Here is a 121896-nt window from a genome sequence, read left to right on the forward strand (position 1 = left end):
GTGACTGACTTGTCCAAGGTCACTGAGGGTGAAAGTTATGGAGGTGAGACTCAAACACAAGTTCTCTGAGTGGCACTAATAGAAGAAAATGTTCAGCCCCTGCATCCCCATCCCCAAGAACTGTGGCTCAAGCATGGGAGAAGCTTCACCTATGGGAGCTGAACTGACCCTAATAAATGTGAAGGCTGTGTTTATGGCTCAACTTTTCCAGAAGGAATCCTAAAGCTGTAACCTCTTAAACCACCCCGTGTTTATACCTTTTGTCTTCTGGGGGCAGCTAGGTGGCACAGTGGATAGAGTACCAGCCCTGAATTCAGGAGTACCTGAGTTCAAATCCGGCCTCAGACACATAACACTTACTAGCTGTGTGACCCTGGGCAAGTCACTTAACCCCAACTGCCTCACTAAAAAAAAATAAAATAAAATAAAATAAAGACTATAACTTTTGTCTTCTGGTCTTCAACCTGGGTGTGCATTCTGTGAGTACCGAGACTGCCCAATAATGTCTGGGAAAACAACACTCCTCATCCTGATCCAGAACATAAGGAATTGTCAGTCTCTGGGACTCTGTGTTAAATGAAAACCATCGGGGTGGACTGCCCTCCAAATCACCACATGAAATCAGGCATCTGCTGCTCCCTGGAAACCACCTTCTTGGCTCCCTTCACAGTGGGTGTCCTCAGCAGACACTGTCTCCCACACTGTCCACAGCCTGTATTTACCCTTTGGAACACCAGCTTTGGGAACACAGGGGTGGCTTTGTTCTTGCCTGTCTGTCCCTAGCACCCAGCACACAGTAGGTGCTTTGTCCAGGCCTGCTATGCTAAGCAGAAGGTACAAGGCCATTCATCACGCTGCCCACAAAGCACTGCTCAGGTCACTTTGGGGGAGCTGGGACTCCCCCAACATGGCAGCAGAACTGACCTCCAGCTCCTATTCCAGTCTTTCACATGCCAAAGCCAAGGGAAGAAGGTCACTCACATGGCCCAGGATCAATGCCGGCCTCAGTTTATCTGGGGGAGGTGTGTGTTGTTGACACCCCCCCCCAGGAAATACAGTCGGTAGTGTTTGAAAGAGTGGCAGACTTCCTGACCGCAACAAGTTCTCGGGGCCAGAGAGGACTGAGAACAAAGGCGCTTGGGAGGGAGGACCCCAAGGCTCCAATCCCACTCTCACCACTTCCTGCCTGTGTGACCTGATCCTCAGTTTCTCCTCCTAGAAAATGGGGATTACTCTGGCACTGCTAACTCAGCTGATTGCTATGAGAATCAAGCCAAAGGATGTATGTAAATGTACTCAGTAAGACATGAAATCACCAGCATTGCACTGTTCTCTTAGCAGGAAGTATTAAATTCACGTATGCTAAGTCTAACCACTCAGTGTTCCTGAATGTTAATCATGTAGAGTTCAGAAACACTGATTTCTTTCAAAACAGCTCCTTTGAACTGCTGCTAGGCTTCAGCATTGACCTCAAAACACACACACACACACACACACACACTCTCTCTCTCTCTCTCTCTCTCTCTCTCTCTCTCTCTCTCGCCCCCCCTCCCCCTCCCTCCTTCCCTCCCTCCCCTGTCTCTGTGTGTGTCTCTCTCAAGAACTCAGGATGTTGGCAAAAATCTCCTAACAATCATTTCTTGGTTGGCCCTGAGAGCCAAGGAAGGGACACTTCTTTACTTTAGGAAGCACCAAGGGACACCAACAAACACAAGGTCTTGCTGACAGCATCTCCCCCTCCCAAGAGATCCGTTAAAAACTCACCATGGCGAATCCAGACAACAAGGCGGAAGTCCGGCTGGAAGCTTTGAGCTTGGCCCTGCTCAGGTAGAGCTTCCTCCAAGAAAGGGCTTGAACTGAATGATGATTAGAAGTGACCAATTCCAGGTAGCTGCGACGAACCCAGTCCCGATAATCCATCCCTTTATTACCTGGTTCAGAGCAAGCAGACGGGGAAGGGTCCACGGGGACATTGAGCTCTGCACTCATGATGGAAGCAAGGCTTAGGGGGAAAAAATAAGAGAAAACCGATGTTCTGAGAGGAGCCCGTGAGAGTGGATGAAACAATGAAAACCAAGCACAGGGGTTTCCAAAATCATTCTGTATGGTACAGCAACTCTAGCTTGTAATTCTATGGTTCCCATCCCCTTGGTACATAAGTGATCTGATAAGTAAAGTTTACCACCAAAAAAAAAAAAAAAAAAAGAGAGAGAGAGCAAAGAAGCAACTCTTTCCTAATAGCAACTCAAACTTACAGAGTTCTTTTAAGAGGCAGGCACCCCATTTTAGAGGTGAAGAAACTGAGAGGAGAGGTTAAGTGACTTGTCTCAAGGTTACTTGGCTAGTAGGACGTGGCAGAGACTGGATTTGAACCCAAGACTTAGGACCCCCACTCCTGTGCCCTTTCTGTTACATCAAACTGCCCTACTGCTACTAGGTTTCATGTTAAGACGGAGGAGGCAAGCCTAAATTTAGAACAGGCAAAAGATGAAGTTCAAACCTACCCAGTGAATTAAACCTTTCTGGCTCTCTTGGCAGAATCCTGACTTCAGATCTTGAACCTGCCTGATTAGAATACCTGTAGAGCTTCCAGAGACAGGTGTGAGTACAGAGATGGAATAGAAAGATTAGCTGAAAACTCCTTGAACTCTCCCCAAGGAAGAAGAAATCATTCTAGCATCTAAAACCTAAGCTAACATTTTGCACCTGTCTACATTTGAGACTTTCAAGTAACACCAACACCACCTGATGCTTCCTAGCCAACCTTTAAAAATATCTCTCCAAATGTTCCTTAGATCTGAAGAATCAAGACTAGTCATCTTTAGTCCTTTTAAAATGTCTGGACCAACCACCTCAAGGAAGCACCTGAGTCAGAAAACAATTATTTCCCAGGGGTATTTTGTTCTTTAACAGATTGTTTAAAAATTCTCCCAAGATATGTTGCAATGAAAACTTCTTTTTATCAACCTTATTTCACATATTTGGGGAAAAAAAAAGATTATCATCACCAATAACTAAAAGCCATAAGCAGGTCTTCACAGAAACAATGAATAGTTTTTAGTTAGAGGAGTCATACATTGAGAAGAAATCTGGAATTGGAGACTGGAGACTGGGGCGGGGGTGGGTTGTTGTTATTCAGTCTTTTTTTTTTTTCCTAGTCATGTCTGATTCTCCATGACCCCATTTGGGGTTTTCTTGGCAAAGATATGGGAGTGGTTTGCCATTTTCTTCTCCAGCTCATTTTACAGGAAACTGAGGCAAACTGGGTTAAATGACTTGCCCAGGATCACAAAGCCAGTAAGAGTCTCAGGACAGAGGCAGCTAGGTGGCGTAGTGGATAAAGCACCGGCCCTGGACTAAGGAGGACCCAATCCAGCCTCTGACACTTGACACTTACTAGCTGTGTGACCCTGGGCAAGTCACTTAACCCTCCCTGCCCCCGAAAAAGAAAAAGGAAAAAAAAAAAAAGAAAGTCTCAGGACAAATTTGAACTCAGTCTTCCTGAGTCCAGTCCTTGCACTATCCACTTCGACACCTAGGTGAAGGGGCACTAATTGTGAATTTGGTTTTGAAGTTTTGAACTAAATGATCCATGAGCTGATCCATGCAACTTTTGTGAAGTATAGCCTTAATCTTGTTAATCCAAAGGCAGATTTCAGGGAAAATGGGATTCTTCTTCTTCTTTTTTTTTTTTTTTGGTGAGGCAATTGGGGTTAAGTGACTTGCCCAGGGTCACACAGCTAGTAAGTGTCAAGTGTCTAAGGCTGGATTTGAACTCAGGTCCTCCTGACTCCAGGGCCGGTGCTCTAGCCACTGCGCCACCTAGCTGCCCGAAACTGGAATTCTAAGGGTCAGGATATGTATCCTTGTTCAGTTGTTTCATGTCTGACTGTGTGACCCCATTTGGGGTTTTCTTGGCAGAGATCCTGGAGTGGTTTTGTCATTTCCTTCTCCGGCTCATTTTACAGATAAGGAAACCAAGGGCCAGAGTCACACACCTATTAAATGTCTGAGAGTAAGTTTGAACTCAGGTCTTCCTAACTCCAGGCAGGTGCCACCAGGATATGTATCCATATACCAAAAGAGACCAAGTCTATATGAAACAGCACTCATTCATCTGTGGAGTCGGCCTCAAGGTCACAGGCACCTTGTGCTTAGTTCATTTGGCACAAGATACTAACACATTGAGTCTATGTGAAAAGACTGCTTAGGGCTATTATAAACAAATCCATGAGAGTTTCTGGACCCCCGATGAGCCAAGGAGAGGCAGGGGAATCTTACAAGTGCCCGCAGCAGGAGCAAACAACAAAAGGGTTTCGAGTTTGGGTTTGGTTTTGGTTTGGTTTTTTTGCCTATAACTTGAAAAGCAAACATTTTTTCCCCTCTTAATCAACAAGTTGCAATTTTTAAAACTGCTTATCAGGAGACAATTGGTAGTTTCAGGAAGGAGGGAGCCAATCTTAACAGATCTTAATGGCTTACATAATTCTCAGCTAAAAATTTGGGCTCTTTTCAACTGGGTTTGAGGCGCTTCCCCCCTCCCAATCCAAGTTTAATCAATTACAGGTAACTGACACTCCCTGTGAAGCACTGGATACAAGCAATCTATATATTTCCTTGGGGAGGCTTCAGGGAAACTAACCCCCAGCTAACCATTGGTTAGCTCTAAATAATCTAGTAACTTCCTAATTAGGAAATGCCTGTTTCTTTTCTTCGGATTGCTCTCCCACCGAAATGTTGCGACTCTACCCCCATTTTATCATAGGGACGTTGAGGTGGGAGAAAAGTGCTAAGAGAGGAGTCCCTGTAAATCCCTTTCCTAGATCAATCTGCAGATTTGGAATAGGAAAAAGCGAAGCAGGGTGTCTGGTCAGATTAAACCGCTTCTGAGTGGGTGGTTTTGTGGGCTCTGATGGTCAAGAGACAGCAGATGGGATTAACAACAGAGCCTATACAGGCTGTCCCATCCCCCAGCCTACCCTTCACTTTTACACACCTATTTCCAGTGAAATAACAAGGACACACTATCGTTATTTCTCCCCAATTTCTGCTTCTGCCGGCTGTCCCCCTACAACCACACGACAAGGACAGGCCCCCATTCACTATGGCCAACCACGAAGTGTCTCCTGGGAGGGATCCAAGGGGGATTACATTTGGGCAACTTGGAATCACGAACCTACCCCAGCAAGTAACAACACTACCTTACTGCAGCACCGTAAATCTATTAACATTAGCAGAACCGCAGTGGCAGGTTCCCCGGAGACACTCAACAGCCCGTGGGTGGACTTCGAGATAACCAGGGGTCTCCAGGAAAACTGCTTTCATGAACACACGCACACACACCCCTTTCTGAATGAGAACAGGCATACACACACACCCCACAGGCAAATCTCAAGGATCCATGATATGATGATGATATGACCCCCCCCCATACCCCTACCTCTCTGCATGAGAACGGACATCCATGGACCACACATACGTACCCATACCCAGAGATCCTTTCCCCAGAAATGTATCCATGAGATGACTACACAAGCACACAGATGATGTTTCTCCGCGAGAACGTGCGTGCATGGACAGCTGAAGGCGTGTGCGCGCATACACACTATACACTCACACTCACTCACACACACACACACACACACACACACACACACACATCCCAGCCCACGCCTCGATGCAGACCTCCACGTGGAGTCCCTGCCGGCCCCCAACCCCCCACACCAAGGTTCCCAGAGCAGGCTCTGCGCACCGAACGCTCCGTGGCTGGTTGTCCAGGTGGGGGGTTCTGGCGGCAGCGGGTGTCCCCGGGACCCCACGATCCTCCCTATAGGGAGACTTTCCCCGCCCCGCCCAGGTCCCCCTCCTCCAGCCGGCCCTCTGGGGCTGGTCCTTATCACCCTTCAATGCTCCCATCACCCCGGAGTCCCCCCTTGTCTTGGGGAGGCTTCCCGGGGAGGAGGGGGTGATGCGCCGCGGCTCCGCGGGGGTTCCCCGGCCCCTCCCCCTTGTTCCCCTCCCGCGCAAGGCACGTGACAGCCCCCCCCCCGCCCCGCGCCCCCCATACTCACCGAGCGGCCGCCCCGCCCTCGGCTCCGGCTCGCTGCAGGCTGCGGAGGCGGCGGCCGGGGCGCGGCTCTACTCTCCCTCCTCCCGCTCCCCGCCTCCACCTCCTCCACCCTTCTCTCCCTCCTGCTCCCGCCGCCTCCGCCGCCTCCTCCGCCTCCCCCGCCCCCCAACGCAGCCGCTACCAGGGCAACGACGGCCGCGGTCACGTGGGGTGGCAGGCCGAGAGAGAAAAGGCGGTCACGTGGCGCCGGGGGCGGGGCCGCAGCGACTGAGGGCAACGCTAGAAGGTGCAGAGCGATCTCTAGGGACGCCCGCGTGCGTGGGTGTACTTGAGTGGGATAACCACGGCCAGCATTTGTGTGTCGCTTTCTATGTCAACCATTTATTGAGCCCTTACTGTGTGCCAGGCACTGACAAGCTTAGCAGAGATCTCCCTTGTTGGTCCCTGCTCGCCCACCCCCCTGCGTCCGCTCTGCCCTAGGGACTGCAGGAAGAGCACCAGAAGACCCGGGTTCGAATCCTTCTTTCGATGTTAACTACCAGTGGTACCTAGGCGCCTCGGTTTCCTCGCCTGTCAAATGAAGGGACTGGATTGGGGACCTCCCAGTTAAGCAGTCGATCCTCAGTGTCTCCACCAGGTTGCCCTCTGGGGCACCCTCCTGGGATCCACCCCTCTGGGATCCCCACCCCCTCCCTATCTAGGTATTTTAGCCCGCCCCGGGGCTGATCATGCCCACCCCTAGCTCAGGAAGAGCAATCGACCAGCAAGGCTTTTTTTAGACTGTCTCCTTCCCCCCCCCCCCCCCGCCTTCTCCCTTTCCCCACCTCCCCCCAGGACGCAGCAACTGCCTCCCACAACGGAGCTGAGCTCAAACCGCGGCCCGACCGGGACGTTCCGAGCTCACTTCGGAGGTCAATTCTTGGAAGGCGCGAGAAACCAAACCGCTCTGGGCTCCCGAGGTCCCCCGCAATGTGGCCTTGAACGCCGGCCCAGGGCCGGGCCCCCAGGGGCCACGCGTCCGCTCTTGTCCCCGGGGACGCGACCCGAAGGATTTCCGCCGAGGCCGAGGCCAGATAGACAAAGTACAATGTAGCGCTCCCGCCGGGTCTCGTGGTTGGTTTTGTAACTCGCTACTTAACTGGTTACTGTCTCAACTTCCTGCGCGGATCCTTCTTCAAGGACCCGCTGGGCAGAGATAGGGACTGCCCCCAGTATCAGGGGAGATGGGGCGGGGGGAGGGCTCGATGTCCTGGGAAAACCAACACTCTCAATAGCCTGAAATCACTTTCCTACCAAAACATGTTCTTCATCTTGCCTCATGCAGCCTCTTTCCACAGCTGGGGCCTGGTCGTTAAACGCTTCGAAAGCATTTACACGGAACTGGTAACTGACAAAAATCTAGGCTTACAACAAGGAAGCCCGCTTTCACGAGCGGATCGAGTTGGGCCGCTAAGTTTAGACTCGCGTTCGAAAATGACTTCGGACGCTTGCTGGCTATGTGACCTTGGGCAAGTCACTGAGCCGCTTTTTTTATCTGTAAAACGGGGCTAGCAGCATTTACCTCGAAGGATTGTCAGGGTTAGGGCCCAGCACATACATAGCGAGTCGCCTAAACATGCTTTTGTTACAACTAGTGAAAGCCATATTGACCATATGTCTGTTACTGAAATGAGGATTTCCTTTTCTTTTTTGGGTGAGGCAACTGGGGTTAAGTGACTTGCCCAGGGTCACACAGCTAGTAAGTGGCAAGTGTCTGAGGCCGGATTTGAACTCAGGTCCAATGCTCTATCCACTGCGCCACCTAGCTGCCCCTGAAATGAGGATTTCTCAACATTTCTCAAAGTCTACAACGCAGATCAAATAAAATCCGTGTGTCTAACATTCTATCTTCTTCCTTCCCTCCCTCCCACTCCTCTTAACCTGTAAATCTGCAATGCAGCTTCTTAGCTTTCCCAAACCAAGAGAAGTCCCTGTTATTGTGTATTTCAAAATCTCATAGTATCCAATTCCCATTTAAGCAATTAAGCAACCTACTAAGGGTCAAGCTTTGTGCTAGCTATTGGGGACATTAAGGGAATCCGGCTCTCCCGGAGATCTTATTTTGTTGGAAAGTAACTGGATAAAGGGGCAGCTAGGTGGCGCTGCAGAAGATAGTGCCAGGCCTGGAGTCAGGAAGACCTGAGTTCAAACAGGATCTCAGACACTTTTTTTCCATCATCAGGTTTTGATTTTTTTTTAAGTAATAAACATTATTTGTAGTTTGGGGTTCCATTTTTTTATCCCCCCTTTCCCTCCCTCTCCTCCCCCCAGGGTAAGCAATCAGATATGGGATACACCCATAAAACACATATTATGTAAAACATTACCCTATTAGTCATTGTGCATAAAAACACGAATAAAGAAAAAAATGAAAGTGAAAAATAGCATGCTTCAGTCTGTGTTCCATCGTTATCAGTTCTCAGACACTTTCTAGCAGCTGCGTGACCCCAGGCAAGACCCTCAATCCTGTTTGCCTCAGTTCCCTCATCTGTCAAATAAGCTGGAGAAGGAAATGGCAAACCACTCCAGTAGCTTTGCCAAGAAAACTCTAAATGGGGTCAGACACACAAGTGAAATAACAGTGGATTTTAGCAAGAAATGATTATCTGTGTTTGGATTTTCAAACATGTACCCCCCCCCCATCTCAATGTGGGCTGAAATGGGCAACAGTGATCTTTTCAGGAAGGACACATGAACAATTCACTAAGGGCAGTGATAGATGTACAAGATGAATCAAATTAAAATAAAAAATGTATTCTTCCAACAGTGTGCCGGACTGCATGCCCTACATAAGTTGTCTTCCCTACTCACAAGAGCACTGCAATGTGACACATTTGTCTGAATTAAAGGAAATTTCCATTCGAGTCCATCCCCTGGCTGTCTGACAGCTGGTAGGGGACAGATGCCATGCTTTCATTTCCACGGCCATCAGCATTCTTGGGGGAGACTGACAGGGGCCATCTAAGCAGCACAGGCTCTGGCTTTAAAAAGCTGTCTGATTCCTCACCCAGATGGCTGTATTCTCGGACAAAGGACCTGCACATTGAAGGCAAAGTCCCCCTCTCCCTATGAGGGGCTAGGGTGGGGGCACCAGAGAAAGGAAAAAAGTGCACGTTAGTGCTCTAACTTCATGTCCTTTTCATACATAATAAGGAGTATTTATATGGTAGGTAGTTAAATTAGTCACTGGACAAGAGGAAGACCTCTGAATCACTGCCCTGGTTTTATTGTGGGCTTACAGTCACTTTAGCAAACATACACAATGCTATTCAAGCGGATAGAAGCCAAAGCTGGACAATGATGATGACTCATCTTGGGGAGGGTATATTTGTAAATCACTGATGTAGAAACAAAAGGCATCAATAACAATAGTGAAAAAAACAAATCAGACTCTGCTCCTACTACTGAGAACCTGAACCATGGCCCTGTGTAAGCCTCTTTTCCCGGGCAGGTTCAAATAGTGTTTTTGTACTGAGCTCCCCTCCTCCTCTTTGATTTGTACAATGAATTCACAAATCACAAGTGCCCCGGTAGAGTCCAGCAGCCTCTGTTGGCATTTAAAGCCTTCATAACCTTTCTAGACAATTAAACTTTATTCCTGCCAAGCTGGACTGGTTGCCCTCACAGAACATGCAGTTTGTTTCTCGTCTGTCTTTGCCCTAGGTCTGGGGGCACTTGCCTCTGCTCTCTACCTGTCAGGGCCTCTAGCTCCCCCCACCCTATTAGTCTTTCCAGGTGCCCCCAGTTGTTGGTGACACTCTCTCACCCCTACCAAGTTTCCTGGAATTTACTTGGTGTGTTTCCATTTTTGCCTTTAAGTCCCTAGTACCTAAGGTGCTTAATAAATATTTGTAGACTTAGACAAAGTTCAGAGTATTTCTTGGAGACAACTATGAGGAGAAGGCTGAATGGCCAGGAATTCTATGAATTATTACACTACTTTGAGAATCTGTGATGCTGTGGGTGGGGGCAGTCCCTCCACCTATTCAGATTACAACCCTCAGTACAAGAATTGCTGTGGCTGAAAAATGAACCACTGCAGATAACCTCATGATGAGCTTCTTGGGATGAAGCTAGCCTGGCCCTAGGATGCCAGACACATGCACGTAGTCCATTAACAGACCAAACTCCACCTCTGCAGCTTCACTGGGCCCAAAGGCACAGCCTTTGGGAGCCTGGTACATAATGTGGTCTTGCAGGCCTTTAGTGGCATTCTCTCCAAGATGGGCACAAAAATATCGACCCTGCCTGCCACAGGGAGTGCTGTGAGTTTCCAGTTTCTGTGATTGGTGGTTTCCAGTTACTGGGAACCAAGTCAGCAGAGGAGGATGGGGACAGGGTGGCACTAGAACTTTTGACTTAAAGGTCTGGGGAGGGTTCAGAAACCGGACCCCGGGAAGGAGCCAACCTCTTGCCCCTGTACCTTTTCATTCCCTCCACTGAGGCCTCCAGGGAACCGAGATGACTCAGGAATCCTGAAACGTCTTTGGCAAAGAGACAGAGGCCATGGAACTGGGGACAGAGAAGAAACTGGCTGAGCTCGAGGCAGCACCCTAACGTCCTGATCCCTAGTCAAGGCCATTCCCTGTTGGACAGGCCTCTTGGGGCAATTGAGGCCTGTGTGGGGGAAGGGTCTCATCCCCTCTCAACCTAAGCCATGTGGGAAGAAGACAAGAGAGACAACGGAACTCTCCTCAAGTTAACAGTTAAATAACAATTTAACAGATGGATCCAATTTAAACGCTGCTTAGCCACATGTACACACTTTTCTAAACATCCACATTGCTCAAGGGATGGAAAAACAAACAGGGACTTCCTGTCCTAATGTAGAAAGGAACAATTATTGTGCAAGGAAGTGAGAGAACTGAAGCTCCCCGTATCACAGAAGGCAGGACAGGGAGCATGTGACATACACAGAAGTCATCCCAACTCCCTCCTATCAGGTTTCTTGGTCAACATCATTAAGCACAAGTGGGTCTCAGGGCCCCTTGACACTTCAGAATTGAGGACCCCAAAGAGCTTCAGTTTATGCAGATTCGAGCTATTCATATTGACGACGTTAGAACTTAAAATATCTTAGTATTATCAGAAAAAGAGTTTTGATCTCGTGGGCCCCCTGGAAGGGTCTCTCAAGCATCTTGGACTATATGTTGAGAACCAAGGACCTAAAGAAAATGGCCTGATGAGATGGATCCTTTCCTGAGGGACATGAAAGACATCGCTGTTGCCCCTGGGTGAGACCATTCTCAAGGCCTGGAGCAGAGGCAGCATGCAAACAGCATGCAAGACAGTATAGTGTCCCACTCCCCAACCCCACAGAATATTCTGGATTCAGAAATCTTAGTTTTTCAAAGAGAAACATCAGAACCAGAGGAGCAGACCTGCAAAAACAAAGCATCAACCAACCCAAGCAAGGGTTTTGTTTCTGATTTTCGGTGTCTCCTCGGCTGCTTTCGAATATCCCCAAACTTGCCAGCTGGCTGACTGAGGTCAGGACACTGGGGTCCCACCCTGGGGCAACAGAACCTTTCATGCCAGGGGAAAGCAGCAACTGGGGGGGGAGGGGTCTGGGGGGAGTTACTTTGCCCAGGGAGCCCTTCCCAAAGGTGCACAGAGATCTGATTTAGCAAGACTCTTAACAGGGACTGGCAGGGGATGGGCCCCAGGCCAGGCCTTTCCCTTTGTGCAGGCAGGCAGGCAGGCTGTCATCCGGACTGGACCACACCCAGACACACCCCTTGCCTCTGGCTGACTATTCTAACTACTTCTGAAGCCAGACTTCCCCAGGGATCAGTGGGATCTCACAGGGCAACTCTCTTCAAGAGGCTGCTGACTCCAATGAAAAAACCCTACCTGAACCTCCCTGGATGGCCAAGAATCCTCGTGTAACACATTTCCCTGTTTGGCAATCAAGGAAGAGCGGGCTTGGACTTGCTAACAGTGTCTCAAAGCAAAGTACTCCTTCAATGTTTGTGTAGGAGACCAAAAGGCAGGGCAACCGGGGCCACTGCCAAGGGCCAATAATGTCTTCACTACGGTGCTAAACCACAGGGCCCTGAATGTCATCCGAGGACAGCCCTGTGCCTGGCCGACAGAAGGCACCTAATAAATGCTTGTGGAGTGATGGATGCTGGGATGAAGAGTCTCCCAGAGGAGCCACAGATCAAGCTCAGGTCGGTAAAGCCTGTGACAGACCCACGAAAAACAAGAGTTCATTCATTTTAGTGCAGAACAACCCAAGGACAACAGAAGAAAAAAAAAAAAAGAACAGACCATGACAAGAGAAAAATGAGTTTCCAAACTCCGGCCAGGGGGCGCTTGGCAAACAACAGTGACAGAATGACTGGCCCTGCACCCGCCCCAGGCCTGCCCATAAATCCTTCCAAAGGTCCCATGGGCGTCAGGGCCCAGGTGAGTGTTTGTGCTTAGGGAGGGAGGAAAAGGGGAACTGGCTTCACTTTTCCCATACAGGCTGTTCCCCAACCCCAGCCCAGTAAGAGGAGGGTTCCCCTCATGCTCCGTTTCCAGGTGGCCCCACTGGCCCAGCCTCTGGGGCCTGGCCCTTCCAGCTCTCCATCCCTGCTGCTCCCTCCCTCTAGTCTTAGCCTACTTTCTGCCTTCTCTGCTCTCTGGTCTCCAGCCTGGTTCCTGGCTGAAGCTGCTGGGAGCCTGGCACAGGGGGATCTTTTTCAAAGGGGGAACATCGCACTGCTCCAGATCTTAGATGAAGCCATTCAGCCCCATCTACTACATTCCTGTCTCCACTAGAAACCATTTTCTAAAAAGCCTCTGCAGCCCAACAGCCCCAGGCCGCCCCATCCCCCAAGTCAATCCAGCTGGATTCCATACACACACACTCCCACCCCCATGCAGCATTTAGCGGTGCCCTATTTTCATATCCTCAATTAGGGATTCACAATTCACACTTGAATTATTAAAGGCTGTCATAATTGGGCTTGTTTCCAATTAAAATGCAAAATATTTGAGATTTTTAAAAAACATTGCAACACCCAAACGTCCTATCCGAGCACGTTCATCAATCCCTAAGAACTAATTGTCTGGGTGACTTGCTGGTCCCCAGTAACTTGGGGGAGCAGCAGTGGGCACGGGGGTATGGGAGAAAATCGGCATCCTTTGCTAGAAAGTCATCTTCCCCATCTCTCTATCAGCTGAAAGAGCCACTGCTCAAATGAGCATCAACCAGCTTCTATCCCAGTGCTTGGGAGAGCTGTCCGTACCAGCCTTGTCCAGGCGTGGTCTGGGCACTACTTTGGTCTTCATTTTTTTATTATGCCCAAACAAAGCCCACAGACTTTCTGCCCTTTACCAAATGAAAAGTTTTACAAGAGAAACTGGCCTCCAAGCCCCGTCATTGTTCAGATGCCTGGAAATATGCCCCTACAGCAGGAAGTCATTTAGCTTCAGTTCATGTAGCTCCCTTGGTATCAGGGAGGACCCTGCTTCAGAGATCCTTGGGATGCCCCCCGTTTGTAAGCAACCCTCAAGTTTTAGGAACAAATACTGATCCAGTCCATGCTCGGTCAGTGAATGGCCATGCTGTGACCAGTTCAGAGTGGGATCCTGTTAGATGTGTCTCTACCAAGCCCCCTGGCCTAAAGAGGACAGGACACCCAGCCATCTGCACCCGGGGCTGTTCCAGATTTCCTGGGCTCTGGATCACAAAGCCAGGGGCACACACGTCTGCCCTTCACTGCCGCTGTCGCCATCATCATCTCCCCACCACAAAGCTGGGCTGGTCCTCTTCCTCTGCCTCTTCTTCACTGTCACTAGATGGATGTTCTTGAGAATGGTCAGAGCCTGTCAAAAGAACAGAACGATACTATAAGTATATCAGCACACGTACCTTGGGGGAAAAAGAAATAGAAAGGCACAAGTTCAAGTTCAAAAGTTCATGTCTGGGCAGCTAGGTGGCATAGTGGATAAAGCACCCGCCCTGGAGTCAGGAAGACCTGAGTTCAAATCTGGCCTCAGACACTTGACACTTACTAGCTGTGTGACCCTGAGCAAATCACTTAACCCTCACTGCCCCGCAAAAAAAAAAAAAGTTCATGTCAATGATCAGGCAAAACCAGGAGGCTGCAGAGGACAGGAGCCACAATCAATGTAATCTGACCTCAATGAAGTGCCCATTATATGTCCAGTAAGAGTCAGGTAAAGAACAGCCCCAGCCTGGAGCGCTCATATAGGGCACGAAAGTGCACAGGGCCTGACAGAGCAGGTGTCTAACCAATGTTAGCTGAGTGACTGATGAAAGGAGAGGTCCTGGTCAAGTGCTAGGAGACACTGTGTGAATGGAAAGGGTTCCCTCCTATCTGAGGAAGTGGGTGGTAGATGTGTGGCAAGGCCTCACGGAGAAAATGACCTAGCTGAGCTGGGCCTTCAGGGGAGGGAACGGCTTCAAATGATGGAGATCTGGGAGTGGGGAGAGCAGGGGGGACAACGTAAATCCACTGAGGGCCCAAGATAAGAGACACCCCCCCGAATGTTGTAAAAAACTATAGCCCCCAAGAAACTGGCATAAGTCACCAAGCCCTAAGGGCTGCCTTTTCAAGCAGGGAGCCTTAATTAATGACACCCCAGAACCTGCACCCTCCAATTTGGGGACTTCCCAGCATCTGCCCTGGCCTTTTGGAAGCATCTGGAGCTCTCCATATGTCCTGATCAAGTATGAGAACACTCTACGTGTCCAGCATAAATAACCTCGTCAATGGATACAAGCCTGGGTTAAACAGAACACTTTTTACAAAAGAGAAATGAAAAAAACCAAGATTGCCCAAAGCTCCAGATACAGACGTGCAACAGATTTGCCCTAGCTTCCTTCTTTCCGGTTTGTTTCTCCTTTTTCCTACTATCTTCCCAATGAAAAGGGACACCCACTCTTATTACAGCCCTTCTGTTCTTATTTGTGACGTGCCTAGACATCCCACTGTTCTAGCACCCCTTCAGGGCAGAATTCAGACCAAGAGTCAGAATTTGAAGGGGCCGGGGGCAGCTACGTGGCGCAGTGGATAGAGCACTGGCCCTGAATTCAGGAGGACCTGAGTTCAAATTCAACCTCAGACACTTGATACTTACTAGCTGTGTGACCCTGGGCAAGTCAATTAACCCTCATTGCCTTGCAAAAAAAAAAAGAGAGAGAGAGAATAAAGGGAAGAAATCAACTCAAGCAAAAGAAAATATTCATAGTAGATAAAACATATAATTAAAAAAAAAAAAAAGAATTAGGAGGGGTCATCCCTCCCTCCACAGGCCTGTTTCCTGGCAGCCTCTGCTTCAAGCAGAGCCTGCCCATCACCACCCAAGACAGTCTGACTGGCAGCGTCGTCTCCTCATCTCAAACACACATGGTCTCTTCCACCCACAGCCTCTACTTCTACGTTTTGGCCCTTCACATCCTTCCCAGATTACAGCCCTCTTGGTCCCTCCCCCAAGCCTTCTCTTCTCTCCCCTGGAGTCTGCCTGTATGAGGTAGTATCTGCTGACCACCCTCCTCTGCAATTTAGTCTTGGACAGTGGAGCCAGTGTGGCCCAATGGGAAGAGCATCAGGACACCAGGGTTCCAGTCCCACTCCCCTTCACTTGACTGAATGGCTGGTCCTGACAGCTCCTGACAGTGAGGGTTGAGCCCAGTGGAGTGCTCAACCAAGGAATTTGTTTTGCTTGACAGTGCATCTTTGTGATAAGGGCTTAGTTTTCCTGTTTTTCCCTGGGGGAAGTGGGGGGGGGGGGGAATCGGGAAGCTGGTGGGAGACAAGGTGCTTGTTTACTGAAAAAGTTAAAACAAATAAAAGGGCAGGACTGAAGAACCAGATCACTGGGGTGTTCAAGACCTTAGGTCTTTGGGGAATGAAGAAGTTTTCAGGCCTGGCATCTTTTAAATCAGGTCATGCTGCCTTTGGAAATGGTGTTCCCACCCACACAAGGCGCCAAGCTGATTTTCAGCAAACTTAGGAAACATAATTTAAAACCAGCCCTGGGTCATTTATTACTGGCTTGATAACACTGAAGATTAAGTATAAGTGATGTATGAACTGCCAGCTATTCAAACTTCCCTTCTCAGCCACCAAACTGAACTGCAAATACTCCAACAAATATGGCAGTGGCCTCCTTGTTCCCACTCTGAGCAGGGGCAGCATGGGGGGGGGGGGGAGAAGCACGAAAAGACAAATGTGTGACACTGAACTTTCTCCCTTTTTCTTCTTCACCCCTTGCAAGAGCTCAGTGAACCCAAAGCACAGAACAAAGAGACAGCTTGTATCCTCCTCCTCCAACTTCCAAGAAAACAGTGCGATGTCAGTGGCCTCAGAGAAAGAAATAACCCTCCCAGAGTACAACCCTGCTCCCGGTGAAGCACACGCTCTCTGGGTCACCATCCCATGCCTCAGAACCTCACTGGCTGAGGACAGAAATGCACACAGGCAGGAGGCCTCAGGCAGCCAGCCCAGGGGAGCAGCTCCTCCGGCAGAATTCCAGAACGAGGGGACACCGAAGGGTGTTCATGGCATAGCGTAGACTGAAATGCCCCTTTCACAGGGCTCTGACTTCAGGGAGGTGGGAGAAGCCAGCACACAGGGGTCCGGCAGCTGAAGACCACTTAAAGAAGCTTGGGAAATGGAGGCATTTGCCTTTGAATGAGTCTCCCAACTTCAGCGATGCCTGAGTCACAAGCCACAGCTCGGACAGCAGGCACACAAAACGATTTGCCACTGAGATTCCTTTTTCTATCCTAAGATTAGCAGAGTGAAGCAAGCCCAGAGAACTGGGGGAAGGAGATACAACGGATGCTTGGCTTTAGCTCTGGCTGATGGTGAAAATCAGGAAATCCCCCCAGATCCCCAGCTCCTATTGCTGAACATCTATCCAATCCCCAGGGGCAGCGTGCAAGGAGGGTGTCACTCGGAGGCCAGATGTTGGCTCTGAGCTGTACTGGAGGCAAGAGGAAGATGAAGGAGGAGAGGCAGCAGCGCTCCACTGTTGTTGTACTTTTGTTTTCTCTGCTCAGCAGAACTACTGAACCAGGAAGGACAGAACGAAGATGGCTGACAGGGAGGGCACAGAGAGGACAGAAGCCTGGCCTTTTGTCCTGGGCAGGAGTAAACAGCAGCTCGACTCCACAGAGTACGCCGACTCTCAGCAAACTCTGAAAAACTGGAAAATCAGAGAGGCTGCACAGGGCCAGGATTGACAAACTACTGGGGTCAATTAGTTTACTTTTGATCGAAGACAAATGCTGGAACTCCCTGCTAAAAGGCTAGTTTGTGAACACAAGTGGAAGCTCCTGGGTAGGCGTCAGCATGGCCACATCCACAAGTACGAGCCACATCGGCCTCAATCCCAGCAGGAACAGACTGGGGGACACGGGAGCCACAAGAAACAGGGAGTCCTTCCAAGCCCTGAGCAGGGCCTCTGCCCTGGTAGACCTTGTGTGGGCAAGCCAACGGTGTGGTTACTTAGGAGGACCACGGCCTGACTGGGAAGCTTTTAGAGTCGACAGGTAGAATTACAAAGCGTGAAAGCTGGAAAGGCTGTGGGCAGTCCCGAGTCCGGCCCCCACACACCAAGTTCCTCTCAAACACAGACACACGGGGTCAGCCTCTGCTCAAAAGCCTCCAAAGACAGAGGAGCCGCCACTTCGGGACTGTCCTGACATCTGGGCAGCTCAATGGTCAGGCTGTCTCCCCAGTTACAACTTTCACCCAGAACTGGCATTATCCTGGATGACACCAGAGCCCTTCAAACACTCAAAGCCTCCGTGTCTTGGGGCAGCTAGGTGGCACAGTGGATAGAGCACCCGGCCCTGGATTCAGGAGGACCTGAGTTCAAATCTGACCTCAGACACTTGGCACATACTAGCTGTGTGACCCTGGGCAAGTCACTTAACCCCCATAGACCGCCAAAACAAAACAAAAAACAAATCAAAGCCTCCGTCTTGCTCCTGCTGAGGCTTCTCTTGCTGGTTCTTCTCAACCAATCCTCCATCACATGGATCCCAGCACCCTTCACTGTCCTAGCTGCCCTGCGGTTAAATGTTTATTTTACCATTCATTATTTATAATACGTAATGAGTTTTCAAGTTTATGCTGACTTCAATGGAAGGACCATGTCCCTCTGTGTCTAAAGCCAAGCCCCCAAACATGCCTGTCTGCTACCATCTAACACAAGATGAGGCCAGGGGGCAACAAAGCTCAAGTCAGTCAGACTCAACACTGCTGGCACCATCTTTGGAAGGTAAAAGCCGTCCTCCTTCCTGTTAACAGTCAGTAACGGGGGGCAGCTAGATGGCGCAGTGGTTAAAGCGCTGGCCCTGGATTCAGGAGTACCTGAGTTCAAATCCAGCCTCAGACACTTGACACTTACTGGCTGTGTGACCCTGGGCAAGTTACTTAACCCCCATTGCCCCACCAAAAACAAAAAAATAAAAAACAAACAAACAAAAAAACAGTAACAGACACATGGGAGAGTGACCCCTAACCGCCCAATCCCACTGCTAAATCATTTGGCTTAACTGTTTTTAGGGAATACAGTCTGGAGGGAAGCTTGGAAGATGCTCGTTCAGAAATGATGTCAAAACTGAATGTATCAATAAAATATTTTAAAATTTTGCCACTTACGCCCACTGCTTTCTTCCCTCTGGGTCCCCAACACAAATCAGACGTCCCTTTACACAACAGGTACCTCAGCCTCTCTGGGTTAAAGACCCCCAGAGCCTCTGATCTTTGTTCTGAACTTGGGGTCCTTCCCCTTCCTGGATGTTGTCCCAGGATACTAAAGTCAAACCATAGACAAAACAGAGGTGAGCAGGGCAGTTAACGGGACAACAGTCCTGATCCACACAGACCTTGAAAGGCTAAGATAATGGGTATGCCCTCTCACTGATGCCAAAACAGCTGCCCAAGAATATGTACACCTTGAACAAGACAGTGCCCAAAGGCAAGGAGCTAAGCCCAGAATTATAGACAGGATTACTTTGAGGAAAGAAAGTCAGTGTTCCTAACCTCACTCACATCATTGGATCAAATATTTAGAGCACGAAGGGACCCCGCAGGCTATAGAAACTGAGGCCCTGAGAAATTAAGATCACACAGGTGTCCAGAGCAGAACTGGGATCTGACTTCAGTCCTCTGACCCCAAACCCAGTAAGATATTAAGGTTTATCTTGTTCATGTCAATGTTCTTACAGCCTCTGGTAATAATAATATTCTCACATCCTCACAGAGGTTATCTGCCCAAATTATGAAACACTAGTCTCGAAAGAATAATCAAAATAATATGGAAATGTTTTACATAATTGCACATATATAATCTCTATCAAATTGCTTACCATCTTTGGGGGGATGTAAGGGAGGGAGGAAGATAATTTGGAACTCAAAATTTTTTAAAAATTGAATGTTAAAAATTGTCTTTACATGTAACTGAGAAAAAATAAAATACTATTATTATTATTATTATTAAATAAAAATAAAAAAGAATGATCAGAGAGGCTCATGGTGGATGTGCACAAGTCTGCCACAAGTCACTGTCAAAGCACAGTGCAGAACAAGCACTTACTGCAGGATAGACCACCGTCTCTTTCTGGTCACATACATTCTCACTGATTTCATTTCCCAATCACTCCCTCTGTCCCTGTCCCCACCATAAGACCCTCCTTTGTGGGCTGGGCAAGAAGAGTTCACATTTGGGCTTTGTGCTGAAACCACTCAACATTTTGGGGGGGCGGGCAGGGCAATGATGGTTGTGACTTGCCCAGGGTCACAAAGCTAGTAAGTGTCAAGTGTCTGAGGCTGGATTCGAACTCAGGTCCTCCTGAATCCAGGGCCAGTGCTTTATCCACTGCACCACCTAACTGCCCCAGGACCCTCCTTTGTAACAAACAAATACAGCCAAGCAAAACAAATCAACACGTTGGCCGGGACTAAAAAGGCAGCTGTCCAGTTTCTCTGGAAGTTCTCACTTGAAGGGCCTAGAGTGTGGAGTCGCCCATGAGCTTTGTAGGATGTCCCCCAGACGAGCACCTGAGAATCTCGCTATGGATAAGAACTTCTCTTCCAAGAGTACTCCTTACAAATGCCATCCAAGACAGGCACGGACACCTTTAATGAATACATTTCTCCCCGTTTCATGCCTTGCTTGGCATTGATGATCCAAAGTTGGCTAAACAAAGTCGCAGCACTCCAGGCGCACACAGGCCGCCTCAGCACGATTTCCAGAGATGGAAAAGCAGCACAATCATTGGCAGTTGTTTGTCTTCCCAGTTGCCCAACACCATTCAAACATTCATTTGGACTCTTTCCCTCTTTTGTGATAGCCTGGAAATGGATCCCCACAGAGCCTTCCAAACCGCATCACCCCCAGCACGGATTTCCTCCCAATGCTTGTTATGCTCACCCACTCTCTCCAACTCCACCCGCTTCATTCCCATGCTGTCATACACTGAGGTGTGGAGTCCAAATGGGGCGGGGTTCTAGGGCAGTCAATTATGACAACAGATTGCCAAAGAAAGCCCGGCAGAGCTGGTCTTCTGGGACATCACTCAGTGTGTCCTATTTCACCTAGAAATGTACTTGGGACGATGTGCTCAGCCACCCAGCTTCCTACGGGCTCCCATTCCTCTTTACCTTCTCCCATCATTCTCTTTGGGGATGTGTGGCAATGAGCTTGTGTTCTAAATAGTGTCCCTAGAGTCCATGTTTTTTCTTGGCAAGGAAATCAAGTGTTTCTTGGCTAGGTGTTTCTGGTCTGGCCTCCTTCACGTGGCGATCATTTTATGTCCTACTCTTCTCTAACGGTGATTTTTCAGTCAGCAGTATGCCTAGCACAGGGCCGGGCACACAGGACTTGCTAAATACTAAAGAGATGGACTTTAAAAGAAATAGGTGAGATCACAACTCCTGAGATCGCAGACACACATTTTCCTATCTCGATCCTTCTGGAAGTGACCAGCACATAAATAGGCTAATCCCGTGTGTGTGTGTGTGTGTGTGTGTGTGTATATGTGTGTGAGTGTGTGTGTGTGTGTGCACGCACGCGTGCACTCGCGCGCTCACATGTACACACGTAGATGGCTGAGGTCCCTCTTGAGCTCTGAAGTCTGTACCTTCCACTGCCCTTCTGGAAGAAGGTGACCACCCACAGCATAAAGCACAGGGCGCCTGACTCGCCTTTGGCCTCTCTGGTTTCTTAATCCGGACTCTGTTTTCCCAACATGTGTTTATTTCACCGTTCATTATTTATAATACGTAATGAGTTTTCAAGTCTATGCTGACTTCAATGGAAGGACCATGTCAACTCCAAAGCCAAGCCCCCAAACATGCCTGACTGCTACCACCTAACACGAGATGAGGCCAGGGGGCAACAAAGCTCAGGTCAGTCAGACTCAGCACTGCTGGCACCACCTTTGGAAGGTAAAAGCCGTCCTCCTTGCTGTTAACAGTCAGTAACAGACACATGGGAGAGCGATCCACACCGCCCAATCCCGCTGCTAAATCATTTGGCTTAGTTGTTTTTAGGGAATACAGTCTGGAGGGAAGCATAGAAGATGCTCGTTCAGAAATGATGTCGTTTCCATTTCTGAAACAGAAGCTGGTGAAGAATGTTCCTATTACTTTCTAGAATATAAAACTGGAGCTAGAAAGGACTAAGGCACCCACGTTCCTTCCTTTTCATTTCACAGATGAGGAAATGGAGGCACCAAGGCCTAAATGACTGGCCCAGTTAGTATCTGAGACAGGATTTGGAATGGGGCTTGGGGGGGGGGGGGGGCAGATTTTGCTCCTCCTACTCTTGGAAGGTGTAAGCAGGCCCTCCTTAGTCCTGGATGTGATGGCTAGAATTAGGGACAAATGTGTTTTCTGGTTTCATTTATTTAAAAAAAATGTTTTTTGAAGGGAGGGGCAAAGAATTTGAGGCGATTTTCCAGACTGCAGAAGTGCCAAGCCCTTAACTCCCCCATGTGGAAGGGATAACTGCAGTGCCTTCCTCTGCTGATCACCTCTCATTTCTCCTGCCTGTCGCTGGTTTGTTCTGATTTTCTTTACAGTAAGACTGTTGTTCAGTTCCTCTAATAGGACGTCCATTCTCTGGCCAATGTCAAGGACTCCACATTTAGTGCATCAACAATTAAATGAATGCTCGTGGCTCCTTGGCACCACCAGCCTCTGCAGAAAGAGAAGTGGCCTCCCAGCACCGAGAGCCGTTCTGTGTCTTTACCTGTTCCCTAGGTTGACATGGCTAAACACAGTCCAGCCTACAGTAGGGATGAGCTAGGCAACAACCAGAGCTGGTGCTTCAACCCTGCCAGAACCCAGAATCACCATCTGTCCTGTGATGAAGGGTCAGAATAACACACTGATAGAGGAGAACATGGGGGGAAAGGAATAAGAAAATGTAAATGTAAAAGGCCACTGGGAAGAAATAAAACTGACAAGAGGTGACTTTTTACTGCCGGACTAAAAATTGGCCTTTACCTGCGCCTCACTACAAGAGATCCAAGGGTGTGAAAGAACTTTCAAACATAGTGGGGCTGAAAACGGTCACTTTTTAATCCTGATGCACCCAGCAACAAACACCCCACCTGGTTTCATGGCCAATGGAGCCAGAGAAGGCTGGGGGAGTGGTGTTTTGGGGGCAGTCACCTCAAGGAGAATTGGCTATGCTGCTAACAAAGCCAAATAAAGGAAGGTCTCAGGAATTCAGAAGGTGACTGAACTGAAAAATGCTGTAATACGGAGATGAGGTATCACATCTGAGCAGTTTATTCTATAGAGCATTTAGGTCCTTGATGCATTTCTACTGAATAGAATCAACTAGTATATACCTAATTGTGAGACAGGCAAGGGGGAAATGGTGATAGATGCTGTCTTTCTGTCCCCTTTTCCTCTTTGGAGAGAAAAACTGGGCTATGCCGCCAAGGAATGTACACTGAGCCCTCTGGCTCATGTCTAGCCCACGCCTCTGCTGGCACTTCAGGGTGCAGCCTCCAGGCCTGGCAAGAGAGAAATCACTGCAGGGAAGGGCATGGGGGCCCCCAAGTGGCCCAAGTGCGTGTGGTCATCACAGTACATTCTCTTTTGTGCTAACAACAAAGGTCCAGGGAAGTGTCTACTGAAGACAACAAAAATACTGTATTGGGGCAGCTAGGTGGCGCAGTGGATAAAGCACCAGCCCTGGATTCTGGAGGACCCGAGTTCAAATCCAACCTCAGACACCTGACAATTATTAGCTGTGTGACCCTGGGAAAGTCACTTAATCCCAACTGCCTCACAAAAAAAAAAAAAAATACTGGTATTACTCGGCTGCAGAAACTTCAGATCAAGGGACCTAGAAGATGGGAAGATGCCAAAGGTATGAGGAAAAACCACAGCCTTTACTGACACCAAAAAAGCAACTGAGAATCCATCAATAATTATCTACCAGTCTGTTTGTATTCCCATCTAGGTAACATCTGTATGAGAATAATTCATTTTCATGAAGGACATTCCACAGTCGATTGTATTTTTACAGTCACACAACTAACTAGAAGGCACAAGAAGACAAGATCTCACTGGGCTCATTATTTGTTGGTTATAAAAATGCATTTGATTGGGCAAAATAAAACAGCACCCTAGAAACTCTCCTCCAACAAGCAACACCCCAGTCTGAAATCACACAGGACTCCTTGAAAGGTGCCACAACAGAGCAAACCTCTGATTATTATTAATACAAGGAGAGGCATAAAAACAAGGAGAACTAAGTTCTCCAATGCTGTGTGCCACTAGCATAGAAGAGGGATGCCCTAGAGATGGTGAAGTCTGTTGGATGCTCTTGCCTGAGGAAGACACCATGCTAACTGCTTTAGTCTCCAAAATATCACAGAACTTATCATCACTCAAAAGAGTTGAATCTAACCATTTCGATTGGAAGTAGATAAAAAGATGGACAATTTTGATTACGTAAAATTAAAGGGTTTTATACAAACAAAACTAATGCATCTAAAATTAGAAGAGAAGCCAGAAATTGGGAGAGGGGGAAGGGAGCGAATTTCTCTGAAAAGTCTCATTTCTAAGTCAAATTTTAAAATAAGAGCCATCCCCTAATTGGTAAATGGTGAAATAATATGGTATCACCTCACACTCATAAGGTTGACACAGTTGACAAAAAAAGGAAAGTGACAAATGTTAGAGGAGCTGTGGGAAAACAAATATATTAATGTACTGCCAATGGAGCTATGAAGTAGTGCAACCATTCTGGAAAGTAATTTGAAATTATGCCCCACCCCACCCCCAAGCAATTAAACTGTGCAGACCCTTTGACCCACTACCAGGTCTGTACCATAAAGGTCAAAGAAAGAGGATAAGGACCCATACGCACAAACCTATTTATAGCAGCCCTTTTTGTGAAGACAAAGCCTTGGAAATGGAGGGGATGCCTGTCCAGCAGCTGAGGACCAGGCAAACAAGTTGTAGCATATGGATGGGCTGGAATACTGCTGGGCTGTAAAAAATGATGAAGGGGATGGTTTCGGAGAAACCGGGGAAGAACGTATGAACTAGCAGAAAGTGAGCAGAACAAACATCTCTGACAGACTTAGGAACCTGCAATTCCAGAGGACTTGGAGCTGCCCACTTCCTGATAGAGAAATGATGGACTCTGAGGACAGAATGGGGGGTGTGTGTGTGTGTCTCCCCCATGGCCATTGATTCTCAAAGGGTGGGGAAGGAAGAGAACTGAGAACTCACAATAAACTAAAACTGACTTTTTCAAAGAAAGAAGTGACAGAGATTCCCTCCTGTGCCATCTGGGATGTGCGGGTGGTGCCCAGCAGCCCACGGGTGTGCTTTATCACCACATATGTTAGTCCATGGCCACACGCCTCCAGTCCCTCTGAGCTTCTCCCTGAGAGGATGGCCCATACTTTGGATGCCTACGCTCTTCTGATGATTCTCAGCATGCTAGTCCTGGAGCACCAGGGCCTCTCAAAGTAGAGGCTGAGGATCCCCCAAAGGGGGAAGCCCACGATGGGAGTGAGGAGGCTACAACATATTGAGAAAGGGATAAGACCGAAGAAGTCGCATGGGAGACATCACCAGAGGACCAGAGGTCTGAGAGAATGGTCAGGGACATAGTGAGAGCATGGGACGCCCAAGGCTATGCCTGCAAGCTGCCTCCCTGGGGGCACTCTTCACTGACCCCCTGGAGGGAGGTGTACTGGGGAGTCTCAGAGTGGTAGGATGAGTGCTCAGGCACTCACTGGGCTGTTGTTTGTCTTCAGATGCAGGCTCCAACTAGACAACAGACTTTGTAAGGGTAGGGACTACACCCATGCCTCTCTATGTATCCCTAAGCCCAAATAACAGCAAGAAAATGAAAACCCAAGGGAGGAGAGAAAAATGTAAGAAAAGAACTGATAACCTTCAATCAGCTGAGAGCTCCATAAGCAAATATACCCCAGTTCAGAAAGCCCTTGAAAACGGGCCCATTACAGAACTACTCTCTCTAATGTCGATAAATTCACAGGGACCGGTAAAAGTTTCAGAAAACTGCAGCTAGGCAAAAGGAGGAAGAGGCAGAAGCTACAGACCAGAAACATGAACAGAAGTGAAATTCTAGAATGAAATATTAGATGGTAAGTATTTGGAAATGTGAGCATTTAAGGGAAAAAAGAAAAAACCCCCAAATCTTTGATTTCTAGAAGCTGGTAAGGGTTCTTTAACTCAAACACAACTAATCTGACTTCCCTTTAAAAAAAAAACCTTTTAGAAAATGAGGTCACTAGACCAGGCGATGAGAAGACTCAAACAGAAATGGAATCTTGCTCTCAGCAAGGTGAGGCAGGCTCAGCAGTCCCATGATGAAGCATCATCATGGTGGTGCCGAGGCGACCTCTGGCCTTCCTAAAGGCTATGCCAGTGGATGCACCGTGGGAAGTTCTGGCAGGTTCTACCACCATCTTTCTAGCTGGGAAGGCTTTAAGGCTAGCTCTGAGGAGATGCGGTCATTTACAAAGTATTATCTGGCATACAATTAGAACATAACCCTAAGTTATTTACACAAGTTACTGATGAATTTTTAAAGTGGGAAATGGGCAACAGAAATGACACGAACAATGACCATAATGATTTCGCCCAGAAATTATACCAGTTGTAAATTAATTGTTTTAAGAGGTCCAAAAGACCCAGGCAAACCCCTTAGTCAGCAAACACTGACTCACCGGCCAAACGCAACAATGGCTTGGAATGTAGATTCACCTGTAAAATCTCTGGTGGAAGCAGCTGACTCATAAAGCAGGAGGAGAGAAAGTAGAGTCAGTCTAAAAGAGGCCTGACATTGCAGCAGCTGGTTCAAGGTTTTTACACAAAACACAACAGGCACTCGTGACTCATAAAATCCAATTAAAAACTACTTTAAGAATTAAACATTACAAGCATCCAGTCCAAGAATAAAAGGGATGTTAAAATACAATTCCCGCTCCCAGCTGCCAGATCAGGAACTCAAGGAAGCAGCCCTGAAGCAGCCAGATCTCCACACCAAGTGTGGCGGCTTTTCCCCTCCCCCAAGTTAATCCACTAATAGTCCAAGCTTACAGATGTGCAAAGGGTTTAGAGCAGCTGGGGCAGTAGCCAGCTCTCACTCTCAGGAGAGCACTGGGGTGGTGGCAGCCAAGCTCCTGCCACATCTGCCACTACCCCCCCCCCAGCAAAGTCACTCCAGGGGTGCAAGAGTGAAAACTGAAGGAAGACAAGAGAAGAAAAAGGGGGACAAATTTGAACTGTTTCTTTCACCAAGGCCAATGGAACCATCCCCCTTGGACCCCACCGTCACAATTCCTGACATGACACCTGAGGAAAAGGAAATGGTGCCAAGGAGATTGAGTGCCCCTCCCATCTCCACAAAATCTCAAGAAGGTCTCACACACACCCACTCTCTCACACTCTTACCAACCATGCTTACACACCCACACACATACCAGGCTCTCATAACCACATTCTCTCTCACACCCACACTTTACACAGCTCCCTCCCTTCCTCTGTGGAGAAGGTGGACAGTGTGAGTGGCATCATTGGAAAGAACTCCCAGACCAGCTGAGTATCTGAGAGAAAAGGTCACCGAGATCAGGGGGCAAAGGACTCACACACAGTTAGAGCTAGAGCACAGCAGAACCAGCACCAAATTCCAGTTTTGGTGATTCTAAATCCACTGCTTTAATGGAAGTTGTTCTTCCTAGGGAGTTCAAAGGGGCAGATGATATTGTATAAAATCAGCAAAATTCTCTGGTCTAAGATGAAAACAGGGCAGCTGGGTGGTACTGTGGATAGAGCACCGGCCCTGGAGTCAGAAAGATTCCTTTCAAACCTAGCTTCAGACATTCACTAGCTGTGTGACCCTGGGCAAGTCATTTCACCCTGTTTGCCTCAGTTACCTCATTGGTAAAATGAGCTGAGAAGTAAATGGTAAACCACTCCAGTATCTCTGCCAAGAAAACCCCAAACCAGGTCACAAAGACTAGGACACAACTGAAACGAGTAAACAGCAAAGCTGAAAGTATCACAACTACTGCTCCAGGAGAGAAAAGACATGAACCAAGCCCCTTTAAAAACACCCATGATGGGGCAGCTAGGTGGCACATTGGATAAAGCACCGGCCCTGGAGTCAGGAGGACCTGAGTTCAAATCCGGCCTCAGACACTTAACACCTACTAGCTGTGTGACCCTGGGCAAATCACTTAACCCCAATTGCCTCACTAAAAAATAAAAAATTTAAAATAAAAAAAAAAACAAGAACAAAAACACCCATGATGGCCCTGGGCCAGACGCCCCAAACAATGCTGTCTCTGGACAAGCTCAGTCCATCCTCCTGAGGAAGGCGTGGCTGGCGGCCTGCTCCTCCATAACACCACCACCACCTACCTTCCTTCTTCTGCTGCTCCTGTTTCGCCTTCTTAGCCAGTAACTTCTTCTCTTTCAGCTTCTGACTGGAAAGGAAAAGAAAAACCTCCGTAGGTCGTTGGTATCTAAAACACTTCTTTAGCCTTTCAGAAAATGGACTCATGCACTGGCTCTTTCCACCAGGACCCTCAGAATATCACAGGTGAAAACAAGACCACACAGTCAGCAGGAGCTTCCCAAGATGCCCTGGTGCCACAACACACACAGCATTTGAGTCTTTTGCCAAGGGGAGCCCACAACTAGGCTCAGGGCCAGCCTGGCTTCACTGCTCAACCAGGGCAGGGCAAAGCAGGGCCCCTGAGTCCTCTTGGACAATTACATAATTGCTAGAGGTGAAATCTGGGATCCCTGGGGGATTTATCAGTATCAAGTCTGTGGTTCTGAAACATTTAGACCTGGCCTGTTCCTGACCAGAGTGTGCATTTGAAAACAATGCAGAGAATGCTGAAATCAACATGCAAGAGTAGCAAGTAAATGTAGACTGTTCAACTAACAATCTCAAATTGATAGAAGCATCAGACAAATGGGGGCTTTACATGTATCACAGACCCATAACTATCCAGGCTTGGAGGTTTGGGGACAAAACATAATTGCTTTTGATTTTTGTGTCCTTGGCACTTAACAGTCAATGACAGCTGCCATTTACACCAATCAATCAATCATCATTTATTAAGCACCTACTGTGTGCTTCATGGGGGGGGGCGGGGGAAATACTAAAAACAGGCAAAAAGCAGTCCGTACCCTCAGGGAGTTTACAATCCAATGGGGGAGACAACATGCACACAAGCACATACAAAGTGAGCACTACACCGGACAGAGTAAAGAGTAAAGAGGGGCTGGGGAGAGCTCCCTGTAGAAGGTGGGATTTTAGCTAGGATTTAAATAGTCAGAGCAGAGGAGGGAGAGCAGCCCAGGTTTGGGAGATAGTCAAAGACAATGGCTGGAGGCAAGAGATGAAGGGTCTTGTTTGCTGACCAGGCAGGAGGCTGTGTCGCTGTATCCAAGAACATATATTGGGGAGTAAGGTGTAAGGCTCCTGGAAAGGCAAAGTGGGGCTGGGTTATGAGGGGCTTTGAATGCCAAACAGAGGATTTTGTATTTGACCCTGGGGGCCACTGCAGTTTATTAACTGGGGGAGTGACACAAGCAAACATGTGCTCTAGGAAAATCACATCAGTGATTGAATGGAGGGTGGCCTGGAGCAGGAGAGTAGAGGCCGGCAGATCTCTGCTTTTTCGTTAAAAAACATTTTACATACACGATTTCATTAGATCCTCAAGGTAACTCTGAGGAGGTGGGTAAGTACTGTCCTCACTTAACAGATAAGGAAACTGAGGCCCGGAGAGATCAGTAATTTGCCCAAGGTCACAGATACCAGGTAGCAGGCCTGGAAATTTGACCAGCAATCCTTCCCCAGCGCCACAAATCCTTATGCCAAAAAATACCCAAGGGATGAGAGTTCAGAGAGATCATGAGGAGGAAGAAATTGAGCTCATTTTCATACTGAAAATTGTTTTAGAGGGAAAAATAATCTCTCCAGCATTAAGATTTTCTGCAAGATTGCCATTCACATCAAACAGAATATTGGGAGAATGCTGGAAAATGATAAACCAGAACATCTGGCTTCTTCTTGACCCCCACGACTAGAATTTGGTCTGGATTCCATTAACGCCAAGATCTCCCAACCCTGACTCAGATTTTTCTGGTCCCTTTCATCAGCTAAAAACTCATTTTCAATCTGAAAAAACAACTAGACCCCATTTTCCAGAGCTAAGGCTCAGCAAACAAGCTGTGCCCTGAGCTTGGCAGGACAACAATACTTTGTGATCACCCCTGGATGCCCTCATCCTCTGAGCTAGTCACACAATTCACCAGGTGTTCTCTCATCAAAGACAAGTACTGGAAAAACTCGGATCGTCCAGCAATGAATCAAACTTGTCACATGCTTTCTGCTCCGTCATTGTCAGGGCTACAACTCAGTGGGCAGCCACTAGTCTAAGTACTGAGATCTCCCCACACTGCCTCGGGCCCCCCACTAGGGGCGGGGCCTCAGCCCATGTGTCTATAGCTCCTCCTTGCTTGCAAGCCCTTTTCACTCTGAAAATAAAACTATTAATTTCTGACTCTCCTGTCTCTGGCCTGCTCTGTTCAGCTCTGGCCGGTTCTGTTCGGATGACAAATCACAAGGAAGGCTGCCTCCATTCCCTGAAGCCTCCAAGATTATTGTCCCACTGCCAGTGTGACCTTGGATCAGTCACTTCCCCTCAGAGGTGCCTCCAGGAGTCATCTCTAGGATTGTTTCCCAGCCCTAAACCCCGAGGTCTGAAAGGCCATCTCTTACCGCTTCTTCCGGCGTTTTGCAGTCTGCTCCTCGGCTGTCACTTTATTCCTCTGCAGCCTCTCCTGGAACTCTGCATCCATTTTTTGCTGCAAAGAAAATGTCGCTTTAGAAACATTCTCATCTGGCCAAACTGGGGGTCTCTTGTACAGGCAGCGTGGTGATTTACAAAGGCCTCTCCTCCTCGCTGCTTTGGGAGGTGAATGGTGAACATCTCATCATCAGTCTCATTTTACAAAGTAGGAAAGTGAGGCTCCAGGAGGAAGTCAGAAACAAGTACAGACCCGAAGTGGAACGCCAGCCTCAGTGCTCTGACTCCGAGTGGGAGGTAGCCCAACTCCATCATGCCTTTTCAAGTGGTACTGCTGTAGTCATCTGGGGGTGGGGGGAACGCATACGAAAGGGAGCTCTGGGGGCCAAGGTCTTTTCTCAGGGTGAAGTAATTCTTTCAAGTCGCAAGAACACTATTTGATTGATGAGTATGTCCTGTAGCAAGGCAACTTGGTGTATGGAGCACTGGACTCCGGAAGACCTGAGTTCAAATCTGGCCTCATTCACTTAATGGTAAGCCACTTAACCTCTGCTTCGATAGCCTCATCTGTAAAATGGGAGTAATGTCACGTGTTCTGTGAACCAAACGAGGTAAACTCGTGCGAGTGCTGTGTTCACACTAGCCGGTATTAAGATATGTGTAAGAAAAAATACAAAAGGAAAAACGAACCAGAGGGACCAAGGGCGGGGCTGGGGAGTCCAAGCTGGCTCAGAGGTGACCGGGATTCCATTTGAGAAAGGGTGCAGGGGTGGCTAGGGGGCGCAGTGGATAGAGCACTGGCCCTGGAGTCAGGAGGACCTGAGTTCAAATCTGCCCTCAGACACTTAACACTTACTAGCTGTGTGACCCTGGGCAAGTCACTTAACCCCCATTGCCTCAAAAAAAAAAAGGTGCATTGATTGCTCCCTGACACAAGAGCCCCAGGGGATGCAGCTGAGAATCATGGAACTCCAGGATCTCCAAGCCAAAGGCCAATGGATCGGAGGAGGCATTGGATGGGTACAAAGGAATGCAGACTATGGCCTGCAATGACATCTGTGTGTGAAGGCATGCATCCCCAGCCCAGACACATACATACATACACACACACACACACACACACACACCCTTCACCCATCCCATAGTCCAGCCCAAATGCCCTCTTTGCCCTTCCTGTCTATGCCTGTTCTCCCTCTTAGAATCCCTGGTTTCCTTCCCCTTCTACATGAGGTCTTCCTAAGGGCCCTACTGCTGGCGCCAACCCCCCCCAATCATTTTGTCATCTCCCTATATATGTGCCTCACCTCCGCAAGTACAAGTGAGTCCCTGGAGCCTGCCAGGCATGTGTCTGATCCCCTAGCAGGCAGACTAAGTAACAGACACACAGGTGCCCTTTCCCCTTCCCCAGTCTCCTAACAACTTCCTAGCTTTACTCTCTCCCTAACTCAGATACATTTTGTTTACCGCCCCTTAGATTTTGGTTCTGTTTTTGTGTTTGTTGGCTGACTGACAGCTTGAGGGGTGGCACTGCCATCTACAAATATGCAAAGGTCTCCAGGACGCTGAATGGGACCTTCCATACAGGATTAACCACCCGTATTAACCCACAGTCAGGGCTCTAGCTAAGGAATAATTAATAAGAAGGCCCAGGGTCTCTCCACCCAAGGGCTGCTCGTCCTGGAATCTCTGCTGGGCCCACCCCACTTCTCCCACTGGTGGAGATCCCCCCAGAGCCCCCCACTTTGTGGAAAGCCTGCCTTTTTTCCCCTCTACAACCCATTCCTGACTTTCTAGATTTCAAAACCAAGACTCTATTCAGTGAATGGGCTCATATTAACTTGGTTACAAATAATTATGGGCATCCCTGATGCCCAGCACAGCACTCAATACACAGTGAACATGGAACAGGTGCTTTTTCATTCATTAATTGTTTTTTTAAAAGAAATGCTCAAAAAAAAATTGCTCAACTTGAAAAGCTAGAAAAAGAACAAATTAGAAATCCCCAATTAGATACTAAACTAGAGATCCTGAAAACTAAAGGAGAAATTACTAAGATTGAAAGCAAGACAACTATAGAATTAATCAATAAAACTAAGAGCTAGTTTTATGAAAAAACCAATAAAACAGATAAAATGTTGGTTAATTTCATTTAAAAAAAAGAAAGAAGAAAACCAAATTACCAGTATCAAAAATGAAAAGGGTGATGTTACCACCAATAAAGTGGAAATTAAATAAATAATTAGGAATTATTTTGCCCAACTGTATGCAAATAAATTTGACAATCTAAATGAAATGGATGAATATTTACAAAAATACAAACTGCCCAGCAATACCACTTTTGGGTCTTTTCCCCAAAGAAATCATGGAAAGGGGAAAGGGACCCACATGTACAAAAATATTTATAGCTGCTCTTTATGTGGTGGCAAGGAATTGGAAATTATAGGGATGCCCATCAATTGGGGAATGGCTGAACAAGTTGTGGTATATGAATGTAATAGAATACTATTGTGCTGTAAGAAACGATGAGCAGGAGGAGTTCTCTTATAACATGACTAATGCAGAAATATGTTTAATGTTATTATATATATATATATCAGATTACCTGCTGTCTAGGGGAGGGGGGAGGTAGAGAGGGGAAGGAGGGAGAAAAATCTGAAATTGGAAAGCGTGTATAAACAAAAGTTGAGAACTATCTTTACATGTAACTGGAAAAAAATAAAATGCTTTATTATCTATCTATTTATTTGTATTTTTTTTAGTGAGGCAATTGGGGTTAAGTGACTTGCCCAGGGTCACACAGCCAGTAAGTGTTAAGTGTCTGAAGTTGAATTTGAACTCAGGTACTCCTGACTCCAGAGCCGGTGCTCTATCCACTGTGCCACCTAGCTGCCCCTTCAAATGCTTTATCAAAAAAAAGAGAAATGTTTCTACCAATTCTCTTCCCCCTCAGCTTCTGGGGTCTTCCTAGCCCAGACTGCCTACCAGCCCTTCGATATCCCTCCACAAGGCCTGTCCCCTTCTCTCAGAGCCCCCAGTGTTGGGGGGGCCAGGCCAGACAGACTTCATTCCCCTCCTGGACCTGAGTCTAACTCTCTGCACTTTACAACCATGACCTTCCCCTTTTTCCTGCCTGTCAGCTGTCCCCCTCTTGGAATGTAAGCTCCTTGAGGGCAGGGCAGGCTGTCTGTCTTTGTGCTTGCATCTGTATCCGCAGTGCTCCGTACCTGGCACAGAGTAAGGGCCTAATGTAGACTTGTTTCTGTCCCAAGGAGCACTTTCCCAGAAGCAGTGTCACCCAGAGCCTGCTTCTTTCCACTGCTGGTTCCCTTACTCAAGCCTCCCAGTTATGGGCAGAGAGATGTCCCGTGTGCCCCCGCTCCCTATGGGCAGGTCCCACTGAACCCTACTTCTCTGCTATTTTTAGAGACACTCCTGGCAATGCTTCCAAGAGCCAAGCAAACAAGGCTAACTCCTCTTTCAGAGGAGCCCTTCAGATACTGGCAGGAGGCACAAGCACCTCACCCTCATCCAAGCTCCAGCACATCAAATTCCACCCAAGACACCCTGGCCTCCCCAGATGCAGCACCCACGGCCACGGCCGGCCAAACAGACCAGCCACGCAAGGAGCCTTGACTCACCTTCTCAGCCATGGCGTCCATGAAGTCCTGTCTCTGATATTCCCTGCGCCGAAGATGTCTGTAGACATGAAACTCCCCACTGCCAGCACCAGCACTCGAACCTAGGGCAGGATGGAAGGGAAGTTACTGAGTGCTAGTCTTCAGAGCTGTCCAAAACTAGGATGAAAGCATCTCATACTCTGGCGGCTGGGGAGAAGAGAACTGTAATAGACCAGAGAGAAAGTGACAAGAGGCCTGAATGAGGAGGCTGGGCAGAGAAAGGACGAGGGCAACAGACTGGATGGGGGGATGAAGGAGAAAGAGGGTGGAAGAGAAACTGAATGACTAGAGAAATGATGGTGCTCTCATCACAAGTGTGAGAAACAGGCATATCAACTATCAACTCGTACTTATGACTAGCAATGACAGAGGATGACCTTGGAGTCAGGAGAGACTGGGCTGGAATCCTGGCTATGACCCTGGCTGTGTGACCCTCAAGAAGTCATCTCTCTCAAACCAAAGCAAGCTGGGAAAATTAGCTGGCCCAACCCCCACATTTTGGGGGGAAACAAATGAACAGAGGAGTTTAAGGGGGACAATTAAGTGGCCCCCTCCCTAATTGCATTTTAATCTGGCTCTGGGTCACTCATGTGTCTGGCACCTCTACACCAGGCCCCGACTTCTTGGCTCCCTCCTCTGGCAACACTGGCCAAGGTGGAGGTGGGGCCAGAGGCCAAACCAATGAGACTCCTGCTGTCAAGTCAAACTGCCTCAGGTAGAGGGATTACATCCATCAACATAGGAACTGTTAACTCTAAGGTCCGGGCACACAGACAGACACCCCCCCCCCAAATTCATTACCCATAACATCTCTGACAAATTCGGGAGGAGGTCTTGGAGCCCATTCATTAATTTTTTCTGGAATAGGAACGGTCTTGTCCTGCAAGGTTAAAACATGACACCAGATTAGACACCTGCAGCTCTAGACTGACTTCTGAAGATAACAAAAAGGTCTTCACAACTCACTGACCTTGCTCCTTGGAGCCCAGGCCCCCTCATTAAACTCCTCTCTGAATCTCGCCACTCGGAACACCTGGAGGGCTGGGGGGCCTCTCCTTCCACCTCAGGCCCAGCCCAGCAGCCTGACGCTGGGACACAAAAGGCCAGGGGAGCCACCATCGCGGCGCTCTAAGAGCCCACGGAGGTCGGATGACTTTCACAGGCTCGTGGCTTTTAAAGACGGAAAAGGCCACAAAAGGTTTCTCTGACCAAGCCCCCCCAACTCCCAGGTGAGAGCACGGAGAGATGAGGTGACTTGTCCAGGGTCACACGGGTGTTAAATGACGGCCTGGCCCCGAACCCACGTCCACCGGCTCCAGATCCCGAGCTTTCCCCTTACCCCTCCGCAGCCTCGTCCAGGCCCAACGTGCTTCCCGGCACAGGAATCCCCTCCGCGGCCTCCCCCAATGTAAAACTGACCCCTGACCTCCCCCGAGGAGGCCGGCCCGAGGCCACAATCCCCTCTGGGCCTCCGACCACTAAGCGGACTCGCTAAAGTGAGCTCAGGGCTCCTTTACACTCACGCCCTGCTCCGGAGCCAGCCTGGCCCCCCAGGGCGAGGTCAGACCGGTGGGCTACCCCCCGGGCCCAGGACAATAAGGAGAAACGCCCCAGCGGCTGCTGCAGGGCCCGCGGCAGTTTGAAGGGAGGCAGCCCCGCCGCGCCTCACCGGGTTCTTCATGAGCCGCTCCAGCTTGAGCCGCTGCTCCTCGGCCGCGTTCTTGGGGATGACGAGCGGCTGCGGCTCCTTCTTGGGCCGCGGCGCCCGCACAGAGGACGACGCTGAGCTCGCCATGGCGCGGCCGGTCTTCCTTTGCCCGAGGCCGCAGGGCCGGCGGGTAGTGATGACGTCAAGCAGCGTGCTACCGCCCCCTTCCTTCCGCCTTTTCTTCCCTACGTGCCCCCGACGCGTTCACGTGTCCTAGCAACCAGGAAGGCCGGCGCTTGGGCCCCACCCACACCCAGGTTGGAATTTCACTGGCTGGGCATGGTAGGGTGGGCGGGGCCATGCTCGTCCTACCAGACTGTTGGCTACCGAGCGTTTCCCTTTCAGCCGTTGTGGTTGGTGGGTGGACTCTGTCTGTCCCCGGGCTGTAAGCAGAGACTAAGACGAAGCTAGGGAACCTGGAGCTGGAGAAAATCTGGGCACGTGACCTCCAAGAGGGTCCGCTCCGTTTCTTTCTTTCTTTTATTAAAAGAAAGCCGCTAGGTGGCGCAATACATCAGATCTGGCGACTGGAAGCCAGGAATTCAAATTCAGCCTCTGACACTTAGGTGACTAATCTAGTCACTTAAGTCAATAAATAAACAGGCAAAAGACAGGACTGCCGCTTTATCCACTGTGCCTGGCTGCCCCCCTGGACACCAGTTTCTAAATGGTCTCTTGCTGAGAGAGTTAGAGAGAGACTAAGACTGTCTCTTCAGGAAGGTGGCAAATTCCCAAGAATCAGTAGAAAAGCCAAGGAGTAGCCTTGAGAGAGCTTCTGGACCACCCCAAAGAACTGTGGGAGACTAAGCCAAGAACTCTCGAAGTCCAGTCATTGACTTGATGCTCTCACATAAGAGAGGATCATTGAACTTAACTGCAAAGCATCATGGTTCTAAGGTGTAGAACCTCCCCTAACTCAGAACCTAAATTTGCTGGGAATTTCCCCTTGGTTGTCTTTTCCCTGTTTCCCTATTTGGTCTCAGGTTAGGGCTTTGCTATCTGACTTACAGTTCCTGCTCAGTCTATTCACAGAGTAATCAAATAGATAGGAGCTTGAACTGTATTTATCCCCCTTACTGAAATCAAGTGACCTTTGCTTCCAGAGCTGAGTGAGATAAGCAAATTCAGATTGCGATTACCATCTTCTCATGCTCCTGTTCAGTTCTGGACCTGGCTCATCTTTCTCTTTAGTGCCCGTCCAAGATGTGTGTCCTGATGAACCAGCTCAAAAGCCTGGCCTTCCAACTTCATGTATATAGTCTGAACAAGAGGTATTTTTCATTCATTTAGATTTTCATTAATGTATCATTTGACTGAGCTTTCAGAAATCATGGAACTCATTTGAGGAGACACTATAATGTTCTGGGGTTTGATGCAATCAGCACATCAGCATCCAGAATAGAAATGTCTGGAGGACTTCATCATTCCCCAAGCGCCCCCTCTTCCTTTGGGACCCCAACTACTCAGGATCTAAATTGGGCAGTGCTTTCTCTGCTTCCAAGATGGCTCTTGGCCCCCAACACCATCATTTTAACTCCAATGTTCTCCCATTAAGGCTGTATGATTTACAATCCTGGAACACCTTGATTTCTGAAGAATCAAAGTTGGGGATGACCCAAAGGGCAACAGAGAGGTACATAGCATGTGTAAGTAGGCTTTAGTATATTTCTAGCAAGTGACTTGCTTAAGGTCACACAAAGAATATGTAACCAAAATATCCCGTCTTCAGATGGTAAATCCAGTTCACCTGCTTTAAGTGTGCTTAAAGCTAATACCTGGTGGTTGGTGGCTGGGGTTGAGGGGTAGAAGGAAGCCATGTTCTTTTTGTTTGTTTTTTTGTTTTTGTAGGGCTATGAGGGTTAAGTGACTTTCCCAGGGTCACACAGCTAGTAAGTATCAAGTGTCTGAGGCTGGATTTAAACTCAGGTCCTCCTGAATCCAGGGCCAGTGCTTTAGCCACTTTGCCACCTAGCTGCCCCAAGCTGTGTCCTTTTGCTAACCTGTGCCCACTAACCCAGCATAGCATTCAAGAATCACAGGAGATCATGGGCCACAGAACCATGTCACTCAATGACATTGATGTAGATAATTGCTACCAATATACCAGGAAGTCTCCTTGGCTATTCTTAAATATTTTTTTGCCAGGGTCTGAAACAATGGCTGACATTGAACTCCCCCATTACAGATTCATTCTTTTGGATCTGAAAGGTTTTTCCTCTCCAAAAAGCCTTATGGAAATGCAAATATTAGCCCTTGGATGGAGGAGCTGCCTTGGACTGGCTGGCCAGTCCTCAAGTAACAACTTAGCAGAGTCAGTAAACATGTATTAAGCACCTACTATATGCCAGGCACTGTGCACAGCACTAGGGATACACAGAAAGATGTAAATCAGCCCTTGCCCTCAAGGAGTTTCCAATCTAAGGGGGGAGGATACAGAAAAACCACCTGAAAAGGGGAGGAGTATGGAAGTCCCTCAGCTAGGGTAAGAAATTATCAGAGCCCGGGATCCTAGGGCTAGAAGAGACCTCAGAGGCCAGAGAGGTCAGTCCTCTTAGTTTACAGAGCAGGAAACTGAGGCCAAGGAAGTGAAATGAGCTGTGAAGCCAGATCCTCTCTCCCTTTAAAAGCGGTGGGTTTTTTTAAATGACACTCTATCACCCCCTGCTGGAGAATAGGGCGCAGGACCAGCCTTAGACTGGGCATCGGCAAACCTGGTTTGAATTCCAACCTACTAGCTCTGTGACTTTGGGGTGAGTCCCTGCCCTTCTCTGATGCTGTGCAGGTTCCTTTCCGTGAAAGGAGGGGGGTGGATGAGATGGCCCCTGCCATGTTGGGTGGAAAGGGACTGCTGAGAAGTGCGCCAGGCAAGGTGGCCTGCAGGGGTTGGAATCAACCCTGACAAAACCACAGCTCTGTAAAGCATCAAATGAGCCCTGGCTTCCCACCCTCACCCACCTCCAGCCCTCGGACTTTGTGCACAGACAGTGAGGAATTAGAGGTGAAGCTTCCAGTCTCCCCCTTTCCTGCACTGATGCCTCCAGTAGACCTGAGGCAGTGAGTGGGGAGGGCTCGGGGAAGGAGGATCTCCTCCCTGTCAGGCCCACTCCCTTCACTCTGGGCTGGGCCACCCTTCCCAAAGCCTAGGAGGCAGCCTGTGAATGCCAGGACCAGCTGAGGGACTCCCTGATACCTACATGGGGGATGTGAAACTGACATGGGCCAGCCTCCTTCCAGAGCAGGAAGTTTCTCCAGGACCTGATGAAAGAGCAGAAGCGATGGAGAAAAAGAAAGTCAGAAACTTCACTCTCCCTTTCAGCTCCTCCTCCCGGCACCCTGGCTTCAGCCTCCTCCCTTGCACCCTAGCCCACCTATCTGGTGTCCATTTGCTCAGGATCCCCCCTTCCTAGGCTGTTTTCTAAGAGACGGAGGTGTTCCCCTCTCAGGGGGATTTGGGGACAGAGAGAGCTAGGATAGTATCAGAGAAGGCCAGGACGTCCATGGGAGGGATGATTTCATTCTTCCTTTCCAAGGCTGACCCTCAAAGCATCCTGCGACTTATGTGCCTGCCAGCTGATGATTGGCTACAAGCAGGCAACCTGGAGAAGGACAGAATCCTAAATTAACCCCTCCCCAGGGCTCCAATTAATCCTAGGCTGGTCTGGATTCTGCCAGCAGAGGGCAGCAGAGCCTTGCCAGCTGCCATTCCCTGGGTAGCTTGTTTCAGGCACTCGGTGCCCCCTGGCACTCAGACCCCTGATGTCACAGTAGATGGGAACTAGTCACCCCATCCCTCCTCATAAAAATTCCACATTTTCACCCGCTGGCTCTTAGCCTTCTGAATCACCAGCTTCTTCTAATCAATATGCGTTGTATGAATGAATATGTAGGAATTTCATTAATCTCCTCTCCAGGAGATCTATGGGACAGGAGACCGGGATGGGGAGATCTTAGCAGTCATTGAGTCTAGTTCCCTCATTTTACAGGTGAGGAAACAGGCTCAGAAAACAGCTATCTGGCTCTTTAACGATTAAAAACCCTCTCTTATGCATTAACTCATTTTACCCTTACAGGGATTTGTGAGAAAAATACTATTATAATCCCCACTTTACAGATGGGGAAAATTGAGCCTGAGAGAAGAGACTTGCCCAAGACCCCACAGAGAGTTCCAGAGGAAGGATTTGAACCCAGATCTTCCTGGTCCTAGGTCCTTTACCATGCTGCCGGATGAAGCCCAGTTTCTTCAACTAGTCTTTAGAGAACATGGACTTTAGACTCTGCACCATCCTAGGGGCTTGTCCTTAACAGCAGGGATCTGGTTCCAGGAGCTTGGGGGCACTCAAAGTACTAGCTGAGAGTAGCATGCACAGGATCTTCTCCCCCTCCCCTAAGGCTGGCCCCTGAATGCTGTCAGTTCCATGCTTCATAGAGTTCCCAGCTCACAGAATATCAGAGTTAAAAGGAGCTTCAAAGACCCCCTAGGCTGACCCCACCCCCTCATTTTCAAAAGGAAACTGAGGTCCAGAGAGGCCCAGGATCATATGAGTTAACAGCCGAGCTGAAACTTGAACCTTGGTCTCTTGAGTACCAGGCTGGTGGCCCTTTCCTCCACATTGTGCCTCTCCTGTTCAGACTCTGGCAGGATTTGGAAGCAACAGAGTTTGTTTCTGCCCCTGCCCTTCCTTTCTTGGCCTCCTTCACCCCACACTCAATGTCTTTTCTCTGCCTCGTGAAAGGTGCCCAGGCCCCTCGTGCTGCCCATATGCCTCACCTATCAGAGAAGAAAATCCTTAACAAACTGGTTCCCCCCTACCCTAGGTCCAGGGACAGAATGTGCCTCCCCTCAAAGGGGGCATGGGTCACATTTTAAGAGATGCTTGGGGAGGGAAATGCTGAGCTCTAGAGGCCATCAGCTGCCAAGTCTTGTTGCTCAGCTTTCACATATGCTCTCTCCAAGCCCTCCTTTCTAAATTCATAAAGTACTTTCTACCTGCTCAGGCCCTCCTTATTATACCTGTGCTTGTGTGCAGCTTATTTGTGTTGTGGATCCCTTGGATAGTCTGGGGGTTTCTTCTCAGTATCATGGTGGGATTTTTTTTGGTAGGGCAATGAGGGTTAAGTGACTTGCCCAGGGTCACACAGCTAGTAATTGTCAAGTGTCTGAAGCCAGATTTGAACTCAAGTCCTCCTGAATCCAGGGCTGGTGCTTTAACCACTGAGTCACCTAGCTGTGCCTCAGTATCATGTTTTTTCAAAAAAGTAAGAAAATGCTAAATGTACTTGACACTTACTAGCTGTGTGACCCTGGGCAAGTCACTTAACCCTTCACTGCCCCACCAAAAAACGTACTGTGTAAATGTAGTTTACTATTAAAAAATGATGAGCAGGAAGCTATCTGAAAAACCTGGAAAGACCTACATGAGCTTTTGCAGAGTGAAATGTACTGTATACAAAATAACAGCAATATTATAAGATGATCTGCTATTAATGACTTGGTTATTTTCATCAGTACAATTATCCAAGACAACTCTGAAGGACTTATGAAAAATGTAATCCATCTATCAAGAAAAAACTGATGATATCTGAATACAGATTGAAGCATAATTTTTTTTACTAGTTCCTTTATCTGAAGTTTTGTGTTTGTCTGTTTTCTTTCACAACCTGGCTAATGTGGAAATGTTTTGCATGGCTACTCATGTATAATTTATATTGAATTGTGTGAGGAAATAATGGGATTTGCCAGATACTCAAAGGTCCCACCTGGAGATTAATTTAAACTGATTGAATTAAGTGAGAGTGATTGACTTTGCTGATTAGCCTACTTAACATCAATTAGATTGTAACTGCACCGGGCCAGCCCTTAAGAAGTTATTGTTCTCAGAAGCTAAGGACTTTGAACTCAACACAGACCACCATCAAGTCCTGTGAACCAATGGATTTGGATGATGCTAACCAATCAGCTTGAAGCAGTGTGAAAGGGCCACCTCTCCTCCAGACCTATAAAAAGCTTCCACACTCAATGGTTGAAGCAGGCTCATGGTGGAGGACTTGAGGAAGAACCAGACCAGGCTGGAATTCTAGGCTAGATAGACCTTTTCTTAACTTTCTGAACTCCACGTGTTTTCCTTTTTACTAATACCTAGTTTGCTTTAATAAATGCTTAATGCCCAAAGATTGGTGTTAAAGCTTCTAATTTAAGGTGACCACACATTTAGATTTTAAACATCATAATTGCTTGAGTTCTTGGGGGTGGGGAGGAAGGGAGGGAGGAAGAGAATTTGGAACACAAAGTTTTTTAAAAATTTTGTCAAAATTTATTTTTATATGTAACTTGGGAAAATAAAAATTCTGAAAAAAAATTCCTGTGGTAGTTCTTTTTCCTATCTTTTTCCTGTCTGTTTTTCCTTTGCACACAGTAGGCACTTTATAAATTCCTGTGGTGGTTGTTTTCCCTATCTTTTTTCCTGTCTGTTTTTCCTGTCCACCTGAGGCTATGGACCTCCTCCAATAGAATGTAAGGTCACTGAAGGCTTGAGTATTTCCTTTTTGTCTCTGTAGCCAGTGTAGTTAGCAAGGTGCTTGGTGCATGTTAGGTATTTGATAAATACTTGCATTTAATACCAGCATTTCAATAATTTATATTTAAATACTTGATACTTGTAAAAACTCTTCATAAATACAAGATGAGGCAGGGCAGCTAGGTGGCGCAGCGGATAGAGCACCGGCCCTGGATTCAAGAGGACCTGAGTTCAAATCTGGCCTCAGCCACTTGACACTTACTAGCTGTGTGACCTTGGGCAAGTCACTTAACCCTCATTGCCCTGCCCCCCCAAAAACCCCAAAACAAACAAAAAAACCCAAAAAACAAAAACAAGTACTTATTAAGCACCTACTATGTGTCAGGCACATACACCTGACTTGCTTCATCACTGAACAAATACCCTGCAGGGGAGAGTTGTTTTCTGGCATCACAGTATGCACATTCATCAAATGTGGCATAGAAAAGGTCACTTGTTGCACCCCAGTGGGTGTTGTGCCCAAAGGAGCTCTCCACGTTGTCTACCCCTAATCCTGGCTTCGATACAATGTTGAGCTTTTGGGAGTGTTTTGTTGCTGGTATAGTGATAGTGACTAAGGCAAGGAAACAGAAGGAGTGGATGAAAGCTTCAAGCTGGGGAAGGGAGAAGTCATCCCATCTCATGATGTGGGTGTGAGGGGAAAGGGGAGCTCTCTGCTTTCCACCAAATACCAAGATAAGGGATCTTACCAGGGCAACACTTCTTTCAGCACCACCTGGGACTTCCAGTAGGGCAGGGGCCATGTTTGGTTGTTTTTGCCTCTCTTTGTATCCTCAGGGCATTGTACAGTACTTGGCACATAGTAGGTGCTTAATAAATGCTGACAGAGGAGGCAGACCAAGTACAGCTTGGTAGCAAGACTCCACCTCCCTCCCCTCCCCCAGTCTGGCCGGTTCTCCACACATTCCAAACATGGGAGGGGTCCTCCCCATATGTCCTAAGGATTTCAAAAATAACCTTGGGGCTGGTGAGTCCTCCACAAACTAAGGGAGAACTCAGTTCTCCCCTCTTGCCAAGAAGCCTTTCAGGTTTCTCTTCACCTGTTATATCCACAGTGACCGAATAAAGCTACCCCCGCCTCCCCATGCTCCTCCCCAGGTCCCCACCCCCAAACTGTGTGTCCCTTCCTCTGTGTCCTCTCTCACAAGCAAACTTCCCTTATATACCTAGTATTGTTCTCACATGCTCCTACTTCTCATCTTAACCTCAAGTGACTGTTCCCTAATAAAACTACTTACATTTCTAAGGGAAATCCTTTCCCATCCACCAAGAGTTGGGGAAGAGGAAGAGACATGTTCTTTTAATTCCCTATCTTGGCCAGTTTGGAGGACTGACCTTCATTTGGCTGCCTTTGATAGACAACCTACCTTCTTCTTCTTTTTAAAACATTGGTAGAGTGGGGCAGCTAGGTGGTGAAGTAAATAGAGCAATGGCTCTGAAGTCAGGAGGACTCTAGTGAAAATCTCACTTCAGACACTTACTAGCTGTGGGACCCTGGGCAAGTCACTTAACCCCAATTGCTTCAAACATCTGGGGCCATCTCCAGTTGTTCTGCTGTATACCCACTGAATCCAGATGGCTCTGGATGAGAGAGTAGGGTTGGTGATCTTGCACAGCCCTCCCTTGCTTAAATTCGATTCAGTGCATATCATGACAGATCCCCAATGCCATGATCCTCTTCGAGTATGAAGGACAAACAACATTGATAGAATGTAAGTTCCTTGAGGGCAGGGACTTTCTTGTTTGTCTTTGTGCCCCTTGAACCTAACACAATTTCTGAAAGGTGATTCATAAATGTTCATTAAATGATTGATCAATTTTGAAGTCCAGGCAACCAGATTATTCCACCTTCTCCCCATCTATGTTACCATTGTCTATGAAAACCTTTCCTTTTGTCCTTAAAGAATTCAACTCCCAGCTTAATTTTCCCTCTCACATGTCCTAAATATTACTGAGGACCCTCTCCTCCCAAACAGCTTTTGCTTCTGTGGGTTATATCTATCGATATTTACTATATTAGAATTTGAAATGTATTAGTATTATTATAAAATAGTTTTGACCCTATAGGCCCCCCTAAAAGGGTCTTGGGAACCCCTAGGTTTCCTTGGACCACATTCTGAACCACTGCTCTCTAGATCCAACCTCTCCCTAGATTTCCAGGCTATCTGGCAGCTTCAGGATTTCCTAGCATTGAGGGTGCAGAGTTCTCTGGGGCACACCGAGGAATCTTGTCCTTGAGAAGCTAATCCAGAGGACAGATATGCCTAGAGAGATAAAGCAGAACCAAATCCACTGAGCTAGCTTCGGATCTCCACCCTTCATTCTGGTCTCCCTTACCCTAGGGAGATAAAATTGGGTGTGGCTGCGGCCTTTGTGTCCTGAAGAGAGATCCGTAGCCACCCCTCACCCAATTCCTCTAGTCACTACCAGTGGGGGATGGTCCTCCACTCCTCACCCAATTTCCCCCAGCTACCACCAGTGGGGGATGGTCCTCCCTCACTAAAGGAACTTTCCACAGTTAAATCGTCACCCCTCCCCCCCATCAGTCCCCTATAGTACCTGCTGGTCTCCTGCTCGAGGAGATTGGTACTTCTGAGCCACGTGCTTTGCGCCTATCTCCCCATGAGAAGTCCAAGGATTTCTTTCATGGTTTCACTTCCCTCCACTTCCCTTCCCTTGCCCCTAAATAAACTACCATCTTATTCTAACTGCTCTTGTGTGCAAGAGGGTGTAATTCTTTAAAGAGGAATTCCTAAGAACCCCAACCCCTGACCCAACCCCGTACCCCATTTTCCTCTTTTACACTAGGTTTCCCTACCCAGGGCAGATTCCATTGTCACAATTATTTCTGGGATGATTATCATGAGGATCCTAATATCCATCATTCTCTTGACCTTTCCCTGCCTCCATCCTGGTAATCTCTCACCCTTCCCCATTTCCCATTCAATTACCCTGCTCCTGCCTGTCAAGCCTAGAAGAAATTTCACTGATTGTGCTCACCACAAATTCATGTTACATAATCACAACTGGGTCCTTCTTCTTCTTCTTTTTTTTTGGTGAGGCAATTGGGGTTAAGTGACTTGCCCAGGTCACACAGCTAGTAAGTGTCAAGGGTCTGAGGCTGGATTTGAACTCAGGTCCTCCTGAATCCAGGGCCAGTGCTCTATCCACTGTGCCACCCAGCTGCCCCCCTGGATCCTTCTTAATGCATGCAAATCCCCTGATTTCCCTCTGGTGGTCTCCTAATCACATCTGCCCCAGTAGCTACTCCAAACACTTTCCATCTCAAGCCCACTTTCCACTCATTTTCAGCAGATGATGGAGATTCTTATTTTATCAAGACAAAGAGGCCATCTGTTGTAATTTTACCTTGATACTTCTTTCGATGTCTACCTATCCTCTAGTCTCAGAAGAAGAGGTGTCCTTCCTGCTTCTCAAGGCTGACCCTTCCACTGCTGCTTTTGACTTAATCACTTCCATCTGACCTTACTCCATCTCCTCCTCTCTCAACCCATTAGATGTTTCCAATCGGAAGTCCCAAAGGCATGTCAAACTCAACATGTGCAAAACAGAACTCATTGTCTTCTTTCTCCCTAAGTAATCCCTCTTCCATATTTCTGTTGAGAGAACTATCCCCCTTCCAGTCATCTGGGTTGATGACATCAGAGTAATTCCCAACTCCTCAGTTTCCATCCAACCATGTGACAAGTCTTGTCAGTCCTATCTGTACAGCTAACAACCAGTTGAAGCCTTCATCATCTCTTACCTGGACTATTGCCAAAGGCTCCCAAGTGGTCTCCTTGTCTCATGTCTCTTCCCATTCCATTGATATGTAACTCTGGGCAAGCACTTAACTTCTCTTACCGTTTCCTCATCTCTAAAATGGGTTGAACTCGAAAGTTCCTCCCAGCTCTAAATTTATGATCCTTTAAAAAAGTAAATTCCTAAAGCACAGTCTGACCCACCTTCATTTCCACCCTCAAGAAGTCCTACTACCTCCCTAGGATGAAATACAAACTCTTCTGTTTGGCACTTGAAGATCTTCACAATTTGGTGCCTGCCCACCTTTCTGGGCAAATTACATACAAATTTCCTTCAGGTCCTTGACTGCTCATCTATTATTATTTCCGTGCTCAACAATCTGTTTCTAGTTTCCTTGATTTGCCCAGGCCATCTTCCCCATGCCTGGAATTCACTCACTCCCTTCTCACTTCAGTCTCTTAGAAACTCTAGCTCCCTCCAGAGCTTATCTCAAATGCTACTTCCTACATGAAGCCTTTCCTGATCATCTCTCCGCAACTGCTAGTCACTCCTGAAATTACTTCTATGTACAAATAATTTTTATATATGGGTGGGCAACTCAACCTCTCACTAGGTACCCTAGACAGCTCCCCAATACTTTAAGTCATAGAGGGAGGGAGTGGAGGGAGTTCCTTACTTACAAGTAGGTAGGCCAGTGAAATTCTAGGTCTAGTCCCTAGCCCTTATACTTCGCAATTATCCTGCATAGGCTTACCTGTGTCCAAGTTAGAAATAAGCTCCTTGAGGGCAGGAAATTTCACTTTCGACTTTATCTAGTAGTAGTACCTGGCCAAACGTAAGTGCTTAATAAACTCATGTTAACAGCTTATTGCTATCACTCCTCTAATGTGTGTTGCCTCTCACATTAGAATATAAGCTCCCGGGGCAGCTAGGTGGCACAGTGGATAGAGCACCGGCCCTGGAGTCAGGAGGACCTGAGTTCAAATCCAGCCTCAGACAATTAACACTTACTAGCTGTGTGACCTTGGGCAATTCACTTAACTCCAATTGCCTCACTTAAAACAAAACAAATCACATACCTAGAATATAAGCTCCCTAAGAGCAGGGAATGTCTCAATTTTGTATTTGTAATCTCAGAGCTGAGCAGTACAGTGTCTAGCACACAGCAGGCTCCTAATAAACACCTTCCTAATTCTAAAAGCCCCAAACATACTTTCCTCTACCTACTGTCCTCCCCAAGCTACCATTTCATATTTCTCCTTCCACTGCCAAGTGTATAGACATCTCTGGCTGGAAATGCCACCAGGGCCACTTGTAAAACCAAATCTCCCAGCTTCCCCTCCCCTTCCCGACTTCCCTATTTTTATCATCCTAAACCATTTTCCCAGTCACCCAGGTTCAAAAAGTCTGAGTCATCTTCATTTCCTTCCTCTCCCCGGACAGCCAATTAGTGTCTACAGCCTGTTAATTCTACCTACAAAGCATAATCCAATTCTCCTTCCCTCTCCACTCCTACTGCCTCCGCTCTGGTTCAAGCGCCCATTACCTCTGACCTAAGACAATTGCAATAGCTTCCTAATTGGTCTCCCTCCTTTCAGTCTTCTCCTCCCTGCAAGCCATCCTGGATTCCACTGACAATTAATCTCCTCTAATTATAGCTCGGATCGCAACCCCTTCCTGCTCAAAAGCCTTCAATGGTTTTCCATTGCCTCCCAAAGAAATTGGAAACTTCTTAATCTGGTTTTAAAGACCCCTGTGAGCCAAGCTAGACTTCTAGGCATATCTCACACTCTTCCCTGCTTCCAGTCTCTCCCTTAGGTCCACACGGTTGTCAAAACAATCTGCCTAAAGCCTGGGTCTGACCAGATGTCTCTCTGGCTCATGAATCTTTGGCAGCTCTTCTTTTCTTGCCTCTAGGACAAAATGCAAATTCCTCAGTGTTATGGTTGAAGTCCTCCACAACCTCTCTCTCCAGACATCTTACACAACTTCCCTTGATTCACACTTAGTTCTAGCCAAAATGGCCTCCTGAAGGGAGCCCACCTCCATGACTTTGCATTGGCTGTGCCACTCCCCCCCCCCCAATGCACTCCCTTCCCAGCATCTTAAAATCCTTAGCCTTCTTCAAAGCTCATATCTTCTGGAAAGCTTCTCCTGGTGCTTCCAGTTATTAGAAAGGTTTTTTTTTCCTTTCTCAAATCGTCTCACTCATCTACTCATCTGTGAATATGTTCCATTCTTTAGTAGAACTGAATATTCCTGAGGGCAAAACTTGTTTCTCTTTGCCTCGCACAGAGTACAGCCCTGCTAAATGCTGGTTGATTTGAGGTCCATGTAATAAGATCAGTCCATCAGAGGCAGATTTGGCAAAGTGGACAGACAGCTGGTCTCAGCCAGGAAAACCTGAGTTCAAATCCTGCTCCTGACATATAGTGGCTGTGCCACCCTGGGGAAGTTACTTTCAGTGTCCTAGGCACTGACCAAAAGTTGCAAAGGAGGTGCTAATGTATACTGGTAGAAGGAGTTTCCTCACCTAGAAGTCCCCCAGCTCCAGGCCTTATTACCAATTAAGGGAAGACATTGTTTGCTACCTTACAGTGTAGTCCCTCAGTGCCTTGGCCTTGCATGGAAAGAAGGCAGACAGGCGGCTACTCTCCATTTTTTTTTTTGTGGGGCAATGAGGGTTCAGTGACTTGCCCAGGGTCACACAGCTAGTAAGTGTCAAGTGTCTGAGGCTGGATTTGAACTCAGGTCCTCCTGAATCCAGGACCAGTGCTTTATCCACTGCACCACCTAGCTGCCCGGCTACTCTCCATTTTTTCCCCTGGATTCTGGGCAGGGATCACATCCTTTGCCTCATTAAAACCCAGTCACGGGGGCAGCTAGGTGGCACAGTGGATAGAGCACGGGCCCTGGAGTCAGGAGGACCTGAGCTCAAATCCGGTCTCAGACACTTAACACTTACTAGCTGTGTGACCCTGGGCAAGTCACTTAACCCCAATTGCCTCACTTAAAAAAAAAAACACAAAAAACCCCCAGTCACTCAAAATTGAGACAGATTCTGCCTTAGGTCCTTCCTTTACCTGAATAAGATGCCCCATCTCCTGGTCCAAAGCTTGTTGGCCCAAGAGATCCTCCAGCAATGAATTAGATACAGAGGAGTAAAACTGCTTGACTTGGAGTCTGAGATGTGGCTTCAGACCCCTTCTCTCTCTCACTCTGTGACTTTGAGCAGGTCACCGGATGGGGATGCTAAAGCCTCTAGGAACTTCCTGACTTGTTTTCATGTGTCAGCTAGTATTAAGGACTCTAGGGTCTGGAAAGATCAAAGTTGAAAATTCTGGCCAGCATTGGCTGGGCCAGCCCTGGGGGGTTAAGGCACTTGGGGGACGATGACCTTTCCCGAAGTCCCATTCTCTGCTGTGGAGCAGCTCATTCTAAAGGGTTATTTCCAGGAGCTGGCCTCTCTAGGGACACAGCCCCTCCACAGTCTCGGTGGCTGCTGGAGGGGAGCAGCTGGCTTCAATCAAGCCCCTCCCCAGCCCACCCTTCTCTTTCCATCCGGAGGCAAAGACAGCTTCAGCCCCTCCCTGTTCCCAGACTCTTCTCAGGCTGAGGTTCTTTGGCGACTTTCCTCCAGAAAGCTTGCCCTGGATTCCTCGGGACACAAATGGGGGTGAGGGAGACGGCTGGCGACACACACAGAGTCACTAGCCTCAGACCAGGCATTCAGTCCCACAAGATGACTGCCCTTGGGCATCAGGCAGACTCTGGTCAGACCTCCTGGGAAGTATGTGGGAGCCCAGTGGGTGAAGGAGCCCTGAGGGAGTCAGTTCAAATCCCAGCTCTGTCACTTCTGGCTGCCTATCACGGGGCAAGTCACTTAACTTTCTGTGCCTCAGCTTCCTCTCCCAGAAGATGAGGGGTGAGACTAGGTGGCCTTTCCGATTTCCCAATTTATACCTGAGATCATTTCCGTTACCTGAATTAAGATGCCCAGAGGCTAAGGGGAGCCACAGCTGGTTTTTAGTCTATCCTTCCCTTCCTCCACTCTGGGCTCCTTCTAATTTCTGCCATTTAACTTCGGAGGGGAATACTCCCCTCCCAAACTTCAACAAACAAAGCAAACCCAAACCAAAAGAAAAAACAAAAACCAAACATCCTCCTGCCTTCTGCTTCTTCCTTTCTTTGTCAAGATCCCTCCCCCAAAGCAGTCCAGGGCTTCCACCAAGTCTGCAAGAAGGGCATAAAGACTCACTGCAAGGAAGGATACAGTAAGGACAGCTCCCTGGCCTTGATGAAGGGGGCTCTGAGATTGGAGGCTCAGGGGCACAGGCTGTAGAAAAGGGGCAAGGAGGCAGGGAAGACAGGCAGGGGAGCAGCTGGGAGATCCCCCACTCTTCAGACTAGTGCACTGGTGTCACCTGCTCGCTGGCTCAGGGACTCCTAACTTGGGGTCTATCGAGAAATTGGGGGGTGGTCCTTGAACTTGGGTGGGAAAAAATTTCATCACAACTTTTGCTGGCCTCTAAATTAAAGGCAACATTTGCTTCTGTTATGAACATAGGTGGGGCAGCTAGGTGGCGCTGTGGATAGAGCACTGGCCTTGGAGTCAGGAGTACCTGAGTTCAAATTCAGCTTCAGACACTTAACACTTACTAGCTGTGTGACCCTGGGCAAGTCACTTAACCCCAATTGCCTCACTTTAAAAAAAAAGAAAAGAAAAGAAAAATGAATGTAGGCAACAAAGAGTTATTCTGAGAAAGGGCCCCTGGGCTTCAGCAGACAATCAAAAGGTCCAGAACACACAAAAAAGCTAGGAAGCACTTAGCAAGTGGAGAAAGGAGCCTTCAAGCTGGAGGATGCCCCAAGGTGGGGAAATACCAGCATGGACAGGGGAACAATGGGAGTCATCTCAGTCTTTTGCTTCACCCCAGGAATGTGTCCTTTCTCCAAATCAAACGGAGTGAGAGCCTCCTCAAACACAGGACAGACAAGTCTCAGATTGATGACATGGGGAATAGAGCCTGTTGTCTGGAATCAGTGAGACCCAAGTTCAAATCTTCCCTCAGATATCTACTGTCTGTGTGACCCTGGGCAAGTCATTTTTCTATGCCTCAGTTTCCTCATCTGCAAAATTGGACTCTATTTCCTCTAAGGTCTCTTCCACCTCTAAAAGCTACAATCCCATCATTCTTTAGCCCCAGGGATCGCATGCAGGTCCCACATCTCCAGTCTTCCACTGCTCTCAGCTCTGATCAGCTGAGACTGGGTTTTCACCTGACCCAACTGGATATACAAAATCCCAGAGCTAGAAGAGACCTTGGAAATCCCTCCCCCCAGTCCAGAATCCTCTTGGTCATCCTTGACCAATGGTCAATAGCTCTTACAAGCAGAGACTGTGCCTTTCTCAGCACCTAGCTCAGTGCACTGAACACAGAAGGTCTTCAATGGTTGTTGACCAGAGGCTAACAGTCTCTTTCCCTTCAACCTATTATAATAAATGACTCCCAGTTATATGTTGCTTTAAAGTTTTTTTTTGTTTGTTTGTTTTGTTTTGTTTTTGCAGGGCAATGAGGGTTAAGTGACTTGCCCAGGGTCACACAGCTAGTAAGTATCCAGTGTCTGAGGTCCTCCTGAATCCAGGGCCTGTGCTTTATCCACTGCGCCACCTAGCTGCCCCCGTTGCTTTAAAGTTTGCGCAACACTTTTGCCACAACCAGGTAGGTTGTAGAGCCCTTTCCCGGGGTTTTCTAAGCAAATATACACCTTCCTGACCACCTGTCCCTTAGAGTCTATGTTCAGAGGCCAGGGATTTTTGCTTTTGGTATGAGCTTGGCACATAGTAAGCTCTTGATAAATGTTTATTCATTCATTCATTCACTCACTCAATTTATCCATTCACTCATTCATTCATTCATTCACTCTTATTCATCTATTCACTGATTCATTCATTCACTCTCACTCACTCATTCCATTCATCCATTCACTGATTCATTCATTCACTCCATTCATTCATTCCCTCATTCACACACTCATTCCATTCATCCATTCACTGATTCATTCATTCATTCACAGACAAGGAGGTTGAAGTCCAGAGCTGGTTAGTGAATCCCTGGTTTGTTTCAGGATTCAGCTTCCTGAAGGTGCAACCTTGTCCATGAAGCCTTTCTGGTCTCCGCCCCCCATCATAACCTTGTTTTAATTTCATGTACATTATCTAAGTACTTATACATACTCATATTGTCTCTCTCTCCCCCATCCCCCTTGAGGTCTGGGGCTAGGCCCTTTTGTCTTCGGATGCCCACCACAGTGCTGAATGCACTGATTGAGCTATCTCTTCAGCTGTGTTCTGTGTCTGCGGGTGCTCTCGGAGCTGGGGCTCAGCCTCATCTTTCTAGCTCCGTCTTCATCCTCTTTCAATCACCCCCCAGATGAGGTCCCGAGGAGATGTTATGATACCTCATTCATAGTCCCCTAATTATCTGCTCAAGAACAATCATTAGGTCCACAGAGCACCAAGGACACAGGAACCCCAGAGGTCAGGGAGCCCATCCCCAGCCTCTTCATGTTATAAGTAAGGAAGCCAAGCCCCAGATGGGTCGAGTAACTTGCTCAGGGTCACATCTGATGTGGATCTGGGGTCAGAGCTCAAGTCTTTGGGCACCTTATGCTTCCTCTGAATTCCCCAGAGCCCCTTACATAGGGGCTGGACAGGAAGGACCATTCAGTCCATATTTGTTGACTGAATAACTGATCAACACCCCTCAACCAGGTCACTTCACCCTGGCTATTTGTATGTGTTCAGTGAAGGGAGTGATAGGGCTAGGAAGCACTTAGCAAGTGGAGAAAGGAGACTTCAAGCTGGAGGATGCCCCAAGGTAGGGAAATACCAGCATGGACAGGGGAACAATGGGAGTCATCTCAGTCTTTTGCTTCACCCCAGGAATGTGTCCTTTCTCCAAATCAAACGGAGTGAGAGCCTCCTCAAACACAGGACAGACAAGTCTCAGATTGATGACATGGGGAATAGAGCCTGTTGTCTGGAATCAGTGAGACCCAAGTTCCCATTGCATCTAGGCTAAAGTTGGCCGGGGATTCCTTGGATTTGGGAACTCTAGGAGCCCAAACACCATAAGGGGCAGCATTAGAAAGTATCCCCCTAAGGCCAACAGGGGAGAGGAGAAGATCTAGGAGGCGGAGCTGGAGGGGACCCCTGAGGTTATTCCCTCCCACCCTCTCATTTTACAGGAAGGAGGCCACAAAGATGATTAAGTGACTTGCCCAAAGTCACACAGCTACTAAATGACAGAGCCAGGATTTGAACTCGGGTCTTTTGTCTCCACATTTCAAAGATCCTTGGTTTAAAGATGGATGTGGGAATCAGAAAAACCTGGGTTTGAATCCTGCCTCAGTCTCGCTCACCATCTAGCCCTGGGCAAGTCACTCAGGTACTCTGTGCCTCAGATTCCTCATGGGAGAAAAGAAGGGAGGGGGCCCTGGGGCCTCTGAGGTCCCACTCAGCTCCACGTCTGTGTCTGTTACCGCTTATATTTCGTGGGTTTTTCTTGTCTCCTTTAACCAAACTGCAGGCTCCCAGAGGGCAGGCCCTACAAACCTCCAGCTCCACGTGTGATGCTGGCCCCATGCCCAGGAAGCAGGGGCGGCTGAGGAGCCTCAGAGCCTACTGGCTGCTAAGGCTCCCCATGGCTCAGGCTGCTGGGGCTGGAGCAGCAGGAATCTGGAGGAGACCCGGGGTGAGGGGGAAGGAGAATGGTAGAGAAGACAGGCGAGCAAAGGAGGAGGCCCAGAGCCCGGGGGTGCTGCAGTCCCTAAAACAGGCTCTTTAATCACATCCATATCTTCACTGAAGAGCTTCTGATAGAGCACTCAATCTCACAACCCATGGGCCGCTCCATGGGGGAGGAGGAGGGAAAGGGCAGGGAGGGGGGCTGGGAAAGGGCAATCGGACCCTGGCCACGGGGCAGCGGCCCATCCCCCTCCCCCCAGAATGGGTCAGTGGGCATGTTTCCAGAGCAGTAACCAAGGGAGGTGTGACCAAGGCAGAGGGAAACATGGGAGAGGGAAGGAAAAGAATGAGAGGCTGTGGCCAGCTGGGGAAGGCCGGCGGACTCAGAGGGACTCCTTCAGAACCCCGCGGGTGTCCTCGCCCAGCAGCCCCAGGGGGCTCTGCTCCGGGCCCAGCAGCCCTAGTAGAAAGAGTACTGATTCTCCACTGCGCGGGTCCTGTTGCGGGCGCCCTCGCTGTCGTGGTAGTCCTCGCTCCCGGGGCCGGGCGGCTCAAGGAGGCGCTCCGCGCTGTTGCTGCGGCTTCGGGCGCTCAGCGTGCCCTCGGTGCGGTGGTACTGCGGGTGAGGGACGGTGCCCGAGGACGAGGAGGCTGAGGAAGAGGAGGCGCCCCCGCCCTCGGAGGGAGAAGCCGGCTGGAAGGGCCCGGGGGCGAAGCTGGAGAAGTAATGCTGGCTGGGGGGCTCGCTCCAGCAGCTGGGAGGTGGGGGCACCGAGCCGGGAGCCGGGCCAGGGTCTGCCAGAGCAAACACAGAGCCTGTCAGCGGGCACGGGGCGGCCCAGGCTGCAAGCACCGCCCCAGGCCTCATCACCCCTCCCTCCACCTTGAGCTCTGCCCGCCCTACACCAGCCACCATTCGGGCACCGCGGCCACTCTCTGTTTGCTGGGGGTCCCGGCTACATCCCCTCCCACATCAATTGGCTCAAGCAGCTCCCTTTGCCTGAAACATCCCCCCACCCCCCCATCTCTGCTCATCTGTCCTTCAAGGCCCCTTCTTCAACCATCCCAGGCATCTGAGCTCCTAGGCATCAGTTAAGAGCCTACTGTTTCACAGGCACTGGGCAGACAAACCCAAGAGCCAAATTCTCCTTGTCCTTATGGGGCACCAGGCGCTGGGGGAACTGGGAAAGGAGGCAGCCCTTGAGATGTGCCTGGAGGGGGCAGTTAGGTGGTGCAGTGGATAAAGCGCCAGCCCTGAATTCAGGAGAGCCTGAGTTCAGATCTGACCTCAGACACTTGAAAATTTTAGCTGTGTGACCCTGGGCAAGTCACAACCCTCATTGCCCCGCAAAAAAAAAAAAAAAAAAAAAAAAAAAGATGTGCCTAGAAGCAGCCAGGGGTCAGTTGCACTCCCTGGACTGGGAGTTTGAGTACCACCTCAGCACCCTTCTACCTGTGTGACCAAATAACCTCTCTATGCCTCAGTTTTCTCATTTGTAAAATGGCCTCTGCATTGCTTTATATCTATCTCTAAATCTATGGTCTGATGTTGGTATATGTATTTCTGTGGTTGAGTTTGCCTCCTCAGCTAAGCTCCCACAAGGGCAGGGTCTTTAAATCCCCAGCATGGTGCCCAGTCCAAGTGGAGGCACTCAGGTGACATTTACTGCTGCTCACTGTCCCCCTCCTCGCTCAAAGGTGGATCATCAGGAGAAACATTCACGGTAATCTCTGATTCACAGGGTACAAAGCGCTTTCCTCCCAACAACCCCATGAGGTAACAAGAAAATGTTCATTTCCATTTTCCAGATGAGGAAAGGCTGGTTCAGAGTTAAATGACTTACCCAAGGCCACACAGTGAATTAATGGGAAGCCTCTGGACTGGAAGCCAGAGGTCTTCCAAGCCCAGTGCTCACGACTGCAAGATGCTGCCTGGGCCTCCCCTACCTGCTTCAGTCTGAGACACCTGGGAACCCCCTGGGATGGAAGGGGGGGGCTGGATAGTCCTTAATGCCAAGGCAGCCCAGCCTCTCCCACATGCAGATCTCTTAGCCTTGGGTATGGCCAGGGTGAGTTTCTCCTAAGTTAGGTAGCCCCATTTCTCTCCATGGGTTTCTCCCAAAGAACCTTGCTTGTCTTGGGCCATAGACTGAAGCCTGTTAGAGGCCAGGAAGGGCAGTTGTTGGATGGTGGGGAAACCCAGGGCATGAAACGCAGCCCAGGCTGACAGCAGCTCAGAGGCCGTCTGGTCCATCTGTGTCTGAAGGAGAATTCCCTCTTACCCTTTCTCCCAAATAGTCGTCTGGCCTTAGCTCAAAGACTTCCAGAGGGGAGGAGTCCATTAGCCAGAGGAGAGCTGGGCCTGTGACTCAACCAGCAAAGGGAACTCCCAGGCAAGGAAACTCCTTCCCCTAATGCAGGCCAGCACCTCCTTGGAAACTTAGGGGTTAGAGAGGTGCTCAGTGGGCTGAAAAGTGAAGTGACATATCCAGGGATGTGTCGTAGACAGCAGGACACCTGGCTCTGAGACCAGCTCTCTATCCACTAGGACAGGCCACCTCTAATAATGCAAAGTTCAATATGGAAACAAAACTAACTTCACAATCCCCAAATAGGGGAACCACAGGGAGATAATGAATTGTCTAAAAAAGATCTGGGGGTCTTAGTGGACCCTAAGCTCATTAGGAATTAGTGTTCTTAAGGCTGCAAAGAATTCAGATTAAGGGAGGTGAGAATGCCTCTGTCCTCTGCCCTGGCCAGGCAACATCACATCTGTAATAGATAGCGTTCAGTTCTGGGCTCTACATTTTAGGAAGTACATGGCGTCCCCAAAGTCCTGAAGCTTAAAATTGCCCTAAGAGTGGATTAATTAGCTGGTAGCACCTAGAGAGGAGTGACAAAGACAGTGAAGGGTCCTGAGTTTGTGCCCTGGGAAGTTTGGTTGCTAGAAATTAGGAAGGCTTGGGGAGACAGAAGAGCCCTCTACAAGTATCTGAAGTCAGGGTCAAAGAATGAGACTTCCAGGACAGCTAGGGGCTGGAAAGAATGGAGGCCCCCTCCCCCACCCTATCCCAGAACCCATCGGGCAGGGCGGATGCTTGCAACTGCCCAGAGAAAATATACAGGCTTCCCATAGACAATGCTAACCCCACCCCATCCCATACACACATGTGCTCCCCCGGTTCCTGCCCCCCACCCCCAGCCTCACCCAGGAAGGGCCCTTCCTGATAGGCTACTGTCTGCCTGCTGCCTCAGGAAAGAGGCTGGGCCCTTACCACAGCCCAGGCCACAGGGAGAGAGGCTCTGGACCACCCAAGGCAAGGGGGGCGGAGGGAGGTTCCTCTTACCAGGCAAGGGGGCCTGGGCCAGCACGTAGCTGCGAAGGGTGATGTCAGCAGCTCCCCCAGACTCCAAGGGGATAGGGTGGGTGTGGAAGTGCCTTAGCATGTCAAAGATGGACTGGAACCAGAGATGTTGGACGTGGCACTGACCGTTCTCATTCAGGGACAGGCGCAGGTGCTGTGAGAGAAGACCAGGGTCAGTAAGAAGGCAGGGGCAGGAATGGAGGGAGGGAGGGAAGGAAGAAAGGCAGGCAGGAAGAAAGGAAGGAAGGAGGGAAGGGAGGGAGGGAGAGAGGGAGGGAGGGATAAAGAAAGACAGAGACAGAGGAGAGGAGGGAGGAAGAAAAGAAGGAAGGAAGGAAGGAAGGAAGGAAGGAAGGAAGGAAGGAAGGAAGGAAGGAAGGAAGGAAGGAAGGAAGGAAGGAAGGAAGGAAGGAAGGAAGGAGGGAAGGAAGGAGGGAAGGAAAGGAGGGAGGGAAGGAGGGAAGGAAAGGAGGGAGGGAGGGAGGGAGGAAGGAAGGAGGGAAGGAAGGAAGGAGGCAGGCAGGCAGTGTGATCTACTGGCAAGAGCCCTGGCTCAGGAGTCAAGAGGTTCTGGGTTCAAATCCTGATTCTGGCTGCCTACCTGTTTTACCTTGGGCAAAACCCTGGGTGTGGGTTGCCTCATCTGTAAAATGGGCAGAGGTGGGGTTAGACTAGATGGCCTCTGAGTCCCTTCAGCTCTAGACACTCTGACCCTAAAGCAAGCTAGGAAGAGGATCAGTCTCAATTGAAGACTGAGGTCTCTGATCTCCTCTCCCCCTCTCCTCAATCTATGTGACTGCACACTACTGCCCTGCACTGAGTTGGAAGGGGAAGCTGGAACACTTGTCCTGAGAGAGTCCCCAGTGAGCCCAGCATCACAGTGTCCTTGAAGACTAGAAAATAAAAGTGTATGAGCATAAATGACACAACACTCGGCAAAGAAGCAAATGAAAGCTGGTTCACAAGATTGCGTAAGGGGACAGCAGGGCACGGGGACGGCAGGGCACAGAGCCAGGGATCAGTTACATCAAGACCTTCAGGAGGCCTGACCTCCCCTCAGGGTCTCAGTTTCCCTCCCTGTAAAATGAGGGGGTTGGACCAGGAGCCTCCTTTGGGCTCCTCCAGCTCCTTGTCTGTGATCCTTTGGTCCAATAACAGTCATGAGGTCCAAGAAAGTTTTCTGGGGAAAGTGAGTCTTGAGCAAGTCAGTCTGGAGTGAAGGTGAGTGAGGGAAAGGGAAACAGGCAGCTATGGATCAATGAGGAGGGAGAGTGAGTGGCAGCCCACACCTGGGCTGGTTTCTGTCCTGCACAAAGGTCAGCTTGGTTGGAATGTTTGACAAGCAAGGGGAAGGCTTCTGGCCTGACTCTGTGGGCTCCCCAGCTGGGTACACCATGCCATCCCCACGGGCTGCTCAGAATGATGGGTTTTTTCATTTTTGCAATTTTAACTTCCTCTTGTCTCCTCTGGGTGGGGGCTGAAGGATGGTCAGCTGGGCCTTGGCTCAATCCCAGCTTGGACAATGGGACCCTGAATACTGTCTGATGCCTCTCTGAGATCTTTTTGGGGGTCCCACTGGCACTAATCCTCCTAGAGTTAAGGACCCCTCCTACCCTGGACCGCTTTCCCCCCAAGCCCTTGGCTCTACCTTAGACCCCACCCCTGCCCAAGCCCAGAGAAAAACAAATTACCCCACTTCTGCCTGGGAATTCATTAATCGCCTGGTTATCAGAGAAGTTGGCTTTTAAGTTGGCTGGCTAGGGTGCGCTGGATTCCAAGAGAAAAGCCCCTGAGGGGGAAGGCATTAACTCAGAGATGATCTTTAAGATATGCAAACGTCTCCAAAGCTGCCAAGAGGCTGGTGCAGCTGCACAGTCGTGGGAGGAGATGCCCACAGAGGGTGCCCCAGCCGTGTGGAACAGGACTCCTCTCCAAGGAGAGGACGGGAGCATCCCAAGGGCAGAGGGCCAGATTGCGGCCAGCAGGGAGGGTGGTGGACACAGCATCCACCCGCTCCTTCCCAATCTGACGGGAGGCTTCAGGGCTACCATCTGTGCTTACCCAGAGACATGCCTGTGTCCTTGTTTCAGCCAACTAGGCCGAGCCGGCTTCTCAGGGGCCCTTCCTAGTGCAGATCAATGGTTCTGTGAGTGCTCAATTAGCCCTGGTGATGAGGGGCTGAGGGTGGGGAGCACTAGCACTGAGAAGACAGTGCTTAAGCAGGCTTAAGACAGGAATGGTGGTGGACTTCATTTACTGTCTGAGGCCCAGAGAGGAGAAGGGCAGAGGGGCTCGGCATCGGCAAGCCAACCACTAAATGACTGATTATGTGGCCACAGTGATCCAGGAGACATTTTGTAAAAATACACATTGGAGCTCTTTGGATTTATCACTCGGAGGGACCACAGGGAGCCATCTAGTCCAACCCCCCACTTTACAGATGAAGAAACTGAGGTACAGGGAGGGGAAGTGACTTGCTCAGCATTACCCAGATCATAGCAGAGCCAAAATTTCAGCCCAAGGCCATGGACTTCAAATCCACTATACACACACCCTACATGGTTCCTTTCTGCTCTCGCAGTGATGGTGACAGAAATGGGACAGAGGATGGGAAGAATCAAAGGGTTTTTGTTTTGTTTTTTAATATCTAAAATATTAATTTAATTCTCCGGATTCTAAGTGTGAAACCCTTGGCCAACAAGAACAACAGCTCAAATTTATATTGCACCTACTATGTGCCAGACACAGTGGTAAGTACTTTATGCCATAGTATCTCATCTGATCCCCACAATAATCAAGTTAATACCCTCTGAAGAAACTGATGCACATCCAGACTGACATTCCCACTAAGAAGGAAAGCAAAAACCCATCACATTTCTGCTAAATGAAAGGATAAACTCAGCTTCTCCAAAAGGAAGTGAGAAAAGGAGCTGGCCAAGTTAACTTCCTCGTGAGGGTCAGGGCAACAGACTCAAGGAGTCGTGGAATTCTTGGTCACCTCACTCTAGAGTGTTCATGGTGAGCACAGTGTGGTGCAGTAGAAGGGGCTCAGAGCTTTGGGATCAGAGAACAGTAACAACAACAGCAGTAACGATAGCAATGACAATGACAACTACTACAATGATAATACCAGCAGCAGCAGCAGCAGCACCACCACCACCACCAATGGGAACAACACGGGCAGCAGTCACAACAACAGCAACAGTAATAGCACCTCTACCACCATCACCACCAGTGATGACAACAGCAGCAGCAGCACCAGTAATAATAACAACAATGATGCGCTAGCATTTACGTAACACTTCAAAGGTTCCATAGCTCTTTATACATTTTCTCATTGGATCCTCACCACCTGCCCTGGAAGGAAAGTGCTATTCTTTCCATTTTACAGATGAGGAAACTGAGGCAGAGAGAAGTTAAATGACTTGCCCAGGTGGCATAACTGACAGCATCTGAGGGAGGATTTGAACGCAGGTCTAAATCTATGATCGTAAAGGGATTGCTGTGAGGACATTTGAAGTTTATAAGCTAACTTTTATTGAAGATGTGGAAATAGAGGGCTCCTGGGAAGAATCCAAGATTTTTCAAAAGAAGTCAAAATATATTTGGAGACCAGGTGACATAAATGCAAAGGCAGGCATGGGGAAAATGGGAAAAAAAATCCTGGAAAATATTGTTCAGAATTAAAAAAATGAAAGAAGCCAAATGCTTGTTGATTACTCAAAAGTCACATAGCTGTATGTTGTAGGATCAACTTGGTAGGACAGTGGATAGATAGAGTGCCAGGTCTCAGGAAGACCTGAGTTCAAATTTGACCTCAGACACTTACTAGCTGTGTGATTCTGGGCAAATCACTTCACCTTGCTTGCCTCAGTTTGCTTATCTCTAAAATGAGCTGAAGAAGGAAATGGGAAATCACTCCAATATCTCTGCCAAGAAAACCCCAAATGGGGTCATGAAGAGTCAGGCATGAATGAACAATAATTAATCAGGGAATCTTTTTCTCCCTCCATCTAAAAACTGTTACATGAATAAAATCCACTGGGTGGCAAGGAAGAATGTATCACTTGAGTTCAAAGACACCTTCTCCTTCCCTTGATCTTGTTATAAGAAGACCTTCAGGCATTCTCCTGCCTCCTACCCCTAAATGCTTTTTAGCAACAATCAGATATACACATACCAGGAACTATGCCAACCACTCTACAAATATCTCATTTCATTCTCACAACCTTAGAAGGTAGGTGCTGTTAGTAAGCCCATTTATAATGGAGGGAATTGAGGCAAAGGTTAAGTGACTTGCCCAGGGTCATGAAGACAGGGCCTGACCCCTAGTTATCTTGACCCTAAGGTTGACCCTCTGTTCCACACAGCCTTCTCTTTTCCACAACATTTGGCAACAAATAAACTCAGATTCTAACCCAGTGTTTGCCTTGCCTGGCAGGTCACGCAAATGAGCAGGAAGATCAAACACTGGCTAAGGCAGTTTCTGGGGTCTCTTAGCCTCATTGTTGTGGTGATGGTTTTAAATGAGTCTTTCTGACTCCAGGCCCTGAACTCTATCCACTGTATCATCTAGCTGCCCTCTCTGGCTACATATACTCATTAAAGATGCTTTATTTGCCTGTAATTTTCTTTTTGGGGGGAGGAAAGGGTGGCACAAGGTCTCTCTTGGGCCAATATTGATAAAAAGTTGCATTCTTGGAGCACATTATTGGCTGGTTGGTGGGTAGGACTAGACCTGTGTAAAATATTCACCATAGTTATATCTTTTTATGGTCAGACAAGCGCCCCAGCCATCCAGCTCACATGTGCCTAGTCAGCCCAGTTGGGGCTGGCTCAGCCCTTGTAGGGTCTCATGAGCCCTGACTACAAAGACCAAAGGGTCTTAGTACCCTCCTGCAGAGGCCTGAAGCAAAGCCAGAGGCAATCAGAGGAAGGACACATGAGGCCTGACAGTGGTGACACTCAGGATGTGCTTAGAGTTCTCCTCCCCTCCGTCTGGGTCTTTGTAGTATCTCTAGTACCAGGCAGACCACCTCAGTCAACCCATGATCCGAGACATATAGACTAGAGCTGGAAGGGGCCTTAGAAGCTAATGAATCCAAACCTTAGGTTTTACAGATAGGGAAACTAAGGCACAGACACCTCATAGGATGACAGGCTTTGAGCTGGGAGAGAACTTAGAGGTCACTGAGTCTAAGCCCCACATTTTACAATGAGGAAACAGGCTGAGAGGGCTTAAATGACTTGCCTGGGATCATGTAACTAGGTATGGTCTAAGGCAGGCTTTGCACTCTGCTTTTCCTGACTCCAAGCCCAGTACTCTACCCACTGCACCACCTGGCTGCCTATGAATACGGAGTGAGCTTGATTGGAAGAGCCTAGGAAGGAGAGGCCCAAGCTACATGATCCTGGTCAATCCCGTCATGTGTCTTCTCACTGTCAGGAGGAGAATGCCAGCTGCCATGGGACCACGCAGGCCCCTCTCTATTCCAGGGAAGCTGCTCTGTCCCTCACTACACCCCTCTCCCTTGTCACACCCCCAGCCACAATCTCCACCACACACCCCGTACATCACTGGCCCATACACACTTGCCTTGGCCTTGCCCTGGAAGTTGAAGGTCAGCACGTACTCGCCTGGCCGGGTCTCGCTCTGCCGGATGACAAAGAGGCCGTGGCTCCGGGCCCCTCCTGCCAGGACCAGCTGGGCGGCCTTGATCCTGGACAGAGTCCCGTGGAACCAGGGATAGTCTGAAAGGACAACCTCCAGATCTGCCTGGCTGCATTCCTCCCCTGGAGAGAGAGAGAGAGAAAGGGCGCCATGAGTGTCTGGCTCCCAAGGAAAAGATCTGTCTTGACTGACCCAGTGGGATGAGATGGGACTAACATGACACAGATCTGGAGGTAAGTGTGTGGGCAAGGAAATTAATTTGGGGGTGGGGAGAAGGAGCTCAGCAGCATCCTGGGTATTCAAGGTGAGGAAGCAGTGGTATAAAAATCCTGAATGTGAGGACCAGAATGTGTCTGGAGGGGGCCCAGGAGGCTGGCCTCAGAGTGAAGATGAGCTGGTTTGAAGTGCTCTGGGCTTCGAGGCCCTGGTTAAATCACCTGACATCTCCAGGTAAGTTTGGGAGGCTATAGGCTGCAGAGCAGGTACCGATCTGCTTTGAAGAGCTCCCTACAGCCATGAAGTCCTAGATGTGATCTAAACAAAAGTAGGGGAAGTGCAAGGAGGCTAGTCTAATGGAACATAGAGATGAATGGGAGAGAGAGGCTGGAAAAGCAGGCTGGGTTAGAATGCAGAGGGCCCTGCAGGCTAATTCTACATAATTCACACCTTATCCGCTGATGAGGACCTGTGAAGGCAGGGGAATGACAGTCTGAAAGGGACAATGTAGGAATGAGGGCCCGGGAGCCAGCAATAATAATCTGTAGAGGCACTGCACCACAGCAGAGAGAGAGCTAGCCTCACCATCAAGAAGCCCTAGGGTCTGCGTGACCCTGGGCAAGTCACCTCATTCTCAAAGGTCCATGGAAACCCAAGGGGTCTGTGGACAGATTTGAGGGGATCCATGAACTTATGTGGGAAAAAAGGACATGTTGATTTTCATGAGCCTCTAATTGAAACCGAGCATTTCCTTCAGTTACTTTATTTTTTCTCCCCTTCAGTTACTCTTTGCATTAATTGTGAATGTGGGACTCCACAGAGGGGCCAAAGGGGCCTATAACACAAAACCAAGTAAGACACCCTGCCACAAATAAGGCTCAGGTGGCTGAGCAGGTGCTAAACCACATGGGCCAAAGTGATGACTTCATCAGGAGCTGCATGTGCAGATAAAGTATACGCCTGCTCCCTCCTCCCCCCATGTGAGTTGATGAGGGCCCAGTCCTCAGGGACAGCCGTGGGTCTGGAGAGGAAAGAAAAGGTCATTAACTTAGCAAGCCCAGGAAGGCGCGGTGGGTACCTGTGTGGCTGGTGCTGGCAGGAGACTCCAGGGTCTGAAGGAAGTTCTCCAGAGGCACGTGGGTCAGGTGCTCCCCTGTGGAGTCCCTGGCCCTGCCATGGGGGGCTGTGACCACTGCACCCAGGGATGATTCTGGGGCCCCAGAGCACCTCTCCGGGGGCCGGGGAACATCTGCTCAGGGGAAGACAAGAGATTGGCAGGTGAGCTTGGGACCGATCGGAGCCGTCACCCTCCTCTGTGAGCCAGAGCCCTTTCACCTACCATCGGCAAGGAATTCGCAGCTGCAAGAGGACACTTGGCCCGGGAGGCAGCCCCCCTGGGCACAGGAAGAAAGCTCAATGTCGTCCCCACTGTCCCTGCAAGGGAAGAGCCAAGAGTCCACGTTCATGGTCCCATCCCACTTTCTCCCATAGCTCATGCAAGAGGCTACTTAATGTTGTGCTCTCCGCTTTAGCAGAGTGGGAATGTGACACAGACCTGGGTGGAAGAATCCAACCTCACCATCATTCCCTCCTCCACACCTTTGCTCAAGCTGCCCCTCCCACCTGGACTTCCCTCTCCAATCACGTTGTTGTTGAGCTGCTTTCAGTTGGATCTGACTCTCCTTGACCCCATTTGGGGTTTTCTTGGCAAAGATACTGAGGTGGTTTGCCATTGCCTTCTCCTGCTCATTTTTTTTTGTTTGTTTCTTTGGGTTTTTTTGTTTGTTTTTGTGGGGCAATGGGGGTTAAGTGACTTGCCCAGGGTCACACAGCTAGTAAGTGTCAAGTGTCTGAGGCTGGATTTGAACTCAGGTCTTCCTGAATCCAGGGCCGGTGCTTTATCCACTGCACCACCTAGCTGCCCCACTCCTGCTCATTTTTACAGATGAGGCAAACAGAGTGAAGTGACTTGCCCAGGGTCACAGGCTATTGTCTGAGGCCGGATTTATGAAGATGAGTCATCCTGATTCCAAGCCCACCGTTCTATCCATTGAGCCACCCAGCTGCCCCCTGTCCCATCACGGAATCAGATTTAGAACTGGAAGGGATCCCGAACATCCTTCATTTTGCAGACGAGGAGACTGAGGCCCAGAGAGATTACAAGAGCTTAGATTTGGAGCCGGAAGAGATCTCAGAGGTCGTGTAGTACAATCTTCTTATTTGACAAATAAGGAAACTGAGGCCCAGGAAGTAAAGTGATTTGCCCAAGGTCCTTCTTCTGTACTGCTATGTGTAGCCCAGTTTAGAGATCACTGCCTTTTCTGGGGGGCTAATTGCCATGTGTGTGTGTGTGTGTGTGTGTGTGTGTATGTGCACGTGCACGCACGTGCTCATGCACACGCGTGCCCATCCACCCGCAGGCACACACACCTTCTATACTCCCTGACTGGGGTCAAATCCTGCCTCCCTCTGTGGTGGCTAACTTACTTTCCCATACAATGAAGGGCCTGGGATGGGTGGTCTTTAAGGTCAGCCCAGAATCTCTGATCCTGCTTCCTCAGCCCCCCTGCCCCCACCCCAGGCAGGCTGAGGTAGGAGGAGCCATTGTTAGGGTACCCAGAGGAGGGGCCATTGACCCAAAGCTCTCCAGGAGCCAGACTGCACCTCCTCTGCTGGCCTCCCCCACCCTGATGCAGACATACAAGGTCCCCAGTGTCTAGAAGAGGGGGGGTAGATCCCCCCTCCCCTCCAGGTGTCCTCCCGTCACTCTCTCCGGCTTCTCTTCCCTGCCACACCCACTAACTGTGGCTCTGTCCTAGGCCCTTTCCTCTCCTCCCTCCACACTGTCTCACTTGGTGACCTCCTAAGCCTCCTTGGATTCATTTATCATCTCTGGGCAACTTTCTATAGTCAGCCTTAGTCTCTCTCCCGAGCTCCGGTCCCACATCACCGACGGCCTCATGGAAATGGGAAGTCCCACAAACGCCTCAGACACAACAGGCCCAAACAGAACTGCTTACATCCCCCTCCCCAAACTCTTCCCACCTCTGAACTTTCCTCTTACTCAAGGGAAGCAGCAGCCACTGCTTACTGAGGCTTGTCAGCCCTCTCCCTCGCCCCACGTGGCCCGTCTGCCGTCCACTCGCGTCTGCCTTTAGAAAACCCTTGTGTGGGGGTAGCTAGGTGGTGCAGTGGATAAAGCACCGGCCCTGGATTCAGGAGGACCTGAGTTCAAATCCAGCCGCAGACACTTGACACTTATTAGCTGTGTGACCCTGGGCAAGTCAATTAACCCCAACTGCCCTGCAAAAAAAAAAAAAAAATCTAAAAAAAGAAAACCCTTGTGTACATGGGCCCCCTCCTCTCTACTCACATGGCTACAGCCCCAGCCCACATCCTCATTACCTCTTGCTTAGTGGCAAGTCTATTCCTGACAGCAATTTCTCCTCCTCCTATCCATCTTCCACTCTTTTCTAAAGTGTAGCTTTAATCGTGTCGCCCCTCGCCCAAACACTCAATAAGCTCCTTTCCAGATCCTAACCGGTGTCCCAAAAGTCTTAGTGCGTTTTAAAGACTTAACAGCTTTGCAAAAAAAAAAAAACCCCAAAACAAAAAAAAGGGGACAGCTAGGTGGTGCAGTAGATAAAGCACCGGCCCTGGATTCAGGAGTACCTGAGTTCAAATCCGGCCTCAGACACTTTACACTTACTAGCTGTGTGACCCTGGGCAAGTCACTTAACCCTCATTGCCCCCCCCCCCCAAAACAAAACTAAGACTTAACAGCTTTGGGGGCAGCTAGGTGGCACAGCGGATAAAGCACTGACTTTGGATTCAGGAGGACCTGAGTTCAAATCTGACCTCAGACACTTGACACTTACCAGCTGTGTGACCCCAGGCCAGTCACTTAACCCTCATTGCCCCACAAAAAAAAAAAGAAAAAAAAAGACTTAACAGCTTAGGGGCAGCTAGGTGGCACAGTGGATAGAGCACTGGCCCTGGAGTCAGGAGGACCTGAGTTCAAATCTAGCCTCAGACACTTAACACTTACTAGCTGTGTGACCCTGGGCAAGTCACTTAACCCCAAATGCCTCACTAAAAAAAAAGAAAAAAAAAGACTTAACAGCTTAAATTGGCCCCAGATATCTGGCCCACCTGGAGAAGATGCTCTGCTAGGCATTTCACTCCTTCCCACCTCTCCAGCTTTTTCTACCTTCCTCCCCTCCGCATCCTCTCTGACCAGCGACACTGGACTGTTTGCTGCTCAGGACACCCCATCTCCTCGTGCCTGGCCTGCTCTCCTTCCTGGCTGTCCTAGAGTTTTGGCCAATCCTCCCTCCTATAGGAGGCCTCTTCCTGCCACCCTAGCACTGATGCCTTCCCCCTAGGTCACCTTGCATCAACTGTGTCTGTCTTGTATTCATGGTCACTTACATGTTGTCTTGCCCATTAGAACTCTCGGAGGGCAGGGACCACACACTTGTCTTTCTCCATTTCCCTTGCCCTTAGCACAGTGTCTGAGCACATAGTAAATGTTCTTTGAATCACCCTTGACTCACTGCTCTGGGCCACCTTCTGTGGTTGCTGCCTTCCCACCCACCGAAGTCTCCCAGATAGCCAATTAGACGGGGAGGTCGACCAGCGTAAGGGATACTGGTGAGGAAACTGAGGCTCAAATGACTTAGCCACATTCAGTGGGAGGCAAAATGGAAGAGCAAGAGGGGGCCTCCAACTCAGCTCCTATGCCCCCCAGTTAGAGAAGCAGCTATGGTGGACAGAATGCTGGGCATGACATTCAGTAGACACAGGTTCGAGTTCTACCTCAGACATTTACTAGTTGTATGACCCTGAGCAAATGCTTAGAGTACTCCGCCTTAGTTTCCCCATCTGTAAAATACCTGCCACTCTACAGGCTTCTGAGGATCAAGTGAGAACATTACTGGAAAGCCCTCTGCGAGCCTCTAATTGCTCATGATGTTTACTGGGCTAGGATTGTTCTTCCTCGTCCTTTTTACCTACTAACTTCCTACCACCCTCAAAAGTACAATCTCAGGGCAGCTAGGTGGCGCAGTGGATAAAGCACTGGCCCTGGAGTCAGGAGGACCTGAGTTCAAATTTGACCTCAGACACTTGACACTTACTAGCTGTGTAACCCTGGGCAAGTCACTTAACCCCCATTGCCCCACTAAAAAAAATAAAAATAAAAGTGCAATCTCTGGGCAGCTCCCTTCTCTGCAGATTTGCCTGATTATTCAAGTTGTTAATGGCCCCTCCCCCTTGGAACTCCCATGCCACTTTCTTTGGATCCGACATTTTGTCAAATATTGGGACAAAGCCACAGAATCACAAATTTATAGCTGGAAGAGATCTTTGAGGGCATTTAATCCAATCCATTCTCATTTTACAAAGGAGAAAACAGGTCCAGAGAAGTGACTTGTCCAAGGTCAAAGAGCTACTTGAAAAGAATAACACTGATTCAGCACACATTTATTGGGCAACTAAAGTACCACGTGCCAGGCCCTGTACTATAAAAACCGACAGTGTAGATGGGCCTCAACTCCCCAGTCAGACCAAGGTTCATGATGTTAGAGATGTTCAGCTTCCTAGCTCATTCCTCCCCAGAGAGCTCTCCCTCTCATCTGACTCACTGTGGGCAAAGGTACTCGTGAGAGAGCCTGGGTCGAGTCTGTCCCCAGCCTGGATTACACAACAATTGTTAGCTTCTGGGAGGTGGTGGACAAGAAAAAGGGAAGGAGTAAGTTTTCCATTACTGACATAACTGAGGATGCCCTGCCCCACAAAGAGTCCAGCTCCCCTCTAAGCCTTTTCATCAGTCTGTGGGAGCATGGGATGTCTGCCCCCAAATCCCCAAACGAAGGAGAGTATGAGTGTGTCAGGGTGGGGTCCTGCCCCAACCAGCCCACTGTGACGACACAGGAAATGTGAAATGCACTGAGGCCCATGAACTTGGGAGGGAAATGAGAAGTAGTGCATTCTAACTGGAAGTGAGGCTGAGGACCTCAGGTCCTCCCCGTCTGTCTCAAGTCCAGGAACAGGGGGCTGTCCCACTGACTCATGGCCCCACGGAATCCTCTGCCTCCCTTCTGTCTCTTGTCTTCAGCCCCTGCTGCTTACCCTGGGTCTGTGCAGTCCTGGATATCAGCCACCCACGAGTGCTTCTGCAGGGAGTCGATGGTTTCCAGAATGTACTCAGCCCCGTTCTCCACCTGAGCCCAAGAGGGAAAAGAAGGTGAGAGAATCACAATGGCAGCCACAATAACGTTTATAAAGTGCTTACCATGTGCCAGCCACTGTGATAAAGGTTTTACAAATAGTATCATATATGATTCTCACAACAGCCCTGGGAGGCAGGTGCTATTACCATTCCCATTTTTAAAGATGAGGAAACTGAGGCACACAGAGGCTAAGTGACTTGTCTAGGGTCACACAGCTAGTGTCATATTTGACCTGAGGTCTTTCTGCCTCCAGGTCCAGCGTTCTAACCACTGGACCACCCCATCTTCCCTGCTAGGGCATCATGGTGCCCTCTTTCTCCTCCCTCCCCAACACAGAGTCACAAGGAGCAAGGAGGAGGAAAATGGCCAGAGAGAACCAGTCCGTTCCTTGGCCTTGACCACTGTTCTTTGATTCCTACAAATTATAGGGATGGGTTAGACTAGACAGCCCCTGGGGTCCCCTCCAGCTCTGAAATTCTCTGGTTGAATGAGGTAATCAACAGCTGTATGAGGGACAAAATTCTAAACCAAAGTTATCCTCAGCCAGAACTCAGTAATATTTATTTATTTATTTATTTATTTTTGGTGAGGCAATTGGGGTTAAGTGACTTGCCCAGGGTCACACATCTGGTAAGTGTAAAGTGTCTGAGGCCAGGTTTGAACTCAGATCCTCCTGAATCCAGGGCTGGTGCTCTGCTAGCTGCCCCTGATGAGTTTTTTGAGAGGAGAAGGGACTTAAGTTGTCTGGACTGACTGCTGGCTGACCAAGGGGAAGAGGGGGCTCTGGAAGGGAAATGTGGGTATTCCCTTAAGACAAACCTTCATCCATTTAATGATTCTAGCTTTGTTGGCTCTGGAGATGACACACAAGAGGAAAGGGCTTGATCATGAATGTCTCTAATTTGGTACTAGGGTGCTGGGCAGTAACTAGGGTGAGGTGACCAAGGTCACATCTCAGGATGCTGACATTTAGAGGGTTTTGCCAGTACTCGCAGTCCTGCCACCTAGAAACAATTGAGCTTAGCACCCAATTAGCAAAAAATTAAGGGAGGAAGCTCCTAAATGACCTCTTTGGGCACATCCAGGTGAGCTCCTTCCCCAGCCTCTTCCTACCCTTTCCACTTCATGGGAGGGGGGGGGGCTCCCTTTCAGGACCTGATTCCCCCGACAGAGTCTGAGGCTACAGGCACAGAAAGGTTTAGTTCTGGCTGATGGGGGGCATCCAATCCAAGCTGGTCCTGAAGCCTTTAGCCCTTAGCACTGAACAGGAATCTTGCTCCGTGGTGGAGCCCTGGGAAAGGGAACAGCTGGGGGAGTGTGCAGCCTAGAGGAGACCAGGGAATTCAGAGGTCTGCCTGTTCACAAACAGCCCTTTATCCACAGAGGAGGAGGAGGAGGAGCAGCGGTAGCGGCGACGGTGGCAGCAGCCAGGACCGCAGGGAGTCTGCCCCATTACCGTGGCAACTCTAGCCCATCCAGGGACACCCAAGAAATAGCAAAGACAAGAAGATTCAATGGTGAGCCTAGGAAAGGGGGCGGATGGGCAGCAAGAGGCCGTGATCACCAGCCTCTAAGAAGTCCCGTCCCCTTTTTGGTTGTGCCTTTAAAAAACAAAAACAAAAAAACAACTTTGAAAGGCTGAGCTGCCACCTTCCTCCTCCTCTTCCGTGCTCCACTTCTGGGGGAGGAAGGGGGCTCCGGGCTGGTTAAAGCTTGGGAAGTTCTCACACTCTGGTGACCTGAAACGTGAACATTTGCATATCAGAGGCCTTTTCGGGTTCATAAACACACATTAGACTCCATCGCCTCCGCTCCGTGCTCGCCCATCAATACCATCCTGGCTGGCTCTTCTGGGAGAGCAGACAAGCAAGAGAGGAAGAGGAACTCGGGGGCTCTCAGTGGTTTTCCCCAGCAGAGCAAGCCAGAAATGGGCACAAAGAGGGAACCCATGAGAACATCTGCAATGCCAACCGGGTCAACCCAAGCTGTGGTGGTGACAAAGACCAATAGTCACCGTTAGCCATGCTGCTCCTTCACTTTGTGACACTGGGAAAGTCCCTTTACGTTTCTGGGCCACAATGAAGAACTCTGGGTCGGCCAGTCAGCAGGTATTTATTAAGTGCCTACTATGTGCAAAGCACCTACTATGTGCGAAGAATACAAAGAAAGCCAAAGATAGTCTCTGCTGGCAAGGAGCTCACATTCTGATCGGGGAATCATCATACAAATATAAGATAAATACAGGATGAACCAGAGATAATCGATAGAGCGAAGGCATTAGCATGAGATCAGGGTTGAGCTTTGCTCTCCAGAGGAGAAGCTGCTTGATGGAGAATGGGGATGTCCCAGCCACACCCAAAGTGATCTCACAGGAAATACTCATTCTTGAGGTGGCGCAGCCTATGGCTCCCTGTCACCTGGGCCATCGATAGTGCCAGTGAAGGGAGACAGGCAAATGTAGAGTCATTGTGGGCCATTAAACCATACGTTAGGGCCTGAGGGCCGCATATTAACTTAGACAAATATGAGTATTATCTATGTTTTATCATATTTTTCATTTACGTTGTTAAATATTTCCCAATTCCATTTTAATCTGGGTTCAGGCAGCACTCAGAAGTGTTGTGGGTTACAGGGAGCTCATGGGCTGAGTGTCTGACACCTCTGTGGCTGAAATGGAATCAGGAAGAGCTGGGTTCAAATTCTGTCTCAGACATTTGCTAGTTGTGTGACCCTGGGCAAGTCACTTAACCTCTCCAACCTCAGTTTCCATTAATAAAATGAGGGGATTAGAAACCATGACCTCTGTGATTCCTTCCAGCTCTGAATCTATGGTCCTATGATTCTATAGTGGGCCATATAGGCAGAGTATGGAGGTGAGCTTTGGGGACCCAGACTAGGAAATGGTCCAGAGAATGGTGATGAGATCATGGATCCAAAACTCGAAGGGACCCCAAGGGTTAAGTAGTTCAGTCCTCCCATTTAACAGATGAGGAAATTGAGGCTCAGGGAGATTAAGTGACTCACCCATCGTCAGCTACTGTGTGTCACAGTAAGATTTGAACTCTGGTCTTCCAGACTCCCACTATCCACTGTCATGCTGTCTTTCAGGGTGAACAACAAGTATGGTTGGAGCTGAGGTGGCCAGTCATCAGAAATAGGACTGAGCCTCCACAGCCTTCCTCCAGGGCCAAATGTTCAGTCCAATGCCCCAAGAGTCCTCTTGGGGGAAGAGGGATTATTATTATTATTATTTTTTTTTTTGCGGGGCAATGGGGGTTAAGTGACTTGCCCAGGGTCACACAGCTAGTAAGTGTCAAGTGTCTGAGGCCAGATTTGAACTCAGGTACTCCTGAATCCAGGGCCGGTGCTTTATCCACTGCGCCACCTAGCTGCCCCAGGATTATTATTTTTTTAAATTATTCTTTTCTAAACTCTCTGACTTCTCTCCCTCCCACCCCCAATTGAGAAAGCAAAGAAAAACAACTCCTCTATTACAAACTTGAATGGTCAAGACAAGCCAATTCCCACATTGGCCATGGCCCCCCAAAAAGTCTCAATCTGCACTCTGAGTTCATCTCCTCCCTATCAGGAATCAGGCAGCAGGTTTCATTGTTAGGCAGTTGGAGACATAGTTGGTCATTACACTGATCAAAGCTTTAAGTCTTTCAAAGTTGTTTGTCTTTGTAACAGTGTTGTCACTGTGTAAACTCTTCCCCTGGTTCTGATCACTTCCCTCTGGATCAGTTCCTACAAGTTTCCCCAGGTTTCTCTGAAGCCATCCCCTTCATCCTTTCCCTTGGTACAACAGTGTTTCATCACATTCACCCCCTTAGTTTTGAAGTCTTTGTCACCACAGAAAAAAGAGCTGCTGAGGGGTAATTCTGTCCATATGGGTCCTTTTCCTCTGATGTCTTTGGGGGGTAAAGATCTAGTAGAGCCACCACTGAATCAATGGGCATGTGTAGTTTAATAGCTTTTGGGACAGAATTTCACAATTATTTTCCAGAATGGCTGGACCAGTTCCCAGCGCCACTAAAAGTGCATTGATGGGCCCATTTTCACACAGCTCAGAAGAGTCCTTCTAAAGCACCCTCACCTGAGGGTAGGAGAGAATGGCCTCCTTGGCACATTCCCATCCCTGGCCAGGGACAGTGGGAACCCTGGGGGGGGGGGGAGAGGCCATGCCATTGTAGAGCCTATGACAGAAAAGGAAGGGAATGCTGATCATGGTTTTATATTCAAGACAGGGCACTCAGGATCCTATCGACCGAGGTTCTGAAGAGGAAGTTGGCTCAAGAGAGAAGAAATGAAATTTTGGTGACTGTAACTAATTCACATGACAGGGAAAAATGTGTGGGAGGGAAGATGGTTCAAGAGGCTGTTGCCGCTGCCCAGGAAGCTCATCAATGAATTCCATCTCTGAGGTAAAAGCTATTGCTGCCACTGAAAAGAGAAGTCCAGCTGCCTCATGCTGACCGTGGCTTGGTCTTAGGGACTTCCAGCTTCAAATAATGCCTTGGGAAATTCTGTTCTTAACAGGAAGGGTAAGGGCCAGGCTTAGTAGGCAGAAGAAATGCACTGCTGTTCTGTGCTGACCATCATGGGACTAGAGATGGGTCACTCTTGTCCTGCTTTTCAAGAAAGTGTTAGAAGGTGGACATTCAATGCTGTAGGGAAAAAAACACTAGATTTTGAGTTAGAGGTCCAAGTGCCTCAACTTCCTCCCACATAGAAGAATTCACTTTTCACTGGCCTCAGCCCCAGCCACAAGTGACTTCTTCGGGAACAGAACTGGCCCCAGCTAGATGCCAGTCCCCTTTTCCTTCAGGTCTGGTGTGGCCTTCTTTTCTCACCACACATACTCTGCCTCAGTTCCCTCTCTCTGTTCTTGGATCAACTAGATGGTACAGTAGATTAAGTGCACAGCCTGGAGTCAGGAAGACCTGAGTTCAAATCTAGCTGATCCTGGGTGAGTCCCTTAACCTCTGTTTGACTCAGTTTCCTTATCTGAAAATGGAGATAACAGCAGCATCTACCTCCCGGAGTGGTTGTGAGGATCAATTGAGAAAATAACTGTAAAGCACTTAGCTTTAACAGTGCCTGGCATGTTTTAAGTCCTGTTTAAATTTTAGCCATCGCCATCGCCATCACCATTATCATCATCTTCTTCTGGGAGAACACTTATAAAACAGTCGGCACAGCGCCTGGCACATTGCAGGCACTACATAAATGTTAGGTACCAACATCGTCGTCGCCGCCGCCACCACCACCACCATTTAGTTCTCTGACTGAATGCTGCTGTAGCTCAGTGGGCTGCTGCCCCAGACAGAACATATTCCCTCTTTCCTATTCTTCCATCTTCTCTGAACCAGCGGTAGTGGGGGGGCAGAGTTGAGTTCTGCTGCTCGTTGTCCCAGAGTAGTGGGGTGAGAGCAGGGGCTGGGCTGACTGAGGTGGCAACATCGGCAAGGGAACTGCTGAGCAGATCACAGCATAGGGGTGGGCAAGGAGGGGGTGCTTAATGAGCCCCTTGGGGATTAGCCTTTTCTGTTTGCTCTTAAATCATCAGCTGTTATTTTATCAGATGTCTTGGTGTCTTGACCTGCCAACACAGCTGCAGTTACTTTCCCACTTACACACAAGTCTTATTTGGGGGAGTTTTGAGAGGTTGGACAAGCTAACAACTGAGGATCCCAAAAGGTCTTCAGATGGGCCACTGATGCCCTAGAGGTGATAATTCAGGGTCCTTCACTAATCAACAAGCATTTGTTCAGTGTCTCTGTGAAAGACATCGTCCTTTCCTCAAGTGGAAAGGCTGAGTCTGTGTAGAATGAACATCTGACCATTGGTACAGACAAGGTATGATGGAACCAGGCCTGAAGGAGAAAAGCAAATGCAGATAAAGGTTATCCTGGGTGGAAAGACTTGGTGCAGAGTCTTCAGAGGGTGGCACGGTCAGAGAGATCCTTCCTGACTCATGAATCACTGACCAGGAGAGACACATACTTTCTTGGTCCCATAGCCCACAGCGAGGGAAGGAATCAGAACAGGGAAGACCATCAGAGTGGACACCCACAAGGGTCATCCTTCCCCAAGGAGGCTGGCCTTGGGCAGGTAACAGAACAGGGCCTAAAATGGGGATGAGGGGGATTTAAAGTTTCATTATTGGGTGGCACACCCCAGCCACTAGGCCTGAAGCAGATACTATTTCCCCTTTTTCACCAATGTGGCTTTCACTCTGAGAAGGCCTTTCTGGGGTGTTCTGGGCAGAGCTAACTCCTGATCCCTGGAGTAGGGAGGGAGCTGACTTCCTCTCAGAGGTAGCAGATGTTCCAGGATGGGGTGGCCGGGAGGGATCATAGCGTGAGAGTGGGTAGGGACCTTAGAGTCATCTAGTCTAACCCATTCTTTTCACAAGTGGGGAAACTGAGGCCTGGAGAGGTGATTTGTCTGAGGTCACGCAGGTAAAATGGCAGAGTCTGGGATCCTGACTCTAAATGCCAGGCCTCCACGACACTTCCTGGACATCTCCAGTCATGTCATCTCCACCCCCTCCCCAATGGAAAACTAGACTCTGCCCCTGGAACCTCCCTAAGCTTCAATAGGTCTTATCTTGCTCATTTCAGACTTTTCTGAGGCCTCGCTAGGGCATGTGCCATTGTGCATCTGTGTGTCTCTGACTCCCCTTTATATGTTGTCTTCCTTACAAAGGAATCTTCTCGGGGGAACCTACTGTCTAGCATGCTTTTATTTATAAGCCTAGTGCTCAGTACAGTGCTAGGCACAGAGTAGCTACTTAATAAATGCTCTGGCCATGTAGCCATCCATCCATGAACCTTCCCCTCAACCATACAGCTCTTCTTGCTGCTTGCCCCGAGTTATGAGGGGAGCATCAGTGGCTTAAATTGCTGGTTGCTCTGTCAGGGACCTGCCAGGCAGCGTGGACACAGGCCCACCCTGATCAGAAAGTGGGGCCTAAGTCAAGCAGATGGTTTAGGTTTGAATGGGCCAAGGAGGGTAGACCTCTCAAAAGCACCAGACTCAGTGATGCCCAGCAAAGGGCGGCACATCCGTGAAACAGACCAAGTAAGGACAAACCTCCTCCCACACTTCCCCAACCCTTTCCACCTGCTCCCAGCCCACCCGACAACACTGACTGGCACGCCACGGGTATAGCCCAGAAACCATAAGGGAGGTTACTGGGGTTTTTTGTTTAAAATTTAAAATTTTTTTTAATTAAAAAATTTTTTTTGTTTGTTTAAAAAAATTTTGGAGGGGGTGGAGGGAGGTTGTCTTTATAAGAATAGTCTGAGAGTCAGAGTGGTAGACATAGGAAACCCAAAGACACAGCAGAGAGGGTCCTCTGGTGCAAAAGGGAGGGAGGGCTACAGACGACTGGCCATCATTTGACAGAAGAAAGAACTGAAGCCGAGAGAGGACATTGGCATACAGTCTTAGAGTTGGAAGAGACCTCACAGATTAGCTATTTGAAAAAAATATGTTAACAGATGTGGAAACTGAGTCAAGATTAAGTGACTTGCCCAAAGTCCCACAGCTAGCAAGTGTCAGAGGTGGGATTTGAACCCAGATCTTCCAGTCTCCAAGGCCAGTCTCCTGGCTAGAACACAGAATGTGTTTGGAATTAGTTGCGTGAGACAGAAAAAACACCTTCTGCTTTGGTCTTCCCCAAAGTATTTTCACATCCATTCTCAGGTCCATCCCAGAGAAGGGACAATGAGGAAGATCTATCAAGCAGAGAATAACAGTGACGCCTGACCTTCTTAGAGCAGGTCCTCTCTGCTATCTTGTCTGACCCATACAATGACCCTGGGAGGAAGATAGTATAAAAATAGTGTTGTTGTTGAGTTGTTTCTCAGTCATGTCCGACTCTCTGTGAGAGAGGTTTTCTTGGCAAAGATGCTGGAGTTGTTTGCCATTTTCTTCTCCGGCTCATTTTATACATGAAGAAAGGGGGGCAAACAGGGTGAAGTGATTTGCCCAGGTCAAGTTAGTGTCTGAGGCTGAACTGGAACTCAGGTCTTTCTGACTCTATTCACTGCACCACCTAGCTGCCTTATAAAATATTATTATTCCATTTCAAAGATGAATCAACTGAGGCTCAGAGAGGTGAGTGAGGTACCTAAGGTTACAGAGTCATAAATGTCAGATCTGGAACTTGAACCCTAGTCTCCCAACTCCCTTCTCTCTCTCTCCATCACCCCATGTATCCAGTTGGCTGTCATGTGTTGTCCATCCTACCTTCACAATATATTACACATCTCTACCTTGTCTGTGCTTCCACAGATACCATTCCCATCCAGGTTCTCATCACCTCTCAGACTGTCAGCCTCCTAGCTGGCCTCCCTGCCTCCAGGCCCTTCTCTCTCTAATCCATACCTGACGTGGTCACCAAGGTGATATTCCTGAAGTACTGACCTGACCACGTTGCTCCCCTGTTTAAGAAATTCCCATGGCTCCAATTGCCTTTAAGATAAAACACGAGGGGGGCAGCTAGGTAGCACAGTGGATAGAGAACTGGCCCTGGAGTCAGGAATACCTGAGTTCAAATCCGGCCTCGGACACTTGACACTTACTAGCTATGTGACCCTGGGCAAGTCACTTAACCCCCGTTTCCCCCCCCACACAAAAAAGTTATATACCACAAATTTAGGCGGCGGCTAGGTGGCGCAATGGATAAAGCACCGGCCCTGGATTCAGGAGTACCTGAGTTCAAATCCAGCCTTAGACACTTAACACTTACTAGCTGTGTGACCCTGGGCAAGTCACTTAACCCCAATTGCCTCACTAAAAAAAAAAAAAAAAAAAAAGGGATAAAACAAGAGGTCCTTTGGTATTTCCAGGCTTTGTTGTACATCATTTCCCCTCACAGGCTCTACCATCCAGCCAAGTCAACTTCCTTGCTGTTTCCCATAACCAATATCCCATCTCCTCACAGGGTCCATTCTCCATGACTCCTCATCTCCTTTTTTGAGAATCTCTAGTTTCCTCCAAATAGCCCGGCTGACACCTACCACACAAGGCCTTTCCTGAGCCCATGAGCTGCTAGTGTCCATGCCTAAAAGGGCAATACTTTGAACTTGGATCAGTGTAATAGGCAGCCATGATTACAGAGGATCCTGGAGGAAATGCTGCCCATCTCCTGACAGAGCGGTCAGAGACCTAGGATACAGAATGAGAGCGACATTCTGGGACCTGGCCAATACAGGAATCTCTTTTGCTTGACCATGCACGTTTATTACAAGGGTTTTGTCATCCCCCGTGCCCCACCATGGGAGAGGAGAAGGGGAGAAAATAAATGCTTGCTAATTGACAAAATTAAACATTTTTTAAAAATCAAAAAATACTTTATATCTGTCTTATATTTACTTAAGTACATTCATGGTGTTTAGAGTATAAGCTCTCGGAGGGCAGAGAATGTCTCATTTTTGTCTTTGGATTCCCAGAGTCCAGCATAGTGACTGGAACACAGTAAATGTCTATTGATTGCTTGTTCAGTGAGTGAACAACTGCCCCCAAAGGACTGTTTTTGCTTTTTCTTTGTTTCCCTAGTGATTAACATAGTGCCTACCCATCCCTCCATCCCTCCTTCTTTTGTTTCCTTTCTTCCTCCCTCACTCCCTTTTCTTTCTTCTCTTTTCCCTTCCCACCCTCCTCCATTCTTCCCACCTTCCTCCATTCTTTCCTCCTTCCTTCCTTCCTCCCTGTCTCCCTCCCTCTTTCCTACTTCACACCCATATCCAGCTTTGATTTGGGTATTAGATGGGGGAGCCTGGTCAGTAAAGACTGTGCCTAGTTTCAGGTGCCTGGTGGGGACAAGGTGGTGAAATTGAAAGAGTGCTGGTTTGGGGTCAGAGGACCTGAATTCAAATTCTGCCTCTCCCACCGTGTCACTCATGTGACCCTGGGTAAATTACTGAACCATTCTATGCCTCAGTTTCTTCCTCTGTAAAAAGGTGGGTTGGACTAGACTGCCTCTGAGGTCCCTTCTAGCTCTAGAGCTCGGATCTTCTTTGTTCTATAAGAACTTCCTGTCTGGGGGCAGCTAGGTGGTGCAGTGGATAAAGCACTGGCCCTGGATTCAGGAGGACCTGAGTTCAAATCCAGCCTTAGACACTTGACACTTACTAGCTGTGTGACCCTGGGCAAGTCACTCAACACTCATTGTCCTGCAAAAAAAACCAAACCAAACCAAAACAAAAAACAACCAAAAAAAAAAAAGAAGAAGAAGAACTTCCTGTCAATCGATCAACAAACATTTATTAACCACTTACTGTGTGTCAGGCAGGTCCCAGGCAATCAGAATGCAAAGACAAAATGAAACTGTCCCTGCCCTTAAGAATTTTGCAATCTAACTTTTTTCCTTTATATCCTAGGGCGAAAGCCAAGAGAGGTATTGGGCAAACAATGAAGAGACATGGTTGAGGCCCAGCGCTTGCAGGACTTGGGCAACCAACACCCCCAATGCCTCTACCTTAGAAAGACGTCTTAGCCGAGGCTTCCCAAATGTCCTTTTGGAAGCTCAAAGCCCTTCATAAACAATTCTCCCCATTTCACAGATGGACAAAGAGAATCTCAGAGAAGCTGGGGCTTGACCCTTAAGAATGGGGCTCAGATTAGGATCTACTTTCTTTGACCCTGCTGGTCATGAATGAGAGGCAGTGTGGCACAAAGGAAAGATGATCAGGATGCTCTGCTCTGTGCCCCTTCTGACCCCCCCATCTCCAACCCTCCCCACAAGCCTCACCTTTAGCACAAAAGTGTTGTCTTTGTCTGGCATCTCCAGGGGCATGGTGGTCCGAACCTCGATGATTGCAGAGAGGGGGATGCTTACCTTGGGTTTGGAGGCCTGAAAAAGCACACAGGAAGTTGTTGGTGACATGCCCTGCACCTTCTCCTCCTCCACCCACTTCTCCCTACACCTGACAGATCTCGTCCAGCACTCACTACCCCACATGGATCCAGTCACTCCAGTCATTCTAGGACCCACTTCCCATCTCCTCTCCACAATTTCTGTATATCTCACTACCCTGAACACAGAGACTTCTATGAATCAGAGCTCCCTGAGGGCAGGTGCTATGTCTCCCCAGCCACATCAGGGGCTCCCTGAAGGCAGGCACTGTATCTTTCCTCCCAATCCTCAGAGCATCCAGCCCAGGGCTGCCCATGTTCTTACTCAAACCTTATAGGTCAGACCTCAAGCCATCAGCTGCCACAATTCTAATGGAAAGACTTGGGGGAAAAAAGAGACCAGAACACTCCTAATTTCCCCTGTGTCCCCAGTAACTCTACAGTCTTTTAATTAAACGGAACAGGGCCCCAATGGAAGCTGTTAAAGTTAATGTCTTTTGTTCCACATCCACAGCCCTGCTCTGCCTCTGGAGTCCTACCTGCTTCCTTCAACCATATCTCCAGCGGGGATTGGCCAATGTACTAAAGTCTGGGTCTGGCCCCCGGCTCTGGACCCTCTGCTACACCACTGGTCACCCACTCCAGCCACTGGGCACTCTGGCTGGGAATCCCAGGCAACAGAGGCAGAGGGAGCTAGCTTTCACAAACAGCTTAAGTAGCTGGTGGGTCGTCAGAGCTGGTGGGAATGGGAAGCAGCTATGGAAGTCATCCGCCAATAAGGACAAACCAAGCTAGACTCTGGAGGCCTCTCTAGGCGTGGCAGGGTGGAGGGCAACAGCTCTAGACACTTGGCTCTCCAGGGAGCGGACGGACCGCCCTTCCCCTGCCCCCTCTTTGGCAGATTGTCACCCTAATATCTGAGGCACAGAGAGTGATGAGAGAACAGGGAAGACCAAGCTCCCAGACTGCAGCACAGCAAGGCCTGCAGTCTCCCTGAGGGGCCCTTACAATGTATCAGGGCATTAGAAAGGAATAGAGGGTACAGGATAACAAAGGGCAGTGACGGAATCTTCCTCCCCCATAACCTTGAAAGGAAGGCTCATCGGACCACACATAAACTCTCAGAAAGGAAGCCAAGTGGCCCATCCAGTCAGTCCCAGGGCCCATGGATAGACTTCAGGGGATCTGTAACCTGGAGAGGAAAATAGGTGCCATCTCTCTTTCCCTAAGCTCTGATTACAGTTGGGCACTTTCTTCAATTATGACTGTAGGCAACAAATGGGATTCTGGGTGGGGGCTGGCCAGCCACAGACAAAGGGGCCCAGGACACAGGACAGGGGGAGCCCCTGTCCTCCTCCAGCCTCCTCTCTTCACAGGCACAGAGATTACTCAGCCAGCCTGAGGTTACACAGGGAAGAAGCACCAGAGGTGAAATCTGAACCCAGGACTCTCCTCTAGGAGGGAAATTCCCAGAGAGAGAGAGAGAGAGAGAGAGAGAGAGAGAGAGAGAGAGAGAGATGGTGTCAAGGGCCTCCAACATTTGCCTTAGCAATTCTCTCCCCCAGAGGCGGGAACAGCTGACCCTCCCATTCCAGATCTAATTTAGGAAGGAGAGAGGCCCTTATTCTTAGGTGACAAAGGTGACTGCCTCTGTCCCCAGTCAGCTGTCTCCCTGGATCCCGCCCAGCTCCCAGCAGCAATGGGGCCCCCCAAGACAAGGAGCAGGCCGTGCCACAGGAAGGGAGGGAGGGAGGGAGGCTGGGTTCTCAGCCACCTCTGTGGCTGGGTTTGCCTCAGTTTGGGGGTCAGTGGGGGAAAGGGCTGAGGCTTGCTATGAGCCTCAAGGCACTTTTATGGGGGTTCTATTGCTCAGGGATTTGTCAAGTCAGGCAGGAGGCAGCTGTGCTTCTGGGGGACACGGGACCTGGCTATAAGAACGAGCCACAAAGATGAAGCCTCTTGGGAGGTGTGGACTTTATGGTCACCCCCTCATCCCTATCATTAAATGAGACAGTATTGTAAAAAGTGCTTAGCATCAAGCCCAGTACATAGTAGGTGCTATATAAATGCTCATTCCCTGCTTCCTCTCTCCTCCATCAGAAAACCCATCACCACAAGAAGACACCTCTGCAAACACTATATCTTGGGGAGTGGGAGAACACACACACAAGGGCAGTACCTCGTTTCCCTGGGAAGGGGGCTGAGAAGGTACCTGAAGAACGTTGCCCAGCAGGCCAAGCGCTATCTCTCTGGCCTCAGAGGACAGGAATAAAATCCTGCCTCTACTACTTACTATCTATGGGACCTTTCAGGGCCTCGGTTGCTTTCTCTGTAAAAGAAGGGGATTGAACTAGACAGACCTGTCTGACCTTGGACAAGCCACTAAAGGCCAACGAAGGAGCGCACGGACATGGTTGTGCCACACCCTGGGCTCCGCTGCAGGGCAGCCTGCAGAGACAGCGAGGGCTCTTGGGGAACCTGGTCCAACTGAAGAGCCAGACACAGTTTTCTTCATCCCGTGCGTCTGCTCCCTCATCCGACGAGCCTTCCCTGACTGCCTGGTCTTGCCTCCGGACCTCTCTCACTTCATCTACTAGGCACTTTACTCTACGATATGAACCCTACTCCCACAGTGTGATTGTTTTCATTCTCTCCTCACCCAGCACCACTCCCCCCAACCCAGACCTAAACCCTCAAAGCACAGCCGGGCTCGCTTTCCCATCACTGGGGCTTTGCCCGAGTATTTTTACCACTCCTCTACTTGGTTTTCTCATTGGGCAGCATCCCTATTTCCCTGTAATACCTTCCCTGACCAGAGTGGTGACAAAATCTTCTTTCCCAATCTCTGAGTCCCCAGATGCCTGCTGGACTTTTAGTAGGCACAGTGATGATGGCTAATATGTATATAGTGCTTGGCACCTATCTGGTAGGCCATGAGTCATAGGGTCATGGATTTTAAGCTAGAAAGGAGCTCAAAGGTCATCCAGTCCAACCCCCTTCACTTGACAGCTGAGAAGCTGAGGGGCTAAGCAACTTGCCCATGGTCACTCAGGTGGCAGGGCCAGGATTTCAACTCTAATCCCCAGTCAGTCTTTTATTCCACTGTGCTACACTGCCTTTAGCAAGCATTTGCTGATGGGGCCACTTAATCTTTGAAGATGTTTCTGTGTTAGTGAGCTTTTTTAAACAAAATTTCAGGGGCAGCTAGATGGCACAGTAGATAAAGCACCAGCCCTGGATTCAGGAGGACCTGAGTTCAAATCCAGCCTCAGATGCTTGACACTTACTAGCTGTGTGACCCTGAACAAGTCACTTAACCCTCACTGCCCCACAAAAAAAAAGAAAGAAAAAAATTTCAAACTCCAATATTGTTAAGAAACTTTTCAGTGTCCACATTGTGTCTCCTTAAACTGGACCACGAGCTTCTTAGAGGCAGGGACTCACTTGTGTGAGGCACAAGGCACACAGTAGGTGCTCAGTGAAATTCGGATTAGTGCAGAAGATGACTACAAAGTAGCCACTTGATTTTGTAAGAAAAAAAGATCACAGGTTACAAAATGAAACCGTGTCTTCTCCAAGGTAGTCGCCATGAAGGGAAACATACTTATTCCCTTTGCTGCCATTGCTCAGGATGCTGGTGACATTCCTCTCTGGGAATTTTGTTCATATTTACACCTACTGTGCACATAGCATCTCACATAAAGAGTATGAAACAATCTCTACCCCAAGCCAAGAGCAGCTTGGGGGACAAGTTTCATGCACATTCTTGACAGAGGGCAGTCTTTGTCCTCTGGGGGTAGATTTGATTTTTGAAAATGGAAAAGTGATCAAAAGTCACTGGAAAGGGGCAGCTAGGTGGTGACATGGATAGAGCACCAGCCCTGGAGTCAGGAGGTTCTGAGTTCAAATCCAGCCTCAGATACTTACTAGCTATGTGGCCCTGAGCAAGTCAACTTAATCCCAATTGCCTTCCCCCCTCCAAAAAAAAAGTCACGGGGAACCATTCTTGGGTACTAAATTGGATAGATTAAAAAAAGAAATTATGATAAAAAATAGATGCTAGAGTTTCTTATGGGATTGGTCTGGAGGACCATTCTGTCCTCTTTGGAGTAAGTATGGAGATGCCTACACCATTGGGGTAAGGATGCAACCTCCTAGGGAAACAGAGATAGGTTTGGACAATAGCTCTTTTGGGAATGGGGAAGTGGAGATGTGGATTCAGGAGAATGGAAGCTCTTGGAGGCAGGACCTATCTCATGTTTGTCATTGTACCCTTGGTGCTAGGAGACGAATATGACTTGTCCCTAAATTTGAGTTAAATGAGAAATCTGAGTCACATTTCTGGGACATAAATACCTCCATGGTTGAGGTCCTATTCTGGTCCAGCTATGGGGGGATTGGAAAAGGGAAAAGCCCAACTTCTGTCTGCAGGGATCCCACACATTCAGGATGGGGAGACAAAGCATGAATCCTCTCACAACACCACTGTGAGGTAAGGTAATACAGAGGAAGCTACTACGGGTCCCAAAGGTTAAGTGACTCGTCTAGGGTCACCTAGCTAGGAAGAGTTAGGTCCACACTGTCCACTCAGGTTTCCTGATTGCAGGTTCTTAATGAGTCGAGTGCATGCCCCTGAGTGGCTACTCCACAACACTCTCTCCTACCACACCCGCACACCTGGGACTCCAGACCCCCACCTCACCCCCCCCGCCTTGGCCCGAGGTCTCCAGGGGCTGCTTCCTCTCACCCTGCTCTTCTTGTTCCAGAGAACAGGCTAGGAAGCTGAGAAGGACTGAATAGAGAGCAATCTGATCCCTCCCTTGTTTGACAACACCCAGCATTCCCTGCTGTGACAAGATGCTCCTCTTGCCTTCACAGGTGGCCTCAGTCTGATCAAGCCCCGAGCATCCTTGCTGGGCTTGCTCCCAGAGCGCCTGCCTGCCTCCCCCTCCCGCCTCCTCTCCATCACGTCTTTCTTTCCAGTCTCAGTCCATGACTGCTCTCCTTGCCTCAGCCCGCCCCATGCCAATCACTCCCCCTCCCTTCTCCCATGTCGTTACGTACCCACTTCTTAGAAGCATACCTCATTATCTGGATTCTTGTCTCCCTGCCCGACTGTGGGATCCCTGTAGGCCAGCCCCTGTCCCCACAGAATGTTCAGAAAAGACCTGCGTGAACTCATGGGCTGGATGGTGATTCCTCAAACGTTTTGGTGAGTTTTAAAAAATGTGTGTTGCTGTTCCCTCCCCACAGCATGGGCCTGCCTGACAATGGCTGGCTGTGGTTTGCTGTCCCTGCGACTCGGCCTTTCCTGCATAGAGAGGGTTGTCTGGGAAAGGGGTCAGAAGGGAGCTGGGCTGGGGCAGAGGAAGCCACAAGGGATTTGTTCATTCGTTCCTTCAGCCACTCCATTCATTCATTCATTCATTCATTCATTCATTCATTCATTCATTCATTCATTCATTCATTTCACCCTTACTATCTTCCTTCCCAACTTCTTTTCTTCCCTCCCTCCCTCCTTCCCTTCTTTCCTTTCTTCCTCCCTCCCTCCCTTCTTCCCTTCCTTCTTTCCTTTCTCCCTCCTTCCTCCCTCCCTTCTTTCTTTCCTTCCACCATTCAGTCAATGAGAGAGGCAGAATAGGGTAGATCAAAAGACACTAGATTGGGAGTGGGGGCCAAAGCCCCACTCCGTCATTATCACTGTGTGGCACTGGACAGGTCACTCTCCTCTCAAGGCTCCCTTCCATCTCTACACATTTTGCTTCTCTTCACCAAGCACCTCCTATGTGCACAGACCTGTTCTGGGTGCCTGCTGGATATCGAACCTCTCCAAGAACTCCTCCTTGCTTCATCCCACTCCATGAACACAGGATGGTCCCAGATGCAGCATGAGAAGGGACCTCATACGTCATCCAGTGGCCATTCCCAAGCATGAAGACAATTCTCTATTTCCCATAGAGTGGGGGAGGGGACGGGCCTTGTATCCAAAGAAGGCCAAGACTGTGCAGACCTTGTTCCCTGTCACCAGCCCCTCCTGGCCCACCTGGGACCCTTCTGCCTCCCTTCCCCTTTCAGCCCGTCACCCGGTCGGACGCCAATGGACCAAAGGGACCTTCTTGTCCAACCCCTTCACTTTGTACTTTAGAAAAATGGCGCCCAGGGCATCTACTTGCCTAGGGTCATGGCAGTGGCAGAGCTAAGATTCAAACCCAGGTCCTCTGACTCAAAGACCCCAGTGGACATCTGGTCCAAGCCTGTTGTTTATATGTTAATACAAATGAAGTCCCAAGAGACGAAGTCTCCGTCCAAGGCCACAGGCGACTGGGGCCAATTTGAACGTTGGCCCTTGAAGTCTAAAGGGGAAGGCCTGGCCGACCTGAGCAGGGATTGGAACTCGGTTCTTCCAGACCATTTCCACTCTCTGAGTCCTCTTCCCCAGTCTGCTCTTCCCCAGGCTGTTCCCTCCCACGCTTCCCCCAGCCACTGCTCACCTTGGGGGGGACGTAGAATTCTAACAAGAACCTCTCGCCCTCCACTTTCACGGCCTTCCGGAGCATCAGCCGGCACTTCTGCCACTGGGAGCCACCCACGCAGCCGGAGTCATCGGCCACCATGTAGCGCAGGGTCCCCTCTCGTTGGATGTCTGCCAGCTCCACCTTGGAGGCCGGGCCCCGGGACAGCCTCAGCCGGTGGGCCCACTTCTCCCGGGGCTCCGCCGGAGGCTCTCCCCCTCGAAGCCCCGACGGTTGGCCCGCCTCGGGCTCAGGGGATGCCCTCCGGTGCCACATCTCCTTCACACCATCCACCACACACAGGCTCATGTTGCGCAGCGAAAAGCCCTTTTTGAATCGCGGTTTGGCCGCGGCTCGGAAAGACACGTCCTCTGAGCTCCGGGAGTGGCCGTAGGAGGAGACCTTGTGGGCCTGAGCCTGCTGGGCCTGGCTCAGCGATCGGGCCGGGGGTGCCCCAGCCACAGGGCCCATGCTGTCAAGGGACTCGGTGGAGGTCTCCTCTCTGCAGGGCAGTGGCCCCCGCGCATTGGGCATGTGGCAGGGCTGGAGCCCCACGAAGGGGACAATGTTGTATTTGGTGGGCGAGTCAGAGACGAAGACCCGGCTCACCTCGACGCTGAAGACGTCCAGGAAGTTGGCCGCGAAGTGGTGAGAGAAGGAGGCCTCGGCTCCCGGTGTGTCGTACTGCGGGTTCTCCCGAAGGAACCGACAGAACTTCTGGGCAAAGTCCACCGCAGCTGCCTGGGCGTGCAGCTCACAGAACTCCCGCCAGTCAGGGACCTGGGAGGAGGTGTCCTGACAAGGGGCATCGCCATTCATGGCTCACATCCCGTTCCAGCTTCTGCACAGCTGTAAGGGGGAGAAGGAGGTGAGTTAGGGTGCCGGGCATGCAGTAGGTGCTACATAAATGCTTGTTCCCTTCCCTCCTCACCTTAGGGGGTAAGGAAGAGGACCAGGGCAGGGAGAGAACATTCAGGGAAGAGGAAGGCCAGAAAATGGCACGTCTGGCTACCCAGGCCAATCCCTCTGGACATGTCTGGACCCTGGGCCTTCCTTTCTAAGGCCCTTACGTTTCTGGACACCTGCCCCTCTGGCGCATCACAGCCTCATTGAACTGGAGCTGAAAGGGTTCTTATAGGTCATCGGGTCTAGCCCCGTCATTTTTCAGATGAGGAAACTGAAGCCTGGGCAAGTAACTTGCCCAAGGTCACATGGGCAGTAAGTGGCAGATTCGAACTCAGGTCCTCTGTCTCAAACATTCAGAGCTGGAAGGGAAATTAGAAGACATTTGGCCCAACCCATAGTTTACAGATGAGGAGAGGCCAGGAGAGACAAAGTGTCTGGATGGTCCTCAGACTGATAGTAAGTGACCAAGGCAGGATTTGAACTCTGGTCCTTGGGCTGGAAATTTTCTGACTCTCCTAGGCTGAGTCCAAATTCAGTATTCTTTCCTTTGCCATCTGGGACCCTGCTGCCTCCTCCCTTGGTCCTTTTAACCCCTGGCACATCCTGGCACACTGGACCACGTGGCACTGTCTTCTCTTCCTGGGCACGACCTATGCCCTGGCACTTCTGGAAATTTAGCTTCTACCTCTTCCCCTCCCCCCCAAGAATCCTGCCTCTGGTTATCAAGGAACTGAAGAGGTTAAGGTGGCTAGAGTTGGGCTCTGCCCACGCCATCCCACCCACCCTTCCTCCAAGCCCTGGGACTTCAGAGGGGTTCTCCATTCTCTTCCCCGTACTACAGAGACCTCCTCCCTATGGCCTGCCTTCCCAGCCCCTCCCCAGACGCATGCCTCCAAGAACAAATCAGCTTTAACCAGCCACTCATATATTATTAGCACCCGCTCAGACTGAGCTGGCAAGGTTGCTAAGTGCCTCTCGGCAGCAGGGAACTGGTGCCCAGAGACTTTCCTTTTCATTACATGAAGCCTCCCCTTCCTCGCCCTCTTCCCCTGGCAGAGAAGGCAAGGGGTGGGGGAGTTCTCATAGGCAGAGCAGAGCAGCTGGGCACTACAGGGCCCAGTCATCTCCCTGAGGTGGCCGGAGAGGCACGCAGCAGTGCCCAGCCGACCACCACATTGTGGGAGAGAGGAGAGAGCCTCCATCTACCCAGTGTTTGGAGGTAGGAACAGTTCAGACATTTATCATCCTCAGCCACAAAATTTTCTCTGTGGGCGACTGGGTGGTGCTGGTCCCTGGTACTAGAGAGAAAGAGAAGTCATTCTCTGAAGGGGAGATGCTGTGCCCAAACACTCCAGAATGTCTGTATTTGACAGGCTGCCCGAGGCCCGGGACAGAGCAAAGGCAAGGGGCGACACTTGCCGGCTTTAACCCTCCAGAGTTCTGGGGGTGGGGGAGAGAAGCAGAGCACCAGCTTCCTGGCCAGGGCCAGGGGCATCCTGGGCCACCAAGGGACACTGGGTGGGGGACAAGGTCTCCATGATCCCCACATCCACCGTGGCAGATCATTCCCACCTCCAACCTTGACTCCTTGGGAAGAGGGCCAGCCCTCCCCTGAGAGCAGAGAGGTCTGAGGGGGCGATGGGAAAGCTGTCCCCGGGTGAGCCCCTTTCCCTTCTAACGGGGAAGATTCCATACACAGGAAGGGGAGGGGGTGACAGGCTGAGATGTGAAGGAAGCAGGGTCGGGGCCTGGCTGGATGCACTGAGGTCTCTGAGTCTGTCCTCACTGTGTCCAGGTCGAGCCTGGAGGGGCCTTTGCCTACTGCCCTTTTGTGTGTGCGTGTGAGTGTGTGTGTGTGTGTGTGGGGGGGCAGTTACATGAACCTGAGTCCCCTGGATCTGAGCTCCGTAGCTTAGGAGTCTGTTCTTCTTCCCTCTAGCCAGGGAATTGAAGGAGAGCTAGGTGGCAAAGTGGAAAGAACACTGGGCTTGGAATCAGAAAGACTCGTGTTCCTGAGTTCAAGCGGTGTGACCCTGGGCAAGTCACTTGAACCTGCTTGCCTCAGTTTCCTCATCTGTCAAATGAGCTGGTGGAGAAGGAAATGGCAAAGCGCTCCAGCATCTCTGCCAGAACCCTGCCCCCCCTCAAAAAAGGGATCATGAAAAGCTGGACAGGACTCCAACAACAACAACAACAACAACAACAACAGAGTGACTATAGATCTGGCCACAGTTCTCAAAGTTACTCAGAAAAGAGAAGATAGTGGTGGGCAGAGGAATGGCAGTAGTGGAGACCCTGATCGATCAGTCAACAAGTACGTGGTTAAGTGCCTCCTCCGTGCTAGGCCCTGATGGTGCAAAGGCGAGAAAAGGAGCCTGTTCTTAAGGACCTGAGAATCCCCTCCTGCCGTGTGGGGCAGCTTGGATCCAGTGGTATTTGTAAAGTGCTGAGAACAGTGGCTGGCTTCTTCCCTTCCTGTCCCCGTCTGTCCGTGAATGAGCCCCCCAGGGCCCGCACCAGGCCCTCGAAGAGGAAAGCCAGGCCACAGGCTCCCTCCATTCTTTGGCCCCGGGGTTCTTCCGGTAAAGCCAAGCCAGGGCCAGAGGACACCACGTTCCCCGTGAGCTCCAAGTCCAAGGAGTTCATTAAAAGCAGAGTGTAAAGAGCCAATTCTGTGGTGACTGAATTGTCCTCTGATAGGCCTGCTACCCCTCAGGCCCGAAAAAATATGTTTTTAATAATCAATTGCTATTGATTGAGTTTAAATAGGCCCAGGCTGGACACACAGCTTCTGTCGGCAACGCGGCAGGTGCTGGCCTCCACCAGCAGAGACCCTGCCGATGGCTACAGGCCAGTGGCCCATCAGGAATGGCAGCAGGGGGCCAGCGGCCAGGAATGGCTTTGGGCCCCTTACTGGCCCGGGGTACCCCAAGTACCGTTTGCAGGTTGGTACCTTGCTGGCCTTTCATTGCAGGGCTCAGCAAGCTGCTCTCCTGTCCCCAGGCCCCGGCCTGACAGTGACATGAGGGATTCCCTCCCAGCACAGGCAGCCCCGGGTGGAGACTTTCTAGGTCTTCACTTGGGGTATTTTGTTTGGGTGGGGCTCTTTTCCCACAGACCCAGATGGATTCTCCTGTCTCAAGGACACATCAAGTAAGTTCTGGAGTGATCCTTACAGGTGAGGCTGGCCAGGGAGGTGTCGTGGAGGAGAGCGGTGAGAATCCCTCTCTCCACCTGACTGAGTTAAGTCACAGGAGATAAGGAAAGGTGGGCTGGGGCCAGATTTCAGAGGGCATTGAATGTCAGACCCAGAGAAGGATCTATGGTGTTCTAGGAAGATGAGCTAGCAGCAGTGCCGTCTTCCCTCATTCTGGAATGTTGGAGTCCGGACTGTGGTGCACCCCCAGACCCTCCAAGCAGAGAAGCAGAGTTCTCCCTGAAGGAGCCCGAGGTAGCAGCATCCCCGAGTCACCTACCCAGGGATTCCGCATCAAAGCTAGGAATAGAACCCCAGAGTCCTGATGCCCAGGCTTCTACTGAATCCAGGCTCCCTGGGCCCAGCTCGCTGTTCCCTTACCAGCTCAAGCGGGGGAGATCAGGCTGAGAAGCGCCTTGGCCTCACTTCCAAAGAAGGACCCATGGGAAGCAGGTGGCTTTTTGTCCAGGAGCCAGGGCACAGCCCTCAGCCTAACCTGGCGCCACTGTAACACCCCTACTGAGTAGAGGAGGAGCAGGGGGGTGAGGGCAGCTGCAGGCCACCCTGGCCAAGGAGCCTGGAGCCAGTAGAAACCAGAGCCCTTGGGGGACAGGTGGTTAGAGCCGCCCCAGGCCCATAGGGCCCCAACCCCCTGGGCTTGGGGCAGAGGGGAGAGGGGGAGGAAAACAAGAAAAGAGGCAGGCAGCAGACGGGGACCACAGCCCCCAAAGAGACTTTAAAGGTACGCCTCCTGCAGAATGGGCCTGTGATTGCCCAGCATTCCCCTTGCTCATACCCACTGGGCTCTGCCCCTGTAGGAGCTGGGCCAGGCTGGAGGAGAGCAGACATAGGCAAAGGGGAGACTGGGACCGCTGGCCAGTGACCCAGCAAGGCCCCACCTCCTTGTCCCTCACCTCCCCAGGCTTCCCCTTATTTTCTCCAGCACCATTCATGCTGCCCCTCCCCTTCTCTGGATTCACCCCTCCTCACAGAGCTCCCAGACTCCACCCAGAGTCCCCAGGCCTGGTCTGCTGGGCCCTTGGTGGCTCCAGAAGTAGGGAGATGGTGAGAGAGAGAGAGAGAGAGAGAGAGAGAAGAGAGGGAGGAGGAGAGAGGAAGGGGAGGGAAGGAGGGAGAGGGGAGAGAGGGAGAGAGAGAGACAGAGAGACAGGGAGAGAAGGAGAAAGGAAGGGGAGGGAGGGAGAGAGAGAGAAGGGGGGGAGAAAAGGAGAGAGAATATACAAGGCTATTGACTTCTAGCCAAGTCAATTGTTTCCACCAACAAAAGGCACTGAGCTGAGAGGAAGTCAGCAGAAATCACCCAGCCCTCCCTCATCTCTGTTCCCCTCCTTCCCCCTACTTTGGGAAAACCCTCATGCCAGAGGAAGCCTCTGCTAGGCTAGGCCTGTGCCCAGAAAATACCCAAGAGACGGCCCTCTCTGCCCTTAATGGAGGTAGCGTCCACATCCATCCTCTGAGGTTTCCTCTGAGTTCACCAACTAGGGGAGAAAAGCAGTAGGTCGGGTCCGAAGTACTTAAGTGTGGGATGTATGGGCAAGGTTGTCAGTAGAGGAGGGGAGCTCGGGGCTTTGCCAGGGTGGATGCGATTGTGAGCAGGCCCAAACGCAGGGGCGTCAAAACCCCACCAGGACCACACATTTAGAGGCAGCTTCAGAAGTGCTCAAGTCCAAGCCCCACATTTTACTGGTGAGGATCCTGAGACCCTGCAAGATGCAGTGACTGGTCCAGGCTCACACCAAGTATCTGAAGTGGGACTGAACCGAGGTCTTCCTGACCCCGAATCCAGTGCTCTAGCCACTATACCAATCCCACCTCCCCCCAGAAACAGCTCTGCCAAAAGTCAATGAAAGGCACCCCCAGCTCCTGAGGATGGGGTAAGGGGGTGGAGCGGGACACGGGCCAAAAAATGGTAGAAGGAAGGAAGGAAGGAAGGAAGGAAGGAAGGAAGGAAATTTGAACTAGCAATTCCAAGGTAGGCTGTTTTGGGGGACTATTACTACTAGGGGAAGCCTTCACTGGATAGTGGCTGGGCCCAACCCTGTTGGGAAACCAACACACATGAGCTGGGTAACACTGGCTCCCTAGGGAGCTACACTGAGGGAAGATGGGCCTTCCACCACCCAAAGAAAAATGCTTTCTGGAGGGATCTGTGCTTTCTGGAAGGGTGTCATGTCTCCAGGAGCATTTCCTAGGGCCCTACTATGCACATAGTGCTACGATAAGGATCCATCATCCATCTCCATTTCCCCTCATGTATTTGCCTTGTTGGCCTGGGCTTCTTAAGGGGCCGGATTTGCTGGCATCTGCCTGTCCTGAGTGTTCTCTCCTCGACTACTTTGCTGAATCATCCATCATTCACGGTCCAACCCACGAGTGCAGGGGGTGGGGGCTGCTAAAGGCTTTAGCTCAGGTTCTTCTCTCTCTCCACTGTGGCTCAGGACAACCTCATCGGTTTTCAAGGGCTCAGTTATTTATTCTCTCTCTGCAGATGACCCCGGGGACTCTATATCCAGGCCAGTCTCTCTCCTGAGCCATCTGACACTTTCAACTAGTTGTGGGGATCTCTAACCCAGCATGTCCAAAAGTGAACTCCTCGCTTCCTCCCCACTCCTCAGCCCCACCTTTTCCAAACTTTCCTTTTTCTGTCAGTTGCACCACTATCTTCCAAGTCCCCCAGATTCAGCTCCTCATTCCACAGCCGGGCAGTCTCCTACTCTCCACTCAAATGACCACCACTCTGCTTCAGGCCCTCATCACCTCTGGCCCAGATCTCTTGTCTCAAATCTCTCCCCTTTGCAATCCCACCTCCACATAGCTGCCTGGAGTCAGGAAGACCTGGTTTCAAATCAGATACTTACAGGCTGTGTGACCTTGGGCAAGTCACTTAACCACTGTTTGCCTCAGTTTCCGCACATGTAAAAAATGAGGATAATTATAGCACCTACCTCCCAGGGTCATTGTGAAGGTCAAATGAGATATTTCTAAAGTACTTAGCACAGTGGTTAGCATAAAATCAGTACCATATAAATGTTAGCTATTATTACTATTACTATTATTATCTCAGACACTTGATAGTAGAGTATCTCTGGGCATGTCACTTAAGATCTCCCGGACTTAGTTTTGTCATCTATAAGATGGGGATAATAGCATCTCCTTCACCCCACGAAGATCAAATGAGATACTACATACAAAGTGACTTGCAAACCGTTAAGTGCTAAAATTATTATTCATGCATACATTTATTTAGTGTCCAACTATTCTCATACTATGCTCAGCCACATAGTAGTTCCTCAAGAAATACATGTCGAGGGGCAGCTAGGTGGCGCAGTGGATAAAGCACCAGCCCTGAATTCAGGAGGACCTGAGTTCAAATCCAGCCTCAGACACTTGGCACTTATTAGCTGTGTGACCCTGGGCAAGTCACTTAGCCCTCATTGCCCTGAAAAAAAAAAAAGAAAGAAAAGAAAAGAAAAGAAAAAGAAATAGGCATTGAGTTGATTTCCCTGAGACCCACCGCTGGGGAGGGGATGGCCTTCTCTGCCCCATCTAATCTTTGTTGACCCCTCTAACTGAGGAATGGTGGAGCTCATCCTTGGGATCATTTCTGGTTTGCAATATTGAAGGAGTCCAGGGGGTAAGAGCTTCTACACCCCTTGACACCCTGAAATAGAGTGATGAATGAGCCAGAGTCCCTGGTCTTAGGGAGCTGGCTTTATCGAAATGATTAATGAAAAATGTTGAATGTCCCGTGGCCAATAAGAGATCCCCTGGGTACTCCCCTAGAGACCTCCTTCTAAGTCAGGGGTCTGAGGATAAATTTTGGGAGGTTCATGAACCTGAATAGAGGGAGGAAGTGTGTGTGAAGTGTGTGTGTGTGTGTGTGTGTGTGTATCCATCCTTATTCTCACTAACCTCTTACTGAAATTTAGCACTTAAAAACATCATTCTAAAGAGGGGGTTCATAGGCTTCAGCAGATTGCCAGAGGGGGTGAAGGAACCTCTAAGTTAACCCCGGCCCATCTAAATGGCCACTTGCACTAGATCAGCCAATCATCCAGCTCCCCAGTCCTCCTTCTGCCTGACCTCCTGTCTAGCACATCTTTCCACCTTGTCTATACAGATACCACAATAGGCTTTCTCCAGTGCTTTGCTAAAATCCAGCTGAATCGTATCTACAGCAGCCCCATCTGGGGTTCTTTTGTTAATGTTCAGATATATCCCTAGTCCAGGGGGACCCAGAGGTACGAGTAAGGAAACTACCTCGATTAATAACAGCACCTTCTCTGTAACTCTGAGCATTGCTTGGGGCATGGAGGGTGCCCTAAGAAGTGACTTGTTCAGGGTCATGAAGCCAGCATTTATGCCAGGTAAAACTTGAACCCAGGTCTTCCTGAGTCTGGCTCTCTGTCTGCTATCCCAGTTACCCTGTTAAAAATGGAAATGAGGGAGTCTGGCATGAGCCTCTTGATGAAGCCATGCTGGCTCTTAGTGAGTGCTGCTTCCCTTTCCAAACTCTCGCATACTACGCCTGCCACGAAGGTTCAGTGAGTTTAGGTCACACAGAATGCCAGTACTGGAAATGACTTTAGAGGTCACTCTCCTTCCGTGCCTTCATGGGAAAACCAAGGCTGTGAGGGGAACACAGGATAGGACAAGAGCAGAACTCAGGCAAAGGGCTGAAGCATGCCCCTTACAGAATGGGGCGTGGCATCTACGCTGGATGCGGAGAAGAAGCAGGCAGCAAACACCCCTGTAAGTCAGGCACCGTGCTAAGTGCTGGGGCTACAAAGAAACGTTCCTGCTCCCAAAGAGCGATAGGCAAGGCAGTGCTCGGGTGTGTGTGTGTGGATGCCTGTGGAGAACAGCTGGACTCTCTACCAGGCTGACTCTTCGTCCTTGAGGCTGACGCCCCCAATCTTTCCCCACCTAGTGCCCCCTCCCCCAGGTGCCCTGCGACCTCATAGATCCAGAGCTGGAAGGGACCTCAGTGGCCATCTAGTCTGATATCTTTATTTATTTATTTTTTTGCAGGCAATGGGGGTTAAGTGACTTGCCCAGGGTCACACAGCTAGTTAAGTGTCAAGTGTCTGAGGCCGGATTTGAACTCAGGTCCTCCTGACTCCAGGGCCGGTGCTTTAACCACTGCGCCACCTAGCTGCCCCTGATATCTTTATTTTTGCAGATGTGGAAACCGAGGGCCAGGGAAGCGAAGTGACTTGGCCAGGACCACACAGGCAGCGATGGGATGGGAACCACGGCCTTCTGATTCCTAAATCGGTGCTCTCTCTGCCGTACCCTGTACTCGAAGCTCCGCTCCTTGGGGGAGGACAGCATTTCAGGCTTGTCTCCCACACCCTCTAAGGGCAGAGAATCCATCCTTCCCCCACCCACCCACCCACCCACCCACCCACCAGGGAAGCCTCTGAGTAGAGAAAAGAGAGCTGGGCACCCGCATCAACGAATCTCTATGGAAACACCGTATTTACCGGCATAGCCTCCGCCGGCTCTGAGGCAGCAAGAGCGGCGGGAGGGGCAGCCCAGTGATGAGAGCCGATGTGTCCCTGACCTCGGCCAGAGAGCCCCCTCCCCCTCTCCCCAGGCTGACTCCCCCTGCCGGAGCGGCCCAGGACCGGCTTTTTGGGGACTTTATATCACGTCATTGTTTATAGCGGCTTTTTTTGTCAATGGATTTACCCTCCTCATCATGTCTCACTCAGGCTCATTTGAAAGTCTCTTCGCATCTTGGAACACATGATGCCTGACAGGAGGAAGAGAGGGGAGGGGCGCCAGCCAGAAGCCACAATGGGGCTGAGGCTTTTCCTCGTGTACTCTGAGTGCAGATAATCAAATGCTGCCCATGAATGGAGAGCCGCACCTTCAAGAGCTTGAGGAGCCCAGGGACTAGGCTGGGGGAGAAGGAGGCTGAGGAAGGAGGAGACTGAGAGAAGAGGCTGGGGGAGGAGGAGTCTGAGGGAGGAGGAGACTGAGAGAAGAGGCTGGGGGAGGAGGAGACCGAGGGAGGAGGCTGGGGGAGGAGGAGGCTGAGGGAGGAGGAGACTGAGGGAGGAGGCTGGGGGAGGAGGATGCTGAAGGAGGAAGCTGGGCACTCCACAAGCGAGCACAGTGACCCCTCCATGGCCCGGCTGCTCCCACAAGCTCATCCCTCCCCTCCTGGTGCCTGTTCTCTGCCTTTGTTCTCTCTTCTTCCTTAGATGTCCACCCCATCTTTCAAGACCAGGCCTGGGAGTTCAGCTCCCCTTGGTCCTAGTTCTGGTCCTAGTTCTGGTCCTGGTCTTAGTCCTGGTTCTGGTTCTAGTCCTGCTCCTCCTTCTCCACTGTGGGTCAGGACCTTAAGCCATTCTATACCCCCCCCCCTTTTTTTGGCCTTGTATCATTACAAGCTTCACATGTATGTCTACGTCTGGTCTCTTATCTTCCCCACCCTCTTCCCACCGTCTCTCTCCGAACATGTACGTACACACACACACACACACACACACACACACACACACACACACACACACACACACACACGAGCGCACACACATTCTAATACCTAGTATTTATATAATGCTTTAAGGTTTGCAAAGCACTTTGCAATGATATCAAGTGATCCTCACAACGACCCTGGAAGGTAGGTACTATGATGAGCCCATTTTATGGATGAAGATATTGAGGCAGAGATTAAGCCGAGCCACTTGTCCAGGGTCACACAGCTAGTCACTGTCTGAGGCTGGATTTGAACTCAGGTCTTCCTGACTCTAGGTCCAGTGCTCTATCCACTGAGCCCTCTTTAAAGCTGCCTTTATTGATCATGGATGCACATATAAATAGGATGTTTTTAGAGAGGGAGCGAACAAGAGAATATTACTCCCCTTGATAGATGTGTATTAATATATTTATCTCCAGAAGCACAGGGCCTGGAGATCCCTGAAGCAGGAGCCTGGGACCTTCTCTCCACCTTGAGAGAGTTGTCTGGTGCCCAGAGAGGGGAAGCCACTTACCCAGATTCCCACAGTCAGGGTGGGTCAGAGGCAGAGCTCGCCCTGGGCTCTTCCCCACCCGAGGCAGGCCCTGTGGGCATCATTTCTCTGCCCACTCTGGCTCCTTATACTGCATCTATTATGTTGTATTATGTGTATCTATTATTCCTGGGCAGGTGAGTAAATGAAAGGAGATGCAAATCGGGGATCGGAGGGCCTGGATTCAAATCCTGGCTCTCCTACTTGTCTGAGCAAACCCCTTTCCCCTCTTGTGCCTCCGTTTCCTCAGCTGAAAGATGGGGTCAGTGAAGTCAAACATGAATAGAAACAGGGGCCATTGGGAAGGATTCCTGCATGGTGTGTGTATCACTTGGAAAACCACATGTTAACATCATCTATCTTGATTGCATTTTATTTGTTTCATTAAATATTTCCCAATGACATTTTAATCTGATTGGGGCCACACTTGGGAATGTTGCCGGCCGTGTGTTTGACGCCACTGGCCTGGATTCTAAGGTCCCTTTTAATTCTAAATCCTCGGTAACCATACACAGGAAATGTCATACGGCTTCAAATGATGCACCTTGGGGCAGCTAGGTGGCGCAGTGGATAGAGCACGGGCCCTGGAGTCAGGAGGACCTGAGTTCAAATCCGACCTCAGACACTTAACACTTACTAGCTGTGTGACCCTGGGCAAGTCACTTAACCCCAATTGCCTCACTACAAAAAACAAATGATGCACCTTTTCAGGTGCTAAAGAATGAGCCTCACAGAGAGGGTAAGGGAGAGACCCCGGCTCTCGCCTCATGCCAATGACGTTTGAGAATGGTGCCAGAGATATCTCTGAAGTCAAGATGGGTCAGTCAGTCCCATAACAAGGAATGAAGGAATTCAGATGGAAGGTACCCATGCTTCTCTGACACTCAGAGAGAGTACTCGCCCTACAGCATTAGAGAATGGAAATAAGTGGGCCTGGGGTTCAACGCCCCAATCGCCCTGGGCCTGTTTCCTCATCTAGAAAAAGATAGGGGGCAGCTAGGTGGCAGAGTATTTAAAGCACCGGCCCTGGATTCAGGAGGAACTGAGCTCTAATCCCGCCTCAGACACTTGACACTTACTAGCTGTGTGACCTTGGGCAAGTCACTTAACCCCAACTGGCTCACCAAGAAAAAAAGAAAGGAAGGAAGGAAGGAAGGAAGGAAGGAAGGAAGGAAGGAAGGAAGGAAGGAAGGAAGGAAGGAAAAGATAGGGTTGGACTGGAACGTTTTTGAGGTCACCTTCAGCTCCAGATTTATGACCTACAAGCTCCTTCATTAGGGCTGCATGGATTCTGAGAGATGCAGAGGAAGATGCCCCAGGCCCCCGAGGAGACCCTCAGTGGAGGATGAACCAGAATCCCCCAGGAGGAAAAGACATGGGGAGCTGGGGTGTGCACCAGGGGCAGGAGGGAGGGCCCACATAGCAGGGTTCTGTCATTGTGCCACTGTGTGGGAAAAGGTCTGCTCTCACTGTCACCCATAAAGGAGGCTGTGAAACAAAGGAAGAGATGCCACCGAGGCCTGTCTCTTGTTCCTTTGAAGGGAAGGGGCAGCACCTCAGCTGTCTGCTCCCTCTCCCCGCCCTGGGAGCCCCCAAGGCCCCCCCACAGAACTGGGGAAAAGGTAGACAGACAGCAGGGCTGTGGCCAAAGGGAGGCCTCCCCAAGTGCCCTCCCTCTTCTCCATCTGTCTGTCCCTCCCATCCCTCCATCCACCCATCCCCCAGCATGAGAGCAGGAGGGAAAGGAGGGATGGAGAGCCAGGTTAATTCTTCCGGTTCAGCTGAAGCCGTTTGACCTTGCTCCTCGCTCTTATTCTTCTTTTTGTTCTGAAGTCATCTGGGCACGAGATGGATGTGACATATGATGGCAGCTGACGGAGGGGGAGGGTCGGGAGGGAGGGTCGGGGAGGGCAGTGCTTGTCTCCCTGGGCCAGGAAGCATCTATACTTATAAACACATGGAGACACACACACACACACACACACACACACACCCTCCTGCTGCTGCTGCAAAGGGCTGAGACCCTCGGGCAGTCTGCTTGGCAGAGCAGGATCTGTGCTTGTTTAGCGGAGGAGAGAGGGGAGGAGGGGACAGAGCCCAGAAAGCGCTACCTGCTACCGTTCTCTCTTTAAAATCTGTTGTCGCTGGGCTTTTGTTTTTCCATCACCTTCCCATCTAAATATAGCCCTCCCCCCTCCACCCCTCCTTTCTCTGTGCCTAGGAACATCTCAGGGTGTGTGTGTGTGTGTGTGTGTGTGTGTGTGTGTGAGAGAGAAGGGACAGGCAAGATGCTAGCTTAGATGGGGGGACAGAAAAACAGGCCCCCCCATCCCACCCTAAGCTGGGATCAGTCTAAGGAGAAGGGAGAACAATGGGAAAAAGACATCCCTGCCAGATGCCCATCGGATGCTTGCCAGCTCTGAGCTAGCAGACAATGCCCCCCCCACCCCAGCCGGGCACACTGGAGCCCCAGGGAGCTTCCCGGGCCCACTGGCTGCCTCTTCTCTGAGATGGGGTAGCCTATGTCCCAAGGCTGGCCTCCCCACCCTGCCCCCACCCCCAGGGTAATGGTGATGATAACAATACTCTAGCATTTACCCAGCATGCTACTCTGGCCAAGCACTGAACATGTAAGCCCATGTGAGGCTCACAGCAGCCCTACGAGGTGGGTGTTATTAGAAGCACACCGCTAGGAAGTATAGGAAGCAGAATTTGAATTCAGGTCTTCCCAATGCCAACTGCAGCGCTGCATTCACAGCAACCCTTGGCTTCCTCATAAAGCAACTGTCAAGGCCCCGGTCAACCATCCTGCACCAGGAAGTGCCAGGGAAGCAAGAGCAAAGCATCACTGATCCCAGAGGTGACCTTAGGGCATTTCAAGGGAACCGTGGCAAAGCGGCTTGGCCGGTGGTCTGAGGCAGGAAAGAACAGGAGGGCCGCGCTCCTTCCTTGACCCTGCCACTTGCTGGCAGCGAGGTGACTGCAGGCAAGTCATCTGCCTTCTGCCTCAATCCCCTCATCTGTAAAGTGGGCCCAATAACCCTCGTACCACCCAGCTCAGAAGGTTCTTGTGAGGATCGGCAGGAGCATCAGCAGACCACAGATTTAGAACCAGGAGGGACCTCAGAGGCTTTGAGGACAGCACCTCTGCTCTTCAGACAAGATAACGGATGCCTAGAGAGAAGTGAGGCTGCCTGTCCAGCGTTGCCTAGTGATGGAAAGGGCCCTTGGTGGGGGGGTCTCCTGGGCTCTCAGGGCTCCAGTAATGCTGAAGTTCTAGGGAGCAGAGAAGGTGCAAATCTGTTTCCATGGAGGGAGCTCCCTGTCCAAAGCAATGACAGAAGCTCCCTATCCGTAGCACAGGCCCAGTCCACGAAAAAGAAAATTACTAGACTGGAAACTCCCCGAAGGCAGGGACTGGGTGTTATTTCATCCCTTTCAAGAAAAGCTTCTCCCATGGTAAGCAGTCAGGGAAGTATTTGCCAAATGGGTGTATCACTGGGCCTGTGCCAGTGTGTGTGTGTGTGTGTGTGTGTGTGTGAGTGTAGGTGTATGTTGGGGTTGCATGTTGGTACATATATGTATGTATGGTATGTGTGAGTAGATGTATGGGTGGGGGTGGGAGCGCATACAGGTACGTGTGGAGAGACAGGGTCAGCACACAAGGGCAGACAACAACAAACTCTGTGAGTGCCTCCTGAGCCTGAGGCCGGCAGCACAGCACACCCCCGGCCCTTTGCTCCGTACCCTGTAGGTGATCTATAAGGGGAGACCAGTTCTCATTGGAAGGCACCCGCCCTCTGTCAAGCTCCTCAGTGAATCTGTCACCACATTCTATCATTCAAAAGGTCTCTTGGGGGGCAGCTAGATGGCGCAGTGGTAAAGCACCGGCCCTGAATTCAGGAGAACCTGAGTTCAAATCCGGCCTCAGACACTTGACACTTACTAGCTGTGTGACCCTGGGCAAGTCACTTAACCCCCATTGCCCAGCAAAAAAAACCACCAAAAAACAAAAAACAAAAAAAAAAGGTCTCTTGGACCACAGATGCCCCTTCCTATCTCCACTGCCAATTCCCACCACTGGATTAGCATTTTTCTATAGGAACAATGTCCTAATTGGTTTCCCTGCCTTTTGTCCCATCCCTAGTCCTAATACATCCTGACAAAACAATCTTCCTAAAGTGATCCTTTCAGACTCCTCTCCATCTACTGAGCCCCTATCATCCTTCAGGACCCCAACTCGACTCTGACCTCCTCCAAGGAGCCCCCCCTTACCCCTCGAGATCCCTCCGGGGATGGTGGCCTCCTCTGTGCCCCTCCACACTAAGCGTACCATGCATTTGGCCCCGGCTTGAGCCCGAGTTGGACTCTTTCCAGCCGGTTCCGGGCTATGGGCCTTGTCTATCAGCAGGAGGGACAGCTAGCCATGAGCAGAGAGTCTCAGGACAAGCAAGCCAGCCTCATGGCCCCTCCGGTCTTCCACAAGATTGACCATGACCCTGAAGAAGCAGGAGAGCCTCCGGAGAGATCTGCTGAGTGCCTGGTGTCAGGATGTGACCCTGGCAACACTAGTCCATGCCCAGCTCCAGTGACGTCATGGGTGTCATTCCTATGCTGCCTTCCCCCTCTCTATTCCCGCAGCTGTCCCATGTGTAAGACACAGTGGAGAGGGAGTGGGCTGCCCTGAACCAGCTGGCCCATGACAGGGATCAAAGGAGCAACAAGGGACCTCTGAGGTCATCTAGGCCAACCCCCTTATTTGACACTGGAAGAATCTGAGGCCCAGAGAAGTCAGCTACTTGTCCTGGGTGTCTCAGGTGGGACTCAAACCCAGGTCTTCCTGGGGCCAGCTCCAGGGCTCTATCCCCGCTGCCTCTTCAAGGGTCAGTCTGCAGACAAAGAAGGGGGTAGGATCCCAAAAAGTTGGGGTAGGAAGGGATTTCAGAGGTCAACAGACCTAACCTCTTCACTTCATGCAGAAGGAGAAACTGAGGCCTAAGGAGGTAAAATAACAGCCCTGCAGAAAGAGGAGGCAGACATAAGGGCCCTCTGTCTGTGCCCATACTGGCCTCCAAGGACCACCCGGGGCACTCCTGCCCCCCTCCCCATCAAAGCTCCTTGTTATTCCCTCTGGGGGTAATACATTACCAGGGGGCACAGGGAAGCACAGGGCATTTTGAGCCACAAGATCTGGGTTAGAATCCAGCTTCTGTTACTCCTTGCTTTGGTTTGGGCAAATCAATTCTCTCTGGGCCTCAGTTTCCTCACCTGTAAAGAAAGGGCCGAGGGGCAGCTAGTTGGCACAGTGGATAGAGCACCAGCTCTGGATTCAGAAGGACCTGAGTTCAAATCTGGTCTCAGACACTTAACACTTACTAGCTGTATGACCCTGGGCAAGTCACTTGACCCCAACTGCCTCACCAAAAAAAAAAAAAAAAAAGGGCCGAGGTGTCTGTGGTCCCCTGCAGTCCCTGTGACTTCATCCAGCACAGGTAGACTGTGTCAGCCATCTGATCACATCACTGTCTGCCCTAATTCACGAGTCTGAGACGCCTTCATCTGGGGAGGGAGGGAGGTACGTGGACCTTGGGGGAGAACCTGGAGGCTTCTGCAGCCTGCATTCAGCCTACCTTTCCAGGCTGATTATCAATCCCCACCCTCCATGGACTCTACATGTTCCGGCCAAATGGGTCCATCTGCTGTTCCTCATATGGGACGATTGATCTCTGACCTATGAACTTTTGTACCTGCAGGGACTGACACGCATTCCCTCTTCAGCTCCCCAGCACAATGCCCACCTGCCGTCAAAGCTCAGCCCAGGTGCCAACTCTGACAAAAACCCCAGCATAGCCCCTTCCCATGACTACTTTGTACAGATTGGACTTGCTAGCCCATGTTGCTTTAGCGCCCCTCCCCCGCCGAAAGGAAGCCTCTTGAAGGCAGGACGGGCTTCATTCCTGCATCTCTTTCTGCTCCCCTGTGTAGCACTAGGGAGTGAGGAAAGGACGACACACAGAAGGGCACTGGGAGGTGCCCAGAGACCCAGACTTTTGTTCCAACCCTGACTCACCCCTACGCTCCTCCTGTGTAAAATGAGGGGACAGGAGGCCCTCTCTAAGGTTCAGGTCCATCCGTGTCAGCTCCCTGAGGACAAGGGATGTTTGTACCTCTCTTATACATGGGACAGAGCTTAGCAGAGGCCTTGGCACATAGCAAGTACTAACTAAAGGCCCGTTGGCTGACCGGGATAACCGAGCGAGGAAGGTTGAAGGGGTGCTGCAAGGAGGCAGGCTTGGCTATCTCTCTATGACAGTGTCTGCCCAGCAGCTGGGGCCTGGAGAGCTACAGTCCTTAGCACCCTCAGTCACAGGATGCCTGGGGGAGGGGTAGAAGAGGGGCTGACAGTGTGGGGGCCGAGAGACAAGGAGCCTACAGCCCTGGCTTGCTGAAGACCCAGGAGTTCTTCCCTGGGTAAAAATAGCTTCAGTCCCGAGCTGAATGAGCAATTCCGGGCCAGCCCCTCCGGATGGGCCAGGCTCAAGGTCTGTCCCTTAAAATATTCATTAAGCCGCCTCCTGCCTTCCCTTTTAATGGGCAGGCTGCTCTCCCAGGGATCAATCACATGCTAAATGCTGGTTTGAGTCTTCGTCCAAGCTCCCTTAAAGGGCCAGCTCTGGATAAAGGGCTGGCAGCAAGAAGAATGGAACACTCTCCAGGCCAGGAAGGAAGAGATCTTTTAGCTGTGAGGCAGGGACACCATTAGACAGCCCTCCGGCTGCTGAGCAGATGTCCCAAATGCCCACTCTGGTCAGCTGGGAAGGCACAGACCCAGATGTGCCAAGGAAGGCTTTTTACATGGGGTCTGGCCACCTCTCCATCTCCGGGAACAACTGGGCTGTCAGTCCCAGGATCTTCCACTCCCCCGACCCAAACAGGTGAATGGATGGGGTCATATGACTCAGACATTCACAAAAACCATTCATTTTTCAAAAGGTATTTTTCCTCCCAAGGAGTAGTTAAAGAGCTGATTCATAAGCCAGAAAGTCACAGAATGTCAGAATTGGAAGGGATCTTAACAACTGGTTCATCTAATCCCCTTGTGTTTTCACAGAGGGGGAAACTGAGGCACAGAAAGATTAAGTGACTGGCAAGGGGCAGAGTGTGAGTTAGCAGTAAAACCAAGAGGAGAACCCAAGACCTCTGAATTCTTCTTCATCTCCAGGAAGGGAGATCCAGAAGTTAATCCAGTAAGAGCCCCAAATAAATAAATCAATCAATCAACCAAGCTGAACCATTTAAGGAACGCTTCAGGTAATGGTCCAAGGAAGGCACCCTGGGAGATATGAAGATGACTAAGACATAGCCCCTGCTCTCTCCGGCTCTACCGTAATCTCTGAGTCACAGCCCCACATGGGGAAGTAGGAGGAGGTCAAGGCTGGGGATGACTGATCCTACTGCACACAGGCTGGGGGTGGGGAGGGACAGTAAGTCATTGAGAGTGTCTTGGATGACTTCTGGATACCGGATGGGCTCCATTACTGGACACAGAGGTCTGGTGAGTGGAGAGAGAACATGGAAGACCCAGGTTTAAATCTCAGCTCTGACACTCACTACCTGTGTGACTCTGGGCCAGTCATTTCTCAGCCTCAGATAGGAGTGCCTTGCCCAGTCACACGACTAGAAAAGCGTCTAAGTGTCCTTGGTTCTGTGTTTCACTCTATCCACGCTGGCTGGGGAGACAGGACACACACAAAAAGCAATAACAAACTGTGCTCACCCTGTGAGTGGTTAGGTCAGAGAAGGGCCGGTGTAGTCAAGGAAGGCTGCCTGGAGGAGAGAGAACTTGGCAACGTTCCCACTGAAGGGAGGCCCTGCTGGCAAAAGCTACTGCACCAGCTCAGCTGATCTCAGTTACCTCACACTTGTTTTTAATCTAAGCTACCAAGCAATCACAGGAACTCTTAAGGGAAGGAGGAAATGGGAACAAGTCTGGCTCCCTGCACCTTCAGCCCCAACCACCCTCTGAGGGGGGCTCTCAGAGCTTTTGGTCATGTCAGCTATCCCAAAGTCAGGACCGGGAGGGTGGATAATGTCAACAGGGAACAACCCACAGCCCCAGAGTTGGGGAGGAACCTGGACCAGAGTGTGGAGCAGGAAGGTATGGGGATAGAAGTTCCAGATGTACAGTTCTGGATTCAAAATCCTGGCTCTGCCACATACTAACTGTGAGTGTGGGCAAGCTCCCTTCTCTGGGCCTCAGGTTCTAATGAGAAAGATGGACTAAGTCAGATCTAAGCTCCTCGAGAGAAGGGGATTGTTTCATTATTGTGCTTTGTACCCGGCCCCTGTCCTGACTGGAAAGTGCTGCACATGGTCAGTGGCCATCTAGGCTGGCTTGAGCTGAATTAGCCTCTGGCCATCTCTGTATTTTTGTTTTGTTTTGTTTTGTTTTTGCAGGGCAATGAGGGTTAAGTGACTTGCCCAGGGTCACACAGCTAGTAAGTGTCAAGTGTCTGAGGCTGAATTTGAACTCAGGTACTCCTGAACCCAGGGCTGGTGCTTTACCACTGCGCCATCTAGCTGCCCCCCTCTGGCCATCTCTGAAACTTCATGCCCTCTGTGTCTCCACTGTCTGCTTCTGTCTGGACCCATGATCAGGCAACGCTACCACTGCTCCTGAAAAGAATGGGATGATCTTCTCCCCCTGGCTCCAGTCGCCTTGTCTGCAACTTTCCAAACCAAAATGTCCCGCCCTGGCCACCGTTTCCCTCTAGGTGTTGTTTCTCTTTATTAAAATATGAGATCTTGGAGGGAAGAGACAGCTTTCCATTTTGGATTTTCATTTTCTGCTTAGCACATAGTAAATTCTCCTAAAGTGTTTTTTTTCTCATTCATTCTTTATTCATCCACTCAGTCTGGCCCTTGGCATACATTAGGTGCTTAATAAATGCTTGTTAATTGACTGATTAGACGGTCTCCAAGGTCCCATGAAGCTCCACATATATGATGCGATGGTCCAGACAGCAAAACACAGACAAGATTTCCCTAATTTCCTTTTCTTTCCATCCTACCTCTCCCACCACCAAAGTTTCAGACACACCTGAGAGCTGTTAGCCTCTGTGAACTGACCTCATCATCACGGCCACCATCCCCTTTCTCACTTTAGTTGGGGCCTGGGAGAGAAGCCCACACTGGAAGCTCAGTCTCCTCAGGCCAGTCTTTTGATTCCTTCAGTTCAAATCCAGGGGCCCTGCCCACCCCTGCCCTACCTACCGCCTGCTCCTCAGCGCCTTGCTCCTCAAGGTCCTGAGTCTGCTCCTCTCAGGGTTTGGGGGCCATCCCAGCCCCAGAGGATTTCAGCATTCCAGGCCTGAGGGACAGCCAGAGAGAAGGCCAGGAGCCAAGAGGTCGAGTGTCTTTGTGGAACAGCCAGGAGCCCAGTGTCACCGAAATGAAGAGTATGGGGAGAAAGATGTAAGAAGACTGGAAAGGTAGGAGGAGGTAGGTTATGAAAGGCTTTAAATGTCAAATAGCATTTTTGGGGGGTGGGGCAATGAGGGTTAAGTGACTTGCCCAGGGTCACACAGCTAGTAAGTGTCAAGTGTCTGAAAGCAGATTTGCACTCAGGTCCTCCTGAATCCACTGCGCCACCTAGCTGCCCCCTCAAATAGCATTTTGGTTTTGATCCTGGAGGCAAGAGGGAGCTACTGCAATTTACTGAATAGGGTTGGGGTGATCAGACTTGTGTTTTAGGAAAATCACCTTAGTGCCTGAATGGAGGATGGACTGGAGCGGAAAGAGATTGAAGGAAGGCAAACTACCCCTCCCCCTCCACCCCCAGCAGCTATTGTAATCATCCCGGCATGAGGTGATGAGGATCTGTACTAGGATAGGGGGCAGTGTTAGAGAAGAGAAGGGGCTGAGTTCGAGATGCTGCAAAGGTGAGATCAAAGGGTCTTAGCAACATCTTGGATTTGGGCACTGAGAGAGAGAGAGAATGAGGAGTCCAGAATGAGTGCACAGTCGTAGGCCTGGAGGACTGAGGGAATGGTGTTTTGAGGTGATTTAATGGTGATCTGAGGCAGCAAAGATAGATTTGAGAATCATCAGCATAGAGTTGGTAAGTCCATGGGAGCTGATGAGATCTCCAAGTGATGTAATAGAGAAGGAGAAGAGGACCCAGGCCAGATCCCTGGGGCACAATGACAGTTAGAAAGCATGATCTGGAGGAGGATCCGGCAGAGAAGACAAGAACCAGCAAAGAGAAGTGTCCCCAAAACCCATTGAGACGTGTCAAGGAGGAGAGAATGAGCAACTGTGCCTGAGGCCGAAGAGAGGTCAAAGAGGGTGAAGAAGGAGAAAAGGCCGCTGGGATTGGCAACTAAGAGAGATCACTCGTCACTTGGGAGAGAGGAGTTTTGGTGGAATGATGAGATCAGAAGCCAGACTGTAAGCGGTAAGAAGAGAGTGAGGGGCAGCTAGGTGGCGTAGTGGATAGAACACTGGCCCTGGAGTCAGGAGGACCTGAGTTCAAATCCGGCTTCAGACACTTAACACTTACTAGCTATGTGACCCTGGGCAAGTCACTTAACCACAATTGCCTTACCCCCCAAAAAAAAAAGAAAAAAGAAGAGAGTGAGAGGAGGGAAAGCGGAGATGCCTATTAGAGATATTGTATCATACACATCTATTGTAGACATCGTGACCTTTCAAGTTTCACTAAAAAGGGCAGAAGAGATATGGGACTGTGGTTAGCAGGGATGGAAGGATCAAATGAGGAGGCTGGTAGAGACCTGGGCATTTGGTAGACAATAGAGAAGCGGCCAGGAGACAGGGAGATGGAAGATGAGTGAGATGATGGAAAAGGGGACAATTTGGCAGAAGACTACTTGTCAAGAATGGAAGAGCAGTTGGGGCAGCTAGGTGGCGCAGTGGATAGAGCACTGGCCCTGGAGTCAGGAGTACCGGAGTTCGAGTCTGGCCTCAGACACTTAACACTAACTGTGTGACCCTGGGCAAGTCACTTAACCCCAATTGCCTCACTAAAAAAAAAAAAAAGAATGGAAGAGCAGTATGGGATGGACTAGAATAGTTGTTGACATCCCTTGCAAGCCTTCAGTTCTACAATTTTGCCTTCAGTGCTCCTCTCGATCACTTGCATCTTGTAGAATCGATCCCTGGATTCCTTCGAAGGAATCGGCACAAGAGCTACCTCCTCCAAGAAGCTGTTTGCTCACCCCGGTCCTGTCTCCCCCAGAAGTTACATTGTATGTGTGTTATGTGTACTTTTCAGCATGGATTAACAGTTAAAAAGCTGGCCTTGGAGCTGGGAAGACCTGGCTTCCAGTCCTGCCTCTGACACATCCGGCCTGTGTTATCTTGGACAAGTTACTTAATTTCCTTGTGCCAAAGGCAATGCTATAAGCCTATAGATCGCTAAGAAGCTGCTGAGCTGCTTTGGAAGAGGGAGTTCCTTCTGCTAATGACATCCCAGGTCCAGTCCCACTTCCTGCTCCTACGACCTCCCAATAGAGGGATAGAAGCCCCTTGAGGGCAGGGCCTCCTTAGGTCAATCATTTAGTAAACACCTATAATGTTCTTAGGCACTAAGCCGGAGATACAAAGAAAGGTAAAAACCAGTATTTGCCATCAAAACCTTACTGGATCCGCCTAAGAAATAGACAATGGCTGGAGGGCAATCTGAGAGGGGAAGGAAGGAACCCACACCTGAAGGGATGAGGAAAGGCCTTTTAGAAGAAAGGGGGACTTGAGTTAAGTCTTCAAGCAAGCCTTTGTATCCCCTCAGGACTAGCACACTGCTAGGCACATGGAAGGCACTTAAATCATTGTTGTTGTTGTTGTTAAGTTGTGTAAGACTCTTCGTGACCCCATTTGGGGTTTTCTTGGCAAAGAGACTGGAGTGGTTTGCCATTTCCTTCTCCAGCTCATTTGACAGATGAGGAAATGAAGGCAAACAGGGTGAAGTGACTTGCCCAGGGTCACACAGCCAGGAAGTGTCTGAGGCCAGATTTGAACTCAGGAAGATGACATTTCAAAGGGAGGATTTATCTGCCTCCCCCAGTGCTGTCGGCCCATCAAAGCCTAGCCCCAAGTTGCAGCCCTGAATGATGCCTCTAGCTCTGGTGTGCTATTACCCACTTGGGCACTTGTCACCCTCTCACTTCACGGCAGCCCAGGAGCTCCTGGAGAGCATGAGGCATCACACAGATTTCTCGCCTCTTGCCCAAGGCACAGACTGGCACAAGGACAGGGCACATGGAAGCTGTTCCATAAGTATTTGTTGGGTGAAAGGCCGGTCTCTCCGCTGCCTCCTCCGACACTTCACTACCTGTGGTGATCACTCTGGTACCTCTCACACTCCAACCCCAGGGACCTGGCGGATCCTCACATCGACTCACTTGGCAAAAGCCTTTTCTGAGGCAGCTTGAGACAGTGGACCTAGGTTCAAACCCTACCACTCCCTGTGCACCCTTATCTGTAAGGATCGAGAAGGCTGAACTAGATGGTGCCTCTAAAGGTCTCCTCTGGGTCTCAGTCTATGGTTCTATGAACTCCTTAATTAGACGGTTAGCTCCCTGAGGGCAGCCTTAATGCCAGATTCTTTGGAATCCTCCAAATGGCCAAATGGCAAAGTAGGAAGCAGGCAGAATAATAGGATACCAAGGACAGCAGGATAATTGATTTTCTTTGTAACTCCACCCATGTTATTTCACATACTTAAAACATGCTGGGAACAGTTAGGTGGCGCAGTGGATAGAGCGCTGGCCCTGGAGTCAGGAGGACCTGAGTTCAAATCCGGCTTCAGACACTTAACACTTACTAGCTGTGTGACCCTGGGCAAGTCACTTAACCACAATTGCCTCACCAAAAAACAAAACAAAAACAAAACACACACATGCTGAGAATTGGTCCATAGGCTTTACCTGACAATGCCAAAGGGCTCTAAGATACAAAAGGCAAGAACTCCTGAACTAGTCCATCTCACCCCCTCATCACAGGACTTGGAAAAGGCCTCACAGGGGCAGCGAGGTGGCGCAGTGGATAGAGCACGGGCCCTGGAGTCAGGAGGACCTGAGTTCAAATCCGACCTCAGACACTTAACACTTACTAGCTGTGTGACCCTGGGCAAGTCACTTAACCCCAATTGCCTCACTAAAAAAAAAAAAAAAACTTAAAAAAGAAAAGGCCTCACAGATCACCCAGTTCAATCCCCTCTTTTTACAGGTGGGGAAACTGAGACCCAGAAGGTGAAGTGACTTGCCCAGGGACTATGTGAAAGATGGATCTGGCCCCAGGTCCTTGGCCTCCAAACCCAATGCTCTTGCCCACGGCACCACAGCACCTCCGTTTTATGGATGAAAAGCGTGAAGTCCAGAGAAGGGAAGGGAGATGCTGGCGGCCCGCCGGCCAACAAGTGGCAGATTTGGGACTCAAGCCCACCCTCCCAACTTCAGTCCTATGTGCTTGTGCTCAGTATAACTTCACCTGGTCTTTAAGCTGTAGGTAACATAATAGATCACTCCCCCATAAGAATCCCCTAAGCCATGGGGGGGGGGGAGGGCGGGGCCTGTATACCACAAAAAAGCACTCCTCCTTTTTTCTTCACAGGAAGCCCTGTGGTCTGGTGGTGAAATGAGGAAAAAAGAGTCTGGTGGCCATGCCTGGTAACCTGAGCAAGAACTAGGCCAACTAGCGAGGGGCCTCTTAATGTCAATGAGTTCTCCTAATGACTCGACTCTGCCGCTAGACCTCAAGGCCACACTGAGCCTGGATAAGCCCAGCTTGGAGATGGGCTCAATGCTCAGGTATAACACAGGGGATGGCGGGGGAGGGAAGAGGGATGGAGAAGTGATGGGAAACCCAATAATATCAAAGTCTGCTTCGGTCTGGAGGCTGACCTTGTTTCTCTCAGATCTGCAAGGTTTGCGGAATCCCTGAGTGTTTCTAGGTCCCCTGGGGCCCCAAATACAAACTGAGGCATCTTGGTTGCTGAATGAAGCAGTTCCTCCCTTTCCTCCCATCCCCTTTCTTAGAGAAATGGTATTGGGGCAGGGGAAGACTAGGGGAATAATGACAGGGGGAGTTTGGAGGAGCAAAACTGGCTTTTAAACTTGATAAAAATCAATACTGCTCAGATTCAGACCCTCTTGCCTTTGAGGTACCGAGGAACTCCACGGCCAGACTGTTGGCACAGTCAGCTGTGGGTAGAGTGGGTAGAGAAGGTAATCAATCCCCTATGTTATGAGGACTTCCTGGAAAGCCATTCATCCCTTGCTATCCCATTTGGAGGTCCAAAATGGCCCAGTCTCTCAATGTATTCTTTTTTTTTTCCTGGTGAGGCAATTGGGGTTAAGTGACTTGCCCAGGGTCACATAGCTAGTAAGTGTTAAGTGTCTGAGGCCATATTTGAACTCAGGTCCTCCTGACTCCAGGGCCGGTGCTCTATCCACTGTGCCACCTAGCTGCCCCTTCTCAATGTATTCTTGAAGCATTTCTCTGGTTTCTAAGCTCTTATTTTTTTCAATGAAACCAACAGTAGAATCTTATATTTAGAACTGGGAGGGGGATCTTGGGGCTCAGCTGGCCTCATCATAATCTGAAGAGCAAGGTTTGAACCCAGGTCTTCTGATTCAAAATGTAATGAATGTGGGAACCAGTAAGAATGCTGTGGGTTCTAATACTGACTCTGATACTTACTAGCTGTGTGACTCTCCAAGAGTTTACGTTCCTGGGCCTTAGATTCTTCAGCTAGAAAAGGAAAGGTCTGGGTGCCATGATCTCTAAGGTTCTTTTCAATTAGCAATCTAGGATCTTTCCTGAAGGAAGCTCATACACTCAGCTTCACTCCCACTCTGATATCGGAGACTTTGAGATTTTACTTATAAGAAGAAAGAGAGGAGCAGGAAGGCACCTGGAAATTGGGGGAACACTGAATGGGGAGAGAAATGCCCAAAACAGGGGGAGTGGGAGCACTAGAAACTATGGTTTCATGGGCCTCTGCAGTCTTTTAAAAAAATAAATTTGCATTGACATCCCTTGTTTTTACATCCCCAACATCTTCCAGTCTCTCCTCCCAGAAAGGCTTTATATCATCCTTTATAACAAAGAAGAAAAGAGAAGAATAAAGTTGAGTAAAAATGACCAACCTGACATTACACATGCAGTGTTCCATACCCATAGTCCCCTACCCTGTCAAAAAAGGGAAGAAAAATCACCTCTAATCTTATCCATCCCCCTCACCATGCCACAACAATTCTGATCTTCCATGTGTATAACTAATGCCTTGTCATTTTCAACCCTTGTTGATTGGCTGAGGACCAGATCCCTTGGTTGCCCACTCCTGTACTAGACAGTCCTATCGAGGAGGCGAGAGAAGGATCAGAGAGAGAAAGGAGCCTGCTCACAGGAAGTTCACATTCTGATCGGGAGGGCAAGACTCAAATAGTGGAAATAGACAAACCAAACAAAAGGAAAAACAAATCCATTGCAGGACACAAGACAAGAACACAAGCAATCGATTTTATGACCAAGTTGGTGAAACTAGCTAACTGCTATAGAAATTCCAAGGAGGAAGTGAGGAATGGGAGCTGAAGTTCCAGGAGAAGGCTTCATGGGGGGGGGGGGGAGCCTGAGCTACACTTTGCACGATGGGAAGGATTTGGCCAGCCAGCAGGAGGGAGGGCATGAAAAGAGGAGACAACTCAAACAAGATTTGAAATGAGCACGGCATCTATAGGGACACCATGCCCTCTGCCAGTGTCACTGTGGATTGCCAGTCTGAGTGGGCCATAGACTGAGGCTGTGAATGGGATCTGGGCTCTGGCCATGAAGGTCCATTCCTTCAGCACCTGTATTCTGTCGGACAGTTCCCAGGCAGCAGCTTGAAAGGAAAGGGGGAGGGAAATGGTTATGATAGGAACTGGTCTTGGAGCCAAGGATGGGAATTTCCTGTCCAAATCACCCTTGATGGGGGTTCTGGCTCCCTCTCCTTTGATAGCTTTCATATGCCAAGTCTTCTTCAGGACTGTGAGGGGGAATGAGGAGACAAGAGGCTTGAGTCCACCCTTATTTCTACACAGGCCCACCTGCAGTGCTCTCAACCAACTTTGGACGTTCGTCCTAACAGTCACATTCTTTTGGGTCAGCCAAGGAAGATGACAGATGGACCAAGATGGGGCTGAGACAGGGCTGGGCAGTATCTATGGTCTAGGTAGTCAGGGAATGTCACCCAATGTACCTACGGTTTGTTTCTTTCTCAACTTTTCTTCTCCTATTCCCCTTCCCCTCCTTGGGTCTTAACTAATCAGCAGCTCACAGGGGGAAAGGCCTTCAGGGCTGACCCTTAGGCTGAGGGCAAAGGGTTACTTCCTTCTCCATCCCCAAGCTCCATTGTTACTGATGGAAGTCTTAGAACTGTGCTGTTGACTGGATCCACTTCAAATTCCTATCTCTGAGGCCCTTGCTGACAGTAATCCTCATATTCATTTCTCAATTTCCCAAAATGCTGTTCCAGAGCTTTTCCATTGTCCTGGAAGGAAGCCCACTTCTGCCCTACAAGTTTCTCACAGATAACCTCACCCACTGAAAAGATGCACACCACTCTCAACTCTTCCCCGACCCCAAATCTTTCTCTACCTTCACCCAGCCTGTCTTACTTCCCTGCTCTGTCCAAAGAAGAGGATACCCCCTCCCCATTTTCCCCAAAGCTAGCTGCCTCTCTTTCTCTAGGCTCAATCAATTATCCTCTCGATCACTTCCTAGCAGTCTCCCTGGCTTTAGCGATGTCTCCCATCCATTCTATATTCTGTTACCAGATTAATTTGCCTAAAACAATAGTTTTGAGCATGTTACTTTCCTGTTCTAAAACCTTCAATGGCTCCTCATTCACTACTGAATGAAGTCCAAATTCCTTAGCCAGCTATTTGAGACCCTCCGTACTGTTGTCCCAGTCCAACTTCCTAGATTTATTTGCTATCGTTCCTCTACAAGGACCCTCCAGTGAAGCTCAACTTGACTACCAGTCATTAGGTCATTTCATGCCTTGCATCCTCCCCTGAGCCAAACACACACTCACACATGTGCAGAGTTCCCTTCAGATAAAAGGTCATTCTTCTATCTCTACCCAGCACAATCCCTACTTCTCCTTTTTTTTTTTTTTTTTTGGTGAGGCAATTGGGGTTAAGTGACTTGCCCAGGGTCACACAGCTAGTAAGTGTTAAGTGTCTAAGGCCGGATTTGAACTCAGGTCCTCCTGACTCCAGGGCCCATGCTCTATCCACTGCACCACCTAGCTGCCCCTCCTACTTCTCCTTTAAGGACCAGCTCAATTGCTGCTTTTTCCAGAAAGTTTTCCCTGATTTCCCCTCAAGTATAATTCCTCATCATTTTCCCTCCATAGAACACAGATCTCTCTCTCTCTCTCTCTCTCTCTCTCTCTCTCTCTCTCTCTCTCTCTCTCTCTCTCTCTCACACACACACACACAGCATTGCAATTATTTGGGCTATTTCTATATTATTTCCCCTACTAAATTCATTGATAGCAGAGGATGTATTATCTTTTAATTAGTCCCCTTGTCCTTCTCCCTTGCAGTCTAGAATGGTATTTGACATAGCAGTAAGTGTTTTGTTTTTTCTAAATCAATGAACTAACTTGATTTCCTTGGGGTTAAGAAAGGGCAGTGAGACAACCCAGAAGCTGCCTTTTCAGGAAGCAGGGTCAAGTGTGCATGTTCTGGGGGTGGGAGTGGGGGGTGAAGGGCTTTATAGATTGGACAGAACCAATAGCAGGGGAAAAGAATACTTCTTCACCTTCAGCTTCCCCACCTTCAGGGGAAAAGTCCAATACAGACCAGCACCAGGAATCCTGTGTGTTTGCTCCTTCATAAAAAGCGAGCCCAATTCACAAGCTCATAGACCTAGCCCTGAAAGAGGCTGGGGGAAGGGGGCATGTCTTCTTGCAAGTTTCTATTGGGATTTACTGAGCACCCATTGTGTTCCGGGAGGACAAGGGAGAGACAAGAAAAGGAGACCAAACCCCAGACGAGCCCCGCTGAGGAAGGAGTTCTCACATCCAGAACAGGTCCCATGACCACGTAGTCTACAAATGCCACACTGAGAGCCACAGGCAGTAAATGCAAGAGATGCTCAGAGGACAGGGGCAGCCAGAGAAGGCTTCCTGGATGAAGCTGCATCCTCTTTGGCAGAAAAAAAAAGAGGGAGGGAGAGCCGGTTTTCTCTTCCTCCGGTTTCCTTCCCTTCCATAAACCCATAAACTTGTGTCTAAAGCTCTACATCTCTAAAAGGCAGCAGACATGAGATAATAAAAGCAAGCTCTGGCAGGGCTGGAAGTGGGTTTCCCTTCACTCACCTCCAGCGGCAAAGTCCTTCTCTCTCCCTCAGGGCTGTCACTGACAAGCCCTGGGAACCGTGGAGAGCTGGATGTCTGGCTCTCCCTCGCCTCTGCCTGGCCACTTCAGGGCTTTTCTTTTCTGACTTCCCTATTCATGCCAAGAAGGAATACACGCCCGGGGTTCTCTGCAGGGCAAGACCAGAGCGGAAACTGAGCCTGATGCCTCCCCGGCCGGTGCCATGGCCCCCCTCCTTCCTTCGCCCCTCCTCCTCCCCCCTTCCTGAGGATCTGCCTCCACACCATCACCCATCTCCAAGGGGGAGGCAGGGGGGAGAAGAGAGAGGGGAAGAGGAGAGAGGGAAAGGGAATAAGAGAGAGGAAGGGGAGTAGAGGGGGGAGAGAGAAAGAGGGAAGAGGGAAGGAGAGAGGGAGGGGGAGAGAGGGAGTGAGAGAGAAGGGGAGTGGAGGGGGAGAGAGAAAGGGGGAAGAGGGAAGGAGAGAGGGGGAGAGGGGGAGGGGAAGAGGAAGAGGGAGTGAGAGAGAAGGGGAGTGGAGAGGGAAAGGGAGAGAAAGAGGGAGGGAGAGAGGGAGGAAGGGGGAGCAGAGGCAGGGAGAGAGAAGTGGGGGGGAAAGACAGGGGGAGGAGAGAGGGGTTGCTGGGGACACCCCCCCAACCAAGGCCAGCATCTCCCCCTCCCCCCAGCTCTCAGTCCAGTTGCCCAACCCTACAAAGTGACCGAGATCCAGATGTTGTCCATTTGTGAGCCACAAAGAGGGAACGCCCCCTCAGTCCTCTGAGGTAGCAGGGAGCTCCCCTGGGACAGCCAGAGGTCAGAGGTCAAGACAGCCATGAGGGCATGAATTAAATCAAGACACTTCCTCTGAGCAGCAGAGCCAGGCTAGGGCCCCTAAGGTCGGTCTCTAAGTGGGAATGCTCATTAAAATAAGGGCACCTTCAGCAGAGGGCTTCCTGGCAGTGCCTTCCTGCCTTGCCCATTGAAGTTCAGTCACATCTTGAACTAGAAGCCAGTGGAGCAGGATTTTTTTCATTGGAATCGACTTTTAAGAGGAAGAAAGAGGGAAATCAGGAAGCAGACCAGGTGAAGGCAGGCCTTTATTTCAGGGGGTTTCCGTTCCCCCTGAGCCAGAAAAAACAATACCTCCCCTCCATCTCTACCACCAGACCTGGTGTGGGAGAACCGAGGCTCAGAGAGGTCGAATTCAAGGTTCTACCAGCCGGCTCCTCTGGGCACTAAGATGCCACCGGAGGTCACCAGATGACTAAAGCAGGGAGGTGGAATTAGATGGTGTGGGGAGATTTTTTAGTTAAACATCAACAACAGTTTTAGATTCACTTAGTGTCCCAGAATAGCCAGTGAAACCCCACTGTGTGCTCTGAGCCCTAGCATTTATACTGAGCTTTAAGGTTTGCCATGTACTCCTAGGGTCTTATTGACATTAATCCTCCTTCATGTTCTCCTCTGGCCCAGCTGAAGTTCCTCAGCTCCTTCCATCTCCTTCATTTATGTCTGTGCATAAGCCTGGGATATATTCATTCTCATTCTCTCTCTCTCTCTCTCTCTCTCTCTCTCTCTCTTCTTCTCCTTCTTCTTCTTCTTCTTCTCTACTTCCCCCTTCTCTCCTCCTCCTCCTCCTTCTTCTCTCTCTCCCTCTCCCCCTATTCCTCTGCCCTCTCAATTTCCCTCTCTCCTCATTTCTTCTTCTAATCTCTTGCTCCCTTTGAGATCCATCTCGGAGGTGCTCTCCATCAAGGCATCAAGGGGCTCTTCCTGATTTGCCTTCTGGAAATTGTAGGTGTTTTGTATTTGCATCTCTGTGTCCTCACCCCCCCCAATCCCCTCCAGTTGAAAGTAAGCTTCTTGTTCCAGTAGGGCTTTCACCTCTAACTGTATTCTCAGCACCTAGCACAGAGTAGTAGGGACAACCTGGTATACAGCAGGAGCTCAATAAATGCTTGCTGAATTGAATGAATATCTTTCTCCCTCCTCTGCCACACTGAGTCCAGTTCACACACTCAAGTATTACTGAGTAGTCACTATGTGTCCACTCCCACAGAACACTGATGATGCCTCTCCATGACCTCCCAGACTCAGGGGTTGGAGTCTTTAATGAAAGGTTTCCCCTCTCCAGGGACAAAAGTCAGTGGGGGGGGGGGGGGGCTGGGAGGGTGGAGAACAGGGACAAAACACACAAGATGAGTGGGAGGAGGCTGAAGGAAAGGAAGAGGACAGTGCGGTATGCCAGACTTCACTTGGACCATTTCTATCCGCCTCGCTCAATTAGCTGGGACCCGAGTCAAAGGGACAGGGACTCACACTAACATTCATCCAGAGCTCCGGAAGAAAGACCTCCCCAGGGCTCCAGGCTTTCCAAGTGCCTGCCCTAAAACAACATGGTCCAAACAGAAGGTTGAGGACACCGCTCCTCACCCCTGCCTCCTCCAGGTTTGGCCACCTAGCTCAAGAATCCTATAGGAAGAATGTCAATCTAAGGTCAGCCTTTGCTGATGGGGATATTTCAGGGCCGGTGGACCTTGTTTCTCCCCTCCAGGAGAGGAGTATGGGAAAGAGATCTAAAGAGCCTCCAGTCTCACCCCAACCCCTTTTAAATCCCAGGCCAGGGTCCTTGTTTCAGCACTCATACCCATCATCCAAAAGGAGGAGAAACATTGTTCTCAGGAAGATAGTGTTTGAGGAGAGAGGTGTGAGCCTGTTCACGAGTGAAGCCAAAGCCAGTGAGCCTCCTATAAAACCTCCCACACCTTTGTCCTTCTCTCCATGCGGGCTACAACAGAAGCTTCACTTTACAAAAGGGGGGGGGGGGTCAGTATGCTTTGAGACAGTTGCCAACTCTCAACTCTTTAAACCGAGACCTTTATGAGAGTCCAGGTGACGCCCAAACCAGGCACAGTTCAATTCCTCCTCCCTTCTCTCACACATTTCTTCCCCTCTGCACCCCCCCCCCAATATCTGGCAATTTAAACTAATTTTAACATTAACTCAAGCGAAAGGACGTTTAGATGGGCTAGGCAGAGGAAAGAGATATGGGTCATGAGGTCACCCAGCAGAGAGGGAGTTGAATCATCTGGGATGCCAACCTCTCTCCACCGTGGAAACAAACCACCGGGATGCCTTAGAGAAAGGGTTGGAGAGGAGATGGGCACATCATTAATAGAGGAAATAGTGGCAAATGGAAGCCCTGCGGCTTCATCAACCGTAGTGGGGACGGATGAAGCCAACTCTCCCCTCTACAGTCACCTGTGTCTGAGCCCCATAGGGCAGGACTCCAGTCTCAGCTCACCTATTGTCCCAACAGTGCTTGCTCCGGGGCCCCTCCCCTCGATCCCCCTCAGCTGCTTCCCAGGCCAGGGAAATCTTAGCCCATTGAGAAGGGGATGGGGGGCGGGGAGGCAAGAGAACAGCTTGAACCGAAATCCATAAGAAGGTGAGCACCCATTGATGTCTAGGGTGGTCTGGATGACCGCCCATGGCTTTTCCCAGAGCGCTGCTGCCAAGAGCCTCCCCTTCCTCCCCCCCACCACACATACCATCATCGCCCAGGGGCTACACCGCTCCCTGCGTGTATCAATTTGGCTGCTTTAGGGGAAGTGGTGTCCCGATGTTGCCAGCCCCCCCCAGACTCCCTGATTCGAAAAACTGGGGGGCTAAATCGACTCTCCCAAGGACGCCAGATCACCCAATCATCAGCGATCACGCACCCCCGCGATTGTAGGGGGGGAGGGGGGGAGCTAGCTGCGTCCCCCTGCTCTCCGTGGCCTCCCCCTGGTAAGGAAGGGGGCACAAGGAGACACAGACACAGGCAGGCGACAGGGACCAAAGGGGGGGCATTCGGGCACAAACCCTCCGCTGCGGTCCGGGGAAATCCAACACAAAAGCCGGCCCCGAGGGAGCCCGGGGGACGGGGGGCGGGGGGAGAGACCGAGCCGGGGCCCTCGTGCCTCCCCTAGGCTGCCAGGGAGCCGCCAGAGCTTGGGCACCCGGGCGCCGGCGCCCGGGCCGGGGCCGGGGGGTGCCTACCTCCACGCGCGCAGCTGCAGCAGTCGTGGGCCGGGCGCCGCGGGCGACTCACGGGCGGCTCACGGGGCTCATGATGGGGGGCGCTGGGGGGGAGAAGCTGCGGCTCCCCTGGGTCCGCAGGCTCGGCTGGCTCGGGCGCCCAGGCTGCAGGAAGGCGCCGGCGGCCGCGCTGGAGCCAGGGCCGGGCTGGGCAGAGCTCCGGGGGCCCGGCGCCCCTCGCCCCTCGCTGCCCTCCCGCCTGGAGCGCGCCTCTCCTCCTCCGGCCGGCGTGAGCGGCACACGCGCGGGAGCCCCGCCTCGCGCCCCCTCTCCCTCCGCTGGGTGCGAGGGGAATGGAAGGAGGGGGCGGGGGAGGAGGAGGAGGAGAAGGAGGGGAGGAGGGAGGGAGAAGGGGAGGAGGGAGGGAGAAGGGGAGGAGGAGGGGGAGGGGAGAGGGAGGGCGCGCGCCGCGCAGCCCCAGCCCCCGGGGATCCTTAAAGGGGCCCGCGGCGGCGGCGGCGGCGGCAGTGGCGGCGGCTCACGCACGCTCCCGGGTGGCTAAAGGGAGCAGAGGCAGCAAGCGACAGCCGAGATGTCGGCTGAGCTCCAGGCGGCGCGAGCGCGGCGGGGGGCGGGGGGACTGACTCTACTCGGGGGAGGAGGGGGGCTGGCTCTGCCCAGGGTCGGGGTGAGGGGGGCTGGCACTAACCCTGGGTGGATGAGTGGGGGGAGGGCTGGCTCTGCTGGAGGAGGAGGGGGATTTGGCTCTGCGAGAAAGGAGAGATGGGCTGGCTCTGCACCGGAAGATGTGGTGGGGGGCTGGCTCTCCTCGTGGGGTTCTGGGCTCGGTCCCGGGCAGGGACACCCTGACAGCCCCAGCTCTGCCCATCCGCCAGGCTTAGTGATGCCTCTTCCTGCTAGGGGGCTGGAAAATCCCCCCCATTTGACATATGGCAGAGCTGAAGTTTAGAGAGGGTGGGTGATGGGACCAGTATGAGTAAGGAAGGACTCCCGGAGGGTCACGAAGACAATGGGTGAGCTTTGCATCTCCTGCTGCTGAGAGGCTCGGGTCCTAAATGACTGGCTTAGTGGAACGATCCCGGGTTTGGAATCAGGAACCTGGGTTCAAATCCAATCCTCACTTTCCCTCTCTAGGTCTTAACAGGTTAAATGAGACATCAGGCCCCTTTCAGCTCGAAATCCAGGAACCTATAATGAGGTCGAGTCAGTAATCTGCTCCCAGTCTCTGATCCAAAGGCATGCACCTGTGGAGGGGTTCCCACGAGGCTCCCATCCAGGTTCCTGAGATGGGGTACCTGTGGGTCTCCTTTCCTCCTCTCGAAGGTCTATGGAGGAAAATACCTGTTAGGCAAAACAAAAACAAAACCCAGAGTCCATGAGCCACTTGAGGGGAAAAGTGGGGTGGGGCCAGGAGGTGGGCTGGAAACCGGATCCCCGATGTGGCTGCACCCCCCCAGTGAAGGTCCAGGCTCAGCAGGATTCTGGAAGGGGACATCTCCAAGTCACCTCCCCAACCCCAGACTTCTTTTTCTAGAGTAGGGGAGTTTAGGAGGCTTGTGGGCAGGG

The 121896-nt window shown here is 50.1% G+C and overlaps 3 protein-coding genes across 8 annotated transcripts in view; all 3 read right to left on the reverse strand.

Moving 5' to 3' along the window:
- ORAI2 (ORAI calcium release-activated calcium modulator 2) overlaps positions 1–6200 on the reverse strand; it is a 14028-nt gene extending 7828 nt beyond the window's left edge. Inside the window, exons 1-2 of one of the 5 annotated variants that reach the window (XM_043962951.1) lie at positions 5753–5842; positions 1765–2002 (exon numbers count right to left, since the gene is read on the reverse strand). In XM_043962951.1, the coding sequence (XP_043818886.1) occupies positions 1765–1989 (225 nt within the window). In that variant the 5' untranslated portion in view covers positions 1990–2002; positions 5753–5842. Of the gene's footprint in view, positions 1–1764; positions 2003–2504; positions 3136–5483; positions 5653–5752; positions 5843–6071 lie in introns of those variants that run through there. The other 4 variants (XM_043962950.1, XM_043962952.1, XM_043962948.1 and 1 more) reach the window with 4 other exon arrangements.
- A 3212-nt stretch (positions 6201–9412) lies between these two features.
- Positions 9413–35927, reverse strand: PRKRIP1 (PRKR interacting protein 1). The gene is made up of 6 exons (XM_043962806.1): positions 35766–35927; positions 34898–34976; positions 34058–34158; positions 30392–30477; positions 28012–28076; positions 9413–13927 (listed from the first exon to the last, which is right to left on the reverse strand). Exons 1-6 carry the CDS (start codon positions 35889–35891, stop codon positions 13839–13841), a joined length of 546 nt encoding a protein of 181 aa, XP_043818741.1. The 5' UTR covers positions 35892–35927; the 3' UTR covers positions 9413–13838.
- A 17750-nt stretch (positions 35928–53677) lies between these two features.
- On the reverse strand, positions 53678–120461 carry SH2B2 (SH2B adaptor protein 2). 2 transcript variants are annotated; one of them, XM_043964389.1, is made up of 9 exons: positions 120331–120461; positions 86737–87606; positions 80142–80243; positions 69276–69367; positions 64483–64577; positions 64222–64392; positions 62853–63049; positions 57239–57410; positions 53681–54686 (listed from the first exon to the last, which is right to left on the reverse strand). In XM_043964389.1, exons 2-9 carry the CDS (start codon positions 87574–87576, stop codon positions 54352–54354), a joined length of 2004 nt encoding a protein of 667 aa, XP_043820324.1. In that variant the 5' UTR covers positions 87577–87606; positions 120331–120461; the 3' UTR covers positions 53681–54351. The 2 variants fall into 2 exon arrangements, with proteins under 2 accessions (XP_043820325.1, XP_043820324.1); XM_043964390.1 differs by lacking the exon at positions 80142–80243 and having other exon boundaries at positions 53678–54686.
- Between the last annotated feature and the right edge of the window lie 1435 nt (positions 120462–121896).

Source organism: Dromiciops gliroides, chromosome 4 (genome assembly GCF_019393635.1).
Source record: "Dromiciops gliroides isolate mDroGli1 chromosome 4, mDroGli1.pri, whole genome shotgun sequence".
Taxonomy (NCBI): Eukaryota; Metazoa; Chordata; class Mammalia; order Microbiotheria; family Microbiotheriidae; genus Dromiciops; species Dromiciops gliroides.

Bases quoted from the DNA above. Each gene is read 5' to 3' on its own strand.
- PRKRIP1 (XM_043962806.1), bottom strand. From the start codon at position 35,891: ATGGCGAGCTCAGCGTCGTCCTCTGTGCGGGCGCCGCGGCCCAAGAAG. The intron at 34,977-35,765 runs GTGAGGCGCGGC...TTAACCTTGCAG, and splicing joins AGCGGCTCATGAAGAACCCG to GACAAGACCGTTCCTATTCC. The intron at 28,077-30,391 runs GTAAGAGATGGC...TTTCCTTTCCAG, and splicing joins GCAAAACGCCGGAAGAAGCG to TCAGAAGCTGAAAGAGAAGA.
- SH2B2 (XM_043964389.1), bottom strand. From the start codon at position 87,576: ATGAATGGCGATGCCCCTTGTCAGGACACCTCCTCCCAGGTCCCTGAC. The intron at 69,368-80,141 runs GTGAGGCTTGTG...TCTTGGGCTCAG, and splicing joins ACAACACTTTTGTGCTAAAG to GTGGAGAACGGGGCTGAGTA. The intron at 63,050-64,221 runs GTACCCACCGCG...CTCTCTCTCCAG, and splicing joins TGCCAGCACCAGCCACACAG to GGGAGGAATGCAGCCAGGCA.